This window comes from Aotus nancymaae, unplaced genomic scaffold (assembly GCF_030222135.1).
Source record: "Aotus nancymaae isolate 86718 unplaced genomic scaffold, 86718_ANA_hifiasm-v0.15.2.pri h1tg000021l, whole genome shotgun sequence".
Classification (NCBI taxonomy): domain Eukaryota; kingdom Metazoa; phylum Chordata; class Mammalia; order Primates; family Aotidae; genus Aotus; species Aotus nancymaae.
The window spans coordinates 89,158-229,442 of record NW_026988433.1 but is presented as its reverse complement, the minus strand read 5'-3'; the positions used below and the strand labels follow the sequence as shown (position 1 = coordinate 229,442).

Sequence of the window (140,285 nt, the reverse complement as noted above, 5' to 3'; positions counted from 1 at the left end):
TTGGAAACACCGAAGGACCATAGCCTTATGAGAATTTTAAATGTATGAGAACATCTGGGACAGAAGAGGAGATGGCTGATTTTGATCATGCCAGGTCTTAGACCGTGAGAACGACAGGCTTGAAGCCCTGAGATCACATCTCAAGGTGGAGAACTTGGACAAGGCTGAAATCGTTTCATTGTTAGAGGCCGAGATACACGACATACAAATGCCGTATGTATTATAACATCACCGTTAAAGGCCGAGATAAAGTCAGACCTCTCCTGAATTCCTGACAAACAGAAACCATCAGAGATAACACCACCTTTGTTGCTGTTTGTGGTATAAATTTTGAGGTGATAATTTAGACCACAGCAGTGTTGGAAGTGGGGTGCTACTCATTTGCATCACGGGCCTTGGCACTGGATGATGAGCAGAATCTGAAAGGCCCTTGAGTAAAACATCAGTAAAGCCCAACGGGCTTTGGGGAGGGTGTTAGCAGAGCCCAAAAGTCATCAAGGAGGTTGCTGGTGAGGGCTTGAAGGAACACAAGGAACGCATTGAAACATGGGAAAATGAGACTTTCTTGTGCAGTGACGGGAGGTTTATCCACACTGTTCCCTACTGTAAATGGAAAATAGAAAATGTACCTAATGACCTCGATACAGCTAAGTGTTTCCTAGGCATCGTGTTCAGGATGCTACTTCGCTTCTCATTGCTTGTAATAAAATGAGACAGGAAACTAAAGATGAACCATTCCATGGAGGAATAATTAAATGAGCCAGGACAGCCTTTTCAGCTTGTAAAGTAAGAAAGCTCTTCAGGGAAAAGATGCAATCCAAGGCTGGCTACAGGACTCTCGTAAGATCTCAGAAAGATCTAAATAGGTACCTCCTGACCCTCTTCAATGAATAATCAGAAAGGACTTCTAAGGACTTGAGGGAATGCTTCCATGGGCCCTCTCTCATACACAACAGAACTGCTAAGAATTTTAAGGGTGAGGTCCCACAAAAGGCCCACAGGGAGCCCATGGTAGAGAAAGTCTTATTTCTTTGTCTCTCTTTGTCTCTTTTTTGGAGATGGAGTTTTGCTGTTGTCACCCACGCTGGAGTGCAGTGGTGCAGTCTCAGCTCACTGCAACCTCCACCTCCCAGGTTCAAGTGATTCTCCTGACTCAGCCTCCAGAGTAGCTGGGATTACAGGCGCCCACCACCATGCCCAGGTAATTGTATATATATATATTTTTTAGTAGAGACGGGGTTTCTCCATGTTGGTCAGGCTGGTCTCGAACTCCTGACCTTTAGTCATCCACTCGCCTCGGCCTTCCAAAGTGCTGGGATTAGAGGCATGAGCTACCGTGCCTGGCTGAAAGAAATCTCATTTCTTAAGATATTTTTGGGGTGTGGCTTTTGTTTAGTGGAATGGGTTGTACACAGATAGATAAAAATCCCACACACTTTTAAAAACAGTGATAGTAACTTGACAGGGAAAACTATAAAAAATGGTATTTGCACTCAAACGTTTTGCTCAGGAAGGAGGTTGAGAAGGATACTCAGCTGCAAACATGTTCACATTTTATGAAGAACAATGGATGACTCAGCCGAACCAAGATCCAGAGGGTGGAACAAGGAGCCACGGAGAACTCCAAGAAAGCAGAGCCAAACCCTAATCGCCCAACTGGTGCTGGGAACCCAGCAGGATTTAAGGGTTTCTACGGAACAGTGGCTACGTGTGCCTCCTCTTATTGATAGCTTTTCTGTGTCGGCCCCACCGTTGCTATGGGTGTGTACGGTGAAAATAACTTGTCTCATATTTCACAGGCATTCAGATTGGGAGAAATAGCACCTCGGGAACCGCGTCCGAGGGAGCAATCCCGCAGAGCCCCGTCGGCACGAGACCCTGGACTTCAATCTGACATTATAACGGGATGAGACATCAGGGATCTGGGCAGACTGCTTCCAAAGAGGGCAAAAGCAGCATCTCTTACTGCACATTCTCTTCTACAGCGTGACTGCTATTTCTCCCGTGAGAGTTGAGGTTGACACCAGCTCCTTGAATCTGGGTGGACTTGTATTTGCCTGTAGCCAAAAAAATGCAACAGAAATAGGAAGGGTACAGTGGCTCACACCTGCCATCCCAGTGCCTCAGGAGGCCAAGGCAGGAATATTGCTTGAGCCCAGGAGTTTGAGACAAGCTTGGGAAACACAGTGAGACCCCGTTTCTATTTTAAAAAGAAAATGCAGCAGAGACGAAGCTATGTAACTTCCAAAGCTAGGTCATGAAAGGACCGGGAACCCCGACCCCAGACTGCCAGGAGGCTGCAGCCAGGGCCGCCTGCACACCACAAAGCAGGTGGGAGCACTGCCCCCCCCAGGCGCAGGACCTGGGCATCTCAGGTCCCTGGTGAGGCCCCACCTTCAGGCCAGGGAGGGCCTGAGGCTGGGGGCCAGGCTGCCAGTCCCATGAACCGGGAGTGGGAACTTATGGTTCCTTTTCCTGGCTGCCCATGGCCGTCCATGAACCAATTGGCAAGCACTTCCTTCCCTCTGAGACCCATAAAAGCCCCAGGCTCAGCCAGAGGTGAACAGATGGTGGGACCACCTGCCTGCAGAGAGGAGCCACTCACTCTAGGGCCTCCTCTCTGCTGAGAGCTGAACACTCACCAGGACAACCAGCTGCAGAGAGGAGCTGCCGTCTGTGCTGGGAGGTGAACGCTGGAGGGGCACCCTGGCTGTAGATAGGAGACGTGATGTGGGTCTCCTCTGAGCCGTTCTGTCACTCAGTGAAGCTCCTCCTCATCTTGCTCCCCCTTCACTTGTCTGCGTACCTCCTTCGTAGGACAAGAACTCAAGGCCTGCCGAATGGCAAGGCTGAAAGAGCTGTAACACAAACAGGACTGAAACATGCCCCTTGCTCGCCACGTTGTGGGCAAAGAGAAAGAAGAGCTTCAGTCCTTTAAGGAGCCCAGACCTGGGAGATCCCTGAGCCATGGCTGTGACTTCCTCTTTGGGGCCCTGTGGTTCCTGGCGTCTCCAAGCTTCTGGGCACGACCGCATTCTCTAGTGCCAGCCACGGAAGCGCTTGTGGTGTGCCTAGTCCAGCCGCAGCCTCACAGAGAGCTGGCACCCATGCCAGCACCTGAAGCTGCCTGCCCCACAGCAGCAGCCAGCATGTCTGGCTGCACAGTGGCTGACTGCCATCCTTGCTCACATACCCCTTGCTGCTCCACACCTGACTCACAGTCTCCCTTGGAGGTGTGGGATCTGGGTTGGTGGTGTGAGCTGAGCACAGCATAGCAGGCCAAGTGGGCAGAATGAGCCCATCGGGCACGAGCAAAACTCAGGCAAAGGTGCCGCCAGCCACAGAGTTTTCTGACCAGAAAAGTGACACCCCAAAGATCCCATAACATCTTTTTGTTTTGTTTTGTTTTTTCTTTCTTTTTTTTCTTTTTTTAAGATGGAGTTTCACTCTTGTCACCCAGGCTGGAGTGCAGTGACACAATCGGCTTACTGCAACCTCTGCCTCTCAGGTTCAAGGAATTCTCCTGCCTCAGCCTCCCAGATAGTTGGAATTACAAGTGTCCACCACCATACCCAGCTAATTTTTAGCAGAGATGGGGTTTGACCATGTTGTTCAGGCTGATCTCGAACTCCTGACCTGAGGTGATCCACCTGCCTTGGCCTCACAAAGTGCTGGGATTACAGGCGTGAGCCAGCATCATCTTATGAGAGCACTAAACGTATTGGATCAGGCCCCTCAATCTCAGGACCTAGTTCATTAATTATTTTGAGACAGGGTCTTGCTCTGTTGCTCAAGCTAGAGTGTAGTGGCATGATCATAGTTCACAACAGTCTCAAACGTCGAGGCTCAGGTGATCCTCCTCCTCAGCCTCCTGAGAAGTTGGGAGTACAGGCATGTGCCACCATGGCTGGCTAGTTAAAAGAATTTTTTTTTGAGATGGAGTCTCACTCTGTCACCAAGTTGGAATACAGTGGCGTGATCTCGCTCACTGCAACCTCTGCCTCCTGGGTTCAAGTAATTCTCCTGCATCATCCTCCCTAGTAGCTGGGACTACAGGCACCTGCTACCACGCCTGGCTAATTTTGTATTTTTAGTAGAGACGGGGTTTCACCATGTTGGCCAGGATGGTCTCGATCTCTTGACCTCATAATTCGCCTGCCGAGGCCTCCCAAAGTGCTGGGATTACAGGCATCAGCCACTGTGTCTGGCCAAGAACTTTTTTTAGAGATGGGGTCTTGCTATGTTGCCCAGTCTGGTCTTGAACTCCTGGGCTCAAGCAATCCTCCTCCCTCAGCCTGCCCAAGTGCTGAGATTACAGGCATGAGCCACCACTCCTGGCCTCTCATGACTTCATTTAGCCTTCATTATTTTATTTTTTGTTTTGTTTTGTTTGTGTGTTTGTATGTGTTTTAATGCCTTAATTATTTTCTTAGACATTCCACTTCCCAATACAGCAACACGGGGGGTTAGTGCTTCAATATATGACTTAAGGGGCACATTCAGTCCATGAAACCACCAACATCCAATAAGAAAACATACTGTCAGCCGGCGCGGGGGCTCACGCCTGTAATCCCAGCACTTTGGGAGGCCGAGGCAGGCGGATCACCTGTGGTCAGGGGTTCAAGACAAGCCTGGCCAACATGGTGAAACCCCATCTCTACAAAATACAAACAAATTTCGCTAAGCATGGTGGCGTGCGCCTGTAATCTCAGCTACTTGGTGGAAGAATCACTTGAACCTGGGTAGTGGAGGTATCAGTGAGCTGAGGTTGTGCCACTGTGCTCCAGTCTGGGCAACAGAGCGAGATTCATCTCAAAAAAAAAAAAAAAAGAAAAGAAAAAGAAATCATACTATTAAAAACCCTCATATTCATTATAGCAGTAGAAATGATAAGCTAGTTAGAAATACATCTCATAAAGTGTTAAATTTAAAATGAGAACTATCTGGAAATAAATTTCCCAAAACCACATATAAACTGAGAATTTATGAATACAGTAATTTTTTAAAATTTGCAAAAGATAAACTAAAAAACGGAAAGATATATTTGTTACTGACCAATAGACGTACTTCATGACATGCATGAAAGCCAACATTATGGTTTCTTTTTTTGAGGGAAAAAAAAGCTTTATTCTAAGTCAACTGGCAAAGAGACAGGAGGCAATGCTCAAATCTGTCTCTCTGATTAGAGGTGGGTCAAGTTTCTATGGCGTTTCTACCTAGGCTCGGATGATGCCAATGCAGCTGGCTTGCCAGGCTAGTGATGGTAGCAATTAGAATTTAAAGCTGTTGCACGGCACACGCCAAGGCAATTTTGGCTCTGTGTTTACCTGCAGCAAGTTAAGACATGGTTAATTTGTTTGAGCTGGTTCCACAGTTCCAGGAACCCCACCCCACTTTCTGTGCCTTCCTCAATCTTGAGGGAAATGTGGTGATGACCATTCTAGCTACTTCATACTTTCAAGGCGTGCAGGTGTGAGTAGAAAAAGAATGCATGTGTGGGGCTAATGACATACGAGACAGCTCTGCTCCATCTGTACCTTGACGAGAAGGAAAAGGAATCCCAACATACATAGAAATACAGTTCCTAATTAGACCCTCAAAAATAGATCTTATCCATGATGGCATTGACAGAGGCCTGGTTGCCATCCTGAGTGAGCTGTTTCCTTCAGCTGCCATCTGCTTCTGGCCTCCCAGTTTCATCAGGCAGAGGCTGGTTTTAGACTCTAAAAGGAATGAAAATATGGATAAATGTCTTTTTCATTTATCTGGAGACCCAAGGGCCCTTTCAGTCTTACTGTTTTTTTCTGAAAAGTAACTGAAGGTCAGTGAGGGGTTCACAAGTGTATTCCTGGGTAGAGAAATTCGTTGTGGGCTTCTACAGTCATTTGGGTTTGGATGACTTGGCCCCACTGCTTCCTTTTGTCCGTAGTAAGTGTAACCTGTGTAGTGATTCTAAATGGGTTGAGAAGAGTTTTAAATATTATCAGATATTACTTTTTTTTGGAGATGGGGTCTTGCTCTGTCACCCAGGCTGAAGTGCAGTAGGCAGGTACAATCTTTATTGGTGAATGGTGAACCCAGGGCTTAACTCCTTTTAACTTTATGAATGAATGGGTTACCAGGAGAACTTCATAAAGATCCATTTCATTTGGGCTGTAATTGGTCCTCAGGGTTGTGATTTTTCTATATTTGAAGGGGTACTTGGTCTCCTGGGCTAAGGCATTGTAAAAGAACATCTATAGGAACAAAGTTGCTCCCAGAGACTCTATTTATATGTAGCTAAATAATATATACATGCCTGGCGCGGTGGCTCACGCCTGTAATCCCAGCACTTTGGGAGGCCGAGGCGGCTGGATCACGAGGTCAAGAGATCGAGACCATCCTGGTCAACATGGTGAAACCCCGTCTCTACTAAAAATACAAAAAATTAGCTGGACACGGTGGCGCATGCCTGTAATCCCAGCTACTCAGGAGGCTGAGGCAGGAGAATTGCCTGAACCCAGGAGGTGGAGGTTGCGGTGAGCTGAGATCGCGCCATTGCACTCCAGCCTGGGTAACAAGAGCGAAACTCCATCTCAAAAAAAAAAAAAAAATCAATAAAAATGAAAATAATAATAATAATATATACATTATATAAAAATACATATTATCTATAAATATTCTACATATATATCACTCGCACACATGCTCACACTTTTTCTTTGCCATAATGAACTGTGCAGCCCCTGCGGAGATCTACGGGAACATGCGTTTTCTCATAACTCACAACCCCACCAATGCTACTCCAAGTTCACAGAGGAACGTGAGGAGTATGGACTGACACTTGGTTTGAGTGTGTGATGCTACATTTGGTAGAATTCCAGCTGAAAAAGAAGGAATCCACATTTTACATCGGCCATTTAACAGGCGAGCTCACCACCTAATCAGATAGCAGACGATTGGCTAGACCTGTTCCACACCGATTTTCGTGAAAAGCCAGGTTGCTGTGTTGCAGCGCATTGTGTTGTGGGCTTGGGAAGGGCGCCTGTGCTGGTTGCACTTGCTTCGACTGAAGATGGAATCGCGTATGAAGATACCGTCTGGTTTATAAGACGAAAAAGAAGGGCCGCATTCTATTCTAAACAGCTGCTTTACTTGGAGAAACACCGACCTAAGATGCGATTACACTTCAGAGATACCGATGGGCATTGCTGTGTACAGTAGAAACGTAAATGAAGGCTGGCTCGACTGTGGCATTTTAGAGGAACTGTTAGTACCAGTAAACGTGAATCTGCAGTCTCGGCTGTGTCATCCAAGTAGTGATGGGCTCAGTACTCTTCAGCCACTCTCCCAAGGGCTGGAAAAATGCAAACAAAAAAAGAATTCCCTTTATAAAATCAATAAAATGTTAAGAAAAGAAAAAAAATTAAAATTGTATCGATTCAAGGTGACAACATGAAGTTGTGATATATATATATGTATATATATAAATTGTTAAGTGATTGACACAATCAAGCGAGTTAATGTACCCATCATCTCACATAGTTACCTTTCGGGTATGTGTGATGAGAATATTTCATCATATTTTACAGCCTCACTCTCAGTAAATTTCAAGTATATGACACACTATTAACTACGGTCACCATGCTGTCCATTAGGTCTCCAGAACTTATTCATCTTATAACTGCAAGTTTGTTCTCTTTTTAAAACATCTGACCAACGTCACCTCATTTCCCACCCTTGCCACCTGACCCCTGGTAACCACTCTTCCACTGTTTCTATCAGTTCAATTTTTTAAGATTCCACATCTGCCGGGCGCGGTGGCTCACGCCTGTAATCCCAGCACTTTGGGAGGCCAAGGCGGGCGGATTGCTCAGGAGTTCGAGACCAGCCTGGGCAACATGGTGAAACCCCGTCTCTACTAAAATACAGAAAGTTAGTCGGGCTAGCGGCGGGCGCCCGTAGTCCCAGCTGCTTGGGAGGCTGAGGCAGGAGAATGGCTTGAACCCGGGAGGCAGAGGTTGCAGTGAGCCGAGACCGCGCCACTGCACTCCAGCCTGGGCGACAGAGCGTCACTCCGTCTCCAAAAAAAAAAAAATAAATTAAAAAAACGTATTGGTGGATTCGATTTCCCTTTATGTTTCTCAGAAAATCGTGTGAGCCCGTTTGGTGTCACTGCGTCTCCGGGCGACAGGCGCTTCCGGACGCGGGGCACCCTGGGAAATTGAGTTCCGTGGACTCCGTCCTTGGCGCATGCGCATATACACTCTTGGCAGAGCTTGCAGGTTGCGCTTTCTTTCTCTTTGTCCTTAGCTGCCACGTGAGAGGGGAGTGCGCATGTGCAGTCCCCGACTCGTCCCGGCCGGTTCGGAGCCGCCGGGGAGCGCACAAAGACCGACGGCTCGGGCGCGTGCGCGGGGCGCGGTCGGGGGCGGGGGGGGTGGGGCCTGGTGGCGTCACGTGATCGCGGGCCGCGGGCGCGCGGGCGTGGGCGCGGGCGCGGGCGCGGGAGCGACTCGGCGGCGGAGTCTTTTGTGAGTTCAGTGCGTTCAGTGCGTTTAATGCGGGGATGGCGGGGGAGGCGCGCGGGAGTGGCCGCGGGGGCCTTCGGCTTCCAGGCCCTGGACGTCCGCCTCGGCCGTTCGCGCACGGATTCGGGGCTCGGGCAGGGGCTCGGGCAGGGGCTCGGGCAGGGGCTGGGGCAGGGGCTGGGGCAGGGGCTCGGGCAGGGGCTGGGCGGGTCTGGGCCGGGTGGTGAGGATGCCGTGGCCCGCGGAGCCGTGCGGGTTCGGGGCTGGGCCGCGGGCACTGCCTTCCCGGAGGCGCCGCCCCGGGGCGTCCTTTCAGGCGGGCGTGGAGGCGCCGGCGTGGGCCTCGGGTGCGTCCGGCCTGGACCCCGGGCCAGCCCCGTTTCCTCGCCGTTCCGCTGAGGGGCGGCTGCCCCGCTGGACCGCGTCCTCCCGCAGCCGCCCCTGCCGCTATCGAAAGGGTTTTTAAAGCGCTGCGATTACAGGTGTGAGCCGCCAGACCTGGCCCTGTGTTTTTTAATGGTTGCATTAGACTAAAAAAATTTTAATGGCTTTTCCCTTTTGTGTGAGGTGTAGCGAAATCTCCCCTCAAATTATACATATATTCGTTCACCTGTGGCTTTTTAAAAGGCATTCTTAGGGTTTCCATTATTTTAAAATTTAGCCTATCTGGAGGTAGTTGTAATGTATGAAATGACTGTCTTTATTTTCTTTCAAATATCCTCCTGTTCATTAAATAATTTTTACTCATGGCTTTGAAATGCTGTATTTATTACATACTAACTCTTGCGTATTTACACAGTTCTGCTTTTTTCATCTGCATAACCTCTCTGGAGCCAGTGTCAAATGTTCTAATGATTATAATTAATTGTTTTACACTGGGCTTGTTCACACTCATTATTTTGTATTTCCAAAAGTGTCCAGGCCGGGCGTGGTGAGTCACGCCTGTAGCCTACTCTGTAGGCTGCGGGGCGAGGATCACTTCAGCCCAGGAGTTCAAGGCCGCAGTGAGCTATGGTTATGCCATTGCACTTCAGCCTGCGCAGCAGAGTAAGACCCTGCCCCCAAAAAAAGTGTCCAAACTTCCTGAAGCTTTTTTCTTGCACATAAACTTTAGAATTGCTTGTTAAAGAAAAAAATTTTGAGATTATGGAGTTGAATGAGTTACATAAGTCATCTGAGGTCAAATTATCTTTACAATATGAAGTCTTCCTATCCCAGAACAAAATCTAATATAAATTTCTTTAATTCCATTTTTATAGTTCTCATTGGTGTTTTTAGTATGCTTCATATGGGTCTAGATATTCCTACATATTTTATTTATTTTTAAAATTATGGGTAGGACTTTATTTTTTTGTTATTTTATGTAAGTTGTTGATATTATAGAAATAAGGTTATTGGCCTGGAAAGAGGTTCTTCACATAGTGGGGAAAAAATCAAAAACAGTTTTAAAATGTGACCGTTTACTTCCATTTTATGAACAATATCATAATAGTTTCCATCATCTCCAGATTGGTTACCTGTGGTGAGATCACAGATGATTATTTCTTATTTAACTTGTGTAGATTTTTTATACTTTGCCATCATATTTTACTTTTATAATAGTTATGTGACTGTGTGCCAGCTTCTGTTCTAAGATATATGTATTATCACTGTCTAAGGTGTAAAGGATTCTTTTCTTGTATAACGGGGAGAAAATGTGTTTCTGAGTTGGCACGAAAGTTTGAATCACAGAACGTCATGAGAAAGAAGTGCTGCTTGTTAGTAAGCTGCGGGATTGAGGCAGACTGTCCTTCATTTGCGTTTTTGTGGAAAGTAGTGACAATGTATGCATGGGACTAGGAGCCGATTCCAGGATTTATGTTGTGTGTTTGTGCATGTAGATATGCACAAATGACATTATGATTTTAGTAGTACATGCTTTGAATATAGCAAGATAGAGAAGTAACATTTGAATTTTGCTTCTTACCAAATGTGCAGTCACAGGCACATTTGACAATCACTCTGTCTCAGTTTCTCTCTGTAAAATGGAGATTATGTTAAATGCCTTATAGGGTTGTGGATAAGAGTTCAATTTAAAATGCTTAGGATAGCCGGGCGCGGTGGCTCACGCCTGTAATCCCAGCACTTTGGGAGGCCGAGGCGGGTGGATCACGAGGTCAAGAGATCGAGACCATCCTGGTCAACAAGGTGAAACCCCGTCTCTACCAAAAATATAAAAAAATTAGCTGGGCACGGTGGCGCGTGCCTGTAATCCCGGCTACTCGGGAGGCTGAGGCAGGAGAATTGCCTGAACCCAGGAGGCGGAGGTTGCGGTGAGCCGAGATCGCGCCATTGCACTCCAGCCTGGGTAACAAGAGCGAAACTCCGTCTCAAAAAAATAATAATAAAATAAAATAAAATAAAATGCTTAGTATATTGTCTCACACATAGAAAGCACTGGAGTGTTTGCTAGCTGTAACAGTTATTACAAGGCCCTAGTCACTTTCCTTTTAATATCTCATTTGTTTCTTAGACTCTCATTGTGAGGTCTATTTTATCCTCACCATTTTAGCAAATACAGAAATTGAGGCTTTGAAGGCAAGAAAGGAGGGGGAAAAAAAAGCAATAACCACAATAAACATTAAATGTATTCAGTTTGTCAGTTAAAAGACAGACTGGACTGGGTGCGGTGGCTCACACCTGTAATCCCAGCGTGTCCTTGGCCTTGGGAGGCCAAGGTGGGCAGATCACGGGGTCAAGAAATCGAGACCATCCTGTCCAACACGATGAAACCCCGCCTCTACTAAAAATACAAAAAAATTAGCCAGGCGTGGTAGCACGTGCCTGTGGTCCCAGCTACTCGGGAGGCTGAGGCTGAAGAATCATTTGAACCCAGGAGACGGAGGTTGCAGTGAGCCGAGATTGTGCCACTGCACTCCAGCCTGGTGACAGAGTAAGACTCCGTCTCAAAAAAAAAAGATTGTTGGTTTGGATTTTTGTTGACTAGACTGGAGTACAATGGCGTGATCTTGGCTCACTGCAACCTCCACCTCCCAGTTCAAACAATTGTCCTGCCTCAGCCTCCTGAGTAGCTGAGATTACAGGGGCATGCTACCTCGCCTGGCTGATTTTTGTGTTTTTAGTAGAGACAGAGTTTCACCATGTTGGTCAGGCTGGTCTTGAACTCCTGACCTCAGGTGATCCACCTGCCTTGGCCTCACAAAGTGCTGGGATTATAGGTGTGAGCCACCGCACCTGGCCGATGGGATTTTTTTTTTTTTAAACACCAATAAATTTGAATTCTGAGCTGCTCGTAAGAGACAAACATAATGATGCTGAAATTTTAAGTCTAGTTGAACAGGTAAATACCAAAAGAATGCTAAAGCCAGGCGTGGTGGCTTATGCCTATAATCCCAGCACTTTGGGAGACTGAGGTGGGAGGATTGCTTGAGCCCAGGAGTTCGAGACTATCCTGCGCAGCATAGCGAGATCCTGTCTCTACAAAAAAAAAAACAAAACACGACAAGTTAGCTGGGCATGGAGGCACACACACCTGTAGTCCCAGCTACTTGGGAGGTGAGGCAGGAAGATCCCTTGAGCCCGAAGTTCAAGGTTGCAATGAGCTGTGATTGTGCCACTGCACACCAGCCTGGGTGAGAGAGCAAGACCCTACCAAAAAAAAAAAAAAAGGCTGATGTTGCAGACTTCATCTATGATAAAATAGATTTTAAGGCAAAAGACATTATTTGGGGTATGAAGCATTGTTACAAAACGATTCTTTTTACATCCTCTGTTTAACCTCTGTGCATCAAACAACATGGCCGTACGCATATAACCCAAACGTCAGCAGAATTGTAAGGAAAACTGAGCCATCTGTAGTCATATTGCGAAATTTTAACCCATTTCCTTCTGAAATGGATAGAACTGGCAGACAAAAGTTAAGGTTGTATTAATAGGAAACTAAGGCTCAGAATGGTGAAATTTGTGTTTTTGCCAGAAATCTTCTAGCTGGTAAAGGGAAAAGGTTGATTGAAACTCAAATCTATTTTAATACAAATCATATAAACTATATTTTTCCTAACAGCACCTGTTAAGCTGATTTGCATTTCAGTGTTCACAGTGAATATTGAGTGACTCTCACAGTTATTTTATTTCTGATATATATATATATTGTATGTGTATGTGTATATATATATATGTATATATTAAATTTTTTAAATTTTTTCTGAGACCGAATCTTGCTCTGTCACCCAGGCTGGAGTGCAATGGTGCTGTCTTGGCTCACTGCAACCTCCGTCTCCTGGGTTCAAGCAATTCTCCTGCCTCAGCCTCCTGAGTAGCTGGGATTACAGGTGCGCGCCACCACACCTGGCTAATTTTTGTATTTTTAGTAGAGACGGGGTTTCACCATATTGGCCAGGCTGGTCTCGAACTCCTGACCTAGTAGATCTACCCACCTCAGCCTCCCAAGTGCTGAGATTACAAACGTGAGCCACCCCACTCAGCCTCTGATATTTCTTTATCTGTTTGCAAAGACATAGGCTTCCACTGTTCTATTTTACTATATTGTTTCCCTGAGAACCCTGTTTCAGTTATACCGCAAGCATACCTCTGGCCTTAGGTAATCATAAATTCCAAGTTCCTAGCAAGAGAGAAAAAGATTCCATGTGCAATGTGAATATACCAGTTGAAGTACATTTGTCCCAAAGTCCACAGATCCTGGTCCCTACAAATAAGCCTGCTCATGTGAGATAAGAAAGGAGTTCTTCGAACCAGGAATTCGTTCTCAGTGTAGAAGACTTAGCCAAGACCTCACTCCAGAGTCTCGGGTCAGATTTCAGACTTGCTAAGCATCTCGTACTGCAGCAGAAAATGACCATGTTACAGGTGAGTTGATCGTTTAGTTCTTATTTTTTCCCCAGGGAATTAGAAGACATGTATAAGCCTTCCAGTGAAAAAGAGAAGTTTAAATAGTTAAGAAATCAGAGGAAAATCGGCGCAGAATAGATGATCAGGATTGGAACAAAACCGGCACAGGGACATATTAACTATTGGACCATGACAGGTTCTTAGGGTTGAATATTTATAGCGTATTTAAAGCCATAACATCTTACATAATTACTGCATTGAGCCACTGCGCCTGGCCGATGGATGATTTTGCTGGAAGCTGCAAAATGGTGACATGCGACTTTTATCATTTCTTCTTATGAGCTAGAATACTGTTTTCTAGCATGACAAAATATAACACAGTTTTGAATGTTTTTATTCCAGACCTGCAGTTAGCCATTTCTACAATAAATGGTATCTGAAATTTTGTTAATTAGAAAAATTTTCTTGCCGAAACATGGAAATACACTATATTTTTGCATGTTGACTTTGTGTACAGGAACTTCTTAAGCCCACTTATTAGTTCCAGTGATTTTTCTTTAGATTTGATTAGATTTTTATATTAACAAAAACATCAGAAATAACTTTTTTTTTCTTTTTGTTTTAAGAGACATGGTCTCACTCTGTCACCCAGGCTAGAGTGCTCACTGGAGCCTTGAACTCCTGGGGTCAAGCATTCCTCCCACCTCAGCCTCCCAGGTAGATATGAGTACAGGCATAAACTACTAAGTCCAGCTAGTTAAAATTTTTTTTTTCTTTTTTTTTTTTTGGTAGAGACAGGGTCTCACTGTGTTGCCCAGGCTTGTGTGGAACTCCTGGCCTCAGACAGTTCTCCTGCCTCAGTCTATCAAGTAGCTGAAATTGTAGGCGTGAGCCAGCACATCTGGCCGAATTATTTTATGTAAATGTTTGGAAGAATTACCACTAAAACTGCCTAGATCTTGTATTTCCTTTGAAGGAAGGTTTTAAATTGTGGGGTTAGTTTCTTTAACAGTTACAGGATTAATTCAGATTTTGTTTCTTCTTGTCACTTTGGGCACGTTGTTTTTCAAAGAATATAGCTATTTCATCTATATTGTGAAGTATGTTGGCACAAGTTTAATAGCGTTATCGGAGTATGACCTCAATAAGTTTCACCATTTTAATGTATAATTCAGTGATTTTTATGTAAACTTATGCTGTATAACCATTCAGCACAATCTAGTTTAGAAGATTTCCATCACCCCAAAACAATCTTTGTGAAATTTTTGGTCAGTTCCTCTTCCCACCCCAGCCTAAGACAGTCATTAATTTGCTTACTCTTGGCTGGGTGCAGTGGCTCACGCCTGTAATCCCAGCACTTTGGGAGGCCAAGGTGGGTGGATCACCTGATGTCAGGAGTTTGACGCTAGCCCGGCCAACATGGCGAAACCCCGTCTGTACTAGAAATACAAAAATTAGCCAGGTGTGGTGGCAGGCGCCTGTAATCCCAGCTACTCAGGAAGCTGAGGCAGGAGAGTTGCTTGAACCCAGGAGGCAGAGGTTGCAGTAAGCCAAGATCACACCACGTCACTCCAACCTGGGTGACGGAGCGAGACTGTGTCTCAAAGAATTTCAATGGGTGTGGTGGCATGCGCTTGTAATCCCAGCTCCTCAGAAGGCTGACATGGGAGGATTACTTGAACCCAGCAGGCAGAGGTTGCAGTGAGCTATAATCATGCCACTGCACTTTAGCCTGGGTAACAGAGCAAAACTCTGTCTCAAAAAAGAAATAAATAAATTTGCACTATCTGTGATGTGGTTTTTTTCTTTCTAGCCATTTATGGTTTGTCTGGGTGTGGAATTCCTCACACCTGTTGTCTGGCGTTCACCGAACTTCTTGAATTTCTTGGTTTATTTCTTTTGCCAGTTATACAGCATATTCCGCTATCATTTCTTGGGAATTTATTTTCACCATGCTCTGTCTTTGCTCTTTCCTGGACTCCTGTGACACTCATGTTAGATTCTTTGGTATTATTTGATAGTGTCCTGAGCTCCGTTCATTCTTAAGTCATTTTCTCTCTGTTCAAAACTAACAGTTTCTATTGATCTGTCTTCAAATTCACTGACTCCTCTTAAAGTGTATCATGTGCTATTAGGGTCAAACTTACTTTTTTATTTTCCAGTGGCATTCTAGATTTTTTAAAGATGTGTGCTTATGTTTTCTTTTTATCTTAGAAGACTTTGAGACAGAAATCTATCTTGATCCAAAATCTAGTCACCTTTCTAAAATCTGTGTTTGGTTATATCACTCCCTTTCCTGTAAAGTCTTTTGTGGTTAACTGTTGGCAATAAGAAAGTATCCTAGCCAAGTTAACCACATTCTGCCCCAGCTCCCGCTGTGGCCTTTAATCTAATCACTGTCCCATTCCTCATCAGCCTGTCGGACTGAAGTGTTTGCATCTCCTCAGTCCTCACGGTTTTTTGTTTTTTCTTTTTTAAATCAGAGCTGCTGCCTCCCTGAATGCCTTTCCTTCCTTTTCTTTGTGAAAAACAACTAATATTCTAAAACCCATTTAAATGTTACCTTTTCTGTAGAGCCTAACTTTACACTCAGATAGAGTGAAGCTCTCCCTGCTTTTTATCCACACTGGACTCTTATTTCTCTTAGTTATTACAAGTTTATTTTACTTGTAAGTGTGCATGTTTGCAGCCCTCTGTAAGACAATGGAACTTTTGAGAGTATTATTTTATTATCTTTCTCCTTGGTATTTTTGTGTATTGGTTTGTATTTGAGATCTGGTCTCACTCTGTCACCCAGGCTGCAGTGCAGTGGTGCAGTCACAGCTCACTGAAGCCTGGGTCTTCCCACCTCAGCCTTCCAAGTAATTGTGACTACTGGCATGAGCCACCATACCCAGCTAATGTTTTTATTTTTTATTTTTGTAGCGACAAGGTCTCACTATATTACTCAGTCTGGTCTCAAACTCTTGGACTCAAGTGATCCTCCTGCCTTGGCCTCCGAAAGTGCTGGGATTATAGGCGTGAGCCACCTTGACTATCCTGTTCTCTTTCTTTTGCTACTGCCTCTTCCAGTACCAAATTTGAGGTTCAGTAAATATATTATTGGTGGTTCAGGGGGTTTAAAGTCAACTATTCAGGTTCTCATGTCTTCTGTGAAAGTTGTCAGAATCAAAATGGAGTCACTAGCGTTATTTTTTTTTTTTTAACCCTGACAAGTAGAGCTGGGAAGCCTGTGAAAAGAGGGTTCTCACACTTGCATGCCTGATAAAAATTATCACAAAAGACTGCAAAAACCACAACCTTGCACAAAGGCCATTGAAGCCTTACACAAAAAATACCTTTATTGGGACGCCTGCCCAGCAGCTGTGTGTCCATCTTTGGACTGGTGTCGCCCTTATTATTGGTCTTTGTGGCCAGGGATAACTTTCAAAACAACTATGTGATGCACCTCGTTTTTTTCTTTAAAAGCTTTTGTCTTCCTTTACCTCCCTGAATGCACATGCAGTTTACTGTGGCACGTGTCTGCCCATCGCAGTGCGCTCTTCCCAAATAAGCATCATTTTCTTCTGGAGAGCCTCTCTTTTTAATGTTTAGGTTAACAGGATGGAAGAACGCACAATGACATTTTATCACACAAAATATACAAAGGTAGGGACGTAGTAGGCATTTTGTGTAACTTGTGATGAGAATAACGTGCTCAAGCTCCAATATTTTTTTCTCACATCATACAGTGTTAACTGCTTCAGATTTACTAGGATTGTGCTCTTACAGGAGTCCTTCTCATTTGACGACTTATCTGTGGACTTCACCCAAAAGGAGTGGCAGCTACTGGATCCTTCTCAGAAGAATTTATATAAGGATGTCATGTTGGAGAACTATAGCAGCCTGGTGTCACTGGGTAATAAAAGCTTTCTTGAGTCCCTTGGATTTTGCCCAGTGCATTGCCTTTTATTTTTAGTTGCTGGGAAGTTTCAGAAGCCTGTAGTTAGGCTTTTGAAATTTTTAATGATTTTGGACCTAAAATTTAGATCACGGTTGCTTGGACTATGACACCAAGAAAGTATTTGGGTCTCAGCTTTCAATAATGAGGTCTTAAGTTTGTTATGCAACGTCTGAAACTTAAGTATGAACAGTTTGACCTAATGCATTTAACTTCCTATATGTCACATATTATACCAAGTGCTTTACATGTATCAACTCATTTACAGAGCAGTCCTGTGTGGCAAGTATAATTATTACTCATCTTTCCTGATGAGAAAATAGAGGCCAAGATAAGTAACTTTCCCAAGAACTAACAGCTACTAAATTAAAGAGCCTGGGTGTAAACCCAGACTTACTGGCGCCAGGGCCTCTGAAGTGTTTAATGGCTTTGTACTGGACCCTGTTTGCCTCCAGGGAGACCGTTACTGTAACTTTGAGAATTACTTACCCTGTTGAGGCACAGCGTTATCAGGCCAAGCCTTGCTCATCTTCAGAGGCCCTAAAGCCCAAGCAGTGGGGCCTAAGGCCTTTGTGATTTTCCCCAAACAGGGTATGAAGCTATGAAGCCGGATGTCATCTTCAAGTTGGAGCAAGGGGAAGAGCCATGGATAGGAGATGAAGAAATTCCAAGTTCATATTCTCCAGGTGAGCGTATGAGAACCAGGCAGGTGGGAGAAAGTAGAAGTCCCCTGCCATCTTGTCAGTGATGCGTTGGCATCTCTGAAATGTGCTTCAGATTTCTCTTCAGCATCTCCAAACCTTTGGTGGTGCCTCAGAACAACTGACATTAGCTACTCAAGTAAGTCACATTAGATGTAGCTTCTTTGTGGCTTATAATGAAATGCATCCTGCTTATCTTGGCGATGATTTTGTTATTCTCTGTAACATCTGGTACCTTAACTTCTTGTTTGGTATTCTGTCCTCACATTTATCCCCTTCAGTTCCTCCTTCCCCTGTGGCCAGAGACATCTCCTTTTACACACTGAAGCATCTTGATTTTGTCCTCCATTTGGATATCTCTGATGCCCAAAGGACCACTTGCCAAAGCCCCAATCTGTTTCGTCTCATTACATTAGAAAATGGAGCCATTATTTCTCCCAATTTATCTTTATCCTCCCTTTAAAATTAGGTTCCTTTGTGTTTTTTTTCCTACAGATTAGACACTGTGGAGTATATGAATAATCCCTTTCTTTCTTTCTTTCTCTTTCTTTCTTTCTTTCTTTTTTTCTTTCTTTTCTTTCTTTCTTTTCTTTTCTTTTTTTGAGATGGTGTCTCATTCTGTCGCCCAGGCTGGAGTACAGTGGTGTGATCTCTGATCACCGCAACCTCCAAGTCGCAGGTTCAAGCAATTCTCCTGCCTCAGCCTTCCAAGCAGCTGGGACTACAGGCGCATGCCACCATGCCTGGCTAATTTTTTTGTATTTTTAGTGGAGATGGGGCTTCACCATGTTGGCCAGGCTGGTCTCAAACTCCTGACCTCATGATCTGCCCGGCTTGGCCTCCCAAAGTGCTGGGATTACAGATGTGAACCACCGCGCCCAGCCGAATAATCCCTTTCTACTATCCTTTCATGTTGTTTTAAAGTTTTTTTCTATTTGGAAAGTATCTTCTTAATTTAATTTTAGTTTTTTTTGAGACAGAGTCTTGCTCTTTCACCCAGGCTGGAGTGCAATGTCACGATCTTGGCTGACGGTAGCCTCTGCCTCCCGAGTTCAAGCAATTCTGCCTCAGCCTCACAAGCACATGGGACTATAGGCGCCTGCTACCACGGCCGGCTAATTTTTGTATTTTTAGTACAGATTTTCGCCATGTTGGCCAGGCTGGTCTCTAACTCCTGACCTTGTGATCTGCCCGGCTTGGCCTCCCAAAGTGCTGGGATTACAGGTGTGAGCCACCGTGCCTGGCTGGAAAGTATCTCTTAAAAGATTTCCTGCCTCAATTTTCACTTAAATGTAGGTTCATGATGTCTCATTTCTGAAGTTCTCAAATTGCTAGATAGATCCAGATTCTAATATTTTACAAGCTGTCTTAATGATGCCACCATATTTTATTTCCTAAAGCATCCCACACTACTCTGATCAGCCGAACCTCTTTACTCATTATCTGCTGTGTGACATTGACTTACTTCAGATTCCCTCAAAAGCAGACCCTAAGATACGTATGCGAGTATAAGAACTTACTGGGGACATGGTCCCCACAAATGTGAGAGAATGGGCAAGTCAGACCAGGAAGTGCTGGGAGCATTAATGCCCGTGAAGGATGGGCTGAGTGCCTTCTGAGGCACTGTGAAAATATTCCTCAGTCTTGACACTCTGAGGCACTAGGAAGCCCAGGTATTTATGTACTCCCATCTCAGTGTTGAGGTTTGCTCTGCCACAGTAAGTATCCAGGATGTCCAGGGTCCCTGCGTACAGACCAAACTTGTGCTTTCAGCCCAAGAAAGTTCTTGGGTAGAGAGTTGTGAGTGCTCGGGGTAGACATCATGTCAGAAACTGTCCATCAGAGCTGCAGGTATCCTCTGAATTTAGCTGATGGGTATAGGTGAGACAGTGACAGCATCTGCTCCAGACCTGTAATCTCTTCTCTCTGGGACCTCCATTGTATGACACTGTTGTTGCCCGTTCAGTCATTTCTTCCTTCCCCCTATTCACGATCAGTTCTCAAGTGTTTTCAGATATGTAACATCTTGAACTTTTGGTGGTATTATACTAGTTACCTAGAAATTCTTAATCCTTTTTATAGGAACTTGGTTTTCACTGCAGTTATATTTATGAAACGTTTCTTGAATACCCAGCCTAAATTTTTCTCACCTTTTTCTGAAGTCACATCTATGACCTGATCATAGTATATATAATATTTTTTAGGTGGTTGGTTCCTGAGCTTTGTTTGCACACAAGGATGCAAACAAAGCTCAGAGACCAACCGTCTAAAAAAATACTATCAGGGGCTTAAATTTAATATCTTCACTTTAGTTATAGAACATGCAATATTAAATAAATTTCTTTCCAAAAGCTATGTCTTTGTTTTTATAGACGGGGTCTTGCTCTGTTGCCCAGGTTGCAGTGCCGTGGGGTGATCATAAGTCACTGCAGACTCAAATTCCTGGGCCCAAGTGATCCTCTTGCCTCAGCCTCCTGAGTAGATGGGACTACAGGTGTGTGCCACCATGCCTGTTTCTTTTTTTTGTTTTTTTAGTTTTATGTGGTAAGACTGGGATTTCTAATTTGAGATACTTCTTGTAGTTTTTATGTGCCCTTTTTAGTTGAGATCCACTCACCTAGTGGGTTTAATCTTTTACTGAAAAGGATTACAAAGACAGACAAGAAAATACATAAATCCATGTATAATAAGTTCCAGAAGCATACAACTTAGTTAAGAAGATGAGACGTTTGCGTTTGTTTAAAAATTCAGCACTTAAACATTGAGCATTCATTTTGTTGTAAGGCAGTGCAAAGCTAATTATCAAGATTACACAAATTGGAACTGTGTGTCAGGGTCCCCAAGATCCCCCCATGTTCAGAGTCACCAGGAAGACTCATGGGACTCAGCATATTATTGTACTTATGACTAAGATTTATTACAGTGACATTTGAAGGACACACAGCTGGATCATAAATGAAAAAGGTACAGAGAGAATCTGGAAGAATCCATGTGCAGGCCTCCCAAGCTCCCTCCCTCCCATAAGGGTCAGTTTACGATCCTCTGCAACAAACATGTAGTAGCATGTTTTTGATATTTCTGCCCAGGAAAGACCATTAGAGATAAGTGCCCAAGGTTTCTACTGAGAGCTGGTCTTGTAGGTATTCCCTGCCTAACATGTGCTGACCATATTGTTTGTATGCAGTCTTGGCATAGTAGGCCACTTTTATCAGTTAGGAAACAGTAGGGACATCCTGAAACTCACATTCTCAGATGCCAGCCAAGGGCCAATCTTGCAAGCAGGGCTTTCTGTGGATAGTAGTTTCAGACCTGATGCTCTTTTCTGCACAGACTGCTTTAGGAGTTCAGAGAAAATGGGGTATTTATTGACTTACTTTATCTTTATGTTATTGTGCTAGGTACTATGGGTATAATAGGGAGCATTAGACGTATATTTCCTGCCCACATAGTGGTTACCTGCTAATGGGAGGATGAAAAAAGAACAGGGTAGCAAGTAAGCATGAAAAATTTCAGATCCTGCCAAGTGTTATCGCAGAAGTAAATTAGATGAGAGAATCTGTTAGTCCGCTCAGGCTGCCATAAGAAAATACCATATTCGGGGGAGATTAAACAACAGAATTTATTTCTCCATTTTAGTGATGGAAAGTCCAAGATCAAGGTACCAGCATGATCAAGAGTTGAGGGTTCTCTTCCTGACTTGTAGACAGCCACCCTCTCACCGTGTATTTACATGGCCTTTCCTCAGTGTGTGCATGGAGAGAGAGAGAGAGAGAAAGTAATCCCTCTGGGTTTTCTTTCTTTCTTTTTTTTTCTTTTTTGAGACAGGGTCTCACTCACCTAGGCTGGAGTGCAATGGCACAATCACGGCTCATTGCAGCCTTAACGTCCTGTGATCACCTCAAGTGATCCTCCCGAGCAGTTGGGACCACAGGTGTACACTACCATACCTGGCTAATTAAAAACACTTTTTTTTTGGTACAGAGTTTTATGTTGCCCAGGCTGCTGTCGAACTCCGGCGCTCAAGTAATCTGCCCGCTTCAGCCTTCCAAAGTGCTGAGATTACAGAGGTGGGCCACTGTGTCTGGCCTTCTATCTAGTTTTATAAAGACAATAACTACTTGATCAGGGTCTTACCCTTATGACCTCATTTAACCTTACTTCCTTAGAGGTCCTGTCTCCAAATACAGCCATACCGGGAGTTAATCTTCAATATACAAGTTTTGAGGAGACACAACGTGGAAAAACTAATTGTAGATATGAAAGATGTGAAAAGAGCATGGGGAAAAGTGTCTCCAAAAGGAATGACAAATTAGAATAGGTTAAGTCAGAAAACGGCTGTTACGTTAAGAAACAGAAAGGACGTCCATGGGGCTGAAGTCAGTGTGCCAGAGAGATACAGGTAAGTTGGAGAGAGTATGGGAACTAGATCATATCTCAACTTGTAAGCAATATACAAAGGTGTTATAATTGAGTGAAGAAATTTTGAAAAGTAAAACCTAATTTAAAATTGTGAAAGTTTAATCTGACTGCCAAATAGACGATGTAAAATTGGAAGCAGGTAAACCAATTAGAAGGGTATTTCAGGCCAGGCACGGTGGCTCACACCAGTAATCCCAGCACTTTCGGAGGCCGAGGTGGGCAGATCACAAGGTCAGGAGTTCAAGACCAGCCTGACTAATATGGTAAAACCCTGTCTCTACTAAAAATACAAAAATTAGCTGGGCGTGGTGGTAGGTGCCTGTAGTACCAGCTACTCAGAAGGCTGAGGCAGGAGAATCGCTTGAACCTGGGAGGTGAAGGTTGCAGTGAGCCAAGATTGGGCCACTGCACTCCAGTTTGGGTGACAGAGTGAGACACTGTCTCAAAAAAAAAGGGTATTTCATTGAGATAATGTGACAGTTTAGAGCAGAGCAAGTGATGGAGAGAGTGGGACTATTTGGAATACACCACAAATGAGCAAATCTAAGGCAATTTCATTTTTCTATTAGGAAAAAAATAAAGATAAGGGGAAGACATGTAAATTTCAAACACATACTTAATAGTTAATAATTTGATTATATTTAACATGAATATAAGTTTATAAGTATTTCACTTTCTGCTCCCATATTTTCTGATAACCGTTTTATTGAAACTTCCCATACATTTTAAAATTAATATATTAGGCCTAACACAGTGTCTGCAATCCCAGCAATTTGGAAAGCTGAAGTAGAATGACTACTTGAGCCTAGGAGTTTGAGACTAGCCTGAGCAACATGATGAGACCCCATCTCTACAAAAAATTCTATAAATTATCTTGAGCACGGTGGCATGCACCTGTAGTCCCAGCTACTCAGGAGGCTGAGTTGGGAGGATCACTTGAGCTGCAGTGAGCTATAATTGCACCACTAAACTCCAGACTGAGTGAGAGGGCAAGACCCTGTGTCAAAAAACAAAATTAATTGTTTATAGTGAAGTTTTGATTGAACTCTCATATTTCTCCCTCAGTCTTTCTGAATTCATTAACACCATGATCTACCAAATTGTTCAAATGCTAAACCTAAGGATCATTCTTGATTCTCTTTTTCCCTTTATTTTCTCCATACCAAATACATCAGCAAATCTTATTGATTCTATCTCCACCATATAATCCTACAAATATATTAATAACCTTCAGTTGACATTTAAATTTGTGGAATGTTTTCACATTACTGATCATCTTTCTTACCTCTACGTACAACCTCACAAAAAGTTCTAAGTATAGATTTTTATTGAAAAATGGGCCCAGCATGTTGTCTCATGCCTGCAGCCCCAATACTTTGTGAGGCTAAAGTGGGAGAGTTGCTTGAGCCCAGGAGTTCAAGAGCAGCCTGGACAACATAGGGAAACCCTAGCTCTACAAGAACAACAACAAAACTAGCTAGTTGTGGTGGTTGCATGCCTGTGTATTCTGGCTACTTGGGAGGCTTACGTAGAAGGCTCTCTTGAGCCTGGGAGGTTGAGGTTGTGGTGAGTCATTATCACAACACCACATTTCAACCTGGGCAACAGAGCAAGACCCTGTCTCTAAAAATATGTGTTTTGAAGTGCACTTACAATAGTATGAATGGTTATATCCTGAGGATAATTGGAATAGAGCCAGATAACAAATGACTGTCAAACTGTCAGATTATTTTTAGAATGGGAACTTGAGTCTTGGGATAGTTCTAGTGAAAGTATACGTGGATTTTAAAGTTCTGTGCTTGAACAGTTTAGATGAAAGATGATATGGTTTTCAAAATGGTTTGCATTAAATGGCTTTCTTAATAGTAATACGAAGATGTATATGGCAAGTTTAAATAAAACTTTCGAATGAAAGAAACGCAAACTATTTCTCATTCGTTAAGCTCGAAATGACTACCTAAATATGTTCATTTTCTTCTTAGTATTTACTACAGCATATAGTTTTGTTGTTTTAAAAATATTATTTCTTTATCTTTTCCATTACAATATAAGTTTTATAATGACAGGACCTTATTTTTTCTCTTATGTCTCTTGTACCAAACACAGTACTTGGACATAGTATATACTCAGAAAGTGTTGAATGAATTAATTACTTAGGGCTGGGCGCGGTGGCTCACGCCTGTAATCCCAGCACTTTGGGAGGCCAAGGCGGGTGGATCACGAGGTCAAGAGATCGAGACCATCCTGGTCAACATGGTGAAACCCTGTCTCTACTAAAAATACAAAAAATTAGCTGGGCACGGTGGCATGTGCCTGTAATCCCAGCTACTCAGGAGGCTGAGGCAGGAGAATTGCCTGAACCCAGGAGGCGGAGGTTGCGGTGAGCCGAGATCACGCCATTGCACTCCAGCCTGGGTAACAAGAGTGAAACTCTGTCTCAAAAAAAAATTACTCAAAACATTGGGTCAAAGCTTCTTCTATCCTTTTTGCTTTGCTTCTTATTGCTCTTCATGTGTTTTTTACATTCTCCATTTAATAAACATATTTGTCAACAACCAAAGGTGACTTAATCTTGTTACTTTCCTGTTTCTGTTCTTAGCATGTCCCTGCAATACCTAGAAGATAGTTATTATACTTGGAACTTATTTCAGACTAGGAAACTAAGCCTTAAAAGCAGCCAACCCCTCAACATAGCATTGCTAGTTTTTGTTTTTTTTTTCCGGAAAGCACAGCCAAACATTTTTGTTTGTTTGTTTCCTTTATAGAAGTCTGGAAAGTAGATGATAACATGATGTGGCACGAGGATAACCAAGACCAGCTTAAAATTATAAAAAGAGGTCATGAATGTGATGCATTTGGGAAAAATTACAATCTGAACATGAACTTTGTTCCTCTAAGTAAATCAAACAACGAAGGTGACTTAGATGGATTGATTTTAAAACATCATTTAGATTTGCTTATTCCAAAAGGAGATTATGTAAACACAGTATCAGATGACTTTAATGTGTTTGATAATTTTTTTCTCCATTCCAAGCCTGAGGATACTGATACCTGGTTAAAATATTATGAATGTGATAAATTTAAAGAGAGCTATAAAAAGTCACAGATTATCATATATCATAGAAATCGTTTAGGGGAGAAACTGTATGAATGCAGTGAATGTAGGAAGCGCTTCACTAAGAAACCAAGTCTCATTAAACATCAGAGCAGACATATAAGAGACATAGCCTTTGGCTGTGGTAAATGTGGCAAAACCTTTCCCCAGAAGTCTCAGTTTGTTACACATCACAGAACTCATACAGGAGAAAAACCTTATAATTGTAGCCAGTGTGGGAAAGCCTTCTCCCAAAAGTCACAGCTCACATCCCATCAGCGGACACATACAGGAGAGAAACCATATGAATGTGGTGAATGTGGGAAAGCTTTTTCCCGGAAGTCACATCTCATATCACATTGGAGAACACACACAGGAGAAAAACCCTATGGATGCAATGAATGTGGGAGGGCCTTTAGTGAAAAGTCAAATCTCATTAATCATCAGAGAATTCATACCGGCGAGAAGCCTTTTGAATGCAGGGAATGTGGGAAAGCCTTCAGCAGGAAGTCACAACTTGTTACTCATCACAGAACTCACACAGGAACAAAACCCTTTGGATGTAGTGATTGTAGAAAAGCCTTCTTTGAGAAATCAGAGCTTGTTAGACATCAGACAATTCATACTGGAGAGAAACCCTATGAATGCAGTGAATGTCAGAAAGCATTTAGAGAGAGGTCAAGTCTCATTAATCATCAGAGAACCCATACAGGAGAGAAACCTCATGGATGCCTTCAGTGTGGGAAGGCCTTCTCACAAAAGTCACATCTCATATCACATCAGATGACACACACAGGAGAAAAACCCTTTATATGCAGTAAATGTGGGAAAGCCTTCAGCAGGAAATCACAGCTTGTTAGACATCAGAGAACTCATACAGGAGAAAAACCATATGAATGCAGTGAATGTGGGAAAGCTTTCAGTGAAAAATTAAGTCTCACTAATCATCAGAGAATTCATACAGGAGAAAAACCATATGTATGCACTGAATGTGGGAAAGCCTTTTGTCAGAAGTCACATCTCATATCGCATCAGAGGACACATACAGGGGAGAAACCATATGAATGCACTGAATGTGGGAAGGCCTTTGGTGAGAAGTCAAGTCTTGCAACTCATCAGAGAACTCATACTGGAGAAAAACCGTATGAATGCAGGGACTGTGAAAAAGCATTCTCCCAGAAATCACAGTTAAATACCCACCAGAGAATTCACACTGGAGAGAAACCCTATGAATGCAGTCTTTGCAGGAAAGCTTTTTTTGAGAAGTCGGAGCTAATTAGACATCTGAGAACTCATACAGGAGAAAAACCTTATGAATGCAATGAATGTAGAAAAGCCTTCAGGGAGAAGTCTAGTCTCATTAATCATCAGAGAATACATACAGGAGAGAAACCCTTTGAATGTAATGAGTGTGGCAAAGCTTTCTCTCGGAAGTCACACCTTATACCACATCAAAGGACACATACTGGTGAGAAGCCCTATGGATGCAGTGAATGTAGGAAGGCCTTCTCTCAGAAGTCACAGCTGGTTAATCATCAGAGAATTCATACAGGAGAGAAGCCTTATCAGTGCAATGCATGTGGGAAAGCTTTCTCACAGAAGTCACAGCTCATCAATCATCAGAGAACTCATACAGTAAAAAAATCCTAGGAATACAGTTAATAGGAGTCTTTGATCATATCTTGGACTTCAGGAAATACAATTATAACAGATTTAGACAGTCACATTGTGTTATGTGTCTGTACTCCATTAGGATGGGAACTCTATAAATGAGGTAGTGTATGGAAAGCTGATTGGAATTCATAGAGTAGAATGAACTGATGAATGCAGTGTATCTCAAAAACTTTAAAAACCCTAGTCAAGCCTTATAGAGTAGAACATTCACAGCAAAGAAGAATCCTGTGAATATCAGAAAGCCTTCCAGAAGTCAAGTCTGCTAAGCTATTAGAAATATTCCCACTGGGGATGAGGGAAAACCCCATGAATGCAGGAAATGAGGCAGTATTTTTAAGAAATGACAGTTCATTTTACATAAGAAAATGTCCTTAGGAATGGAGTTCTGTGAAAGTACTCAACATGGGTCAGTGCAACAAGTAACCAAACTATTTTATATTTTGGAGAATTCATATTATGGAGATCCTAACAATTTAAAAACACTGGGAATACTTTTCCCTCAATATAGTACTAGCAAGGTAAGCCTTATACTTTTTGTAGACATGGGTACCAGAAATACCCAATTCTAAGTGGTTGACAGATGTTCACTTTGAAGTATTAAAAATATGTGAATAAATTGGTCATTGAAACATCTAAGAAATTTCTTCCTGATATTTGTGGCCTATCTTCCAGTGTCACATAAGGTTTTTATTTTGGGCTTACATATAATTTAATGTAATTGGGAGTATGAAATGCATATGCCTTATAGTGCCTCTGATGTCTGTGAAGACACACTACATACTACTTGCTTTTATTTTTTAACAGTAATTTAAAAAATGGAAACTCATGTAACATGGCTTACTTGGATAAGTAGCTTAACTGGTAACACATTTCTTTTTCCTTATTATAGACATATATAAGGGAATATTTTGTTTTTACTGATCTTTCTATTCAGTAACCGAAGCCAACATTATATAAGTTGTCTGCATCCTCAGAGCCTGAGTAACAGTTTATATAAAATAAATATGCAAAGGCAGGAACCACAGAATAACCATAGTGATATATAACTGAATGAGCAAAATAAAGATGTGTCAACTACATTGCAACACCCAAACTAAATGAAATGAAGCAGTACTGTATCAAATCTTTTTTTCATTTAGTGAGATGCCACTATACATTATATAAATGGATCTTAAGTCGTGTGTAATCCAAATGCCACTGTTTTAGTTTACTGTGATAAAGTATCATAGATATTTTGTGCTGCTATTACGATTTTTGTGTTGCATAAAATATCTTGTAAAAATTAGATGGATAAGTGAATTAAAAGTCACATTAATGAAGATGTAAAGTATTAGGGAATTTTGTGCTAAAAAATCTTTTTGACATTCAAGAAAGCGTGTTTTATCTTCCAGCAAATTTCTGTGGTTGCTGGAAAAGTCCAGATGCTCCTGGACTTACAGTAGGGTTACATCCCAATAAACCCATTGTAAGGTGAAAACATTGTAACGTCAAAGGTGCGTTTAATACACCCAGCCTAGCCAACGTCATAGCTTAGCCCAGCCTACCTTAAACATTCTCAGAACACATTCTAATGCATATTCTATTTTGTAAAGAGGTGTTGAATATCTCATGTAATTACTGAATACTGAAAGTGAAAAACAGTAGTTGTATGGATACAATTATAATGCTGAGAAACTGTAAGTCACATCATCCTAAGTCAGGAACTGTCTGTATTAGGAAATAAGATTTCCATTATTTTATCATTTGAAATACATTTCACTTTCTTGCATTACTTGCATTATCTCCATGGAAAACTTCATATTGAGAACTTACCATTATGTAAGTATGCCTCCATTAAAATGCGTGAGCCATCCCTTAGCTAAGTATGGTTTTTTTAATGTTCTCTCAATAATGTTGCTTGACAAAGTTAATATTTTTTGTATGCTGATGAAATTTAGAAAAGTCTGACATTGAACTTGATTCCAAACTTAGAAAAAATGAAGACTTCTCCTTTTGTGTTCAAATTGTTTTATCAGTATGGTATATTGCATCTTTACCTTGAACAGTATTTTCTTGATTTTTCAACATTTTTGTTAAGTTGGAATTTTAAATAAATGAGAATAATTTTCTAAACCAACATACCAGGAGTTCAACAGCCATATAATTCTGTCTTTCCATGCTGTAACTTTAAAGCATCTAATTTTCCGACTGTTATTCATACTTAAGTGTATGAACTTCCTGGCTAGGCACAGAGGCTCACATCTGTAATCCCAGCACTTTGGGAGGCTGAGGCGGATGGATCACTTGAAATCAGGAGTTCAAGACCAGCGTGGCAAACATGGCGAGACCCCATCTTTACTAAAAATTAAAAAAATCAGCCAGGCGTGGTGGCACGTGCCTGTAATCCCAGTTACTCATTCGGCTCAGGCAGGAAAATCACTTTAGGAGGTGGAGGTTGCAGTGAGCCAAGATTGTACCAATGCACTCCAGCCTGGGCAACAGAGTGAGTCTCTGTCTCAAGGAAAAAAAAATCTTCCTACTTTCTAATATCTTGAAGTCATTTTACTAAATGTGGGAGACAAACTTCTGCAAATGAACAGTTACAGGGTGTTGTTGTATTTCGTGATTTTTGCCCTTTTTTTTCTTTTCATCTGTTATCATTCTCTTTCCAACCCCAGAGATTGATTCATTAGGTCTTGGAAATTCTAGATTATTCCATTAACTATTAAGCAGTTAAACCTAATACTTCCTACACTAGATAATGGAACTTCAACACTAGCCTATTGATTCAATTCCCCAAAGCAGAATTTTTTTCTAAACATCAGGTGTTACAGGGAGGACCAATGCTGACAACAGAGGTCAAGTTAAGAACTGGTGGGGAGCTTCACATATATTGTGCACTAATCACTGGAACTCACCATTCTGAAGTGTCATGAGAGCTCTGATTCTGAAATTAGAGATTTTTAGTGTGTTTTTGAAATTACCTTGGAAGCCATAAAACTACGTCTCTGCATTGCCACTTACTGGTTCCTATCACAAATCCTACATCAAGAAGAAAGTTTTAAAGTTAGAGTGGATTTTTGATTTTATGGAGCACAGTAAGGTACGTTGAGGTAACATTCTACAGGAGGCCAAATACAGGAAGTATCACCTCCTCTTGTTCTCATACCATCCAGGTTTTCCCACTGACCTGGAGTTGCGCACACTTCTACAAAGGACAATTTACATTGTTTTCCTTTTACTAGGTAGTGGGTTTTCTTTGAGGTCCAGACTGAATTTTGAAACCCGTACCAGGACTGACTTCTGTTTGGTGTTTTACTTGCGTAATCTGACATCAGTATCTATGGATCCATATATTTGCGGTACTTTGGTTTCAAGAATGTCACTTTTAGAATGTTGAGATAAAATGCACCCAGAGAATGCCAGATTTATCAAAAGTAACTTTATAGCAGAATCTAGAGCAATAGGCATTTGGAATCTGCATTTGAGACCTTCTCAGTCATTTGGTCGTTCCAGCAATATATGTTCAGGTTGCACTTTGAGAGGTCGTGTTAGTGTATGCATGTATCAATAAGATTTCAGATGTTCAACATCTACCCCTGGCCTAACTGCTGATAAACTTGACCAACCGTAACCCTTGCCGATGCATGCATGTTTTCTGTACCTTGCTGTAATTTTTTAGTCCATTTTTCATATCTATACATAGTGACCTTTTAAATGCAACTCTGATTACATGTGTCTCATGTTGAAATATCATGTGGCTCATTGTGGACTTTAAGGTGTAATATTCTCCTTATGGAATGCAAGGACTTTTGTACGAACCAATGCCTATTCACTGGTCCCTTCTGAAACTTTTTCCTCCTATGCAATATTTTCTGGCCTCTGTGAACAACTTGTAGTTCTTTGAGATTTCTGTTATCTCTTATGCTTTTGCAAATCTACAATTGAAATGCCCTTGTTCCTTGTTAATGCCTATCAAATTTATATGAACCTGTACATGTGTATCTCACTGTGATAATATAATCATTGCATGTTTTATCTTTTCCACTATAAAGCTTCTAGAGAGCTAGGACTATCTTTTTTTGTCCATGTAATTTTAGCATCACAAGCTATATTTAAATGTGGGTACAGTGAGTGGCTATGTTTTCTACCACATGGATAAACATGGTCTGCAGTGAGAGAGAAGAATGAAGCCATCATGGAAGCAAAATCAAGGGAGTCCTGATTGTGTTCCAGTACCTGGTTCTTCTGGTCTCGATGTCCAGGTCCACCTCTGCCCTTTTCATACCTTGATTGTTGAATTCTTCTGTGGGATATTCCAAATATCCTAATAAATTCTCATGTTTGCTTCATCTGGTTCAGGCTGTGTTTGTTACAACCCAAATATTTCTAACAGAAGAAATCAGGCTATGTCATAACTTGTTCTCTGGAAGTAGTTCTGGAGAAGTTTGGGTGCAAGACGTCTATTTAGGATCAACAGCTGTGAAATGATAGAAGAATAAATAAGAAAACATTGAGCTAAGGAAGAAGTCAATTTGCACGGATGTGGAGCCAGCAGGGAATTCTGAAACATAGTGCTCATCAGAGTGCCTCAGATTGGACCAAGATGTCCAGGCATTGCTCACTTAGTTGCCCAGAATCAGACTGCCCTGGGAAGGAAGCAACCCTAGGCGAAGCAGCTCTTTTCAGCTGAGTCCAGCTTCACAAGTGGAGGCTTTCTGCTCATGACTGTCCCTGCCCTGGGCAAGTCCCTCCTTGAGGAACAATCTGAGTAATAATGTGTGTTTGTGATCACACAGTCCATCCTTTCCACTGCTGAGATCCCCTTGTCTATGTTACATTTGCGAAGCTGCTGCTCTAGGATTATGGTGGGGTGCTGTCTCAGGAGAGACGAAGAACAGGCAGCTTTGCCGGACAGACCTCAGCCCCTAACGTTGCACTTGCTTTCTGTTATTCACTGTAGATGCTTGTCACACATCGGCACCTCTGCTGACATAAGTGGCTTATGTAATAGTTTGTCCCAGACCCTTACTCCTTAGGGGGTCCTGGCTCTGGGTACCATGTCCTTTTCAGGTCTAAGTTGCCTTATTTGTCCATTTACATCACATTGCAGCAAGGAAGTTCAAAGAGGCACTAGGAGGACCACCTGAGTCCCACTCCTTTTCTCTCCTGCCCTGTTGTGTAACAGCAGCCGTACCTTCTGCTGATCAGTGTCAATGCCCCTGCAAAGAGTGGCTTTTCTAGAATGCCAGTTCCTGGACACAAGGGGTACAAAGTTCCCTGTTGTATCTGTAGCTCATAATTTAGAACACTCACTCCATCCTCTGGTAAAAAGTGCCCCCTTGGGACTAATCCTTGATGTTTGACTTTTATACAGTGCCGTGCTTTAAAATAATACTCAAAATATGCCAAAAAGACATATTTTGGAGTGGCATGTCCTAGACCCCGTAGTTATTTTCGTCTTCCATTTGCCTTCTAAATAAGGCAAGGACCTGATAAGGCCTTTAGAAATACGGAGCTGGAATTGTAAACTCTCTTTGCCTTCTGAAAGTTCTCAAGTCTGCTTAACTAAGCTCTCAATAGACAGACTGATAAGAGAAAAAGCACACAAATTTATTATTTTTATTTTCCTATTATTTTTCAACTTTCATTTTAGATTCAGGTATACATATGCAGATTTGTTGTATGGTAAACTTCTGTCATAGGGGTTTGGTTTACAGATTATTTCATCACCAGGTACTAAGCATAATAGCTGATGGGTATTTTTTTCTGATCCTCTGCCTCCTCCCATACTCCACCATCAAATAGGCCCCAGTGTCTGTGGTTACCCTCTTTGTGTCCATGTGTTCTCATTATGCAGCTCCCATTTATAAGTGAGAACATACAATATTTGATTTTTTGTTCCTGTGTTAATTTGCTAAGGAGAATGTTCTCCAGCTCCATCCATGTTTTTGCAAAGGACATAATCTCATTCTTTTTCATGGCTGTGTAGTGTACATGTACCACATTTTCTTTATCCGTTATACCATTGATGGGCATTTAGGTTGATTCTTTCTCTTTGCTATTGTGAATAGTGCTGCAGTGAACATATATGTGCACGTGTCTTTTTTTTTTAAGATTTTACTATTTATTTTAATTATACTTTAAGTTCTAGGGTACATGTACAGATCTTGCAGGATTGTTACATAGGTACACACATGCCATGGTGGTTTGCTGCCTCCATCCCCCCACCACCCACATTAGGTATTTCTCCTAATGTTATCCCTCCCCAACCTCCCCACTCATGCTCTCGCTCCCCTAGTGCCCCCCACAACAGACCCCAGTGTGTGATGCTCCCCTCCCTGTGTCCATGTGTTCTCATTGTTCAACACCCACTTATGAATGAGAACATGCAGTGTTTGGTTTTCCGTTCTTGTGTCAGTTTGCTGAGAATGATGGTTTCCAGATTCATCCATATCCCTACAAAGGACACGAGTTCATCTGTTTTTATGGCTGCATAGTATTCCATGGTGTCTATGTGCCACATTTTCTTTATCCAGTCTATCATTGATGGGCATTTGGTTTGGTTCCAAGACTTTGCTATTGCAAACAGTGCCACAATGAACATACGTGTGCATGTGTCTTTATAATATAATGATTTATAATCCTTTGGGTATATACCCAGTAATGGGATTGCTGGGTCAAATGGTATTTCTATTTCTAGATCCTTGAGGAATCACCACACTGTCTTCCCTATGGTTGCACTAATTTACACTCCCACCAACAGTGTAAAAGCATGCGTATTTCTCCACATCCTCTCCAGCATCTGTTGTCTCCAGATATTTTGATGATTGCTGTTCTAACTGGCATGAGATGGTATCTTGATGTGGTTTTGATTTGCATTTCTCTAATGACCAGTGATGATGAGCATTTTTTCATATGTTTCTTGGCCACATAAATGTCTTCTTTTGAAAAGTGCCTGTTCATATCCTTTGCCCACCTTTTGACGGGTTGTTTTTTTCTTGTAAATTTTAGTTCTTTGTAGATTCTGGATATTAGCCCTTTATCAGATGGGTAACTTGCATTTTTTTCCCTATTCTATTGGTTGCTGGTTCACTCTAATGATTGTTTCTTTAGCTGTGCAGAAACTCTTCAGTTTAATTGGATCCCATTTGTATATTTTGGCTTTTGTTGCCATTGCTTTTGGTGTTGTAGTAATGAAGTCCTTGCCTATGCCTATGTCCTGAATGGTTTTGCCTAGGTTTTCTTCTAGGGTTTTTATGGTGTTAGTTCTTATGTTTAGATCTTTAATCCATCTGGAGTTAATTTTAGTGTAAGGTGTCAGGAAGGGGTCCAGTTTAAGCTTTCTGCACATGGCAACACCATTTATTAAACAGGGAATCCTTTCCCCATTGCTTGTTTTGGCCAGGTTTGTCAAAGATCAGATGGTTGTAGGTATGTGGCACTACTTCCAAGACCTCTGTTCTGTTCCATTCGTTTATATCTCTGTTTTGGTACCACTACCATGCTGTTTTGATTACTGTACCCTTGTAGTATAGTTTTAAGTCAGGTAGCATGATGCCTCCAGCTTTGTTCTTTTTGCTTAGGATTGTCTTGGCTATATGGACTCTTTTTTGGTTCCATATGAAGTTTAAGGTGTTTTTTTCCAGTTCTTTGAAGAAGGTCAGCGGTAGCTTGATGGGGATAGCGTTGAATCTATAAATTACTTTGGGCAGTATGGCCATTTTCACGATATTGATTCTTCCTAACCATGAACATGGAATATTTCTCCATCTGTTTGTGTCCTCTCTTATTTCCTTGAGCAGTGGTTTGTAGTTCTCCTTGAAGAGGTCTTTCATGTCCTTTGTTAGTTGTATTCCTAGGTATTTTATTCTGTTTGTAGCAATTGTGAATGGGAGTTCGCTCATGATTTGGCTCTCTGTAGTCTGTTATTGATGTATAGGAATGCTTGTGATTTTTGCACATTGATTTTGTATACTGAAACTTTGCTGAAGTTGCTTATCATCTTAAGGAGTTTTGGGCTGAGGTGATGGGGTCTTCTAAGTATACAATCATGTCGTCTGCAAACAGAGACAATTTGACTTCCTCTTTTCCTAACTGAATGCCCTTTATTTCTTTTTCTTGCCTGATTGCTCTGGCTAGAACTTCCAGTACTATATTGAATAGGAGTGGTGAGAGAGGGCACCCTTGTCTAGTGCCAGTTTTCAAAGGGAGTGCTTCCAGTTTTTGCCCATTCAGTATGATATTGGCTGTTGGTTTGTTGTAAATAGCTTTTACTATTTTCAGATACATTCCACTGATACCTAGTTTACTGAGAGCTTTTAGCATAAAGTGCTGTTGAATTTTGTCACAGGCCTTCTCTGCATCTATTGAGATAATCATGTGGTTTTTGTCTTTGGTTCTATTTATGTGGTGGATTATGTTTACAAACTTGTGTATGTTTAACCAGCGTTGCATCCCCAGGATGAAGCCTACTTGATTGTGATAGATAAGCTTTTTCATGTGTTTTCAAGTTTTGGTATCAGGATGGTGTTGGTCTCATAAAATGAGTTAGGGAGTATTCCCTCTTTTTGTTTTGCTTGGAATAGTTTCAGAAGGAATGGTACCAGCTCCTCTTTGTATGTCTGGTAGAATTCAGCTGTGAACCCATCTGGACCTGGACTTTTTTGGTTGGTAGGCTATTAATTGCTGTCTCAACTTCAGACCTTGTTATTAGTCTATTCAGGGATTCAACTTCTTCCTGGTTTAGTCTTGGGAGGGTGTAAGTGTCCAGGAATTTGTCCATTTCTTCTAGATTTCCTGATTTATGTGCATAGAGTTGTTTGTAGTAATCTCTGATGGTAGTTTGTATTTCTGGAATTGGTGGTGATATCCCCTTTAGCATTTTTTATTGCATCTATTCGATTCTTTTTACTTTTTTCTTAGTCTGGTTAGCAGTCTATTTTGTTGATCTTTGCTAAAAACCTGCTCTTTGATTTATTGATTTTTTTGAAGGTTTTTTTTTTTGTCTCTATCTCCTTCAGTTCTGCTCTGTTTTTAGTTATTTCTTGTCTTCTGCTAATTTTGAACTTGTTTGATCTTGCTCCTCTAGTTCTTTTAATTTTGATGATGATAGGGTGTTGATTTTAGATCTTTCTTTGCTTCTCATGTGGGCATTTGGTGCTATAAATTTTCCTCTAGACAGTTTTAAATGTGTCCCAGAGATTCTGGTACATTGTGTCTTCGTTCTCATTGATTTTGAAGAACATCTTTATTTCTGCCTTCATTTCATTACTTACCCAGTAGTCATTCAGGAGCAGGTTATTCAGTTTCCATGTACTTGTGCTGTTTTGCCTGAGTTTCTTAATCCTGAGTACTAATTTGATTGCACTGTGGTCTGAGAGACTGGTTGTTTTGATTTCCGTTCTTTTGCATTTGCTGAGGAGTGATTTACTTCCAATTATGTGGTCAATTTTAGAGTAAGTGCGATGTGGTGCTGAGAAGAATGTATATCTATAGATTTGGCATGGAGAGTTCTGTAGATGTCTATTAGGTCTGCTTGGTACAGATCTGAGTTCAAGTCCTGGATATCCTTGTTAATTTTCTGTCTCATTGATCTAATGTTGACAGTGGAGTGTTAAAGTCTCCCACTATTATCGTGTGGGAGTCTAAGTCTCTTTGTGGGTCATTAAGAACTTGCTTTATGTATCTGGGTGCTCCTTGTATTGGGTGTGTATATATTCAGGATAGTTACCTCTTCTCGTTGCATTGATTCCTTTACCATTATGTAATGACCTTCTTTGTTTCTTTTGATCTTTGTTGGTTTAAAGTCTGTTTTATCAGAGACAAGAATTGCAACCCCTGCTTTTTTTCTCTCTCTCTCCATTTGCTTAGTAAATCTTCCTCCATCCCTTTATTTTGATCTGTGTGTGTCTTTGTATGTGAGATGGGTCTCCGGAATACAGCACACTGGTCGGTCTTGACTTTTTATCCAGTTTGCCAGTCTATGTCTTTTGATTGGGGCATTTAGCCCATATACATTTAAGGTTAATACCGTTATGTGTGAATTTGATCCTGCCATTTTGATACTAGGTGGTTGTTTTGCCTGTTAGTTGACACAGTTTCTTCATTGTGTCAATGGTCTTTACCATTTGGTGTGTTTTTGCAGTCTGGCACTGGTTGTACCTTTCCATGTTTAGTTCTTCCTTCAGGAGCTCTCGTAAAGCAGGCTTGGTGGTGACAAAAATCTCTCAGGAATTGCTTGTCTGTAAAGGAGTTTGTTTCTCCTTCACTTATGAAGCTTAGTTTGGCTGGATATTAAATTCTGGGTTGAAAGTTCTTTTCTTTAAGAATGTTGAATATTGGTCCCCACTCTCTTCTTGCTTGTAGGGTTTCTGCTGAGAGATCTGCTGTGAGTCTGATGGGCTTCCCTTTGTGGGTAACCCGACCTTTCTCTCTGGCTGCCCTTAGCATTTTCTCCTTCATTTCAACCCTGGTGAATCTGACAATTATATGCCTTGGGTTTTCTCTTCTTGAGGAATATCTTTGTGGTGTTCTCTGTATTTCCTGGATTTGAATGTTGGCCTGCCTTGCTAGGCTGGCGAAGTTTTCCTGGATAATATCCTGAAGAGCATTTTCCAGCTTGGATTCCTTCTTCCCGTCACATTCAGGTACACTGATCAAACGTAGATTAGGTCTTTTCACACAATCCCATATTTCTTGGAGGCTTTGTTCATTTCTTTTCACTCTTTTTCTCTAATCTTGCCTTTTTGTTTTATTTCATTGAGTTGATCTTCAATCTCTGACATCCTTTCTTCTGCTTGATTGATTCAGCCATTGAAACTTGTGTATGTTTCACGAAGTTCCCGTGTTGTGTTTTTAACTCCATCACGTCGTTTATGTTCTTCTTCTAAGCGCGTTATTCTAGTTAGCATTTTGTCTAACCTTTTTTCAATGTTCTTAGTTTCTTTGCGTTGCGTTAGAACAGTTCCTTTAGCTCAGAGAAGTTTGTTATTACCCACCTTCTGAAACCTGCTTCTGTCATTTCGTCAAAGTCATTCTTCATCAAGTTTTGTTCCCTTGCTGGTGAGGAGTTGTGATCCCTTGGAGGAGGAGAGGCGTTCTGGTTTTTGGTGTTTATTTCTTTCTTTTCTTTTTTTTTTTTTGAGACAGAGTTTTGCTCTTGTTACCCAGGCTGGAGTGTAATGGCGCGATCTCGGCTCACCGCAACCTCCGCCTCCTGGGTTCAGGCAATTCTCCTGCCTCAGCCTCCTGAGTAGCTGGGATTACAGGCACGTGCCACCATGTCCGGCTAATTTTTTGTATTAGTAGAGACGGGGTTTCACCATGTTGACCAGGATGGTCTCGATCTCTTGACCTTGTGATCCACCCGCCTTGGCCTCCCAAAGTGCTGGGATTACAGGCGTGAGCCACCGCGTCCGGCCTGGTTTTTGGTGTTTTCATCCTTTTTGTGCTGGTTTCTTCCCATCTTTGATTTATTTACCTTGGGTCTTTGAAGTTGGTGACTTTTGGATGGAGTCTCTGAGTGAACGTCCTTTTTGTTCATTTTGAGACTATTTTTTTCTGTTTCTTGGTTTCCTTCTAAAAGTCAGACCCCTCTGCTGCAGAATGGCAGGAGGTCTACTCCAGGCCCTGCTTGCCTGGGTATCACCCGTAGGGGCTGCAGAACAGCAAGGATTGCTGCCTGTTCCTTCTTCTGGTAGCTTCCTCCCAGAAGCGTACCCGCCAGACGTCAGCCAGAGCTCTCCTGTATGAGGTGTCTCTTAGGATAAACGGGGGTCAGGGAGCCAGTTCATGAGGCAGTCTGTCCCTTATCAGAGCTCAGGTGTTGTGCTGGGAACTCTGTTGTTCCCTTCAGAGCTGCTGGGCAGAGATTTAATTCTGCTGCAGCGGAATTCACAACCACTCCTTTCCCTGGTGCTCTGTCCTGGGAAGGTGTGACTTTATTTATAAGTCCCTGACAAGTTGCTACTTTTTTCAGAGATGCCCTCCCCAGCAAGGAGGGAATCTAGTCACAGTCTGCCTGCAGAGGGATTGCTGAGCTGCCAGGAGCTCCCGCAGCTGCTGTGTAAACTTCTTTGTGCTTTTGTTTACACTGGTGAGGTTGGAGCTGCCTCAGTAATGGTGGGCGCCCCTCCCCCACCAAGCTTGACCGTCCAGGGTCAAGCTCAAATTTTTGTGCTGGCTGTGAAAATCCCAAGCCAGTGGGATTCAGTTTGCTGGTCTCCATGGGAGTGAGACCTGTGGAGCCAGATCACCTGGCTCCCCGTGTTCAGCCCGTTTTCTCTCAGGGGTATGTGTGACTCTGTCTCACAGGTGCTCCAGGCGCCAGTCAAAACAGCTGCTTGGATTTTTGCTGGGAACTTGGAACGTCAGCTAAATCAGCTGCTCAGATTTGCCCTGGAGACCTGCAGCTCCTGTTGGCAGGTGGGAGTCTCCTGGTCCGTGGGCTGCAAAGACCCTGGGAGAAGTGCAGCATCTGAACCGGAGCTCTGGAGTGGCCGGAGACTTCCCCAGTGGCCTCCATTGGGTAGGAGGGGGGGCCCTCTGGCCCACTGCACTTTCTGGGTGAGGCAGCATGCCACCCTGCCTTGATTTGCCCTCCTTGGGCTACACCCACTGTCCAGCCAGTCCCATTGGGATGAACCTGGTGCCTCGGTTGGAAATGTAGGTCACTCTCCTTCTGCATGGCTCTCGCTGGGAACCGTGCTCTGGAGCTGTTCCTATTTGGCCATCTTGGCGGAAGCCCCTCACATGTATCTTTATGATAGAATAGTGTATATTCCTTTGGGTATGCCCAATAATAAGACTGCTGGGTCAAATGGCACTTCTATTTTTAGTTTTGTGAGGAATCACCACACTGCTTTCCAGGTTGGAGTGAAGTGACATGATCATGACTCACTGCAGCCTTGACCTCTCCAGGCCCAGGTGATCCTCCCACTTCAGCCCCTCAATTAGCTAAGACTACAGATGCATGCTACCACACCTGGCTAATATTTGTATATTTTATGTAGAGATGGGATTTTGTCAAGTTGCTCAGGCTTGTCTCAAACTCCTGGGCTCAAGTGATCCACCTACCTTGGCCTCCCAAAGTGTTAGGATTACAGGCATGAGCCACTGTGCCTGGTCTCCTCTGAAATTTTATAAGTAGATATTGGAAGAGAGAGTTCTCTTGCCCAGGGACCAAAAGCTATTAGAACAGCATTAAGGGGAGCTATTTGTGTTCAACTCCTTTGCTGCAAGGGTGACTTAAAATGAAGGCGAGAGAGTGCAGTTGAGAGAGAATGAGCAATGGAGCCCAATTATTACCTGAGCGCCTAGTTCCAGTCATGACACCTTTGAATTTTCCATTATTCCCTTTGCAGCCATAATTATACTGGCTAGAAAGTTGATGAACTCACGCCTATTTTTCAGAATTGTTATAAGACATACGAATGTATTAGAACTGCACAAGTAGCATATGCGGTCATTATGTTATTTGACTTAAGGTCACTATTATTCTGAATTCCATCCTGACATTAGTTCCATGCCAAAGTCTACAAATAAGATCTCCTTGCCTTCTCATTTATTTCTTTGATTGGAATCAATATTCAGTTATTTTTCCAGACCAGAAATTTCAGTCAACCCTATTTTCTTTATCCTGTACCTCCTCATCTCACCTGTGACATTGGGAACAATCTCTCAGGGCCACAGCCTTTCTTCTTTGAAATCTCTGTCACCTACAGCTTACTTGCTCCCACTTCCAATGCTGTTATTCCTCATTTCTAGACGACTGTAACAGTCTGTAACAGAAGGGTTCTGGTGTAATAATTAAGACCACGTATTCTGGGACAACAATACCTGGATTTGGATCTTGGTAATGCCTTTTACTACCTTCAAAAAACTGGGAAAATTATGTCTGTGTTTCCTCATGTGGAAACTGAACAATAACAGCATCTGCCTGTTAAGGTTGTTGTCAGAATGAAAGGAGTGAATACTTAGACTACTAAGCACATAGTAAGCACACAGGACATGCTGTTATGAGTAATAACTAACTAGTGTTAGAAGGTTAGTAGCGTGATTGATTTATACTGGCTGTGTTTAGCAAAGTTTTAGAAAGAAATTAACTCAGGCTATAATTTAACAGCTTGCCAGCCCAAATGAACGAAAATGGTAAGAGCCCATGATTCAGAGGATTGTTGTTTGGAAGAAACAACTGCCCATCACCTCCAATCAATAATAGTTGGAGTTTTGAAACATTCTTTGTGCAACCCGGGCCACTAGAAAAATCAGGCTTGTCACACACATTATTAAAACTCTGAGAGAGTTAGTATGACCCCCAGTAAAGACATTTAAATTTAGAAAAGAAAAAGAAATTAAAATTGTGGCATTAATGCAACTTATCAATAACTGACGAATTTCATTGTCTTTCTCTGTATTACTGACCCCTTCCTCCCACACTTCCTACCGTTGAGAGGCCTGAGTCACACACACACACACACACGTATACACATTTGTATGTATATGTGTGTATATGTATATCTCCTTATTCTTACATATGTCTATATATACAGATCTTGTACATAATATAGAGAGATCATATTTATATGTATGTGTATATATATATCCTTATTCTTAAAAATACATTCATAAGATTACTTCATGTGGCAGAGCCCTTTTGAAAAGAAGCATCCTCTATGTGTTCTCTAGGCCACTGAATACGATTTGATTTTAACATTTAATTTAATTATTAGACATAGAGTTTCACTCTGTCACCCAGGCTAGAAGGCAATGGGACAATCACAGCTCGCTGCGACCTTGAACTCCTGTGTTGAAGTGATCCTACTGGCTCAGCCTCCCAAAGTAGTTAGAACTACAGGTGCACACTATCATGTCTAGCTAATTAACTTTATTTTTTGTGAAGATGGGGATCTCGCTGTGTTGCCCAGGTTGGTCTTGAACTCCTGGCCTCAAGTGATTCTCCTGCTTTGCCCTCCCAAACTGCCGGGATGACAGTAATGAGCCACTATGTCCAGCCCAAAGCATGTTTTATCCAATACGTGTTTTTTGGACCTACAACCCAGCAGTTTGGACAAAATAACAATGTTGCATCCCTGCATCACACTAAAAACGATAAATGCCGGAAGGGATAACTCTATAATTGGCACATTAAGACACAGTACAGTGATTCACATCTGTAGTCCCAGCACTGTAGGGGGCCAAGGTGGGAGGATTGCTTGAGCCCAGGAGTTTGATATCAGCCTGGGCAGCATAGGGAGACCTCATTTCTACAGAAAATGAAAATTTGCTGGGCAAGGTGGCCCAAGCCTGTAGTCCCAGCTACTTAGGAAGTTGAGGTAGGAGGATCGCTTGAGCCTAGGAGGCTGAGGCAGCAGTCAGCCATGACTGCACCACCGCACTCCAACCTGGGTGACAGAGTGAGACCCTGTCTCATAAAAGTAAAGACATTATATATAATTATATTAATATCTATAATGCGGGTGAAAAAAATTTTAAGACATACACTAAGGAGATCAACTGTAAAGCACAGATTTCATCGGTATAAAACTCAAGGGTATAGAAAACAAAACTGTCTCCTGTAAGTCTTTAATCTACTGGCTACTTTGCGATAAATGCATACAATGAAACAGTGCACAGACATTTACAAAAAAATTGAATATACTCATTCAAAACACATTTTATGAACCTTCACTTGCCATGTACTACCTAAAATGTACCACTGTTCTAGGCAATAGGGTGAAAGTCTGAGTAAAAAAAGATTTCTTCTCTCACAGAGTTTGTATCTTTACAAGAAGAGACGTGTATATATACACATACGTACATACACGTTTACACATAGCACGTTTTAATATCTGGATAAATGCTATGATAAAAACAAAGCAGGGTAATATGATACAGATTGATTTAAACGTGAGAAAAAGCACAATTGGTAGTTTATCTTTAAATCTTATTCAAGCTTATTTAAAATTGTTTTTAGATGGGAGTCTTGCTCTGTCACCCAGGCTGTAGTGCAGCGGCACGAGCTTGGCTCACTGCAATCCGCCTCCCAGGTTCAAGCCATTATCTTGCCTCAGCCTCCCGAGTAGCTGGGATTACAGGCATGTGCTACCACATCCAGCTAATTTTTGTATTTTAGTAGAGATGGGGTTTCACCATATTGGCCAGGATGGTCTTGATCTCCTGACCTCGTGATCTGCCCGCCTTGGCCTCCCAAAGTGCTGGGATTACAGGCATGAGCCACAGTGCCTGGCCTTAATTTTTAAATGTTAAATTTAATTTTATTTTAGACTCAGGGAGCACACGGTACATGTTTATTACCTGCGTATACTTCATTCCGGTGGAGTTTGGGCTTCTAGTGTAGCCATTACCCAAATAGTGAACATTGGTAGTTTAATAGGCCTTTTTGAAAAGGTGAATTCGAGTGGAAATCCTACAGTGTTCTAGGCAGAGAGGAGTAACTTGTGAGAATTATCTTGGTATGCTTAAGAAACAGAAGGAAGAAAAAAGAATATACAGTTTACGCACAGTTAAATGTATATGTGTGTCTGTGGGTGTACTGTTTTTATACATAAGCATTATGTGGGACTTTTATTTTTTATGTTCTGTTTCTTATTCCTCTTTTTCTGTTGTCTTGCTTTCCTGTGGGCTACTTGAATTTATTTTAGAATTCCAGTTTGTAGTTATTGAAAGTATTTTTGAATATAACTTTGTGGGTTGTTTTTTTTTGAGAGGGAGTCTCACTCTGTCACCCAGGCTGGAGTGCGGTGGCATGATCTCGGCTCACTGCAACCTCTGCCTCCCGGGTTCAAGCAATGCTCTGCCTCAGCCCCCAGAATAGGTGGAATTACAGGCGCCTACCACCATGCCTGGCTAATTTTTTTATTTTTAGTAGAGACTACATTTCTCTATCTTGGCCACGCTGGTCTTGAACTCCTGACCTTGTGATCCATCCGCCTTGGCCTCCCAAAGTGCTGGGATTACAGGTGTGAGCCACTGCGCCCGGCCAGCTTTGTGGTTTCAATAGGTAGTCTGATATACATACCTAACTTTTCACAGTCTACAGGTATTGATGTATTATAACTTTGACTAAAGTGTAAAAATGTCACTTCTGTTTAAATCCTTTACTCTTCTTCTTGCTGTTAGAGACAGAGTCTCAGTATGTTGCCCAGGCTGGTCTTAAACTCCTGGCCCCAAGCAATCCTCCCACCTCACTCTCCCAAAGTGCTGGGATTGCAGGAGTGAGCCACTGTTAAAATTTTTGCTTCTGCCATTGAGCATGATTTTAAAAACTCATGAGAAAGATGGTCTGTCACACTTACCTGTATTTTAACCCGTTCCATAGTTTTTTCTCTTTTTGAAGTTCCAACCTGTTTCCTTTGAAGTTGGAGGTGCTGTCTCTCTTAGTCAGTCTTTAAGGGCAGTCAACCAATTATGATTTTCCTTGATCTGAAATGTTTTTATTTCTTCTTAATTCCTGAAAGTATTTTTGGTAGATATAGAATTAGAGGTTGACAGTTCTCTCAAGCACTTGAAAAATGTGCCACCATGGTTTCAGATGACAAAGCTACTGTCATTCAAATTGTTGTTACCCCATAGGGAATGTATTGTTTCTCTCTTAAAATTGAATATAATTACAATTGAATTTCTAATAAATTTTGCAAAAGGAATTTTGCAAGATTATTTTAAAATTTGTCTACAGCCAGGTGTGATAGCTCTTGCCAGTAATCCCAGCACTTTGGGAGGCTGACGCTAGAGGACTGCCTGAGCCCCGGAGTTCAAAACCAGCATGGGCAACAAGGGGGAGAGCCCATCTCTAGGAAAAATTTTAAAATTAGCTGCGTGTGGTGGTGTTTGCCTGTAGTCCCAGCTACTCAGGAGGCTCAGGCAGGAGGACTGCTGGAGCCCAGGAGGTTGAGGTTGCAATGAGCCATGATTGCACCACTGTACTCCAGCCTAGGTGATGGAGTGAGGCCCGGTCTTAATAAATAAATAAACAAATAAATAAATAAATGTATTTTTCAGGAGATTGAGACCATCCTGACCAATATCAACCCTGTCTCTACTAAAATACAAAAATTAGCTGGGTGTGGTGGTGCACACCTGTAATCCCAGTTACTCAGGAGGCTGAGGCAGGAGAATCGCTTGAACCCAGGAGGCAGAGTTTGCAGTGAGCTGAGATCGTGCCACTACACTCCAGCCTGGTGACAGAGTGAGACTCTGTCTCAAAAAATAAATAAATAATAAAAAGTAAAATTTATCTACAAGGGAAAACACGTAAGATAGTCTAGAAAATGAGAAAAGAAATAGCAAGAGAGGGTGCGCCCTACCAGAAAGATACAGTAATTAAGATCATATAATACTGGCACAGAAATAGGCAATGAGATTAACAAAATAGAAGATCCAGAAAGAGACCCAAATATAAAGAAAATTTAAAGAGTATAGGAAATCTTTTAAAAAATTAATATATGGATACCCTTTCTAAACAAGAGAAATTCCAAAGCCAGAAAGGAAAAGAATTTCAGAAAACTTTTAACACAGGCTGGGCGCAGTGGCTCATGCCTGTAATCTCAGCACTTTGGGAGGCCAAGGCAAGCAGATCAGCTTAGGTCAGGAGTTCGAGACCAGCCTGGCCAACATGGTGAAACCCCATCTCTACTGTAAATAAAATAAAAAAAAATTAGCCAGCAGCTACTCGGAGGCTGAGGGAGGAGAATTGCTTAAACCTGGGAGGAGGAGGATGCAGTGAGCTGAGATTGCGCCATTGCACTCCAGCCTGGGCAACAAGAGTGAAACTCTGTCTTAAAAAAAGAAAGAAAGAAAGAAAGAAAATCAGCCAGGTGCTGTGGCGTTCACCAGCAGTGCCAGCTACTTGGGAGACTGAGGCATGAGAATTGCTCGAGCTAGGGAGGTGGAGGTTGCAGTGACCTGGGTGACCTGGATGAGACGCTGTCTAAAGAAAAAAAAGCTTATAGCACACAACCTCACTATATACAAGGGAAAATGTAAGTAATGACTTGTGAGAATATGCTGTATTTGCAACATATATACAAAAGGCATAAAATCCCACTACATAAAGAGCTTCTACAAATTAATAATAAAAACATAGGGCTCCTAATAGAAAAGTGATTCATAGCAAAGGCTATGATTATTTCACAGAAGACAGACATTAGTCAATAAACAGTTTCATATTCTCATAAAGAGTAAATTAAAACAAGATATCACTTTACTTCACAATATGACAAAAGTTAAACTTTGATAAAATGTGTTATTCATTCAGTCAATAAATATTCGCTGATCACCAGTAGTAGTCATTATGGGTACAGTGATGAACAAAATAGTGTCTAGACTCATAGTGCTTACAGTCTAGTGATGTAATCACTAACAAAATAATCACGCGGATGTAAGTATATAATTACAAATGTAACTGCGAGTTAAGTACATGCCAAAGAGGGTAAGTCTAGGGTATAATCATCGGGACCTTAGTGATTACAATGGGATCAAAGAACACTTCTCTGAGAAAGACTTGCTTGGGCTGAAGTATAAAGGATGACCTGAAAGGAACTAATGAAGTTATCGTGTGAGGGGATAGATAGCTTTTATTTTAGGCAGAATTAACGTGCTCAAAGGTCCTTAGCACGTGACATTTGAGGAAACGAAGTGCAGTTAGAGAGGAGGAAAGTAACATAAGAAAAGCTTGAAGAGATACGCAGTCTGTGGACCGTGTTAGGGCTTTCGGCCTTTGCTTAAGAACAATTAAAAGTCATCAAGTCATGTTAAGCAGAATATGAGCAGAACTGCTTTGTAAAAATCAGGCTGACTTTGGGGTGAAGAAAAGCTATGGGGAAGTGACGTGAAATCTTTGGCAAGATTCCAGGTTAAACATGATAATTTGTACAATATTAATAGTTAAGGTTAAACACACACACATCATTCTCTACATGTCCCCAAATTAATTTTCTTCTCTTCTAAACTTGTTTCTTTTCCTGGGTTCACCTCAGTGAAAGGAAATAGCCAAGAGAACTGGGTACGTCACCTGTGGCGTAACTGGAAGCTGGTCCTAAGAGTGGACAACCGTGGTGTAAGAGGCCTTAAAGAACGAAATTCTGTAAGCGTATCACCAAAACCAGAAGCTTAGCTCTTCCCTCCCTTTCATACCCGATTCATCACCCACTCCTTTAGAGTCTCCCTTTAAATTGTTTCGTAAATTAATCCCCTCAATCCATTCTCTCAGCATCAGTTCAGATTGGTTTCCAGCATATTTGCCTCTGGTGACCTTCTGTCCTTGAGTTCACCGTCAACACAGGCAGTAGAATGCAAATACGATCACGCACATCCTCCTGAGAGCGTTAACGTGTCTTCCCAGCTCACCGAGCAACATCCAGGTTCCTTCCCAAGGACTCCCTTTTTCACGCTCACGTGTTCACCAGGCCAGTGAATTTCCTCTTTTTTTGCTCTCTCCCATTTTGTATAATGGGTTGTTTTTCTTTTTTGTCTCTTTTTCATAAACTGTTCCCTCGACCTGGAACAATACTCCTTTGATTCGGTTGGGGTTGACTCTTCCCTAACGTCATATTTCAGCAATACAGTTCCTCTCCCCTCCTCCCAACTGGCTCAGAGTTGGTGTTCTTCAAGGACGGGGTGTCCGGCTTGGTTCCCCAAACCTCTCCTACGTGTCCAGGACAGTGCCCCACGCAACGCTGGGGGTGACGGCACCCCCAGGACACTGGGCGTCCAGGCCCTGTAGATGCAATCCAGCACCTCCTTCCAGAAGGCTTCCGAGGAAGGGCTCGAGCTGGAGCGCATGAAAAACCAGGACCGTTCCAGCGGCTGCGTTCCTTCTCAGGTAACGTGCGACCGCTCGAGAGGGGGGTTTCCCAGAGGGAGAAGCCGTGGCTGTGCGGTACCAGGTAGAGACCAGGCCGCGCCATAACGCCATGAGGGACTCAGAGTCGCATCCTCCGAGACCACTGTTTCAAGGCGACCTGGGAGCGTTGGAAGGATTCTGGTTATTACATTTATCTGAAGCCAAAGTGTCAGTTATTTGAACCAGAGCAATTCCATCCTGTCTTTGTTGTTGTTTTGTTTTTTTTGAGATGCAGTTTCACTCTTGTCACCCTGGCTGGAGTGCAAATGGTGCAATCTTGGCTCACTGCAACCTCCGCCTCCCGGGTTCAAGCAGTTCTCTGCCTCAGCCTCCCAAGTAGCTGAAATTATAGGTGCCTGCCATCACGCCCGGGTAATTTTTGTATTTTTAGTAGAGACAGGGTTTCACCATGTTGGCCGGGCTGATCTCAAACTTCTGACCTCAGGTGATCTGCCCGCCTCGGCCTCCCAAAGTGCTGGGATTACAGGCATGAGCACCACGCCGGCCAACTCCATCTTAAACGGGCGCTGGGTAAAAGTAGGCTGAGGCATACTGGGCTGTGTTCCAAGACGATTAGGCATTGTAAGCCACAGTATGAAATAGGAGGTCAGCATGAGATACAGGTCATACAGACCTTGCCGACAAAAGTTTACAGTAAAGAAGCCGGCTAAAACCCACCAAAACCAAGATGGTGATGAGAGTGACCTCTGCTTGTCCTCACTGCTGCACTTCCACTTAAGAGGCGGTTGAACCAGAGCAACTCCATTTTGAGTAGGGGCTGGGTAAAATAAGGCTGAGACCTGCTGGGCTGCATTCCCAGGAGGTTAAGGCATTCTTAGTCACGGGATGAGACAGGAGGTTGGCACCAGACACACCCCACAAAGACTTTGCTGATAAAAGAGGTTTCAGTGAAGAAGCCAGCTAAAACCCACCAAGCCAAGATGGTGATGACAGCGACCTCTGGTTGTCCTCACTGTCCACCACCGCCATGACAGTTGACAAATGCCATGGCAACGTCAGGAAGCTACCCTATATGGTCTAAAAAGTGGAGGCATGAATAATCCACCCATTGTTTAACATATAATGAAATAACCAGGCCCGATGCGGTGGCTCACGCTTGTAATCCCAGCACTCTGAGAGGCCCAGGTGGGTGGATCATAAGCTCAGGAGTTTGAGACCATCCTGGCTAACATGGTGAAACCCCATCTCTACTAAAAATACAAAAAATTAGCCGGGCGTGGTGGTGCACTCCTGTAGACCCAGCTTCTCCGGAGGCTGAGGCAGAATCGCTTGAACCCGGGAGGCAGAGGCTGCAGTGAGTTAGATCGCGCCACTGCACTCCAGCCTGGGCAACGGAGGAGACTCGAGAAAAAATAAAATAACCATGAAAATGCGCGACCAGCAGCCTTCGGAGTTCTTTAATCTTTACTTTCCTAATAAACTTGTTTTCACTTTACGGATTCGCCTCGAATTCTTTCTTGTGCGAGATCCAAGAATCCTCTCTTAGAGTCTGGATCAGGACCCCCTTTGCAGTAGTAAAAGGTCTTAGACGGAAGGACCCACTCCACAGTCGTTCTAAAGAATCCTAGTTGTTTAATAGTGGCGGTCTTTGCGCATGCTGGGCCCCAGTGGGTTCTGGGAAGTGTAGTCGCCTGAGTCTCCAGTTCCTCGTCTCTGGGCAGAGTATGCCCGCCAGCGAGGCACTGTGGGAGTCGTAGTAGGGGAGGGAAACCCTATGCCCTCTCGCGTGGGCCGCAGAGGTTTTGGGGAATGTAGTCGCCAGAGCCCTGCGTTGTCTCTTGGCTTTGCGCGTGGCGCGAGGAACCCTGGGAGAAGTAGTAGGGGAAGGAAGCCCTCCGCTCTTTGGCGCAGGGTCGCAGGAGATTCTGGGAAGTGTAGTTGCCTCAAGCTGGCCTTCTTTGTCTATCGGTGTTGTGCGCGTGTCCTCGAGGCACCCTGGGAATTGTAGTGGGGTGGGGAAAGCCATATGCCCTCTCGCGCGGCGCCGCGGTTGGTTCTGGGAAGTGTAGTTGCCCGAGTCCCGCGTTGTTTGTTTCTAGGCTAGCTGTGCGCGTGGTCGCGAGGCACTCTGGGAGTTAAATAAGAAAGGAAAGCCCTGTGTACTCGCTGGCGGGGGCCGCGGTTGTTTCTGGGAAGTGTAGTGGCCTGAGTCCCGCGTTGTTTCTCGGTTCGCTGTGTGCGTGGCCGCGAGGCACTCTGGGAGTTATAGAGTAGGAAAGTACAGCCCTGTATACTATCTCGTGGGGGGCCACGGTTGTTTCTGGGAAGTGTAGTGCCCTGAGTCACGCGTTGTTTCTTGGCTCTGGGCGTGGCCCGAGACCCTCTGGGAGGAAAGCCCCATGCTCTCGCCGCCAGGCCGCGGGGTTTTCTGGGAATTGTAGTTGTCCCAGGCCCTGGTTCTTTGTCTCCTGGCGTTCTGGGCGTGGCAGCGAGTCGTTCTGGGAGTTCCAGTAGGAGAAAAGCACTATGCCCTTGCGCGTAGGGCCGCCGTGATTTCTGGGAAGTGTAGTTTCTCGAGGCTGGCGGCTGGTTGGGGTGACGTCCCGGAGGCTTCTGGAGACGCAGTTCCTGCGATTCCCGCCGTGGGGCCCTCGGGGGCGGCGCCGAGAGTCTGGCCTGTGTTTGCCGTCGGCAAGAAAAGGGGCCCGCCCTGTCTGCACCGGATGGCCCCGGGCGCTGACCTGGTCCGGAGCCCTGGAACGCTACGCCCACCTGGCCGAGAGCACCACGGAGACGCGCTTTCCCGTGGCCACCGTCAGGTGAGGGGGTTCTGGGGAGGCAACGCCGTCGCGGGAAGAGAAAGCCCGGCGGCGTCAGTGGCCCGAGCGCGATGTCTCAGGGCGCCCCGCTTTCTCTGTGGGAAGCCGGGGCCAGCGGCCACGGGAACCCGCCGTGGGGGCTCTGGTGACTCGGACTCGGCCTAGCTGGCCCGTTCGCTCAGGGCCGCTCTCTCTCTCTGCCAGGCCTGCCGTCGCACACCTTTCCGATCTCCTGGGCCCCTTCTGTGAGCTATGTCTCAGGTAAGCTGACGACCTGTGTACTCGTATCTATACGTAGGTTTTTTTAGAGAGAGAGAGAGAGAGAGACGGGGTGTCCTCCTGCTGTCCAGGCTGGAATGCCCCGGCGCCGCCGTAGCTGCCTGTAACCTCGGGCTCCTGGGCTCCCGTGAGCCAGTCCGCTCAGCCTGCCGCCTCTTTCCTGTGTGAAGCGCTTTTCAGGACTGGGGACGTGGCTTGCCTGCTTCTAAAACTACCTGCCTGGCAGAACCCCAGGACCCTGTCCCTGTCCCTGCTTTTCAGGTGTTTATACCTAAGTATGCACAGAGAGAGTGAGGCCGCTTTCCAGGTATGGGCGGCGTTTCTGACCTGGCCGGTGTGTTTTAGGGCGGGAGCGTAGGGTGCCAGCTGTCACATCGCCTCCTCTTCCCCGCAGTATTAGGGCGAGGGGTGTCTTACGTTCCTCCAGCGCCCCTTCGTTCACCTACTCAGTATGTTTTTACTGAACCTCTACTTTCAGTGGTTCTCACTGATCCTTGGACCAGCAGTATCAGCGTCTTAGAACTTACTAGAAATGAATATTCCTGAGCCCTACCCCAGACCTTCTGAATCAGAAACTCTGGGAATTTGACCCAACAGTCCAACAGTCTTTCCAAGTGATTCTAATGCGCAACTCACTCTGTGTCTTGAGGATGCAGAAGTGAGCAAACAGAATCTCTGAACCCACAGCTCATTTTTCGGACATGACATTACATTTCTTAAGGAACACTTTTATTTTGATTAGGGCAAGGTGCTTGGCTGGTAATTGTGCTCCCCAGCGGTGAGGATAACAGGGTCCGCCCTTCAAAATGAGTCCCTCATTTTCAGTTCCACTTCTTTGTCCTATTTTTTGTCACACTTCTCTCCAAACTCAGAGACTCTCTGAGTTTTGCTGGGAATCTGATTTCCACCTCTGCTGCAGATCTTGCTGTTTAGGAAATCACTTTTTTATTAAACTTCAAAACTGTAAAATATAACTGCCGTACATCTGAGGCTGCTACTAGTTTGAGACGTTTTAAATTCCCATTCATGCTTTATACGTTAATGTGGATCACTCAAGTGGTGCAAAACCGGGCTGGAAAGAAAGCGCTTATATATTTATCATTCCCCCTAACTCTGAGGGAAAGTGCTTTAAGTTCTGTCCTGGGAGCTGTTACATTCTCTTCTTGCAGAATCAACATTGTTTATTGCTTATCCTCCTTGTTCTATGACATTGCTAAAATTACCATTAAGTTTCACAGGTATTTCTTCAGCATTAGGGATGGCTGTGACAAACTTGAGACTGCATGCTCTGTTTGAAGGGTGCTGCTGTTATCTGCTGTAGCCAGTTATTACTCTGAAGAAATTCTGGTTGAATTATATTACAATAGGCTGGTATTAAGGAAAATATACATTGCTTATTAAACATAAAGGAATACTACAAAATCTTAAGAATTTTTACAATCAATATTAAAAATCCATGTTGTTCATGTGTATAATCCTTTATCTCGAACAAAAATGGTAAATTATCTCAGGACAGATAATTTACATTTTTTTTCCTTTTTTCCAGTTATACAATGATACACAAAAGCTAGGCTCTTCATTATATAATTACTGAGAATTCTGAAAACTCATTGTTACTAGACACATTGTCTAACCTCCACAGTGAGACTCATTTTATTCCTTGATAAGGGAGTTTGGAGGCATGGGTGCTGGCATTGCAAATATCTGTCATTTCAGGGGTCAGTGACATTCAGAGATGTGGCCATAGACTTCTCCCAGGAGGAGTGGAAATGGCTTCAGCCTGCTCAAAGAGATTTGTACAGATGTGTAATGTTGGAGAACTATGGCCATCTGGTCTCACTGGGTAAGTATTCCCCTTCACCTCCCTCAAGTCAAAATTTGACTTTTAGGGCGGCTGTTATAAATCATAATTATCTGGCTGAGTATTCCTAAGGGAGGTAAGGGGTTTCTTAAAATTAGTTTTTAAGATGGTGACATAACTGCACCTTATTTTAAGACATTTTAAAAACTTAGATCTGACATTTCTTTTGTGGCTCCTCTTAGGATTCAAGGACTGATTTTGAATTTATTTCATTTTCTGCAAGCAGGTCTTTCCATTTCTAAGCCAGATGTGGTTTCCTTATTGGAGCAAGGGAAAGAACCCTGGCTGGGGAAAAGGGATGTGAAAACAGATCTGTTTTCAGGTGAGTGAATTGGAAGCTGATGGGGAAGTTTTTTTTAAAACAACCCAATTAGTCAATGAGAAAGCAATACTTTTTTTTTTTTTTAAACAGAGTTTTGCTTGTTGCCCAGGCTGGAGTGCAATGCCCCGATCTCGGCTCACTGCAACCTCCACCTCCTAGTTCAAGCGATTCTCCTGCCTCGGCCTCCCAGACTAGCTGGGATTACAGGTGCCTGCCACCATGCCCAGCTAATTTTTTTGCATTTTTAGTAGAGATGGGGTTTCACCATGTTGGCCAGGCTGGTCTTGAACTCCTGACCTCAGGTGATCCACTCGCCTCGACTTCCCAAAGTGCTGGGATTACAGGCGTGTGCCACTGTGCCCGGACAGCAATACTTTTTAATGTGTTGATTGGAAAATCTTCCCTTAAAGAAAACAGATATAAAGACTGAAGTTTCACCCACAGCTCCATAAAGGACTGCTTCACATCCAATTCTTTTTTTTTCCTCTGTGTTACTTAACAGCTAACGTACTCAACCAGCTCTCACCTTACACTTTCTCACAGATACCTTTTTTGTTTCCATTGTTTGTTCTGTCTGGTCTAATGTCATTTCTTTTTGGTTTTTCTTTCTTTCTTCAAATTGACATATGTTTGTATTGCCTAAATTCAGCCTGAGAAAGAAAAAAATAAAAAACAAAATTAAAAAGAACCTATATTGCTGTTCTATTTAATCACCTTGGAAAAATTAACTCATTACTGTTTGATTAACTGATATTTATTTATTCCTGTACATACACTCTTAACAGTATCTACAGAAATTTTAATCTTGTCAAACCTTTCTTAAGACTTTGTTTTAAGTGCTACAGAGACTAGAGGACATACAAAAGTGTAATAACAATCAAGGAATTCATGGTCTAGTGATGTGTCTAAATAACTTGCATTAGATATCCTCAAATTAGCAGTTCAGCGATGAAAAGAGGACTTTCCAGTTGGTGTTTTAGGCTTGGATAATTTGGATACAGATGGTAGTAGAGAAACAAAAGACAGAAAAAGGGTCAGTTTTGGAGAAAAGGTGATGAATTCTGTAAACTCAGAATTGTGTAAGTGCTGCACGTTCTGTAGTTGATTCTTAGCAAATGTTTAATGAAGGTTCACTGATTTTTAGAGAAAAAGGAGGGAGGCAGCAGCTTAGGACTGATGAAACAGGTGCCATGAAAACTGAGCTGTAGCTTTAAGGAGAGTAATGGTAATTAATATGAAATGCTGTAGAGTCCCTCAGGAGAATGTAGACAGGGATTTGTAAAGGAGGTGCTACTGTGGGCTGAAGTCACGAGGTGGAACAAGTGCAGGAAACTAAGTGTGAGTGAATGAGGAAAAATGTCCGTTTTGAATTAAAAAATAACAAAACCAATAAAAGCATGTACAAGGGAAGTGAGGAAAAAGGAAAACATGGAAGTTGCTTCTAATTCTACTACAAGCGCTTTAACAGAGTCTTCAATTTTTATGTGTTCCTTCCAGTATCTTATTTTGAAGTAATAAATGAACATAAATGTACAGCTTAATAAATTGTTATAAGGCAAACACCCCTGTAACCAAGGTCAGTGAACACAACACTGCTGGGTTCCTTGAGCCTTCTGTGTGCTCGTCCTAATCCTCCAATATAGGTAACCATGTCCTTGCTTTTATGGAAAAGTGGCTTCCTTGGTTTTATCGTTTCATCAGCTGTTTGCATTTCTCTTCACTATAGCTTAGGTTTGTGTGTTTGTGAACTTTATATAGAAAGATCTATAATGTATTTATTATATTGATTTGTGGCTCCAAATTACTTTTTAAACGTTTTCGGCTGTGCATGGTGGCTCATGCCTATAATTCCAATACTTCAGGAAGCTGAGCTGGGAGAATCACTTGAGGCCAGGAGATGAAGACAAGCCTGGGCAACACAGAGAGACCCTGTCTCTACAGAATTTTTTTAAAAGCTAGCTAGGCATGGTGGCATGTGCCCATAGTCCTGGCTACTTGGGAGGCTGAGCAAGAGAACCACTTGAGCCTAGGAGTTTGAACTATGATTGTGCTACTGCACCCCAGCCTGGGCAACAGAGCAAGATCCTATTTTTAAAAAAGCTTAAAACATTTTTAATGTAATTGCTTTAATAGTTTTTTTCATTGTACAAGTAAGTATACCACAATTTATTCATTTTACTAATGGAGACTTCTTAAGTTGTTTGCAAATTTAGAGATATTGCAAGCAGTGTTGTTACTGTGCCTGTATCTGATAAATATTGGCACAAGTTTCTCTGATATATATGTAGGACTGGAGTTGCCAAGTTAGACGATAATGCGCCTTTTCTGTGTTACTAGATAATGCCAAAATGTTTTCCAAAGACCCTTTACTGATTTATACTCCCACAAACACAGTAAGATCTAATCATTACCTGAACTGTGTAGGTATCCAGGGAGCTGAGGGAGGTAGGCAGACTGGAAATAAAGAAGTAGACTCAAAAGGACCCGGTGATCGGCTGGGTGATAGCCATGAAGAAGGCTGAGAAGTCATGGTTGACATTACTCTTTTTGGTGGTATTATTATTTCCTTAGTAAAACAAGGATCAGCAAGTTTGTAGCGGAGGGAAGATTATATTAATTTGAGACTTGAGTTTTGGGTCTCTGTGGGATAGGATTATGTAAATCCAGTAGGCAATTATCATATTCAAGAGGTTTCAAATGAATATTCCTAGGGCCACCCTGGAAATTCTAAAGTGGTAGGTTGGGGTGGAAACAAACAATTTACATTTTTTTCTTTTTTTGGCTAGTCAAAAAAAAATCAGTGGGAGTGGAGGAGAAACAAAGAAATCTATAACTAGTTGTAATCAGTTAGTTGTAAAGACCACTGCATTCAGACCAGCCAGAATTTGTGTTTCTAACAAACTACCAGATGGTGCTGATGCTGAACTAAAGTAGACATTTAGGAGTTATCTGCACAGCTTCTTAAAATTTTGAATTGCCAGGCGCAGTGGCTCATGCCTGTAATCCCAGCACTTTGGGAGGCTGAGATGGGTGGATCACGAGGTCAGGAGTTCAAAACCAGCCTGGCCAACATAGTGAAACTCCATCTCTACTAAAAATACAAAAATTAGCTGGGTGTGGTGGCACATACCTGTAGTCCCAGCTACTCAGGAGGCTGAGGCGGGAGAGTCGCTTGACATGGGAGGCAGAGGTTGCTGTGAACCGAGATCACACCATTGCACTCCAGCCTGGGTGACAAAGTGAAACTCCGTCTCAAAAAAAAAATTGAATTTTCTTTGTAAAATCCTTGCATACCTGTTGTTGTTTATTAAGCAACTTTCCCAGTTTCTTTTCTATATTGCTTCTTTATAGGAATGTTAGTGAATTTGTATATTTATATCTCCCTTTTTTTTTTTTTTTGAGATGGAGTCTTGCTCTGTCGCCCATGCTGGAGTGCAGTGGCACGATCTCAGCTCACTGCAAACCCACCTCTCGGTTTCAAGCGATTCTCCTGCCTCAGCCTCCTGAGTAGCTGGGATTACAGGTGTGCACCACCATGCCTGGCTAATTTTTGTATTTTAGTAGAGGTGGGGTTTCACCATGTTGGTCAGGCTGGTCTCGAACTCCTGACCTTGTGATCTGCCCACCCTGGCCTCCTAAAGTGCTGGGATTACAGGTGTGAGCTACCGCGTCCGGCCCTGTATCTCTTAATCTTTATTATAGAAATAAAAAATATGACCAGGCACAGTGGCTAACACCTTTAATCCCAGCACTTTGGGAGGCTGAGGTGGGCAGATCACGAGGTCGGGCGTTCAATACCAGCCTGGCCAACGTGGTGAAATCCATTCTCTACAAAAATAACAAAAATTAGCCGGGTGTGGTGGCGCGCGCCTGTAATTCCAGCTACTTGGGAGGCTGAGGTGAAGAACTGCTTGAATCCGGGAGGTGGAGGTTGCAGTGAGCCGTGATCGTGCCATTGCACTCCAGCCTGGGTGACAGAGCAAGACTCCGTCTCAAAACAAAACAAAACAAAACACACCTCAGTCTTTCTAGATTTTTTCCTGCAAATACTATAATGATGTTTCTTAAAAATAATGAACTTTGGCTGGGTGTGGTGGCTCATGCCTATAATCCCAGCACTTTGGGAGGCCGAGGCAAGTGGATCAACTGACATCAGGAGTTTGATATCAGCCTAACATGGAGAAAGTCTGTTTTTACTGAAAATACAAAATTAGCCGGGCATGATGGTGGTGCATGCTTGTAATCCCAGCTACTTGGGAGGCTGAGGCAGGAGAATTGCTTGAACCGGGATGTGGAGGTTGCAGTGAGCCGAGATTGCACCATTACACTCCAGCCTGGGCAACAAGAGTGGAATTCCATCTCTAAATAAATAAATAAAAATAATAAACTTTAGGGCCGGGCGCGGTGGCTCACGCCTGTAATCCCAGCACTTTGGGAGGCCGAGGCGCCTGGATCACGAGGTCAAGAGATCGAGACCATCCTGGTCGACATGGTGAAACCCCGTCTCTACTGAAAATACAAAAAATTAGCTGGGCGTGGTGGCGCGTGCCTGTAATCCCAGCTACTCGGGAGGCTGAGGCAGGAGAATTGCCTGAACCCGGGAGGCGGAGGTTGCGGTGAGCCGAGATCGCGCCACTGCACTCCAGCCTGGGTGACGAGCGAAACTCCGTCTCTAAATAAATAAATAAAAATAATGAACTTTATTTTTTTAGTACCATTACAATTCACAGCAAAATTGAGCAGAAAGTACAGAATGATCCCTATCTTCCTGTCCCCACCCGACACAGCCTCCCTGTAAGTGACATTCTGCACTACAGTGATAGCTCGCTACAGTGGATGAACCTGCACGTACACGTTATTATCACGCAAAGTCCACAGTTCACTCTTGTAGCAGTAGGTCCATGGGCTTCATTCTTGGTGTTGTGCATTCTATGGCTTTGGACAAGTGTATGATGATGTGTATTTACCATTGTCGTATTACATAGAATAGTTTCACGGCACTAAAAATCCATTCCTAACCCTTGGCATCCACTGAATTTTGTTACTGTCTCCATAGTTTTGCCTTTTCCAGAATGTCGGAGAGTTGGAATTATACAGTAACGTAACTTTTCAAAATGCCTTATTTCACATAATAATGCATTGAGCAGATTTAATTTACTTACATATTTATAGATTTAATTTACTCATATTTAAATTACTTACGTATCTTTTCATGGCTTGATAGCTCATTTCTTTTTAGGACTGAGTAATATTCCATTGTCTACGTGTTCTGCAGTTTACTTATCTGTTCACTTAAGGACATCTTGGTTGTTTCCCAAGTTTTGACAATTTTGAAGCAAGCATATCTGTGTCTGTATGGGCATAAGTTTTCATTTCATTTGAGTAAGTACCAAAGAGGATGGCTGCTGGGTCATATGGTACGAATATATTTAGTTTTGTAAGAAACTGCCAAACTGTCTTCCAAAGTGATTGTACCATTGCCATCAGCAGTGAATGATTAATATTGTCATGTGATTTTTTTTTTTTTTTTTTTTTTCCTGAGAGTCTTGCCCTGTCCCCCAAGCTAGAGTGCAGTGGCATGATCTTGGCTCACTGCAACCTCTGCCTCCCAGGTTCAAGCGATTCTCCTGCCTCAGCCTCCTGAGTAGCTGGGATTATCATGCCTGGCTAATTTTTGTATTTTTAGCAGACACGGGGTTTCACTACCTTGGCCAGGCTGGTCTCTAACTCCTGACCTGATGATCCACCTACCTCGGCCTCCCTAAGTGCTGGGATTACAGGTGTGAGCCACCGCACCCAGTCGTGATTTTACTTCTTTAGTCTGTTGATGTGATGGATTACATTAATGGATTTTCAAATGTTGAACCAGCCCTGTATACCTGGGATAAATTCCACTTGGTCATGGAGTATAATTCCCTTTATACATTGTTGGATTAAATTTACAAATATTTTGGTTTTTTGTTTGTTTATTTTTTGAGATGGAGTCTTGCTCTGTCGCCAGGCTGGAGTGCAGTGGTGCAATCTCGGCTCACTGCAACCTCCGCCTCCTGGGTTCAAACGATTCTTCTGCCTCAGCCTCCTGAGTAGCTGGGATTACAGGCGCTCACCAGCATGCCCGGATATCTTTTGTATATTTAGTAGAAACAGGGTTTCACCATGTTAGCCAGGATTGTCTCGATGTCCTGACCTCGTGATCTGCCCACTTTGGCCTCCCAAAGTGCTGGGATTACAGGTGTGAGCCACCGTGCCTGGCCAATTTACTAATATTTTGTTGAGAATTTTTATATTTTTGTTGATGAGAGATGCTGTTTTGTCATTTTCCTGTAATTCCTTTGGTTTTGATATTAGGGCATTGCTGGCCTCAGAATGAGTTAGGATATATTCCTTTGGCTTTTGTCTTCTGGAAAAGATTGAGGGGGTTGGTATAAATTCTTCCTTAAATGTCTGGTAGAATTTCCAGTGAACCCTGATGTTTTCTTTTTTGAAAGTTCTTCCTCTCCTTCTTCTTTTTTTTTTTTTTTGAGGCAGGATCTGGCTCTGTTGTCCAGGCTGGAGTACAGTGGTACAATCATGGCTCACTGCAGCCTCAACCTCCCTGGGCCCAGGTGACACTCCCACCCCAGCCTCCCAAGTAGCTGGGACTCCAGGTACACTCCACCATGCCCAGCTCATTTTTGTATTTTTTGCAGAGACAGGCTTTCACCATGTTGCCCAGGCTGGTCTTGGATTCCCAGGCTCAGTCTGCCCAGCTTGGCTTCCCAAAGTGCTGGGAGTGTCTGTGTGAGCCACTGCATGCAGCCTCATTTGATTTCTTTGCTAGATACAGGCCTGTTCAGTTAGTTTCCTCCTTACTGTGTGAGCTTTGGCAATTTATGTCATTCAGGGAATTCATCCGTTTCATCTGTTATCAAATCTGTGGGCGTAGAGTTGTTCATGCTGTTCCTCTGTTATCCTTTTTATGTTCATGAGGTTTGTACTGATGCTCCCTTTCACTGCTGATATTAGTAATGTGTGACATCTTTTTTTCTTAGTTAGCCTGGCTAGAGGCTTACTGATTTTACTTATCTTTTCAGAGAACCAGCTTGATTTGGTTGCTTTTCCCTATCAATATCCTATTTTTAATTTCATCCATTTTTGCTCTATTTGTTTTGAGACAGGATCTTGCTCTGTCACCTAGGCTGGAATGCAGTGCCACAATCATAGCTCATTGTAACCTGAATTTCCTGGGCTCAAGCCTTCCTCCTGCCTTAGCCTCTCGGTAGCTAGGAGTATAGACACATGCCAACGCTCCTGACTAAATATTTTGTTTTTTATTTGTAAAGACAGAGTCCTGCTATGTTGTCCAGTCTGGTCTTGAACTCCTGTCCTCAAAGGATCTTCCTACCTTGGCCTCCCATAGTGCTGGGATCATAGGTGTGAGCCACTGCACCTGGGCTGTTTGCTCTGATTTTTATTCTTTTCTTCTTCCTTCGAATTTAATTTGCTCTTTTTAAAATTTGCTAACATAGAGGGTACATGATTTACAGTTTTAAAAATTTATTAGTTTGATGCTGGAAGTTTTCCTTTAAGCATTGCTTTCACTGCCTCCCACTGATTTTAATAAGTTTTACTTTCATTTTCATTTAGTTCAAAATATTTTTAAATTTCTTTTTAGATTTCTTGTTCATGTTACTTGGAAGTATGCTGTTCAATATCCATGTGTTTTGAGATTTGTTAGTGATTTCTAGTTTCACTCCATTGTGGTCTGACAGCACACACAGGATTTCTGTTCTTTGAAATTTGTTAAGACGTGTGTTATGACTAAGAATGGGGTCTGTCTTGGTGAGTGTGTCTTGAGTGGGAGACGAATGTGTCATCTATTGTTGACTGAAGTAGTCTGTTGATATCAGTTGACTGATGGTGCTGTTAAGTTCAGCTATATTCTTACCGCTTTTCTGCTTGCTGGATGTGTCCATTTCTGAAAGAGGCGTATTGAAGTCCCCAACTATAATAGTGCTTTCATCTGTTTCTCCTTCCTGTTCTTTCAGTCTTTGCCTAGTATTTTGATGCTCTTTTGTTAGGCACATACACACTAAGGATTTTTTTTTTCTTATTTTTTTTAAAATTTATTTTATTTTTTTAAAGACGGGGTTTCACCATGTTGGTCAGGCTGGTCTTGAACTCCCGACCCCAGGTGATCCGCCTGCCTTGGCCTCCAAAGTGCTTGGATTACAAGTGTGAGCCACTACGCCTGGCCAGGATTTTTTTTTTTCTGAGATGGAGTCTTGCTCTATCGCCCAGGCTGGAGTGCAGTGGCATGATCTCAGCTCACTGCAACCTCCACCTCCTGGGTTCAAGTGATTCTCCTGCCTCAGCCTCCCAAGTAGCTGGGACTACAGGCTCGCACCACCACACCCGGCTAATTTTTGTATTTTTAGTAGAGACAGGGTTTCACCATATTGGCCAGGCTGGTCTCAAACTCCTGACCTCGTGATCCGCCCGCCTCGGCCTCCCAAAGTGCTGGGATTACAGGCGTGAACCAAGCTGCCTAGCCCACACTAAGGATTTTTATGATTTATTTCGTGGCATATTGACCCCTTTATCAGTATGCAATGCTCTTCTTTACCCTTGATATTTTCTTTGCTCTGAAGTCTGCTGTGTCTGAAATTAATGTAGCTATTCCTGCTTTCTTTTGGTTAGTGTTAGTATGGTATACCTTTCTGTACTCATTTTAAACCTATATGCATCTTCACATTTAAACTAGGTTTCTGGTACACAACACATAGTTGGGTCTTGTTTTATGATGTACTCTGACAATGTCTTAATTTAGTGTATTTAGACTGTTGAGCTTTATTTTTTAAATTTTTTTTTTAGAGACAGGGTCTCCCCTGTTGCCCAGGCTAGAGTGCAGTAATACAATCAAAGCTTACTGCTGTCTCATATTCCTGGGCTCAAGAGGTCCTTTTGCCTCAGTCTCCCAATATGCTGGGATTACAGGCATGAGGCACCATATCTAACCTCGTGTGTGTGTGTGTATCTGTTTGAGATGGAGTCTCACTCTGTTGCCCAGACTAGAGTGCAGTGGTGCGATCTCAGCTCACTGCAGCCTCTGCCTTCTGGGTTCAAGTGATTCTCCTGCGTCAGCCTCCTGTGTAGCTGGGATTAGAGGTGCACCCCACCACGCCTGGCTAATTTTTTATATTTTAGTAGAGACGGGGTTTCACCATGTTGCCCAGGCTGGTCTCAAACTCCTGAGCTCGATATGCTTGCCTTGGCCTCCCAAAGTGCTAGGATTATAGGCGTGAGCCACCATGCCTGGCCATACATTGTTATTATTTTGAACAAACTGTTATCTGTGAGGTTAATTAAGAATAAGAAAAATAAGGCTGGGTGTAGGGGCTCACACTTGCAATCCCAGTACTTGGAGAGGCTTAGGTGGGAGGATGTTTGAGCCCAGGAATTTGAAGCTGTAGTGAGATAAAATCTCAACACTGTTCTGTAGCCTGGGGAATAGAGCAAGACCCTGTCTTTTTAAAAAATAAAGAAAATACTTATTTTACTTTTACTTATTTCTTCCTAAATGCTATTCCTTTCTTTATGTAGGTCTGAGTTTCGGACCTATATCATTTCTCATCTCTCTGAAGAACTCCTTTCAACATTTCTTTCAGGGCAGGTCTACCGGCAACAAATTCCTTAAAAAAACTTTTATTTTTCTAAGAGTAGTTTGTCCTTCACCTTTGAAGGATAATCTCACAGACTACAGAATTGTGGGCTGGTGAGTTTTTTTTCCTTTCAGCCCTTTAAATATTTCACTCCCTTATCTTCAGGGGATATTTTCTATAACCTCCAAAGAATGCCTAAACTGCAGATAGTATTGAACCTGATTGCAATTGGTTAGAATATGTTTCTGTTCATGTCTTCCACCCCCAAATTTAATGCCTTTTCCATGATTTTTTTTTTGACAGGGTCTCACTTTGTCACCCAGGCTGGGATGCAGTGGTATTATCATAGCTCACTGCAGCCTTGAGCTCCTGGGCTCAAGCAGTCCTTCACTTCAGCCTCCTGAGTAGCTGAGACCACAGGTGCATGCCACCACACTTGGTGAATTGAAAACAATTTTTTTAGAGACAGGTACTCAATATCTTGCCCAGCTGGTTGCAAACTTCTGGCCTCAAGCACTCTTAGGGAGTCCTCCTGTCTTGCCTCCCAAAGTTCTGGGATGACAGGCATGAGCCACCTCGCCTGGCCCTTTTACACCTTAACTAAGCACTTACGCACTGTGGTTGTGACTTTCGCAGTTTGAGGTGCAACAGCAAAACTAGCTGAATTGCTTTTCTCTTCCTCATATGAATAGAAGACTCATTATACTGTAGATCTTAGCAACCTCAGAATATGAGGGTTTTTTTCCTTATTAAGTGGAGAAGAATTTTTTTCACATTAAGGAAGCACTTTACAGCTTCTCTTTGGCGTATCTGAATTGCCAGCATCACTACCCTTGTGCTTTGAGGCCATTATTAAGTAAAATAAGGGTCAGTTGAACACGAGCACTACGATACTGCACCAGGTGTTCTGACAGCTACTAACAGGTGGGGGGCATACGCATAGATACGCTAGGCAAAGGGATGGTTCACATCCCAGGTGGGATGGAGCAGGATGGTAGGAGACATCACACTACTCAGAACGGTGTACAACTTAAACATGAGTTATTTCTGCAGTTTTCTATTTAATACTTTTAAATCTTGAGCAAAGGTTGAAATTGAACAAAGGTAACTGAAATGGTGATGAGAGGACTACTGTAATTCCCAGCCTCGTTCCTTTATAGATAAGGTTTTTTTTCTTTGACTTCTTTGTATTTGATCTTCTGATACTGGAATATGATACGCCTAATTGCAGTGGTTTTGGGGCAGGGGGATGAAGGGGAACTTGTCTTGCTTGGTGTTCTCTGTATTTCCTGGACCTGTGGTTTGGTTTATGACACTAATTTGGGAAAATTCTCCGTCATTATTTCCTCATATAATACTGCTGTTCCTCCTTGTTTCTGGTATTACTGTTATGCACATTTCTCACCATTCGTTTTGTCCCACAGTTCTTAGATCATCTGTTCCTTTTCTTCCCTCGATATTTATCTCTTTGTTTTTCAGTTTTGGACTTTTTGTTTGAGATATCCACATAGACTCCTCATGAGCCCATTGAAGGCATTTCTTTATTTCCATTACAGGAATTCTATTTCTACTTTTGTTTTTTTTTGAGATGAAGTCTCACTCTGTCGCCCATCCTGGAGTGCAGTGGTGCGATCTTGGCTCACTGCAACCTCCATCTCCTGGGTTCAAGCGATTCTCCTGCTTCAGCCTCCTGAGTAGCTGGGATTATAGGCCCGCGCCACCACGCCCGGCTAATTTTTGTATTTTTAGTAGAGATGGGGTTTCACCATGTTGGTCAGGCTGGTTTCAAACTCCTGACTGCGTGATCCGCCTGCCTCAGCCTTCCAAAGTGCTGGGATTGCACGTGTGAGCCACCTTGCCCAGCCTCTTTTTGATTCTTTCATAAAATTTTCATTTCTCTGCTTACATTATCCGTCTCTTTTTGCATGTTGTATACTTTTTCCCAATAACACTTTTAGCATATTAGTCATAGTCTCTTAAATTCTTAGACTGATAATTCCCACATTCCTAACATATCTCAGATTCTGATGCTTGTTCAGTCTGTTCAAACTGTTTTTTGTTGTTGTTGTTTTTGCTTTCACTGTTTGGTATCCCTCAGAATTTTATGTTGAAGGTCGGACATGATATACTGGGTAAAAGGAACTGCCTTTCATAATGTAGTGGTAAGGTGTTGGGAGAAGAGAAGCATTTCATAATCTTAAAGTTATGGTAAGCCTCTGCTTCTGGACTAAAAACTTCATTAGTTCTTAATTTTTTTTCCACCTTACGTGGGATGGGATGGCTAGAGGGGGCTGGAATAGGTTATTTCCCTTTCCTTTGGTGGAAGGGTAGAGCTGGGTATTTCCTTTCCCTAGGGTAGGTTAGGCTCTGCTAAAACTCCAGCAAGTTAGGCTCTGGTAAAATAGTTTCTCCTGAGGGCAGGCCTTGTTAAGAATGGAATACTTGGGCTGGGCACAGTGGCTCATGCCTGGGAAGCCAAGGTGGGCGGATCATGAGGTCAAGAGTTTGAGATCAGCATGACCAACATGGTGAAACCCCCCCCTACTAAAAATACAAAAAACTAGCTGGGCATGATGGTGTGTGCCTGTAATCCCAGCTACTCGGGAGGCTGAGGCAGGAGAATCATGTGAACCCGATGAAGAGGCTGCAGTAGCCGAGATCACACCACTGCACTCCAGACCGGGCGACAGTGCGAGATTCTGTCTCAAAAAAAAAAATAATAATAATAATAATAATAATTAATAATGGAATACTCTGGTCTATTTTTAAAAATGTTTTTATCTTAGACCTTCCAAAAACACAAGGGAATTTTTCTTCAATGTTCACTCTGAAAACCTGATAGAGCTCCTGGAGGTAAAACTCACAAAACCTTTGGGACACCCATGATGAGAGTTTTGAACCACAGATTTGTCCACACTGAGCTTCCAGCTCTTCATCAATTACAGTGCAAGTTTCCCTATCCCAGCACTGCTTCCTGCAGAGATTTCTGCTTGTGGGTTTCTCTTTTGGTGAATCGTCACTCTCCATAGCTTCCTGTCTAATTTTGGAGGCAGTTGTTTGCCCTGTTACTGCACTTCTCTGAGAGATCTTTGAAGAGTTTAGTTTGTTCAACTTTGCACTTGATAGGACAGAGTAGTGACTTCTAAGATCCTTGTAAAAGTCAGACTGGAAACTGGAGGTCTCCTTGTTACAATTTTCCAGTTTCCTTCTTCCTGTATTGTCTTAAATAACACTGGGGATAGAAGATATTGGGCTGTTTTCCCAAGAAAAGAGTGAATACATCTAAAAACTTTCCTTTGAGACTATCAGTTGCGGGTTTATGAAAGGAATCCTTTATTATACCAAGAATGAAACCCTGTATCTTTATAGGCTTTTAGTAAGTACCGAGTTTCCTCCATTGGCATCTACTAAGAAAAGCGTATGGAGGTACAGCAGGTGATGGGAAGAGGTCAGGTAACTGAGGAAGGGAAGGGGGTGAAGAGATATCATTAGCATTCTTTTTTTTTTTTTTTTTTTTTTTTTGAGACGGAGTTTTGCTCTTGTTACTCAGGCTGGAGTGCGATGGTGCGATCTCGGCTCACCGCAACCTCCGCCTCCTGGGTTCAGGCAATTCTCCTGCCTCAGCCTCCCGAGTAGCTGGGATTACAGGCACGCGCCACCATGCCCAGCTAATTTTTTGTATCTTTAGAAGAGACGGGGTTTCACCATGTTGACCAGGATGGTCTCGATCTCTTGACCTCGTGATCCGCCCGCCTCGGCCTCCCAAAGTGCTGGGATGACAGGCGTGAGCCACCGCGCCCGGCCCTCATTAGCATTCTTTAACATCTTCAACATGATTTTCTTGATTGTGTTTTTTTACTCTCATTGTGAGAAATCATATGGCAAATAATACACTAAATCTGTGCAATTAACCCCAACTTTTTTCTTTTTAATTGACACAATCATTGTACATAAAGTACAATGTGGTTTCAATACATATATACATTATATAATGATCATATAAAGTTAATTAGCAAATCCCTGATCTCAAACATATATCATTTCTATGTGACAAGAGCATTAAAAACTTCTCTCTTCTACTTTTAAGATACATTATTATTAACTATAATCCCACTACCATGCAGGAGAACCACACAGCTTATTCTTCTAACAATAACATCGTACTTTTCCAAAACCCTTCTTAAGACAAGGTCACATTGTGTTGCCTAGAGTGGTGGGAAGTGGTGCAATCATAGCTCACTGCAGCCTTGAATTCGTGGGTCCAAGCAGTCCTTCCATGTCACTCTACCAAGTAGCTAGAACTACAGGTGCACACCACCATGCATATATATATATATATATATAATATTTTTTGTAAAAACAGGGATCGCACTATATCATGTTGGTCAGGCTGGTCTCAAATTCCAGGACTCAAGGGATCCTCCAGCCTCAGCCTCTCAAAGTGTTGGGATTACATGCATGAGCCACAACACTAGCCCCAACAGCTTTTTCTAATATTTTTTAATATCCATGTTCACTTGGTATATTTCAGTTCCCAACTAGTTTCCTTGAAGCATTTCTAGATGAAACCTTTATCTGTTGGAGTGGATTTTCATATCTTATCTCTGGTCTTTTATGCAATTTTTACCCTAAGTATAATGAACTTGCTCTTGCACCTTATATCAATATTTTTTTCTATGTTCTCTTTCCCTAATATATTCTCAGTTCCTGAAAACAATTACTTAGTTTACATCTACAGGGCTCTTGTTAAGGTACTCAGTAGATACGGAATTGATTTAAACAGGCAAGAAAGGAATTTGAGGTTTATCAGGATTGACATAATTATTTTAATAGCTGTTTCACTGTCTTCTCATCTTAATCTTTCATGTATTTTGTGTACCCACGATATAGGTACAGATCTTGATCCATTTATTGAGATATGCATTAAATATTTCATTAAAGAAATATAGTCTATTTACTTTTCCCTAAAAGCTTACAGTGAGAGTGATTACACATAACATTTTTCCTAAAGAGTCAAAGTATGTTTGACTCAAATGAAATGCATTTTTACATGTTATAGGGAAGTAATTTTTTTTTTAACATTTGCAATACAACTGTATTTCTAACATTTTGTTTACACACAAGAAAGTATTTTGCTTAAAAATATAATTTACATATATACACACCCATACAGGGGAAATAACAAAATAATACTAGCTAATTTCTATACAGTTGGCATTTTAAGTCAGAGGGGTATTGATGAATAGGTGTAGTTTATTAATTTTTTTTCCTGTATTTCCTAAATTTTCCATAGGGAACTTGTAGTTATCTTTAAAACAGGAAAAAAAATGTTATTTTAAAAAAACACCCCATATACTTTAAAGTAGACCAAATTCAAACTATTTACACTTACTCATTTTCATCTTCATTGTCAAAAGAAAGGAGGCTACTGTTTTTTATTTGTTTTTGTGAGTTCTTTTTGACTGAGTCCTGATTTATTTCATCTTCATGTGGCTGCTTCTTTTTTGAGCTTGCTGTTAAACCTGAACATTTTTCATTTGAGGGACGCTTGACTGGTTTTCGATATAGGATTCTTCCATCAGCTGAAGCTGGTTCTTCATCTGCTCTGGCAGCCTTTATTTCTGCTTTGATTTTCATGACTTCTTCAAGTGATAAGTCTCCCTTTTTCAAAACGACCACTTAAGGCTGTTCATCTTCTTTGTCACTGTGATCCCCATCTTCATCTGGGAGCTGAGGCTGGATTCTCTTGGTCTCTACGGTGGGCCCCTCCCTGTAGCTGACCCGTTCCTTGAAGCGAGCCAGGAATGCTGGCTTGGTTGGCCGCACACAAGATACCTGGTTCCGCTTGCTCATGGTAGCTCCGGGTAAAGACAAGTTCCGCGACGGATTGGCCAGGAAAGTAATTTTAAACTTATATAACAGTTGTAAGAACAGTACAAAGAATGCCCACATTCACCTGTGCTTACACCCATTTGCCTTATCATTTGGCCTATGATTTTTGTTCTGAAACGTTTGAGAGTAAGTTATATATATATTATGGTCTTTTACCTCTATACACATAATTATAGATTTCTTAAGAATAAGAATCTCCTAAGAATATGAATGTATTTTTAAATAAACATTTCATATTATTTTGAAATTCAGTTCCAATTTAAAAATCATGAAGTCCATCTTAAAATTCAGCATGGAGAAAATTAGGGCTTATATTTGTCAAACACGTTTGGTATTAAGACACTTTTTCCAATTTTCATTTTAGGGTAAAGGTTACTCATGTTATATGAGTAAACTGTGTGTCATGGGGGTTTGAGGTACAGATAATTTTGTGACCCTGTAATCAGCATCATGCCCAGTAGTCAGGTTTTTAATCCTCAACCTCCTCCCACCCCAAATAGGTCCCAGAAAACACATAATTGTACCAAATATTCGCTTCATAATAGTTCAGAAGGTAGCGTTGGAGTGAGAATAAGAGATAGGTTTCTAAGAAATCACTTATTTTTTTTCACTAAGTTATTGTAAGATGTTCCAAAGGCACTAACTAAGTGAACAGAATCTAATGTCTTTGTGCAACCTGACAAACACTTACAGTGTGTTTATTAGCAGTGTTATGAAATTGCCATTTTTAGAGAATTCTGGCAGTAAGTACTGTTTAAATGGCGGTGAGGAAGACTAGCCAGCTATCCTTCACAAATACTTTCTTCCTGATAGCTCTATTTTCCCTTTTCAATTACTTATATTTAATCTTTCTCATTATTTACCTATATCTCTATCTCTGTTTGACCTTTTCTGAAGTTCTGTGCATACAGACTTCACAGTCACAGATAGCTGTAAAAGCCATGCATGCTACTGATAACATTTTTAAAAAATTAATTCTGTTGCTAAAGAAGGGAGAATGGCCTTATTTTATTCAGTACAGGAAAAAGAAACATTCACTTTTTTTGGGTATCTTTCAGTTTCAGAGTCAACTGGTGAGATCAAAGACTTTTCATCAAAAAATGTCATTTATGATGACTCATCCCAGTATTTGATCATGGAAAGAATTCTAAGCCAAGGCCCCATATATTCCAGTTTTAAAGGAGGCTGGAAATGCAAGGATCATATTGAGATGCTGCAAGAAAATCAAGGATGTATAAGGAAAGTAACGGTCTCTCATCAAGAAGCCCTGGCCCAACATATGAATGTCAGTACCGTGGAGAGGCCCTATGGATGCCGTGAATGTGGAAAAACTTTCAGTCGACGCTTTTCCCTGGTGTTACATCAGAGGACTCATACTGGAGAAAAACCATATGCTTGTAATGAATGTGGCAAAACCTTTAGCCAGATTTCAAACCTTGTGAAACATCAAATGATACATACTGGAAAGAAGCCCCACGAATGTAAGGACTGTAATAAAACATTCAGTTACCTTTCATTTCTTATTGAACACCAGAGAACACACACTGGGGAGAAACCTTATGAATGTACTGAGTGTGGAAAGGCCTTCAGCCGTGCCTCCAACCTCACTCGACATCAGAGAATTCACATAGGAAAGAAACAATATATATGTAGGAAATGTGGGAAAGCATTTAGCAGTGGCTCAGAACTCATTCGCCATCAGATTACACATACTGGAGAGAAACCGTATGAATGCATTGAATGTGGGAAGGCATTTCGCCGTTTCTCACACCTTACGCGGCATCAAAGCATCCATACAACCAAAACCCCATATGAATGTAATGAATGTAGGAAAGCTTTCCGTTGTCACTCATTCCTTATTAAACATCAGAGAATTCATGCTGGAGAAAAGCTCTATGAATGTGATGAATGTGGTAAAGTTTTCACTTGGCATGCATCCCTTATTCAACATATGAAAATTCATACTGGAGAGAAACCCTATGCATGTGCTGAATGTGATAAAGCCTTCAGTCGAAGCTTTTCCCTCATTCTACATCAGAGAACTCATACTGGGGAAAAACCCTATGTATGTAAGGTATGCAACAAATCCTTCAGCTGGAGTTCAAACCTTGCTAAACATCAGAGAACACACACACTTGACAACCCCTATGAATATGAAAAGTCATTTAATTACCACTCATTCCTTACTCAACACCAGTGAATTTACAGTGCAAAGAAAAACTATGAATGTATGGAATTTTTTTTTAAGAAGATAATGCCTTACTTTTACTTCAGAGAACTCTTGGAAAGAAGCCTTATGTGAAAGTGATGAATGTGAAGGCCTACACTTATTAAACATCCTGAGCAAAAAACCCAAGAATATGTGGAAAAGCCATTAGTAAACACCTTTTTTTTTGGTAATAACAAGGTGGAATCAATATTGTGAAGAAGATTCTTCCATCTGGTAATATTGAGAAGACTTCATTTGGTAGGATTCCCTTACTCTACATGTGTAAATTCCTACCAGTAAAGAGTACATATCCAGTAAATTTGAGAAAGCTAGAGATCAGCCCTCATTCTGCATCTGTCAGCCAGGACAGACTGCATGGGTAAGGGATGAGCTTTATAAAGATGTAGTTTGGAGATAAGAAAATTGATGTTTAAGCAAAGTGATACAAGCAGTGATTTGGGAATGCCTTCAATTATAATGCAATACTTAATACTCTTGTAGGAGAAAAAGCAACTATATAAATGAATATAGAGTGACTTTCTGCAATATTTCAAACCTATATCAGAATTACACTGTGGGAAAACTACCATTGTAATGTGTAGCAAAATCTTAGATATCTGAAAAGTCATACTGGATGGAATCTGTTGGAAATGGTTTTATTTTGAGGGAAGGGGGATTTTTGTTTTTTAAGGGAATTCAAAAAAGTTATAAATAAATCTTCTGGTTTATAAATCCTGTACTTCCTGATTTTTTCCCCACAGCATGTGTGATTGATTCTTAAAATTTAACAGTATTGACATAAAAAGGAGTAGTGTGCTTTTGTTCAAACACACAAACTTAGCTATAGAAGTGTTTTAGGTGTTTTATGGTTTTAACTTTCAGACGGTTTGGATTTAAGGTAATGCTAACTGACAGTTATCCTTGAATCTAACTATAGACATCTGTTACTCAGTGTGAAATGTGTAAATAAGATACATGACAGAAAATTACCAAGGTATTCTTCCTGTTTTGTTCCATGTACAGTGAAAACCATTCTTTTGTAAGCATGTATTTAAAACTGTTCTGGCATTATCTGCTGCCCAGCTGGCAAAGCTCACATCATCAGGGTGAGTTTGCTTTGATCAGAAAGGTAAACAAGCAATTTTATTTTGTAGAAAGAGAAGTAGAGTGGCCGGGCACAGTGGCTCATGCCTGTAATCCCAGTGCTTTGGGAGGCCGAGGCAGTCAGAGCACGAGGGCAGGAGATCAAGACCATCCTGGCCAACATGGTGAAACCACATTTCTACTAAAATTCAAAAATTAGCTGAGCGTGGTGGCGCGCGCCTGTAGTCCCAGCTCCTTAGGAGGCTGAGGCAGGAGAATTGCTGGAACCCATGAGGTGGAGGTTGCAGTGAGCCAAGATTGCGCCATTGCAGTCCAGCCTTGCGCCTGAATGAAAGTGTCTCAAAAAAAAAAAAAAAAAAAAAGTAGAGAATATGAATAGGAATGAATTTAGTGAGCATTAATGTAATGGCTACATTGAGGGCACATTTGTAGAAGGTGTTATTAGATAAATATAAGTAATTTTCTAAGAGGTGGACTTTATAAGAATTTTAGTCAAAAAACGCCTTATTTACATGTACTAGAGTTTAAATACATTATTAGAAGTGTATTTCCACAAACCTGCATTGGCATGCCATGTACATACATTTAGCTTCTCAAGTTTCCGTAAGAGTTGTTTAGGAGAGGCTCACTCAAATGCAGATAGCATGCCTTATTACATATAGGTATCTAATATCTGATTTGATTTTCTCAGGCAGCAATGGTTTGTATCAGGATAAAAATCAAGTTACCCTGTCAGCAATATTAGAATGTGAAAAATTCATTATTTATTTTATTTATTTAAGGGTATCCTGGATTTCTCCCATTGTCTGCTCCACATCCACTCTCCTTCCTGTTGTCTACTCTGTGGCGATGCCTCATGAACTATGTCGGAGGTCATCAAGCTACAGCCCATGGGCCAGGTATTCATTTACATGGTCTATGGCTCCTTAGCTCTACAACAGAAGAGTTGAATATATTGCCATAAAGGCTAAACATTTACTATCTAGCTCTTTACAGAAAAGAAATTTGGTCAACCCCTCACTGCATCAAATCTTTGCCCTCTAGTTTTTGTTGAGTGCAGCCAACATTGAGAATGTTTACTCTGGAGCAGGGGTGTCCAATCTTTTGGTATCCCTGGACCACACTGGAAGAATTTTCTTGGTCCACATACAAAATACAGAAAAAGATTGGACACCCCTGCTTTAGAGGGAGATGTAAGCATCAGAATGGATTATTATGTTCATTTTGTTCCCTTAACCAGAGAAAGACCAAAAGACACTCCCCTCAAGGTATTAAGAAATACACTGGAGAGGAAGGTACCACCCTCCTTGGACAACTCTGTGGTACCTACCCTCCTTGGACTGTAGATGATGTGGAAGTTTCATAATGAAAGATCCCACTTTCAGTAAATCATGGGATCTTGGCATGGGAGGGGTTGGATACAATTTGCACAGGAGTCCAGAGAATTTTAGCCATATAGGTGGCAATGGCTAAATGATCATGGGGTTCCTAGAAATAAATGGATAGCCCACAAAGGTACTATTTGACATATGCTTGAAGCCAGTTCACAGTCCTAAATCTTCTCAACTGACAGGGAGGCAGGTCCCTTTAAAAAGGACTGTTGCAATTGGGAGAGGGGCTCATATGTACACTGTGAAAAAACTGGTAACCTGTATTTTCATACTGAGCTAAAATATCCTTCAGAAATAAAAATGTTTCGGAATAACAAAAATGGAGGAAAGTTATGGTAGCATGCTTATCCTAAAAGAAATACTAGTTTTTCAGGCAGTATGAAATAATCTTAGATAGAAACTTCGAAATGCAGAAAGAAAGAAGTAACACTGGAGGGGTAAATATGTTGATAAATACAAGTCAGGTTTTGGGAAATTATGGTCCATGGACCAAATCAAGGCCTTTGAGCTAAGAATGACTTTAACATCTCTAAAACTGCTTAGAAAAATGAAGAAGAATATGCAACAACAACCATATATGGCCTGCAAAACCTAGAATATTTACTCTCAGGACCTCGTCAGAAAAAGTTTGTCTACTCTGATATAAATATTGACTTTACATAATAATATCTGGTGGAGTATAAAATATACATCAAACTAAATAGCATGATAATAGCACAAAAAAGGAGGGAGACAGTTAAAAGGTGAGTCTAGGAACACTGGGAAGGTAGCAAAAGTATTAATTTGGGTCTTTCATGATCTGGGGGCTGGTTAAGTGTGTTCTATTTGGGGACATCCATAAAGATGCACGCTTTTCTCTATGTATTACTATGCTTCAGAAAAAAAGGTTTTTTAACATAAGTCTCTCAGAAGATTATTAAAACTAATCTTCAGCATTAATAAAAGAAGTTACTAGGAATGCAGCAAGCGGATACAGCAACAGATGCAATCAATATTATTAAAGAATAGTCATGGGTGAATGACCCTAATTCTTTATTTTCTTGGAAAGCAACAATCAAATGCTTTGGGAGACTTAAGATACTCACAAATAGATAAAGCTGGGTTAACTTTTGTTGCTGTGATGTGCCCAAAATAATTTTCGATCATACATCAGTGTATCTAATGATGGGGCTACGTGGCTCGTGCCTGTAATCCCAGCACTTTGGAAGGCCGAGGTAGGCAAGGAGTTTGAGACCAGCCTGGCCAACATGGTGAAACCCCATCTCTACTAAAAATACAAAAAATTAGCTGGGCGTGGCAGTGCATGCCTGTAATCCAAGCTACTTGGGAGGCATGAGAATTGCTTGAACCCAGGAGACAGAGTTTGCAGTGAGCCGAGATCGTGCCACTGCACTCCAGCCTGAGCAGCAAAGCAAGTTCCATCTCAAACAAAACAAAACAAAAACAAAGAAAAGAGAAAAAGGACAGGAAATTTCTTAAATCCCTCTGAAGAGATCCAAGAAATTTCAGAGCAAAAAGAGGTAGCAAAAGTTGCATATTGGGTATGAGTGATTTGGAAGAGTCCAAATCCTTAGCAACACTTAAAAAAGTCTGCCTTTAGGCCGGGCGCGGTGGCTCACGCCTGTAATCCCAGCACTTTGGGAGGCTGAGGTGGGCAGATCATGAGGTCAAGGGTTCGACAGCAGCAGACCAACATGGTGAAGATCCGTCTCTACTTAAAAATACAAAAATTAGCCAGGCGTGGTAGCGCACACCTGTAATCTCAGCCACTTGGGAGGCTGAGGCAGGAGAATCGCTTGAACCTGGGAGGTGGAGGTTGCAGTGAGCCGAGAGTGTGCCATTGCACTCCAGCCTGAATGACAGAGCAAGACTCCGTCTCAAAAAAAAAAGGACATAGAAAAAGTGATAGAAAATATAAAAAAATTATATTTTAACAATTCTTTTAAGAAATGATTTTACAGGACAGATGCAGCGACCTGTGCCTGTAACCCGAGCACTTTGGGAAGCCAAGGCAGAAAGATTGCTTGAGCCCTGGAGTTTGATACCAGCCTGGGCGATGTAGTCAGACCCCATCTCTACAAAAAACACAAATAAAAAAATCATCCAGGTGTGGTAGCACATGCCTGTGGTCCCAGCATCTGAGGCTGAGGTAGGAGGATCACATGAGGCCAGAAGTCTGAGGCTCCAGAGAGCTGAGATTGTGCCACTACACTCCAGCCTGGGCAAGATTGAGACACTGTCTCAAAAAAAAGAGAGAAATGAATATTACAGAAGTCATTTTAAGAAATAAATTCTGCATCTTGTATATCCTTAATATCACAAAGGACAAAATCACGTAGAAAAAAATGGATATTGCATCAAAAATATTTTAGAAAAATCAGAACTCACATGAAACTGTGCTTATAGGTGGAAAATATAATTTTATGTGTCTGACATGCATTTCTTAAGTTAGAGGTAAATTTAAATCATGATATATATGAACTATGAATTTCCTGTTTATGCTAAAGCAAATCTCAATGTCTTTTCAAAAGTGAATAGAACCTATGGAAAAATTAAGAAAATAAATCCAATAACTTATGGAAACATTAAAAAGTAAAGAAAATAAAAAAGTGAATGCTTAGTTTTCTGGCATTCAGATTTGATACATGAACTACTGCAATAGCTTCCTAGTCTCTCAAGACTTTTTATACAAAAGCAGTGTGATCTTTTAAAACCAAATAGTTTCAATCTCTGAAAAATCCTTAAATAGCTCCTCATAACTCTTCAAATAAAGTATAAACTCATGTCACAGCTGGCAAAGTCTTTTGTTATCTGGCCCCTGCCTCCTTTCAATCTGGTTTCATATACTCTTCTCCTTACCCCTTTGCCTAACAGTTTTCCAGTTACTGGACTTACTTTCTGTCCACATATATGTCAAATCCTGATGAATCCTTTTGTTCTACTTAGAAAGCTCTTCCTCTGTCCCTCCACTCCCTGCCCATGGAGCTGGAAGGAGAAGCTCCCTATTCCTTCTTTTCCTTCATATTTCAAGTTGAATGTTACCTTCTCATGGAGACCTTTCTTGACTGCTTTTTAACAATTTCTACTATTTTATTTTAGAGATGGAGTCTTGCTCTGTCACCAGGCTGGAGTGCAGTGGTGCAATCTCAGCTCACTGCAACTTCCATCTCCTGGGTTCAAGCGATTCTCCTGCCTCAGCTTCCCAAGTAGCTGGGACTACAGGCATACGCCACCACGCCCAGCTAAGTTTTGTATTTTTAGTAGAGACGGGGTTTAACCATGTTGGCCAGGCTGGTCTCAATCTCTTGACTTCATGATCCGCCCACCTTGGCCTCCCAAAGTCCTGGGATTACAGGTGTGAGTCACTGTGCCCAGTCTCTTTTTGTTTTGAGACAAAGTCTTGGTGTCACCCCGGCTGGAGTTGGCACAATTTTAACTCACTTCAAGCTCTGCCTCCTGGGTTCAAGCGATTCTCCTACCTCAGCCTCTTAAGTAGCTGTGTGTGTGCCACCATGCCCAGCTACTTTTTTGTATTTTCAGTAGAGATGGGGTTTCACCATGTTAGCAAGGATGGTTTGGAATGCCTGACCTCAGGCAATCCACCTGCCTTGGCCTCACAAAGTCCTGAGATTACTGGCATGAGCCACTGGATCCGGCACTGACAATTTTTTTTTCTGTATTTTTTTGAGACAGAGCCTTGCTCTGTCGCCCAGGCTGGAGTGCAGTGGCATGATCTTGGCTCACTGCAACCTCTGCTTTCTGGGTTCAAGCGATTCTCCTGCGTCAGCCTCCCAAGTAGCTGGGACTACAGGTGCCCGCTACAATGCCCCACTAATTTTTGTATTTTTAGTAGAGATGGGGTTTAACCATATTGGCCAGGTGGGTCTTGAATTCCTGACCTTGTGATCCACCTGCCTTGGCCTCCCAAAGTGCTGGGATTACAGGTGTGAGCAACCATGCCCAGCCCCTGACTGCTTTTTCTAACACAGTTCCCTGTTCTTATCATAGAACCTTATTTGTACATTTCATATATTGAATTTTGCCTAGAATAAGAGGATGTCTAAAAAGTATCCATGTTCTTTATTAACACTTTCAAAGTTTGCCTTTAAAAGGTAGGAGATAGAAAAGGTAAGTCAAAAAATTTATTTTCAATTTTTTATCTGGTATTTTAAAAAATGAAAAGAATCTATGTGTCCAACAGCCTAAGGAAATTATTTACTTTACAACTTTGAAGATATTAAAATCATTCTTTTAAAAGTATTAAGTTAGCTTCTAGGGCTTCTGAAAAATAAAAAATTAAAAAATTTTAAAAAGGATTAAGAAATTAATGATAGAATTATTTTTTTTTGAGATGGAGTCTCGCTCTGTAGCCCAGGCTGGAGTGCCGTGGCGCGGTCTCCGCTCACCGCAACCTCCACCTCCCGGGTCCCAGTTCAAGCAATTCTCCTGCCTCAGCCTCGCAAGTAGCTGGGATTACAGGCACGAGCCACCATGCCCAGCTAACTTTTGTAATTTTTAGCAGGGACGGGGTTTCACCATGTTGGCCAGTCTGGTCTTGAACTCCTGACCTCATGATCCGGCCACCTCAGCCTCCCAAAGTGCTGAGATTATAGGCGTGAGCCACTGCGCCCGGCCATAATTATTTTTAAAAAACAGACAACAGCTCTGTTCACTAAACTAGACATCTTAAAAAAAGACAAAAGATAAAACATGACATAACCATTGATAACACTTTGCTGTATATCTTTCCATATTTTCAATGTACGTACACACATTTATAATATGCATTAAAAACCATCATATACTAATATTTTGTGACTATTTAAAATTTGTAATGTGTCAATTTGATCTCCACATGTCAATCCACACAATTACATTTTAATGACTGCATTATATTCCATTTTACTGTTACTGGGAATTTAGGAATTTTCCAGTTTCTCACTACACTGAAATTGAGGTGAATATTGTTACTTATAAATGCTTATATGAAGAGTCCTTTTATAAAATCTCAGTTTAAAATTGCTAGGTTTTAAATATTTAAAGGTTATGACACTTACTGCTTAACTGTCCCAAGTTTGTTTGTTTTTAGACAGGGTCTAACTCTGTCCCCCAGGCTGGAGTGCGGTGGTGCAATCACAGCTCACTGCAGCCTCAGCCTCCTGGCTCGCGTGATCCTAGCTCAGCCTCCCTAGTGGCTGGGACCACAGACCCAGGCTACCATGGGTAACTTTTTTTTTTTTTTTGAGACAGAGTCTCGCTCTTGTCACCCAGGCTGCAGTGCAGTGGGGCAATCTTGACTCACTGCAACCTACGCTTCTCAGGTTCAACCTTCTCCTGCCTCTGCCTCCTGAGTAGACAGGACTACAGGCACAAGCCATTGCACCCAGCTCCTTGCAACTTTTACCTTACAATCACTTAAATACCTTTTATTTTTTTTGAGACGGAGTTTCGCTCTTGTTACCCAGGCTGGAGTGCAATGGCGCGATCTCGCCTCACCGCAACCTCTGCCTCCTGGGTTCAGGCAATTCTCTTGCCTCAGCCTCCTGAGTAGCTGGGATTACAGGCTCGTGCCACTATGCCCAGCTAATTTTTTGTATTAGTAGAGACGGGGTTTCACCATGTTGACCAGGATGGTCTCGATCTCTTGACCTCGTGATCCACCCGCCTCGGCCTCCCAAAGTGCTGGGATTACAGGCTTGAGCCACCGTGCCCAGCCTTAAATACCTTTTAAGTTAAGCTTCTGCTAGAATGCTAAGTAAAAGAAAAGGCACAAAATTTATTGAAGAACTGTAAATGTTTAAGTGAACACCTACACTGGGCCAAGTAATAAAACAATGAAAAAATTAGACAACGTTTCCACCTTACCATAACTTAGAGTGTAGAGGGTACAATACACAAACAGGCAATACTGTGTGAAAGTGTGATAAGTATTGTTAAAGCAGATAAAGGACATGATGCCTAAAGGATAAATAGGACAGGTTAAGTTAGGGAGACAATGAAGATAAAGGGAATAATAAGGGATGAGGCCTGAGAAGGCAAGTAAGAGTTTGAGTAAGGTCTTGTTAAAATATTTTATCTTAACTGGAGAAAAATGCCAGAGTTAGATTTAAAAGGGAAATGTTGTATGATCAGGTTAGTAATTTGGGTGGATCACCCTGAAAGCAGAACAGCTGATAGGAAAGCACAATATATAAACAATATTATTGATTGCGGTATTGTTTGTTATAAAAACTTTGGAGGCAAATGGATTAAATACATTATGGTAGAAGCATATAATGAAATACTAAGCGGCTATTACAAATGAAATAGAACTACATGCACTGGCATGGAAAGATGTTTAAAAAGATGTGGGATAGGCCAGGCGCAGTGGCTCATACCTGTAATCCCAGCACTTTGGGAGGCTGAGGCGTCTGGATCACCCGAGGTTGGGAGTTCAAGACCAGCCTGACCCACATGGAGAAACCCTGTCTCTACTAAAAATACAAAATTAGTCGGGTGTGGTGGCACATGCCTGTAATCCTACCTACTCAGGAAGCTGAGGCAGGAGAATCGCTTGAACTCAGGAAGGGGAGGCTCCAGTGAGCGAGAATGTGCCATTGCGCTCCAGTCTGGGCAACTAAATTACATCTTTAAAAAAAAAGATGTGAGATAAAAGGTATAACTCAAATTTTTTTTTTTTTTTTTGAGACAGAGTCTTGCTCTTTCACCAGGCTGGAGTGCAGTGGTATGATCTCGGCTCAGTGCAACCTCTGTCTCCTGGATTCAAGCGATTCCCCTGCCTCAGCCTCCTGAGGCGCGCACCACCACGCCCAGCTAATTTTAAAAAATATTTTAGTAGAGACGGTGTTTCACCACGGCCAGGATGGTCTCTATCTCCTGACCTCATGATCTGCCTGCCTTGGCCTCCCAAAGTGCTGAGATTATAGGTGTGAGCCACTGCGCCTGGCCCCAATTTTTATAAAATGAAAACAAATGTTTGTATGTTCATAAAGTCTGACAGAATGCACACTCACCTACAATATTAGTTTTTTAAGGCAGGAGAATCTGGGGTTTCCCTTCTGTGTAGGGCAGAAGTTATTTACATTGCTTTCCCTTATGCATATATTAGTTTTATAATTAAAAACCACAATTTTTAAAAAATAGGATATGATGGCAGCTGCACAGAAAACATACTAAAACAACGTTAAGATTCAAGTCAAGGAAACCAGTTAGGAGGCTACTGCAATAGAATCCAGGTGAGATGCCGGGTGAGACTGTGCCTCAGTCTACCTGCTAGTGTATAGGATGAGGATCCCTTATCCAGAATGCTTGGGGCCAGAAGTGCTTTGGATTTTGGAATATTTGCATTATACCTTCCAGTTGAGCATCACAAACCTGAAAATCCAAAATTTTAAATGCTCCAATGAGGACTTCTTTTGAAAGTCACAATGGTGCATAAATAGTTTCAGGTTTTGGAGCATTCTGAATTTCAGATTTTCAGATTTGAGATGCTGAAACTGTTCCAAGATCACTGGGCCAAAATCAGAGTGTAAATTCCAATCCCAACCAAGCAGAGCACAGTCCCTTTCCGAGTACTCCTGAAGATGATCTCCTCACCCAAGGACCACATGCAGCTGGGACCATTTTCTAATTACTGATTCCTAGTGCTGTACCCACCATGGCTGCTAACACCTAAAACCAAAAAATACTTGGTTTCATAGCATGATTGCAGGCTCTCCTTTCCAAGCTACATAGGAATCCTGTTAGACCTAAGTATCCATCATCTAATAGACTGCTAGGATTTAATCTATACTCACTCTAAATTTTGTTTTCACTGGTCATGGCCCCCAGTCTCATCTTTTTTCTTCTACCAATACTGTATTCCTCATGCCAAAGCCATAAACTCTAGACCCTTGCCCGTCTGGACACTTTCATGGTGCCCTCTGAGATTCCTGAGTAATAAACTTCCTTAATATCCTCAATTATTTCCCTGAACATTTCCTTGAATTAAACTTGGCTGTTACCTGGGGAAGAAAAAACACCTATCTGACAATAATCACATCAAAGGGGGGCTTATTCCCATGTACTCCACGTATCTATAGGTTAGAAAGTAGGATCAGTATCTTCCTTGCTCCCCAACATTGCTTCTAACCATTGTAGCCTTGTAAAAACCCCTCCTTCCTTTGAGGTTCATAACATCTAGTTATACCACTTTCTCCCTCCTGTTTCTGGCTTTTATTTAAATGGCCTCTCCTCATTCACTTAGACTTTGCTAGTTGCTTTGGTGCCTTCTCCACTGATGGCCCTATTGATAACTTCAAAGGACTTTCAAATATATAGAGATGTTCTTCACTAAAACCTCCCTCCAGTATTTCATCCACCTTACTCTTAGCAGACAACCTTACCATGAAACCTATAATCCCATGTGTATTTTTTTTGGCCAGGAACAGTAGAAATGGCATCTCTTGGCTACAAAGAGGCTGGGATAAGTAGTTTTGTAGCTAGATACGATACTACTGTTAGCAAAACTGAAGACTTATTCATAAAGAATACAAATATAAATATTTGGTTAGTAATTAGCAGTGGCTCCCACATAGTAGCTCTTAGGAAACACAAAACAGCATTATACAGTTCACATATTTTGACCGCTGCTCAGTGAACTTAGGTGTATGTAAACAAACAGGTAATTTAAACCAACCCATCAATTTCTCCTTTACTCCTGAGGCAACGGTGGGAGTATCCCTCCTCCCGATGGCAAATACCAATCCTTTTGTTTGTGCTCTAAACATCTCCATAACATTCACAGAAACTTATATTAAACTTTATTAAGCTGCATGTTAAACCTCACCATACTACATGTATCACACTAGGATTTGAACATGTTCTAGTTTTTTATATTTTAAATGTATTATCTCTTTACTCCAAATTTCTCTCCAGCTACTACCCTTTCTCCTATTATTCAAACTTGTCTACATCCAGTCTTTACTTCTTTGCCCTTTATAGATTCCCAGTCTAGCACCCATCTCCAACATACCACTATGTTATTTCCAACTACAATCACAAATGTTTATAGACTATAACAGGCTCTGTGAAGGTAAGAATGACGTCTAAAAAGGTAAACATATACAAGCCATCTTCACGTCTGTATGTGTTTACCTTCTTAGACTTCATCTAATTTGATCCCTAAGTAACACTGAAAATAGTTAACTTCACCTTTTTTTTTTTTGAGAAGGAGTCTTGCTGTGTCACCAGGCTGGAGTGCAGTGGTGTGATCTCGGCTCACTGCAACCTCCGCCTCCTGTTCAAGCGATTCCCCTCCCTCAGCCTCCCAAGTAGCTGGGACTACGGGCATGTGCCACCACGCCTGGCTAATTTTTGTATTTTAGTAGAGACAGGGTTTCATCATGTTGGCCAGGATGTTCTTGATCTCCTGACCTCATGATCCACCTGCTTTGCCCTCCCAAAGCGCTGGGATTATGGGCGTGAACTACCGTGCCCAGCCAACTTCACCTTCCTCTTTAAAACTCCTTTGTCTTGGTTCAGTGAAACTCCATTCTTCGTGTTTTCCTCTTATCTCTCTACTATGGTTCCTTTAAATGTATGTCTTCAGGCTAGGTCAGACGTTCTCTTTTCATTCTTATTCACCGTCACAAAGCCTGTTATAGTCTGTTTACTAATGTCACTAAAATTTATATCTCTATCTAGACAGCTCCTCAGGCCTAGAATTGAGCACCAACCTCTTCACCTGGATCTCTCACAATCCTCTGAAGTTAATACGAATCAACTACTGCCTCTTTCTTCCACCAAATGCCGTCCTTTCCGTATGTTGTTTACTAACAAATTAGAACTAACCTGGTCAGAATCTGCAAGACCAACCAGCAAAATCTCATGCTTTATTTAGCATTTAAAATTGGTAACCTCCCCTCTATCTGAAAACTTTCTGTAGCTCCAATGCTGAAATGTTGGAATAATCTTTCTGCTGCCCTACACACTTGCTTTCAGTGGTCTTGGCTCTACCTTCATCTGTTACCGAAGCACAAAAGTTCTGTCAACGTTCCTTTTCTATACTCTTTTTTTTTCCTATGTTCCTCTTCAAATGTATACATCCAACATAAAACAGTTAACTCTATATACCTGTTTTTTTTTCCTCTACAATATGGTGACTGCCTTGACTGCATTTATGTACTGCTTAAAAAAAAATCAGTTAACGGCCAGGCATGGTGACTCAAGCCTGTAATCCTAGCACTTTGGGAGGCAAAGGCAGGAGGACTGCTTGAGCCCGGGAGTTTGAGACCAGCCTGTAGAGACAGGAAGAGCCCGTCTCTACAAAATATATTTTTTAAAATTAGCGAGGCAGGGTGGCATGCATTTGTGATCCCAACTATTGAGGAGGGATCACTTGAGCCCGGGAGGTTGAGGCTGCAATGAGCTGTGACCACACCACTGCGCTGCAGCCTGACAGAGACCCTGTCTGAAAAACTGAAAAAAAGAAAAAAGTCAATTAATATATATTTTCTCCCATAGAAACGTGTCCGATACAAGCAGTGCAGGGCTGGTACAACTATTTAAAGATTTCTTTGAGGAACAAGGTTCTCTTTCTTCTACTTCATCCTTAGGCCACAGTTGTCACTCTCATGGCCACGAGATAGCTCTTTCAGCAGCTCTAGGAATGGCAAATTCATAGGGAAAAAGGTAAAGTGCAAAAAGTAGAGGACAAGATAGACAGTTCTGCTCCCAGTGATGTCAGTCTATTTCTGAATCAGCAGGAATGAATGACATGGCTACCCTTGGTTACAAGAGGTCAAATAAGAATTCTATAACCAGAGATCTTGTTGTTCTTGACTAAAATGGAATTCGTAAGTAAGGAAAGATGAGCTCAGTGTTTGGTTGGCTACCAGCAATAGCAGCCTCACTGGGCCATACAACAACTTTCACAAAAACACTAACAAAGCAGTAAAATGTAGTCCAGATGCTCCAGAAACGATGGAATTAACTTAGAAACCAACAATAAAAAGATAACTGAAAATATACATACCTCATATATTAAAACACCTGATTCTAGATAGCCATGGATCAAAAAAGTCATTACACAGTATTTATAGAACAAGGTATTATATTATGAAAGATTTATAACTTTAAATGGTTATTCTAGAGAACAAAGACTAAGACAAGGAGATTGGAATCTACCTTAAGACCATGAAAACAGCACTTCCACATTCATAACACTTACAGGATCTCTCTCCCAGTATGAACTCTCTTGTGTGTAATAAGTGAAGAGCTCTGACTGAAAGCTTTTCCACACTGAATACATTCATAGGGTTTCTCTCCGGTGTGAACTCTCACATGTCTCCTAAGGGAAGACGAAACACTGAAGGCTTTCCTACATTCCTTACATTCATAGGGTTTCTCTCCGGTGTGAGTTCTTACGTGCATTCTAAGGGACGAGAGCCCACTGAAAACTTTCCCACAGTCGCTGCACTCATAAAGATTCTCTCCAGTGTGAATTTTCTTATGAACTTTAAGGTGAGAGCTCGTGTTGAAGGCTTTTCCGCACTCACCGCATTCATAGAGCTTTTCACCAGTGTGTATTCTTTTGTGCACTATAAGGTAAGAGCTTGTGCCAAAGGATTTTCCACACTGATTACATTCATAAGGTTTCTCTCCAGTGTGAGTTCTCACATGAGCATTAAGGGATGTTTTTTGACTGAAAGCTTTTCCACATTGATTACATTCATAGGGTTTCTCTCCAGTGTGAGTTCTTAAATGTCTCCTTAAAGTTGAGGAATCACTGAACACTTTACTGCATTCTTTACATTCATACTGTTTCTCACCCATGTGACTTTTCTTGTGTAAAATAAGATTAGAAATCCTTTTGAAGGCTTTTCCACATTGATTACATTCATGTTTCTTTTCCATATGAGTTTGTCCTTGTTTCTTAAGGGATGACGGATGACACAGGGTTTTGTTTTTATTACATTCACAAGAATTCTGTTCCGTATGCAAATTGTTAGGTAGAGTAAACATATCATGCTTGAAGTGCATTCCATGTTTAGAATATGTGTACTCTTTTTGTACTGTTTGATTTCTCTGAAGATGCCATAGCTTTGTATCATATTCATGACTTTCATAGAGCTTCTCACCTACAGAGTTTTTCACATAAATGTTTATGATTGAATTGTGTTTCAAACATCCAATCTCTGAGTAACAGTTTTGACAATGTTTACTGGTGAAAATGCACGGTGAAAAAATAAGTTTTGATCGATGTTTAGAGTTTTCCTCTAATTCATGATAGTCACAGAATAGCTCCTGAGATACTGTTTCCTTTGGGGCATATGTCACTTGCCTCCAATGTCCCCCAGGAATCTTATGCTGTTTTCTGATCTTATACTGTTTTCTGATCTTATGAGAGGACTCCCAGTCTTCTCTTAATGTGGAGGACCAATTATCCATTGTAAATTTTATTTTCACTGCATTGAATGGTTCCTCTCCCAAAATATTCTGCATAGTTGATTCTTTGGTTTTAGGTTGAATCTTCTGATCTGGACAGATGCCTTGGGGATTTCTCTTTTTCATATTCCTTATCTCTTCTTGATGCAATGGGGAGATCACAGTATGCCTGCACAATTGATATTCCACGGAGGTGAGATTTCGATAGTTTTCCAGCATCACATCTTTGTATAGACTTCTTTGAGCAGAATCCAGCATTATCCACTCCTCCTGAGTGAACTCCACAGCTACATCTTTGAAGGTCATTGGTTCCTGTAACCAGGTTGTCAGAAATACAGCAATCATCCTTTCCTCTTCAGCATTTCTAAGATGGAAATAAGCAGAGTCCTGTTTAGGCAAAGCCCATGTGGAGGATAGGTCAATAACTGCCATTTTGTGAGTACATAAGCCTATATAAAAGAGGAGAGAGGTTGGTATGTTTCTGTTCTTGTTTCTCCAATTCAGTCACAGGACGGATGCATTTTCACCAGGAGTTCTCCCTGTAGCCAAAGAAGCAGGTTCAGGTAAAAGAGAGCTGGAAACAGGGTCCCATTTGGTGAAAGGTGAATACAAAATTGTAGAGCCTCCCCATTATCTCTCAGCAAGGTCTAACCAGCTTAAAATCTTTACTGGGATTTGTATGGACATGTAATATAACCATCCTTACCCACTTTAAGAAATACCATCCTGATTCTTTGTACTGGCTTCTCCTGCAGACCACTTTCAGATCTGGGTGGCTGGAGCATGAGTTATTTTAAAAAATTAAAACTAAAGAGAACCAACCAGTTAATGCATGACTGCTCAATTAAATTTAATGGACAATTTGCTACTTTTTAAAGTTAACTTTTTGAGACAGAAAAAATAATTTCCCTATGAAACACACCTGTTTTATAACTTATTTACAAGGATAACCTTACAGTTTGCCTTGTGGTAAAAGATGTTAAGAATTGTACTGCAGGTTTAATCCTTCAATCCTCATAGTTTTATTTCTTTTCTAGCTAGAGGACTAATTACAGACACTAAACAACTTTATGAAACAACAGGAAAAAATATTTGAATAAATGGCGAGATTCACTAGGTGAATCACCATGGGATTTTGTTTAATTTATACAGTTAACATGGATTTCCTGAAATGTAGTTTTTATATTTAATAAATACTATCAAGACAAATGGCTTTCTGTTTGGAAAAAACATCTCTTGCATTCACAAATTTCAGATGGATTGAAGATATGCATGTGTGTCTAACAGGAATTCCAGAGGAAAAGAATAAAGGGAAAAGAAAAGAAGCAATGTGAGATATAATGATTGTTTTTACCCCAAGCTGAAAGGATACGTAAGTCCTTGATTTGAAAGCCGACATCAGCCACCAGCTACACTGAAGGTAAACTGTAGAATATAAAGAATCATGTGTGAAACTTTAAAGTTACTGAAGAGAAAAGGCTACTTATCTACAAAGGAATATAAATTATATTGACTACAGACTTCTCAGATGCAAAGACAGAGGCCAAGAGGGCCATAAAATATCTTCAAGTACTAAAGAAAAACAACCACCTAGAATTCAATCGTATGCTAAAGAGTGAGAGCAATATAAAAGGCATCTAGGCTGGGCACGGTGGCTCAGGCCTATACTCAGCACTTTGGGAGGCTGAGGCGGGTGGATCACCTGAGGTCAGGAGTTCAAGACCAGCCTGGCCAACATGGTGAAACCCTGTCTCTACTAAAAATACAAAAAATTAGCTGGGCGTGGTGGCAGGCACCTGTAATCCCAGCTACTTGGGAAGCTGAGGCACGAGAATCGAGAATTGCTTGAACCTGGGAGGTGGAGGTTGCAGTGAGCTGAGATCCTGCCATTGCACTCCAGCCCGGGCAACAAAAGCAAAACTCCATCTCAAAAAAAAAAAAAAAAGGCATCTAAATGGGTGTGTGTGTTTATCACTCAAGGTAGTTCCTTAAGGAACCACGAAAAGGATGTAAACTGAGCTCAGCAGAAAGCAGTGGGGCGTTCAGAGGAAGCGATGTAAGAAACAAAACAAACTTCAAAGCAGCAATAGCATCTTCAAAAGAGCACATGATCAGAGAAATTGTAATTAAAACAACATGGAGATAGAGTTTTTCTATGGAAAAACCAGACAGACTTCAAACAGTATGAATCAAAGAAATCAACTTTTAAAATTTATGAGAAAACAGAAAAATCGTAACACTGCCAATATAGTTATTATTTACCTATTTTTTTGGAGATAGGGTCTCACCATGTTGCCCAGGCTGATCTTGAAATCCCGGCTTCAGTGAGCCTCCACCTTGGCCTCTTAGCCTCCTGGATGCCTGCGACTACAGGTACACACCAACCCCCTCCCCCAGCTTTTGCCTGTAAATTTGATGTAAAGGAATTATAAATTTTGTAGGTGTGAGAATATCCTACTTACGATTTTTTTTTTGTTATGGAGTCTCACTTTGTCACCCAGGCTGGAGTGCAGTGGTATGATCTCAGCTCACTGCAACCTTCACCTCCCAGGTTCAAGCAATTCTTCTGCCTCAGCCTCCCAAGTAGCTGGGACGTCAGGCATGCACCACCATGCCCAGCTAATTTTTGTATTTTTAGTAGAGATGGGGTTTCACCATATTGGCCAGGATGGTTTCGAACTGCTGACCTCGTGATCTGACTGTCTCAGTCTCCCAAAGTGCTGAGCTTACAGGCGTGAGCCAGCACACCTGGGCCATGATTTTTAAAGGAGTACTTAACATTCAGAGATACATTTGGAAATGTTTACAAATAATACATAATGTCCACGATTTGCCTCAAAATTGAATTATGGTGCCTTTTTCACAAGATGGCACTGATGGCAAAGAAGGAAACTCCTGCCTCTCTTAAGGCTGAAGCCAAAGCAAAGGCTGTGAAGGCCAAAAAGGCCGTGGTGAAAGCCACAAAAAAAAAAAAAAGAAGATCTGCATGTCACTCATCTTCTAGCAGCCCAGACACTGAGACTCTGGAGGCAGCCCACATATCTTCGCAAGAGCATCCTCAGTAGAAGCAAGACTGACCACCATGCTGTCATCAAATTCCTATTGACTACTGAGTCTTCCATGAAGAATAGAGAAGATAACACACTTGTGCTCACTGTGGATCTTAAAGCCAACAAGCGACAGGTCAACAAGCCTTCACAGTCTTATGAAGAAGCTCTATGACACTGATGTGGCCAATGTCCACACCTTGATCAGGCCTGATGAACAAAAGAAGGCATATGTTTGACTGGCTCCTGGTTACCATGCTCTGGATGTTGTCAACAAAATTGGGATAAACTAAGTCCGGATGGCTAATTCTAAATATGTATATCTTCTCACCAGAAAAAAAAAAAAATTGGATGATAGGTACACGATACTATATTTTTGTATGTGTTTGAAAACTTCATAATTTAAAAAATAATCAGAGAGATATTTCCTATATGAAATAAGAACAGAACTCTATGGATTTTTTTGTTTAATTTCCCAGGAAATTAAAAATTATAATTTAAAAACTCCCCCAAAAGGTACAAGGGTTAAAAGATAAACTTAAGGAACTTTTCTAGAAAGCTGATCTTGACTGGGCACAATGGCTCACGCCTGTAATCCCAACACTCTGGGAGGCTGAGGTGGGTGAATCATTTGAGGTCAGAAGTCCAAGACCAGCCTGGCCAACATAGCGAAACCCCGTCTCAGCTAAAAATACACATACACACACACACACACACACACAGAAAAAGCCGGATGTGTTGGTGCACACCTGTAGTCCCAGAAGCAGGAGAATCGCTTGAACCAAAGAGGCAGAGGCTGCAGTGAGGTCAGACGTTCCACTGCACTCCAGCCTGGGCAACAGAATGAGACTCTAAAAAAAATAAATAAATAAGGCCAGGCGCAGTGGCTCATGCCATAATCCCAGCACCCTGGGAGGCCGAGGCAGGCGGATCACCCAAGGTCAGGAGTTTGCGACTAGTCTGGCCAACATGGTTAAACACTGTCTCTCCTAAAAATACAAAAATTAGCCAGTTGTAGTGGGGGGCATCTGTAATCCCAGCTACCCGGGAGGCTGAGGCAGGAGAACTGCTTTGAGCCCAGGGGGCAGAGGTGGCAGTGTGCCAAGATTGCGCCACTGCACTCCAGCCTGGGCAACAAGAGTGAGACTCTGTCTCAAAAATAAAAATAAATAAAGCTGATCTAAAAGAAAAAGAGTAAGTGAAAAAAGACAACTATATGAGCAATTTTAATGTCTAACTCCAGATTATTCAGAGTTCCAGAAAGAAAAAATGGGAGGAAGAAAGAAACACATACAGGGAAACTTCTTAATCTCAAAAAAAAAAAAAAATCACAGTATCTAAGAACTGATCCATCAAAGCAAGTATTTCTTTAAGTAATTAGAACACATATCATCATGACATTTTTGCATACCAAAGAACTCCAAGAGATGATACACAGATTACGTATAAAGGAACATTAAGAGACATGAAATAGACCTCTCAACAGCAGCAGCAACTGGAAAGTAGGTTCCTATTGAGATTTGTATGCTAGGCGAAAACGCCACACAAACCTGGGGACAAAGTAATTTCTAATCATTTCTACAACTTTAATATACGTAGATCATATGGACCCTTCTTCAAGGAAGTAAGAAGATTACAATGCACCAAACAGGAATAGAAATACTTTACAGGAAGCAGGAGCTCTAACAGAGAGGTGAGATGAGGACACTGCTGAGGGTAAAAGGGAAGCCCAATGATATGCCAGTGTGCTGCACGCCTACAGAGTAACTCATCGTTCTAGATTGCAGGGGGGTGTCCAGGCAAAGAGAGAAGTGATAAGACTGTATTACAGATTAGACCTCGAGGAAAATGGAACCAAAGGACATTTTACATAGGTTTCAGAAAAACTAAGCAAATGAATAAAAAAGGCAGTCATTAAAAACCAGAAAGATACACCTTGTACAAGAGAGAAACATTATGGCTCACTACTAAGGACTACATAGTCATCAAATAAAAACACTGAACATATTTATCCAAAATTTGTGGGAGAACTAATTATATTTGTAAAATAATTACACTGTGACTTAAGGATGTGGAAAGAAGACAGTGAAAGTTCTTATTTAACATGATAAAAATTTTAAAATAATGTCTCAAATTGGTGAATAAAAAAATAGTGACAGGAGTTCGAAGCCAGAACTGCTTAAATATTTCCAAGTGGTTGCCACTAGGAAGAGAAGGCGTTAGGGTCTTTCATGTTTTTATTATGAGTCTTTTAACATATTCAGCTCTTATAAGTGTATACGCGCAGCCTGGCGCAGTGGCTCACGCCTGTAATCTCAGTACTTTGAAAGGCCGAGGCAGGCGGATCACGAGGCCAGGAGATGGAGACCATCCCGGAGAACTTGGTGAAACTCCGTCTGTACTAAAAATACAAAAAAAATTAACTAGGCGTGGTGGCACACGCCTGTAATCCCTGCTACTCGGGAGGCTGAGTCAGGAGAACTGCTTGAACCCAGGAGGAGGAGACGGCAGTGAGCCAAGATCGCGCCACTGCACTACAGCCTGGGTGACAGTGCGAGACTATGTCACAAAAAAACAAAAAAATTATACATACATTTCTTGGAGGACAAATACAGAGAAATAAATTAATTACACGGTCAAATCAAGAAGCGAAGCAGATGACCGGGCGCGGAGGCTCAAGCCTTTAATGCTAGTACTTTGGGAGGCTGAGGTGGGCGGAATGCCTGAGCTCAGGAGTTCCAGACCAGCCTGAGCAACACGGTTAAACTCCATCTCTACCCCCCCCAAAAAAAAAAAATATATATATATATTAACCAGGCGTGGCAGCGTACACCTATAGTCCCAGGTATTCGGGAGGCTGAGGCAGGAGAATGGCTTGAACCCAGGAGGCAGCATAAGTTGCAATGAGCCGAGATCATGCCTTTGCACTCCAGCCTGGGCGACAGGGCCAGAGTCCGTCTCCAAAAAACAAACAAACAAACAAACAAAGCACCATTAGCCGGGCGTGGTGGCAAGCGCCTATAATCCCCGGTACTGGGGAGGCAGAGGCACGCGTGGCGGAGGCTGCAGGGAGCCGAGATCGTGCCACTTCACTCCAGCCTGGGTGAAACAGCGAAACTCTGTCTCGGAAAAAAACAGTAAGTAGAAAATAGAAACAAACTGAAAGAAAATTTAAAAATTAAGAGCAAAACTTACTGTAACCGGACCCCTTCACCCAAAAAAGGTCAGACCAAAACAAAACAACAACAACAAAACCCAAATTTACATCTTTGTAAAGACTAATGTACACTGACACCTTATAGGAGTAATCAAGAAAAAAAGGCCTAGATAATTAGGTTCAAAAAACAACTACAATTACAGCAGCTATTTTAAAATATTTAAAGTAGTAATTTTTAAAATCACCATAAAATTACTTATAGTGATAAAATAGCAAGGTCAATTTTATGCCAACAAATAGAAAAATTAGATTTAAAAAAGATTAAAAACAATTATCCAGGAAAAGGCACCTAAAACTGTCTCAATACGAACTAAAAAACCTAATCAATGAGACTTTTAAAAAATTGAGTCAGAAGTTAAATACGTACTGGAAATTCTAAGACCAAAGGTTCTGCAAGTAAATTTGACCAAACTTTCGAGAGCAGGGCGGGGGACAGTGGTGGGGGGGGAACCGTTTTACAGAATAGATGAGAGACTGTGCGGTCCAAATCATTCATCAACCTTGTAAAATCCCGTTCATATAACGGGCAAGGGCAGTACACCTACTGCGACAGGTGAAAAGCAGACCAACTACGGCTGTGACTCAACCCGTTACTAGAGTTAGAAACTCGAGGAGGCTGCTGGACAGCGAGGCGTGCACGCTCGGCGCCCCCGTGTTGCTCAGAGAAGGAGGCAAACGCGCGCCCCCAGCCCCCCGGTGCTCACCGCGTGCCACCCGGAGCCAACCCGGGACCCCTCCTCCCGCGCGCCCCTGTTCCCCACTCGCTTCCCGCGCGCCACTGGCACCCGGTAAAGGGCCCCTCCTCCCTCAAGGGCCTCTCCCGCGGCCCAGACTCCGGTGAAGCAACCCCTGCTCGCAGGAGAACTCGGCGGGCGAGGCTGAGCACACGAGCGACTCGTCCCGGGTGAAAGAGCCACCGCCCCGCACGCTCACCGGTCATCTCCGCCTGCCTGCAGGTGTCGGCGGGCTGGACCGAGGGGGACGCGGGGCCGGACTACATTTCCCAGGAGCCCGCGCGCCGCCCCGCGGAGGAGCCTGGGCTGTGCTGTCAAGGCTGAAGTCCCGCAGTGTCCGGCACGGAGGGTCCGTTGGGGCGCCAGCGAGGGGTCGCCGGTTGTAGGGACCCAGGGCGCGCGCCTGACGGGCTGGCGGGGGGCCGGTGCGCGGACCGAACGCGGGGCCGGGGCGCATGCGTAACGGTGTGTGTGGGGTCGTGCGTGCGCGTACGTGCGCGCGCGCGCGGCAGGGCGGGCGCAGGAGTGGTCGGGCCGCGGCGGGTCGCGTGCGCGTGCGTGACGTCAGGCGGGGCGGAGGGGGCGCCGCCGCGCGGGGCCGGCCTCGGCCTCGGCTCTGACGCTGCTCTTCGCGCGGCGCTGGTGAATGGAGCCGCGTTCTCTGTTTTGCAGTTGCTGCTGCTTTGTGACGGGATCGCTTTCTCCCGTCGAACCTTCTAGTCACTTGTTGCAGGTACATGCGGACGCGCTGAATTTTGCGTTTGCCTCGATCGGGCGCGTGTGGAGCTCTTTAGTTGTGTTGCCGTGTGTTGGCTTCGCTTTTCTAGGTGGACCGTAATTTTGTCAATGAAAAATTTTAACGGTGTCCGTCCCCCCTGGCGTGAGTCGCTCTCGTTCCCTCGCGCGGCCCCGGCGTTCACGGCGGACGTTCTCGTTCCGTGGAGAAAAGCGGCCGCACCTGGAGATTGACTGGAGTGGGCGGCGGCGGTGGTGGTGAGTTGGAAGCAGATATTTTGAGTGATGGAAGGCACGGTTTCTTCCACTCTTCCTTCCGTTTTCCCCCCCAGCGGGGATAGGCGCTCGGAACGTTGCGTTTGGCCTTTCTGTCGTCTGCTGAAATGGTGAAGCCGGTGTGTGTGTGGTCTTTTAAAAACAAATAGCTCCTAGCTTCCTCATCTTCAGTTTTGTTTTTTAATCAGATAGGTTAACTGGAGGTATGTTTGTATGTTTAATCTACTTTTTTTATTTTCAGAGACAGATCATAAATTTAATTACTATGTTTTTATTTTCCCGTGACACTAGATTTGTTAATTAAAATTGTATATACGCCATCTGACCCACAGATGAGTACCAAAGGTTAACATCGAGATTGTGTGCGTAGATCCCACCCACAGTGTATGCAGAAGCTGAACAATTTCAACTCTAGCTATACATTATTAGCAGAAAGAGATTGTTAATTAAAAAAAGTAAAAGTAAAAGAGAAGGCAGGATGTCACCCGGAAGGGCAGCCAGCGAGTGTTACTAGGTTAGAGACTACTGCAGCTGACTCTCCCAGACCGGGTAGCACACCTCCTCCCTACCCCCGTTAAAATCACCTCAACACGGACTTTTCACTTACGACATAACTGATCGCTTCTGTTTTATTAAAATTGTCCCTCCATGCAGAGCCCTCCTGGATGGTACTGCTGCCTCTTCTGGAAAATCACATTTGTTTTTTCATTGTTTCTCTCAGCACACATTTCTTTAGCTCTTAGCATCTGCCAGTCACAAGGGCAGAGATTTGAGATACACATTGTGTGCTTATCAGTATTTTATAGAAGCGCTGTCTGGAAATTCTACTTAGGCCAGTATTTAAGTTGATAGGAGGCTTACCTTCTGTAAAAGAGATTACAAAATTATCCTTATTAAGTAATAAGTTGCCAAAATGAGAAGAGATTCAATTATTAGCAATAATTTGTAGTAAGCTGACTGACATATATAAGCGAACAGATTAATTTACTGTCCTCAACAAGTTAGCACATGCTTCTATTTTTAAAAAGTCTTCAAAATGAGAAGGAAACAATTTTAGCTAGAAATTATTTGAGAAAATGTCAAAATCTTACTAGGCAATGTAGAAGAATAAAGGATGAGTAAGAATAAGAACAGTTCTGTTTATAGATTATATCCAGTTGTCAAGAAAATCTGAGAATTTTTCTTTTTCTTTTTCTTTTTCTTTTGAGATGGAGTTTTGCTCTTGTTGCCCAGGCTGGAGTGCAGTGGCGCAATCTCAAGGTCACTGCAATCTCCGCCTCCCGGATTCAAGCAATTCTCCCGCCTCAGCCTCCCTAGTACCTGGGATTACAGGTGCCCGCCACCATACCCAGCTAATTTTTTGTATTTTTTGTAAAGACGGGGTTTCACCATGTTAGCCAGACTGGTCTCAAACTCCTGACCTCAGGTGGTCCACTCGCCTTTGCCTCCCAAGATGCTGGGATTACAGGCATGAGCTACAACAGCGGGCCAAGAAAATCTGACCTTTTTTTTAAAGAACACCCAGGTAGCTTGTTCTTTCCTTTATAGCTTTGTGCTTCCTTTTTTTTTTCCTTTTTCTTTCTTTTTTTTTTTTTTGTAAGATGGAGTCTTGCTCTGTTGCTGAAACTGGAGTACAGTGGTGCAATCTTGGCTCACTGCAGCCTCTGCCTCCCAGGTTCCAGTGATTCTCCTGCCTCAGCCTCCCGAGGAGCTGGGATTACAGGCACACGCTACACGCTACCATGCCCAGCCAATTTTTGTAATTTTAGTTGAGACAGGGTTTCACCACATTGGCCAGACTGGTCTTGAACTCCTGACCTCAGGCGATCCGCCCACCTTGGCCTCCCAAACTGCTGAGATTACAGGCGTGAGCTACTGCACCCGGCTTATATCTTCATGCTTCTTTAAAGTGGCTTGGAAGTGGCTCATTTCTCCAGTTTCTGTTAAAGGAGGAAAAGGTTTTGTTAAAAAGGCTTCTAGAGATAGGTTTCCTTGATTTTTATCAAATAATAATTCAGACACCAAAGCTTTGATAGCATATAGTTAAATAACATTTTAGGTTTTTTAAAAAACATTATTTTGCTGAGCGTGGTAGCTCATGCCTGTAATCCCAGCAGTTTGGGGGACCGATGTGGGTGGATCACCTGAGGTAGGGAGTTCAAGACCACCCTCACCAAAATGGAGAAACCCTGTCTGTAACTAAAAAAACAAAATTAGCCAGGTGTGGTGGCACATGCCTGTAATCCCAGCTACTCAGAAGGCTGAGGCAAGAGAATCGCTTGAACCCAGGAGGCGGAGGTTGCAGTGAGCTGAGATGTCGCCACTGCACTCCAGCCTGGGCAACAAGAGCAAAACTCCGTCTCAAAAGAAAAAAAAAAAGACCAAAAAACAAAAAACATTATTTTAAGGAAAAAGAAGTTTTTTATTGTTAATAGCTCTGTTGTGCCTACAAGACTGTTTTACTTTCATCAGCAATACTCTTTCTAGCATGTCTCATGTCAGCCAGGGCTTTTAATTCTTCTGGCCATGAAGCAAGCTTGGAGCTAGGTGTGATATAGGCCACCTTTGTCTATATATGTGCCTCTTTGACTCGTAATGAATACCCGAGAGCATTATTTTTGCCTCTTTCCACACAGTATCTCCTTGCTGCCTCATCCTGTCATTTCCTGTTCAGTATTTTATTATGAAAAATGCTGAGCATGCAGCTAAATTAAGTTTGCAGCGAATACTTAGAAACCTTCCCGTCTAGACTCTACCATTAATATTTTACTAACCCTAATTTTAACACATACCCATCTGTCTTCTGTCTTATCCATCAGTTTGTTGTGTTTTTTTATTTATTTCAAGGTAAATTGACATGGGGTACATTTTCCCTAAAAATGTCAGAATACGTGTGTATTATTAACTAGAATTCTATATTTGTTTAGGTTTTTCTTTTGATGTAAAATTTACATGAAAAGTGCAAATCTTAAGTGTACATTTGCTGAGTTTTGACATGCAGAATCTTTGCCTTTTGTATCTTTAAATACGTCTTTGCCATGTCTGTTGGCAACTGAGTTAACTTTGTGGCTGCTGGGTCTTTTTTGCTGATCATACCTTGCCCTTTGCTGAAGCAAATACGGGTAAACCTGTTCAGAACTTGAAAAGACCCTTTTCTCTTTACTAATGAACATGTTCTCGATGTTCCCAAGTGAAATGTTGTTCCTGACCAGGTCATGCCTGTCACTGTGAGTGCTGGTTAAGTGTAGACAGATGTCAGAGTGAAGGAATATGAAGTACTAAGCACCTTGCTAGCCTCTTGCCAGGGTGTAGAATGAGATTGTCCTCATTGTCAAGTGGTTCACTATCTCGTAAGGGAGACAGACAAATTTTGGTACCGTAAGGCAGTGTTGAAGTGCTCGAATAGGGCACGGGCAGAGTGCTTCGTGTTTACTGACGACGGAACTGCTGATTCTCTCTGGGACAGTGGGAAGGCTTCACTTCACAACAAAGATGGCATTAAAGTGATCCATAGAGAGTGTGGGGCAAGTGTAGTGGGAGTTAAATTGAAAGGCGTCCAGAGTGTAGCTGTGAAACCTGTACACCGAGTGGTTCGATTGGAGCTGTGCTTTGGAACTGCTTGTGCCTCAGATAGTAACTTTCATAGCTTCCCGCTGACACTTAAAGCTTCTTTTCGGCCCATCTCTGCCCTTGAGGCAGACAAAATAATGGCTCCCCAGAGATATCCCAGCACCTGGGAATATTTTACCTTATATCGCAAAATAGAATTTGCAGGTATGATTCAGTTAAGGTCTTCAAGGCGGGGAGAGATTACCCTGGATTATTTCTTTTCTTTTTTTTTTTTTGAAAGGAAGAAAGAAAAAGAATGAAGAAGAGGAAGAAAAAGGAAGAGAAAGAGAGGGAGAGAGAATGGGAGTATTGCTTTCTTGCCCAGGCTAGAATGCAGTTTAGTAATGGGTATTGAAAACCTCTTCTATACCAATAATTATACTTGATGTAAACAGGAAGGAACAAGGGAAGAAGATAACAAACGAGCAGCCAACCAATATTTCATTTAAACCTATGAAATGCTATGCGATTACTGAGGAGTGATTTACTTCCAATTATGTAGTCACTTATGGAATAGGTGTGAGGTGGTAATGTGTGTTTTGTGTATTTGAAGTGGAGAGTTCTATAAATGTTTATTAAGTTTACTTGTTCCGGGTCTGAGTTCAAGTCCTGGATGTCCTTGTTAATTTTCTATCTCGTTGATCTATAGAATCGTTAGCTCTTCTTGTTGCATTGATCCTTTTGCCATTATGTAATGTCATTCCTCGCCTCTTTTGCTGTTTGTTGCTTTAAAAGTCTACTTTATCAGAGGCGAGAATTGCATCTCCTGCTTTTTGTTTATTTGTTTATTTTTACTCTCTGATTGGTTGATACATCTTCCTCCTTCTCTTTGAGTCTTTGTGTATCGTTGCATGTGAGATGGGTCTGGATGCAGCATACTGATGGGTTTTGGCTTTTTATCCAATTAGAATATATGTAAGTTTAATACCGGCGTTTGATGCTAGCTGGCTGTTTTGCCCATTAGTTGATGTGAATTTTTCATTGTGTTAATGCTCTTTGCTTTTTGATATATTCTTGGAAAGGCTGATATAGGTTGTTCCTTTATATGTATAGTGCTTCTTTCAGAAGCTCTTGTAAAGCAGGCCTGGTGGTGGTGAACTCTCTAAGTACTTGTTTGTTCGCAAAAGATTTAATTTTTCCTTCGATTATAAAGCTTAGTTTGGCTGGATAGGAAATTCTGGGTTGAAAGTTCTTTTCTTTAAGGATGTTAGATATTGGTCCCCACTCTTTTCTGGCTTGTAGGGTTTCTGCTGAGAGATCTGCTGTAAGTCTGATAGGTTTCCCTTTATGGGTAACCTGACCTTTCTCTCTGGCTGCCCTTAGTATTTTCTCCTTCATTTCAACCCTAATAAATCTGGCAATTACGTGCCTTGGGGTTGGTCTTCTTGAAGAATATCTTTGTGGTGTTCTCTGTATTACCTGGAGCTGAATATTACCCTGCCTTGCCAGGTTGGGAAAGTTTCCTGAATGATATCCTGAAGAGTATTTTCCAACTTGGATTCATTCTCTTCATCACATTCAGGTACACCTATCAAACGTAAATTAGGTCTTTTCACGTAGTCCCATATTTCCTGGAGACTTTGCTCATTCCTTTTCATCCTTTTTTCTCCAATCTTGTCTTCTCGTTTCATTTCACTGAGCTGGTCCTCGACTTCTGATATCCTTTCTTCTACTTGATCAATTCGACTGTTTAAACTTGTGCATGCTTCGCGAAGTTCTCGTGTTGTGTTTTTCAGCTCCATCAATTCACTTGTATTCTTCTCTAAATTGTCCATTCTCGTTAGCATTTCATCAAACCTTTTTTCAAGGTTCTTAGTTTCTTTGCATTGGGTTAGAACAAGTTCTTTTAATTCACAGAAGTTTCTTATCACCCACGTTTTGAAGCCTGCTTCTGTTATTGGAACACACGTGTAATCTATTAAGCCTTGTTCCGTTACTGATGAGGAATTGCGATCCCCTGTAGAGGGAGAGGCATTCTGATTTTGAGTATTCTCTGCCTTTTTACGCTGGTTTCTTCCCTTCATTATATATTTATCCGTCTGTTGTCTTTGTAATTACCGACTTTCTAACTAGGTCTCTGAGAAGACGTCCAACTTGTTGATTCCCAGTGCCGAAATCTGAGCAATCCACTGCGCCGGCCAAAATAGCGGTGTCAAGATCGATGGTGCTTTTCTGCCCGGGAATCTCCGGACTCTGCACCAAGAACTGCTGCGCTGAGGTGCCAGCAAAACCGCCGCGCCGGCCACAAGAGTTGCCCTGGCGACCCGTGGGGCTCCTCCGCTGGGAATCTCCTGGTCCATGAGCAACAAATATTCCTCTGAAAGTGTGGCGTCCTCTCGTTCTCTGCGCTTTCACTGGGAACTATGAGCCCAAGCTGCTAATGATCAGCCATCTTGGATCTCTACCCTGGATTATTTCAATGGGTCTAGTGTAATCACAGAGATCCTTAAAAGTGAAAGAAAGCCAGGCGCAGTGGTTCACGCCTGTAATCCCAGCACTTTGGGATGCCAAGGCAGGTGGATCACGAGGTCAGGAGATCGAGACCATCCTGGCTAACATGGTGAAACCCTGTCTCTACTAAAAATACACACACAGAAAAAAATTAGCCGGGTATGGTGACACATGCCTGTAATCTCAGCTTCTCAGGAGGCTGAGGTAGGAGAATTGCTTGAACCCAGGAGGTGGAGGTTGCAGTGAGCCGAGATGACACCATTGCACTCCAGCCTGGGAGACAGAGCAAGACTGTCTCAGAAAAAAAAAAAGTAAAAGAGGTGGGTAGCCAGGCGCGGTGGCTCACGCCTGTAATCCCAGCACTTTGGGAGGCCAAGGCAGGCAGATTACCTGAGTGAGGACTTTGAAACTAGCCTGGCCAGCATGGTGAAACCCCGTCTCTACTAAAAATACAAAAAAAATTAGCTGGGTATGGTGGTGGGCGCCTGTAATCCCAGCTACATGGGAGGCTGAGGCAAGAGAATCACTTGAACCTGGGAGGTGGAGGTTGTGATAAGCTGAAATCACACCACTGCACTCCAGTCTGGGCAACAGAGCAAGACTCCATCTCAAAAAGGAAAAAAAAAAAAGAAACACACACACACACACACACACACACACACACACACACACACGGTAGGGGAGAAGAAAGTGAGCAATCAGGGAACTCTAACCATGAAAGAAAGGCACAGAGAAATGTATCGTTGCTGGCTTTGCAGGTGGAGGAAGGGTCAGCAGCCAAGGAGTGTAGATGGCCCTAGACACTAGACGGGGCAAGGAAATAGATTCTTATCTAGATCTTCCAGAAGGAACACCGCTCTGCCAGCACCTTAATTTTAGCCCACCGAGACCTGTATCAGACTTCCCACCTCCACAACTGTTATATAATAAACGTGTGTTGTTGAAAAACCGCAAAGTTTTGATAATTTCCAGCGATGGAAAACTGGTAACAGTCCTTTGTCTTTAAGGGTTTACCAAAGCAAAAACGGTCTCCCTCTCTATTCCCTGGCACTATCTTTTGACTTTGCTTCAGAAGAAAAATGGAATGATTATAAAAATTTTTTGTGGCCACGTGGTAGAAAATATAGACTTTATTATAACATTCATTTTCACAAACCGAGTTATAGGAGGTGAGAATAAAAATCCCCTCTTTGCAGACGTAAAGCTCACGTCGTGGAGTGGCTCCATTCCTCACCCTTGCTCCAGTTTCTCCTTCCCCAGGAAGTTTTGCCGATTTCCCCAAGCACATTCCTTTCTCCATTCTCTTTACGTCCTTGGGACTGCACTTTAAACATCCTTCCGTGGTTGCGGTCTGTTTGAGGGAGGGAAATTATTCTCACATTTGGGTTCCCAACATCGTAAAGAGAGCTTCTCAGGAAGGGGACACTCGGTCACTCGTGAGAGCTACTTGAACGTCTTTTGGTCTTAGTATGCACGTATAGAATTGTCTTTTGCCTTTCATGGGTCTGCCTTGTCTGACTGGGAAGATTATTGGACCTCGGAGCGTCCAGACTGCCTCTCATCTTTTGTTCCTACACAACAGTGACCAAGTAGTAAGTTGGGCTCCAAACTTTTCACTGAGAGGTGGGGAAAGGGCACTGCTCTCTGAATACCGAGATCCGTTGTGCCGCTGCAGCCAGAACAGGAAGTAAGTGATGCTGGGCGTCATTAGGCAGAGGAGTTGAAACCGCCGTCTTCTGTGGGGTTGCAGTGTTCCGGGGCTTCATTGTATGAACTGAGCCCACCTTGCGTTCGCATCTCTGGAGGCTCTTCACTTCACTCTGCTCGCGTCATCCACTCCTGTGTGTCTCAGACTTCCTCTCATTACCCAAGCAGCGCAGTCTTAAAACGTGGGTATCCTTACCCGTTGTTCTCTCGGACCTTTTATATCCTTATTCTCACTACTTCTGTTCTTGGAGGTTCTCCTCAAATCTGTCAGCTCCTCCCTTGACTCATGTCTATACCAAAACTAGATCCTGTTGTTGACTGGACACATGTCTCACATCAGGCATTCTTACTTCCCTTGCTGTGCAGTGCCTGTACACACGGAAATTCCAGCCCAGAATCACCGCACAGAGTGCCTTTTCTTCTGTCCAGGCAGCGAGTTCTGCTTCAGGAAGTCACAGCTGGGCGGACTCGTGTGACAGACGTGCTCTGTAACCTCAGCCTGTCTTTTGTCAGCAGCTTTTGATAGTTTGTCACTGCATGGCCCAAACCTTTGTCACTGTCCTCAGTGATCATAGCCACCTGCTGTTCCTCTCATGGCTAGCATATAGCCTTGCTTTCTTTTTCAATTCACGTTATTATTGAACTGCCTGCCAATTGTCAGCATCCCACCTATCCTGACTTCCAGGAGGTAGGAGAGAATAAAGCGTCCTTCCTCCTTTATAAGCCTGATGCCTCTACAGAGATTTGACCCATCCTTTCTGCCTTCTCTCTCCTCTGCTTCCAACCCCCTTGTCTATTAAGTGCTTCCTCTGTTTTTAGTCTCCACTCTGGCCCCACCACCTCTTGTAGCTGCCCTTTCTCTTCCTTCTCCACTTCCAAATTTTCATTCCTGTTATGGAATTTGTCTGCTGTTTCCATCAGTGTATTGAAACTGATCTTTTTAAATTATTGGTGAAGGCTTATCTAACCAATCCGATACCTTTCAATTCTTAATTTATCTAACTCTATTTTGATCTAGCCATCCTTGAAATTTTATGTATCTTAGATCTCTTTTTATCTGGTGGTTCTCTGCCTCCTTTTTGGGCTTCTCTTTCATTTGCTGGTTGGTTTCATGCCGTGGTTTCATCTGATAATGCCATTACCTAGCATTATTGAGTATTAGTGTTTCTTAGTAAGCTTTATATGAAATACGTCACAGGGTTGTTGATAGGAATATATTATCTCCCTTAGACTCCTTTATTTATCTGTCTACTTAACCTACATCTTATAGCAGGAGAATATAGTTACTTTTAAATAGATAACAAAAGACCATCCTCCTCCCCAAAAGGTTGTCCTGTTTGAGTATATGGCCAGGCAGCTCAAGTGGATACAGATAGAATAGAAATATGGAAGGCAGATAATGTACACCTGGATAACCCTCACATTTAAATACAGCCTCCTAGATGCCACTTCTCTGTGGCCTACTCACCATGTTCAGAACCAATCCCGTCATTCCTGTCGTACCTAACGCTTCTGGTATTATTCTCCATTTAGTCACACAGAAACCTGAGAGTCGTGTAAAGCCACTAACCCTTCAGCCAGATTCCGAGACGTGCCGATCATACTCAAATCTACCTGTTCTCCATTTCTACCACTGTGGCCCTAATTTGTGTTCCCAAATCTTCTGGATCAAAGTATCAGCTTCCGACGTAGTTTCTTTGCTACTGTAATATCTTCCTCTAGTCCATTACACAGCTACCCCTAGAATACGCTGTTTCCTGGCTTACAACATTTAGGAAAGAGTCCACATTTCTGAGGATCGCATCCTTGGCTCTCTGTGACCCACATCTGGCCTTGTCCCACCCTATACCCACCAGCAGTATTGAACTTCCTCCCCTTACACATCATCTTCTCAGGCTCTGCCTTTGCTTGCAATGTTCCCCAACCCCCCTTACCCACCAAACCAGCTGTGACACTCAGCCCATTCCTCCCTGAAACCATTAGGCTGTTAGGTATCACCTTCTATGCTTCCATGACCCCTTGTGCATTGCTGTTATTGTAGCAGTGATCAAACTCTAGTGTAGATGTGTGTTTTCAGTTTCTTCAACTAGTCTCAGCTGCTTGAGGTAAGGGATAAATGCCTTATTCACATTTCTATAATCAGGGCCTGGTACAGAGCCAGGAACATAAGTGTTGGGTAATGATTTATTAAAATGGCAGAAGTTCCGAATCTATACCACTGAGGTAGTCATCAGCTTACCAGCTGTTTCCTCAAAAATAAACAAAAACTTATCCTCGTATCCCTGCTCTGAGAACGCCTGTGATACTGCAGTGAAGTGAGTTTCGGCCAGTTACATAAAAGGATCCTTTGTGATGGATCTGATTACCTCAAAAATGGTGGAAACCAGGAATTAAATAAATTAATGGTTTACATCAGTGGTTCTCAACCTTGGCTGTACGTTCATTTGAATCAGGTGGGAGCTCTTTAAAAACAAAAAAAAGCTTAACACCTTTTCAGATAATTAGAAGCTCTTAGTATGAGACCCAGGTATCAATAATTTACAAACATACTTGACAATTCCAGTGTGCAGCCCGAGTTTAAAACCACTGGGTGAGATAAACGTTTGAGTGAGTTATCTAGAAGTAGCGGTGAAGGGAAATTAGAATTGAGTGAGACCTAGTGCAAGCTATTTATATTTATATAATGGCAGTCCTTAGAATGGACCTTACATGTGTGTCTAAACCAGAGGCCTTACTGTATTTTGTTTTTTTTAATGAGATCCTATTGAAAATTTATTAGTGACCAGAAAATTTGAGACCTGTCTCAAAAAAAAAGAAAATTAGCTGGGTCCTGTGGCTCATACCTGTAGTTCTAGCTGCTTGAGAGGCTGCGGTGGGAGGGTCACTTGAGTCCAGGAGTTTGAGGCCGCAGTAACCTCCCTAGGCTGCCTGTTCTATTTCCTGATACATCATTTGATTAACAGCATCTCATTATATTGACTTGGAATTGACTTCTTTGTGACTCTACACTTAGGTCCTAATCCTGTCCTGTGGAACAATTCAGAGTAAATATTATTCTGGGGATAGGATGTGCAAATGTGTGAAAACTATTTTCTTGCTTCTTTTGAGTAATTTCTTTTTCAGGCTGAATATTTTCAGTTACTTCAGCCTTCGCTTATCTTGAAAAGCAAGCTCTAGGAGGGAAGGACCCACGTCTGAATGGCTGCTACTCTATTCTTAGACCTTCAAATAGTACTTGGCATATTGTAAGTACTCAGTTAATGTCTGGTGTAAACAGGGATGAATAAAGGAACCATCTGGGTTCATTCACCTCTTTATCCGGCTAACTATGGCATTCTGATTCCTTAAAAGGAACCCTGTACTCCTGGGGTAATATCCATATCTAGTGCATTTAGCATCCACTTGCATATCTTAACTTCCTCAAATAGTATGTCATTGCTGTTATTGTCAGCTAAAATTTGTAACTGATCTTTACTTACATTGCTAGGGAAAGGGTTAAAAACAGGGTAAGGACAGAGGCCTGTACCTGATGCAGAGACCTCTCTTTGGTCAGCTAATTGTGGATCTCTCTTGCTCTACTTTAATTCAGTTATTACTGCTGCTTCTTTTGGTGGCTGTGGGAGCAAAGACTAAGAAACACTAAAACTTCCTGGAGAGGCCGGGCACAGTAACTCACGCCTGTAATCCCAGCACTTCGGGAGGCCGAGGCAGACAGATCACAAGGTCAGGAGATCAAGACCATTCTGGTCAACATGGTGAAACCCCGTCTCTACTAAAATACAAAAAATTAGTCGGGCATGGTGGCAATGCCTGTAGTCCCAGCTACTCAGGAGGCTGAGGCAGGGGAATCATTTGTACCCAGGAGGTGCAGGTTGCAGTGAGCTGAGATCACACCAGTGCACTCCAGCCTGGTGACAGAGCAAGACTCTTGTCAAAAACAAACAAACAAAACTTCCTGGAGAAATTAGGAATGTTATGTCATTCCTAATTAGGAATGTCATGTTTTATGTCATTAGAAATTTTAATGTCATAAAAAAGGATGATATTTGATCTTGCAACGTGGATAAGGTTTTACTAAGAGATGAGAAGAGGAAGAGCATGTCTGGCACAGAAATAGCATAGATAAAGATGTTCAGCAATTCAGGTGGTTCAGCGTGACTGTAGGGAGGAGTGTGGTAGTTTGATGAAACATTTAAGGCCTGTGAGGTAGAAAAGGCACAATCACAGAGGACCCTAAATCTGTGCCAGGGACTTAGTCCATTTTCCTATATGTATTGGGAGACCAGAAGGGAATTTTAAACAGGGAGTGAAACTTCTGTGTTTTCCAGAGATGATGTTGCTGCAAGCACTCATCGGAGTAGGAGACCAGCCAGAGAAGTCAAGTAGGAGGTCTCTAGGTCAAGCACTGTGAGGGCCTGAATCAGGGCCACGGCAGCGGGAGTTGGAAGAGATGGATGGTGGACATTTAAGCGGGAATTTACAGGTTTTAGTGACTGGATGTTGAAAAGAAACTCTAAAAAGACACTTGCTGGTTGGGCGCAGTGGCTTATATCTGTACTTTGAGCACTTTGAGAGGCCAAAGCATGAGGACTGCTTGAGGCTAGGAGTTCTAAACTAGCCTGGGTAACATAATGAGACCCCTATCTCTGCAAGAAAATTTTCTTTAATTAGCCAGGCTGCGCATGGTGGCTCACACCTATAATACCAGAACTTTGGGAGGCCAAGGTAGGAGGATTGCTTGAGCCCAAGACTTTGCCAGCCTGGGCAACATAGTGAGACCCTGTCTCTACAAAAATGTAAAGATTATCTGGGCATGATGGCATGTGCCTGTGGCCCTAGCTACGTAGGAGGCTGAGGCAGGAGGATCACTTGAGCCCAGGAAGTCAAGGCTGCAGTGAGCTGTGTTCATGCCACTGTATTCCAGCCTGGGTGACAGAGTGAGGCCTTCAAAAAAAAGAAAAATTAGCCAGGTGCATTAGCTTATACCTGTAGTTGTGTCTATTTGGTAGGCTGAGGAGGGAGGACCACTTGAGCCCAGGATTTTTAGGCCTTGGTAAGCTATGATCTTGCCACCACACTCCAGTCTGGGTGACAAGAATTAGACCTCAGCTTTGAAAAGAAAGACACTTGTGTTACTGGGACACTAGACGTCTTTTTTTTTTTTTTTTTGATAAATCTTACCATGTATCAGGCACCATTCTATGTTTCATAAATACTAACTCATTTAATTCCTATAGTAGCCCTATGAGGTCAATACTATTTTATCCCTCTTGGTCTTGAAAATCACGGTTTAGTGTATTTTGTCTGTTTTGTTGTAAGAGGGTAATCCCATCCTCTCGCATTCCATCTTGGCTAGAAGCAGAAGTCCATTCACATGGCATTTTAAATTTATGTTAAATTTAGATTTTGTTATTTCCCTTTCTTTGAATACTGAGTTTGACTATTCATATGTTTACATTTGCTTTTATACTTTGTTCCTTTATATTGTTTGCTGTGTCTTCTGAAGATTTAAGGATTTCCTTTTCAATTTAGCGCACAGTCACATAAGTAAAAACAATCTTACAGCATCTTACAGAGACGTAAGTTGAGCGTCTTACAGCAGGAGAATTCTGGAGATCTACAAAGGGTCTTCTCAAGTATTCAGCAGAGTGCAGACCAGCACATACATGTGAGGAAATTGTTGAGCCAGGGAAAGCGTCCTCTAAAAGATGATTGGGAATAGTACCTGTTGTTCACATAGGGCTGGGAAAAGTGCCTATTCGCACCAGCCAGACTGCAGAACTCTTCCAGTTCCTGGAGCATTGCATAGGTTGTGTCTACCCAATCAGCATCTTTCAAGATGGTCTTGCTTCAGTAATGGGAGGTAATTAGCCCTATACTAGGCGCTGCTTAATCTGTCTGACAGGTTGTAAAAGTAAGACCTGAAAGGATCAAACTGTTTCCAAGTAACCTAACTGCACCGTAAAACAAAGCTTAAGGAAACTCGTAGTAATATAAAAATACCCAGAATCTAATATGATAGCGTTCACAGTATCTGGCATCCAATCAAAGTTCGCCAAGCATGCAGAGAGAACAGAGCATGGCCCATAGTGAGGACAATAATGATAAATGGAAACTCACCAGAAACTTAACATGGATATTACTATTATCAGAGGAGACACTGAAACATTAGTGATAACTGTATTTCATATTGCTAAGAAGGTAAATGCAGCAAGAGAAAGTATTTTTTTAAAAAAAACAACAAATTGTGATTCTAGGGAGGAAACCTATATTGTCTGAAATGAAAATACACCAGGTTAACAGCAGACTAGATTTGCAGAAGAAAAGTTGGGTGAACTTGAAGGCATAGCAGTAAAACCGTCCAAAATGAAATGCAGAGAGAAAAAAAAACAGAAAAAAAGGAAAGAAGTTTAGTAAGTGAATAGCATCAGGTAGCCTACCAGATGAGTAACTGGAGTTCCTGAAGAAGAAAGGAAAGGAGAGACGGAGAAATATAAGAAGAAATAATGGCTGGAAATGTCAAAACTTAATGAAACTATAAACCCACAAATCCAAGAAGCTCAAGGAACCCTAAATACCAGAAACATGAAAAATATTCCAAGGAAAATAATAACCAGATTACTCAGATCAATAAAAGAGAAAATCTCAAAAGCATCCAGAAGGAAAATACATGCTACAAACAGAGGAATAAGGAATTACATTGGATTTCTTACCAGAAATAAGGCATCTCAGAAGAGTGGAGCTGGAGCCATAAAGTTCTGAAAGGGAAAAGCTGTCTACCTGTTAAATGGAATCAGGGTTACACATTCAGGAAAAAACATCTTTCATCAACAAAGGTAACTCAGCCTGTAGAGTGGGAGAAACTGGGCGCTGTGGCTCACGCACGTAATCCCAGCACATTGTGGGGGCCGAGGTAAGTGCATCACCTGAGGTCAGGAGTTTGAGACCAGCCTGGCCAACATGGTGAAACCCTGTCTCTACTAAAAAATACAAAAAATGAGCTGGATGCAGCGGTGCACGCCTGTAATCCTAGTTGCTCGGCAGACTGAGGCATGAGAATCGTTGAACCCGGGAGGTGGTGGTTGGCAGTGAGCCGAGATCGTGCCTCTGCACTCCAGCCTCGGTGACAGTGACTCTGTCTCAAAAAAAAAAAAAAATAGAGTGCGAGAAACTATTTGCAAATCATGTGTCTGGTGAGGGTTTAATATCTAGAATATACAAAGAACTCCTACAGCTCAACAATATACACAACCCAGTTGTAAACGTGGGCAAAGGACTTGACGTTTCTGTAAAGAAGATATACAGAGGCCAGTAGCACATGAAAATATGCTCATCATCATTAGTCATTAGGGAAATGTGAATACAAACTACAGTGAGATGTCACTTAATCCAACTGGGATGGCTATAATTAAAAAAAATGTAATAACAGGCGTTTGGCAAGGATGTAGAGAAATTAGAATATGCGTGTGTTGCTGGTGTGAATGTAAAAATGATGCAGCCGCTATGGAGGACAGTTTGGTGGTTCCTCAAAAAGCCAATCATGAAGCCATGTGACCCAGCTACTTCAGTGCTAGGTGTATACCCAAAGGAATTGAATGTAGGACATCAGGCAGATACTTGTATGTCAGTGCTCATGGCAGCATTATTCATAATAACCAAAAGATGGAAACAAGTTGTTCATCAACAGATGGATAAACAAAATGTAGTATGTACACAATGGGATGTTATTTTGTCATTTAAAAAGAGTGAGGTTCTGATACATATTAAACACAGATGAACCTTGAAAAGTGTATACGAAGTGAGATAAGGCAGAGGGCAAATATTGTATGGTTCTGCGTATATGACCTAAGTAGAATACGCGAATTCAGAATGTAGGTGAGACAGAACCTAGATCAGGGGTTTCCAAGGAACAAGGGAGAATACGGAGTTATTACTGAGTGGGTACCAGAGCTTCTGTTGGGAGTGGTGGAAAAGTTTTGGAATTACATAGTGGTGACGGTTGCACAGCACTGTGAATGTAAATAACGCTGCTGAATTGGATACCTAAAAACAATTAAAATGACAAAAAATGGCCGGACGCCGTGGCTCACGCCTGTCATCCCAGCACTTTGGGAGGCTGAGTCGGGCAGATCATGAGGTCAAGAGATCAAGACCAGCCTGGCCAACATGGTGAAACCCCATCTCTACTAAAAATACAAAAATTAGCTGGGTGTGGTGGCGTGTGCCTGTAATCCCAGCTACTCGGGAGGCTGAGGCAGGAGAATTGCTTGAACCTGGGAGGCAGAGTTTGCGGTGAGCTGAGATCGTGCCATTGCACTCCAGCCTGGGCAACAAGAGTGAAACTCCATCTCAAAAAAAAAAAAAAAGACTAAAAATTTATTTCACGATAATTTTTAAAATTATATAATGTACCAAAACCCACAGAATACACACTTTAAATGGGTGAATTTTACCTTATGTGAGTTATATCTCAATAAGACTGTTTAAAAAAAAATAAAACCAAAGGCACAAAAAAGACATTGTCAGCTATAAAAAAGCTGAAAGAATTTATCACCAGGAGACCCCCATTATAAGAAGTGTTAAAGGATATGCTTTAGGGAGAAAGGAAGTCAAAGCAAATGGAAATCTGAACAGCACTGACTGGTAACTATACAACATTTTTCCTTAATACTTAAATGATCTCTAAAAGGTAATTAGCTGCGTGGGTTTTCTGTTGCCGTGTAGCTTATTAACACAAACTTGGCAGCATCAAACAGCACTCCCTTTTTATCCCCTCTGTTGGTCAGAAGCAGTGCAAGCACAGCATGGCTGGGTTCTCTGCTCAGGGTATCCAAAGGCTGAATTCGCGGTGTCACCTGGACTGAGTTCTCATCTGGGGGCTCTGGGGGAAAATGCACTTTCGAGGCCACTCTCCTTGGCAGAATTTAGTTCCTTGAGGCTGCAGGGCTGACGTCCCTGCTCCCGAGCTGGATTTCAGCTGTGCTGCTCTTCGCTGCTGGAGACTGCCGCGTCCCTCATGCTGCCCCTTCCATCTTCAAGGCAGTAATGGTGCGTCACATTTTTCTTGGGCTTCGATATCTGACTTCTGTTCTGTGACCGGCTGGAGACAACACTTGTTTTTTTAATCTGTAAAGTGAGACTATTAGATTAGGTCAGGTTTGGTATTTTTTTTCCCTCAAAAAAAAAAAAAGGAAGATTTGTAATGATAGGTAGGATCATTCAATTCTGAATCTTCAAATTCCTCTGGCACAGAACTCCAGAGATTAAGGGGTAAAAATGCAATTTATGTAGCTCTTCTCTTCCTAATCTTGAGGAGCTTCAGGCACTGCAGATTTGCTTACAGAATGTCTGATGTTCCTCTGTGTAGTGGGTGTTCGTGTCATACCCAGCTGATACGAGGAAATTTAGGCTGACAACTTAGGGAGCCTCCTAGTCACAGCAAACTTACGTTTCTTTCTTTTTTCCAGCTTTGTCTCCTCAGCACTCCCCTGTCACTCAAGGAAGTATCGAGAACAAGGAGGGCATGGATGCTGAGTCGCTAACTGCCTGGTCCCAGGTAAGCTGGGCTTTCTTTTTCCCAGTTTCCAACTGGGAATTCCTTTTTGCTTTAGTTCCTTTGCCCAAGAACCTGAGAAATTGTATCTTCTTCTCCAGGAGATGACAGTTAGGTATTTTGTTTGCTTTATTTATAGTTGTAGTTTTATTTCCTTTAATACAAAAGAAACACAACATAAGTTTAGCAGTAACCCACCGGTGAGAATCAAGTGAGGTGACATCAGATTTCTTCCCCAAAAGATGAGAGAACTGGGAATGTCGACGCCTCTTTATAGCTTCTCTCGGGCCTGACTTCCTGGGTGTGGTGCTTACTGTGTTAATTCCTCCGTGGGGAACCCCTGTTCGGAGGAACTCGGGGACAAGTTACATAGTTAAGGGTTACTGCAACCAAGGCGCGAAGAACTCTGAGGAGAACAGAACCTCTGGGAGCAGTGTGGCCTGGGGACATCTAGGCTGAGAGATGGTTCTTGTGCCTATTCAGCTTCTTCCTCTGGAGGGTCCATCATGCAGACGTTGACAGGTGATCTGGGGAAGGAAGGGAGACTGGAGCCCAGGTTCCCTGGCCTGTCTGCAGGGCTCACCTCCCCGCCTGGAGTGCTCTGGGCAGGTGTTTGGCACATGCATTTAACACGAGGACATTTAGTTTAAAGGTTCAGAAAACTTGCTGAAATGATATTTATGCCAGCACGTTAAGGATATCTTGTGATTTTCCATATAAATATGAGAGAACTGCATTTGTGAAGGCCCAGACTTTTGAGAGGACGTGGCCTGTTTGAACAGCTAAAAGCAGTGTAGTGCAGCCCTAACACAGAACCAAGAGGGGAATATGGGCAGTGTGGACCTTCTAGGCCTGTTCGGCTCTGACTGCAACACAGATGTGTTTGCATGGGGCTAATGAGACTCCTCAGAGAAGAGTACACAGTGATAACAAGGCCAACAAGGATTGAAACAAACACCAAGAGATAACGAGAAGGCTGGTAGAGATGATGAGCTTGTGAAGGAGGCTGAGCCAGTCTTCTGCGAGTTAAGATGAAGACCGAATGTGTGCAGCGTAGGGAAGGATGGTTTTGCGGGAAGGAGAACATGACTAACTTGTAACATGCTGCGAGAAGCTATGCTCTGTTGACTGAAAAATGAGTTGGGAAGAGGACAGATCGCAGTGGGCTTTGGTCTTTCCCTCTCTTTTATTATAGAAATTTAAAAATATATACAAAATAAAATAGTAGAATAATAGGAAATATGACAGAATGGAATGAAATTAGTGTTATATTTAAAATGGACTGGGGCTGGGTGTGGTGGCTCACACCTGTAATCCCAGCACTTTGGGAGGCTGAGATGGTCAGATCACCTGAGGTCAGCAGTTTGAGACCAGCCTAGCCAACATGGTGAAACTCTGTCTCTACTAAAAATATGAAAATTAGTCAGGCATGGTGGCGTGTGCCTGTAGTCCCAGCTATTCGGGAGTCTGAGGCATTCGAATTTCTTGAACCCGGGAGGCAGAGGTTTTAGTGGGCTGAGATCATGCCATTGCACTCCAGCCAAGACATCAGAGCAAAACTCCATCTCAAAAAAAAATTAAGGTGTACAAATTTGACCACAGGTGTGCCAGATTTCAGATCCAGTTCTTGACTAGCATCTTAGGCACCGTTCCTTTCAGTGGTGTCCCCACGTGTTTACAGTAAAAGTGCAATGTATTCCTTATGGGAACGCTAAAAGCACCAGGCTAGAAATCAGATGGCCACTCAAGTTAAAACTGGGCAGGCTTCTTAGAAACAGTGAACACTAGTGAATGAGTCAAGGACTAGTGGGAAGTGGCAGGCACACTTAAATTCAGTCATGTGAGAATGAGGTGGGAGAAGAGTCGTCACCGTTAGCCTGAAGGGTTGAGAACAGGGACAGGTTCTGGAAACCAGACTTGCAGTTCACAGAGGCCGTTACCGTCTGTCAAGGGAATGTGCCTCCATCACATCACCACTATTGCACTGGGGCGACTTTCTTGCCATAACCAGCTGGTGATCTCCATTGGTGAAATAAATCAGAAAGGCAGAGGGCAAGAGAAACCTTTGGTATAATCCACACAGCTCACCCTCCCTGGGAACAGAGTAGGGTGGAAGAGGAAACCTGGAGGGAGGAGAGAAGATATCCAGCTCACAGATCTCATAGAACATCCCATTTTAAATATTTGTATTTATGTTTAAATTTAATAATTTAAACATAAATTATTTTGATTTATGTTTAATGCTCTGTGATTTTTGATGGATTTACAGCTCTGTGATTTTTGACAAATACATAGTTGTGTAGCCACCACTTCATTCAGGACACAGAGCAGGCCAGGCACAGTGGCTCATGCCTGTAATCCCAGCACTTTGGGAGGCTGAGGCGGGTGGATCACCTGAGGTCAGGAGTTCGACACCAGCTTGGCCAAGAAGGCAGAACCCTGTCTCTACTGAAAATACAAAAATTAGCCAGCTGTGGTATTGGGCACTTATAATCCCAGCTACCTGGAGGCTGAGGCAGGAGAATCGCTTGAACCCGGTGGATGGAGGTTAGAGTGAGCTGGGATCCTACCACTGGGCAAAAGAGTGAAACTCTGTCTCAAAAAAAAGAAAAAACAAGTTAAGGGGCAAACGCGTGACCCTAGAATTCCCTGTGTGCACCCGCTTTGTGGTTCATGCGTACTCCCTCTCCAGCCCCGTTGCAGCCACTGATCTGCCGATTTTACCTTTTCCAGAATGTCAGATAAATGGGGTCACGTCGCATGTAACCTCTGGCTCCTTCCACGTAGCATAATGTATCGGAGGTTCATCTGTTGCTGCGTGAGTCCGTAGGATGGTCCTTTTTGTTGCTGAGTAGGTTTACGTGCCGTGGTTGTACCACACTCTTTATCCATTTCCCTTCGAGGGACGTTTGAGTTTCTTCCAGTTTTTGCCAATTATAAATAAAGCCCTTTGTTAGGTTTGCACATTTGCATACAGGTTTTTGTGTAGACATAAATTTCCACACTCAGGTCTTTAGCATTTTGGCCTTCCCACAGTAGCATGTGGGATGGCAGCCATCCTGCATACTCACCAGCACTTGGTATCACTCAGTTTAAAAGTTCACCCTGTCTAGTAACTGTCTTGTGGTACCTCACTGTCATTTTAACTTGCATCTCCCTAATAAATAATGACATTGAGCATCATTTGCTGACTTATTACCTACTACCTGTATCCTTCTTTGGTGAAATGTTTAGTTTAGTCTTTTGCTGATTTTTCAAACTAGTCTGTTTTCTTACCATTGAATGTTGAGAGTTCTCTCTACCTTATACATAGAAGTCCTTTGTCAGATAATGTGATTTGCAAATATTATTTCCCAGTCTCTGGCTTGTCTTTTCATTCTCCTAGCAATGTCTTTTGAAGAGAAAAAAGGTTTTTAGTTTTGATGAAATTCACTTTGTCAATTTTCAATTTGTTCCTTTTTTTTTTTTTTGAGACAGAGTCTCACTCTCTCACTCAGGCTGGAGTGCAATGGTGTGATCTTGGCTCACTGCAACCTCTGCTCCCTGTGTTCAAGCGATTCTCATGCCTCAGCCTCCCGAGTAGCTGGGATTACAGGCATGCACCACCATAGCCAGCTAATTTTTGTATATTTAGTAGAGATGGGGTTTCACCATGGTGGCCAGGCTGGTCTCGAACTCTTGACCTCAGGTGATCCTCCTGTCTCGGCCTCCCAAAGTGCTAGGATTACTGGCGTGAGCCACCATGCCTGGCCTATCAATTTGTTCTTTTATGGATCATGATTTTGGTGTTATTGCTAGAAACCCTCTGAATAACTCAAGAGGACAAATATTTTCTCATATATTTTCTTATAGAAGTTTTTTTTTCTTTTAGACAGAGTCTTGCTTTGTCGCCAGGCTGGAGTACAGCGGCATAACCTCAGCTCACTGCAACTTCCACGTCCTGGGTTCAAGCGATTCACCTGCCTCAGCGTCCCAAGTAGCTACAACTATAGGCGCCCACCATGCACAGCTAATTTTTGTATTTTTAGTAGAGATGAGGTTTCACTGTGTTGGCCAGGATGGTCTCTATCTCTTGACCTTGTGATCCACCCGCCTCAGCCTCCCAAAGTGCTGGGATTACAGGCGTGAGCCACTGCACCCAGCCTTCTTATAGAAGTTTTATAAATTTATGTGTTACATTTTTTATCTATTTAGGATTATTAAATTTTTTTGCAGATTGACACATTTATCAGTATGTAATATCCCTCTTTATCTCTGCTAATATTCTTTGTTCTGAAATCTATGTTGTCTGATACTAATATAGCCACTCTAGCTTTCATATGATTAGTGTTTCCATAGTATATCTGTTTCTGTCCTTTTACTTTTAACCTCTCTAGGTTGTTATATTCAAGTATTCAATGTTGTTTTCTTTTCTTTTTTGAGATGGAATTTCGCTCTTGTTGCCCAGGCTGGAGTACAATGGCATGATCTTGGCTCACCACAACCTCCGCCTCCGCAGTTCAAGTGATTCTCCTGCCTCAGCCTCCCAGGTAGCTGGGATTACAGGCATGCACCACCACACCTGGCTAATTTTGTATTTTTACTAGAGATGGGGTTTCTCCACATTGGTCAGGCTGGTCTCGAACTCCCGACCTCAGGTGATACACCTGCCTTGGCCTCCCAAAGTGTTAGGATTACAGGCACGAGCCACTGCACCTGGCCCAGTGTTTTCTTTTAGGTAGCAGATAGTTGAGGCTTGTGGTTTGTTTATTTGTTCGTTTGTTTTGAGGCAGGGTCTCACTGTTGCCCAGGCTGGAGTGCAGTGGTGATATCACAGCTCACTGCAGTCTGGCTCAAACTCCTGGCCTCAAGTGATCCTATCATCTGTCTCCCCCGTAGCTATGACTACAGGCATGAGCCACCACATCAGGCTAATTTTTAAATTTTTTGTAGACACGGGATACCGCCATGTTGCCCAGGCTGGTCTGAAACTCCTGGGCTCAAGGCTTGTGGTTTTTATTGCCTTTTTTAAGTGTATTTGTGTGTGTGTGTGTGTGGTGTGTTTTGAGACAGGTTCTCGCCCTATTGGCCAGGCTGGAGCACAGTGGTGTGATCACAGCTCATTGCAACCTCTGCCTCCGAGATTCAAGGCATGCTGTCTTCTCAGCTCCCGAATAGCTGGGCACACGCCACCACGTCCAGCTGTTTTTTGTTTCTCTTGGAGAGACGGGGTTTTGCCATGTTGCCAGGCTCGTCTTGAACTCCTGAACTCAAGTGATCCACCTCCCTCAGCCTCCCAAAGTGCTGAGATTGCAAGCGTGAGCTGCAGCACCTGGCTGCTTTTTTTTTTTCTTAATACAGTTTGGTGACCTGTTTTTAAATTATGTCTAGACCATTTCTGTTTAATGTTATTATCGGTACAATTGGATTCAAGCGTGTTATTTTATTACATGTTCTCTGTGTATCTTTTCCTCCTTCTTACTTTACTGCCTTTAGTTGAATTACTTGAATAGTTTTTAATATTTCACTTAATATCTTGGTTTTTTAGTTTTATTTTTGAATCTTTTAATGTTCACCGTAGGGATAAGAATAATATACCTAATCTTTTATAGTCCCCTTAGAGTTAATTTTTACCACTTCAAGTAAAATCTCAAAGCCTTACAACATATGGGTTCCTTTACATTCCTCTCTTTATGTTAAAGTTGTGTGTATATTGAAAAACTTCACCAGAAAATGTTTCAGGTCTTTCTTTCAACTGTTCTGTGTATTTTTGAAGAATATAAGAGAAGAAAACAAATCTATTTACCCAATATCTACTGTTTTTGTTATCTTCCATTTCTGAGACTTCAGGTTGTATGGTCTTTTTTCAACTGTTCTGTGTATTTTTGAAGAATGTAAGAGAAGAAAACAAATCTATTGTATTTACCCAATATCTACTGTTTTTGTTATTCATCGCCCCTTTCTGAGATTTCAGGTTTGTCTCTGGTATCATTTTCCTTCTGCCTGAAGAACTTCCTTCAGCCCATCTTCTATAGCAGATCTTCTGGCCACAAATTCTGTTATAGTTCATTTGAGAATATATTTTGCATCATTTTGAAAGATACTTTCACTGGACATAGAAATTCTGGTTTGTCTGTTCTTTCAGCATTTAAAAACATTATCCCACTGTCCTCTCACCTTAGTGGTCTTTGGTGAGAGACCCTCGGTCACTCAGATGGGTTTTCCTGTATATATAAATCAATACTTACTTTTGATGTGGCTGTAGGACCTTGCATCTGTCTCCTGTTCCTTTGTCGAATTGTTTTGCTACTGCTAATATGATCTCCCAACTCTTCCGTATGTTTTTCAGTGCCTACAGATGGTCATGAACAATGTTTTGGATAATTCTTTTAAGTTACAAAACATGGCTCGGGTGGTAAATCTCTTAAGCATTAAGGTGTACTTGAACTCAATACTTTTTTCACCTCTTTTAGTGGCTTGAATTAGGTTCTTTATTTTACATAGTGTAAAAGTGGGTTCACTTTTTTGGAGAATGGATGATTCCCTCTGCCATAGCTGTTTAAAATTTAATTTAAATACAAATGCTTATGACAGTTTTTTTTTAACCGAAAGCATAACATAAAGCTTGTTTTTACACAGTAGGTATCTAATAGCCCTTCCTTTTAAGACTTGACCAGAATAAATACTACGCACTCCTAGAATAAACTGCGGTCCATCCACTTTACCTGCCTCAGTGCCATCAACTTAATTTATCTTCCTGTTAGTGATCAGGAAGGGGGCACAGCAAAGATACATGTCTAGTGCAATGCAAATGTGTTTATGTTGTAGACACTGGTGACCTTCAAGGATATATTTGTGGACTTCACCAGGGAGGAGTGGAAGCTGCTGGACACTGCTCAGCAGATCGTGTACAGAAATGTGATGCTGGAGAACTATAAGAACCTGGTTTCCTTGGGTAAGACTAACTCTGTTTTTGAAGATTTTGGTTCTCCATTGATCCAAAGGTACAGAGACCCTGAAGCATTCAGAGTGCAGGCTTGGGATTCAGAGACCTAATTTCTTAATTTCTTTGAGGCATAGAACAGGGTTTTTTTACTCTAGCTTTTGTGGAAAACTTAATGTATTGAAATTCTAAAAATACCTCTTTAAAAAGATTTCCTGTCTCTGAAAACTCTTGTTTTTTTTTTTTGAGACGGAGTCTTACTCTGTCCGCCTGGCTGGAGCGCAATGGTGCAGTCTTGTCTCACTGCAACCTCCGCCTCCCAGGCTCAAGTGATTCTTCTGCCTCAGCCTCCTGAGTACCTGGGATTACAGGTGCCTGCCACCATGCCCGGCTAATTTTTGTATTTTTTTTTTAGTAGAGACGGAGTTTCACCACGTTGGCCAGGCTGGTCTCGAACTCCTGACCTTGTGATCCACCCGCCTTGGCCTCCCAAAGTGCTGGGATTACAGGCATGAGCCACCGCGCTCGGCCCCTCTGTCAACTCTTTAGAGTTCCTGCCAGTCCTGCAGAGGGTTGAGGGGGTCAGGTTGAATCTGAGATGTTTATTTGTGCCTACCCTAGAGCTCCCCTGACTCTCACCCCGTTCTTTGTCTTTCACTGTGAACAGGTTATCAGCTTACTAAGCCCGATGTGATCCTCCGGTTGGAGAAAGGAGAAGAGCCCTGGGTGGTGGAGAGAGGGATTCACCAAGAGACCCGTCCTGGTGAGGACCAGACAAGAGTTGTCACAGGCAGCAGCCCAGATGAGCTGTGAGGCGCTAGAACTTCTGCAGATAGTGCTCACTGGCCCTCCTCACAGGTCCTTCTTCCTGGGAAGACTGAGTTTATCTGACCCCTATTCCCCACTGCCAGTCTTCTCTTTATATTCCATTCGCATTCGGAGACAAAGGTTTCTCTCTGTTGCCATGCTGGGTTTCGGCCCTTGCACGTGTTGCTCTCCTGATGATGACCACGGACCCTAGCATCTTGTGCTCTCGTTTTTCATAGAATCACTTCTTGCGTTTTTGCTCTGTTTCTTTCATGTGGCCCCTTCCCACCACTCAGTTCTCTGTGCAAGCTTTAGAGTGGGACTCTTAGCACCTCCTTCTTTTTTGAGTTTCTTTTCTGCCAGGTATAAAACTGCTGCAGAGAGTTCATGAATTCCTGTTGCCTCAACTCTCCTTCCTTTATTTCCAGAATGGCTGCTCGCAGAAACACCTGTTTTTCCCACTATACTTTTGTGGTTTTTTTTTTTGAGATGGTGTTTCACTCAATCTCCCAGGCTGGAGTGCAGTGGCATGATCTCAACTCACTGCAACCTCCGCCTCTCAGGTTCAAGCTATTCTCCTGCCTAAGCCTCCCGAGTAGCTGGGATTACAGGTGTGTGCCACCATGTCCAGCTATTTTTTTTTTTTTGAGACAGAGTCTCGCTCTTGTTGCCCAGGCCGGAGTGCAATGGCGTGATCTCGGCTCACCGCAACCTTTGCCTCCCGGGTTCAAGCTATTCTCCTGTCTCAGCCTCCTGAGTAACTGGGATTGCAGGCACGCGCCACCACGCCTGTCCAATTTTTATATGTTTAGTAGAGACAGGGTTACTCCATGTTGGTCAGATTAGTCTCGAACTCTCGACCTCAGGTGATCACTCGCCTTGGCCTCCCAAAGTGCTGGGATTACAGGCATCAGCCACCACACCCGGCCTAATTTTTGTATTTTTAGGAGAGATGGGGTTTCACCATGTTGGCCAGACTGGTCTCGAACTCCTGATCTCCAGTGATCTGCCCACCTTGGCCTCCCAAAATACTGGGATTACAGACATGAGCCACTGTGCCGAGCCTCTATCTAGTTCTTCATTTAATGATTTAAAAATCTATTTCTAGGCTGGGCATGGTGGCTCATGCCTGTAATCCAAGCACTTTGGGAGGCCGAGGCGGGCGGATCACCTGAGGTCAGGAGATCGAGACCAGTCTGGCCAATATGGCAAAATCCCATATCTACTAAAAATACAAAAATTAGCTGGATATGGTAACATGTGCCTGTAATCCCAGCTACTTATGAAGCTGAGGCAGGAGAATCACTTGAACCTGGGAGGTGGAAGTAGCTGTGAGTCGAGATTGTGCTACTGCACTCCAGCACTCCAGCCTGGGCAACAGAGCGAGACTCTTATCTAAAAAAAAAAAAAAAAAAAAAAAAAAAAATATATATATATATATATATATATATAAAATTTCTATCTCATTTTAATATTAGTATCTCTAAAATGCAAATTATCCTGTAGCTTTCAAACATAATTCTTTCCCGAACTCCCCTGCGTATATCTAAGCACAGGGAAAGGGAGCCTTCTAGGTTAAAAGACAGAAAGTTGTCCTTCAGCTTCCCACTCTTTTGTTCTCTACAAGTGATCTTTTCCCCAATTTTTGTTTCTAAGCTCCATACTCTGACATCCTCCTCCTCATCCATCCCAGATGTTGCTGCTTCTTGTCATGCAGAACGGCTGGGATGCACCATGTGGGCTTATCCAGAACCTGGAGCTCTGAAGCCCAGTGCAGTCTGTTCAATCAGAATGACAAGTAGTCATGTCTCTTTTCCTTTGATCCCTAGTACATATCAGGCATTTCGCCGCATTCAGACTTTAAGTGTGATGTAAATTACGTCTGTCCGAGTCTTACTTGTCCTTTCCCATGAAGCCTTTTATGATTCCTCATCAAGTACTGGCCTCTTCCTGTTCTGAACTTCCACTTAGTTTAAATCTCTACTTTGAAATATTATCATATGCTCTTTTTTACTTTTTAATATTTGCCTTGTAGGTGATTGTATCAAAATGCTGTCTCAAAGCAAGCCTTTGGACTGCCTTGGGACTGTGGAAGGAAGGATTGTTCTGTTTTCTTTATTTCTTTCTTTCTTTTCTATTTTGTCCATCCAGCAGGCTTCCCTGAATGTCTGTTGACAAGTATAATAATTATTAACTGGATCCAGCAGTTTATATTTTTATTGAAAATTTGTTGTCAAAAGAAATACTCAGATTTCATGGACTTAAATGCATGGAGTTTTATAGAATCTACAGGGCTGTGAAATTCATTATCAAAACAAAAAATATAATGAGTGACGATTTTTAAAAATCAGTTGATTGTTGATTAATGGGTCCAATGGACTTCAACAGTAGCTTACTTGCATGGCTATGTTACATAATATGTGGAATATTTTAGGATATTAATAAAAGAAGGCACCTCCTTCTTAGGATCAAACTCTCCACTCAGAGTTGTCCTGCGTTAGTGCTTAGCACCCCCTTACAATACATGTTCTTCACAGAATCTTCCAATTGGCATTTGTAGTTTGAAAAACTTCTCCAGAAGATTTTCTAATGTTCTGGGTTGGGGAAAGCTGGGAAGGGGTGGTGTATTTCCTATTAAAAATCATCAGGATGGGGAAGAAACTAGGAACTGACAAGTGGATACAGTGAGGACTAGTGGGGGTGGGATTGTATAAGGAAGTCAGTCAGGGGCCAGGCGTGGCACAAGGATCATTTACCAAGTGTATTAGTTTCCTAGGGGGTGCCCTAACAGAACCAGAAGTTAGGTGGCTCAAAACAACCAAAATGTATCATGTCGTAGCTGGAGGCTGTAAATCTGAAATGAAGATATCAGTGGTGCTTTTATGCTTTTAGGAGAGGGTCTTTCCTTATCTCTTCCAGGATCTGCTAGCCACAGCTGTACCTTGGCCTGTAGACATATCACTCCAGTCTTGGTCTCCATCTTCACGTGGTCTCTTCCCCTGTGTCTTGTCTCTGTGTGTCTCTCTTTTTTTTGTTGTTGTTGAGACAGAATCTTGCTCTCTTGCCCAGGCTGGAGTTCAGTGGTGTGATCTCGGCTCACCATAACCTCTGCCTCCTGGGTTCAAGGGATTCTTCTGCCTCAGCCTCCTGAGTAGCTGGGATTACAGGCACATGCCACCATGATGGCTAATTTTTGTATTTTTAGTAGAGGTGGGGTTTCACCATATTGGTCAGGCTGGTCTCGAACTCCTGACCTTGTGATCTGGCCACCTCAGCTTCCCAAAGTGCTGGGATTACAGGCCTGAGCCACCTTACCCAGCCTGTGTCTCTTAATGAGGACCCTCATTATATTGGATTAGATGCTTATCCCATTCTGGTACTACTTCATCATAACTAATTACATCTAGAAATACTCTATTTCTAAATATGGTCATATTCTGAGATACTGAGGATCAACACTTCAGCAAACCCTGTTTGGGGGGATGCAGTTTAACCTATAATACCAGGTAAGAGTGGAATATCACCCCACTTACGTAAGATGCAGTGGTATCTTCAGTGTGTTTTTTAGGTTTGGGATTATACATTTTACCTGAGACATGTTGAGAAACAGATGTAGCTCTTATGCAAGGGAAATAATTTGCAGTAATATACACAGGTAGCAGATGGGCAGAAATTCCGAGAGTGTAGGTAAGGCTTCAGGTTCTAAGTTAACACCTTGTGGTAGTAGTCCTATCGGTTGTTAAGTTCTTGTGTTTCAGAACAAAGAAATCAAAATAGAAAATAAGAGGAATGATAATGAATATTATAAATCTTATTGCTTTGACCGTAAATGTGCCAGGGATTGTAACATGCTCATGCTTTATAACAATAATCTTAAATAACAACTACTTTTATCTTTGGACTACTAATAAGCAAAATGAGTTCTTTTTTTTTTTTTTTTTTTTTTTTTTTGAGACGGAGTTTCACTCTTGATACCCAGGCTGGAGTGCAATGGCGCGATCTCGGCTCACCGCAATCTCCGCCTCCTGGGTTCAGGCAATTCTCCTGCCTCAGCCTCCTGAGTAGCTGGGATTACAGGCACGCGCCACCGTGCCCAGCTAATTTTTTGTATTAGTAGAGACGGGGTTTCACCATGTTGACCAGGATGGTCTCGATCTCTTGACCTCGTGATCCACCCGCCTCGGCCTCCCAAAGTGCTGGGATTACAGGCTTGAGCCACCGCGCCCGGCCATGAGTTCTTAAACATTTAGCAGCTCGTCTAAATTCACCGCTAGTAGTAGTATAAAACTTAGATTAGAACTTGTATCTTGGTAACTTTCGTGCAGTTACTCTTCCACATTGTCATGCAGCTGCTTTCAAAGGTCTGTTGTGTCAGTCATCCGGGTGCTACTCTGTAGTGCTTCTGTAATACAGATAAAAAGCGTTGCCTGACATATGGCTGCATTCGTGGTTTAAGAATACTAAATTGGGCCAGGTGCGGTGGCTCACGCCTATAATCCCAGCCCTTTGGCAGGCCAAGGAGGGTGGATCACCTGAGGTCAGGAGTTTGAGACCAGCCTGGCCAACATGGTGAAACCCTATCTCTACTAAAAATACAAAAATTTAGCCAGATGTGGTTGTGGGTGCCTGTAATCCCAGCTACTTGGGAAGTTGAGGCAGGAGAATCACTTGAACCTGGGCGGCGGAGGTGCAGTGAGCCAAGGTTGTGCCATTGCACTCCAGCCTGGGCAACAAGAGCAAAACTGTCTCAAAAAAAAAAAAAAAAAAAAAAAAGACTGAAGCGGGTGTATTGCCCTGAGGTCAGGAGTTCAAGACCAGCCTGACCAATATGGTGAAACCCCGCCTCTACTAAAAATACAAAAATTAGCTGGCATGGTGGCGCATGCCTGCAGTCCCAGCTGCTTATGAGGCTGAGGCAGGAGAATCACTTGAACCCAGGAGACGGAAGTTGCCGAGATCACGCCACTGCACTCCAGCCTGGGTGACAGGGTGATACTCCATCTCAAAAAAAAAAAAGAATACTAAATTGATAGTAGCCTGAAGAATGTGTCAGGGGAAAGTACGGACGAGTAGACGGGTGAGGGACTTACATTGTTAATATCTGGATTACAAAATCGGAGTGCAGTCCTTTTTACAGAATTTCCCTTGTTTCTACCCTCACCATTGAATATCCTGATCGCATGTCATGCTCTGTCTTGTGGCTTCTCTTACTCTTTTTGCTCCTTTTGAGTACTGTGCACCCAGTGCCTTTACTGTTTACTGCTCCCTTCTTTTTTCTCATTCTCTATCAAAGTTAGAAAGCCATATTTGAATACACCTCTGTACGTCACACATATTTTGTCTCCATATACATCCTACCATTCTCACCTTAATACTCTAGTTACACAAAGATTTTTCATTTCTTTCAGATTCAGAGACTGCATTTGAAATGAAATCATCAGTTTGCAGTAGGAGCATTTTTAAAGATAAGCAATCCTGTGACAGTAAAATGCAAGGAATGGCAAGAAATGATCTCTGGTATTTGTCGTTAGAAGAAGTCTGGAAATGTAAAGGCCAGTTAGACAAGTATCAGGAAAACCGGGAGAGACATTTGAGGCAAGTGGCATTCACCCAAAAGAAAGTATTTACTCAGGAGAGAGTCGCTGAAAGTCGTAAATATGGGGGAAACTGTCTTCTTCCTGCCCAGCTTGTACTGAGAGAATATTTCCATAAACGTGACTCACATCCTGAAAGTTTAAAACGTGATTTAGTTCTTAATGGTCATCAGGAAAACTGTGCAAGTAACAGTAACGAATGTGGTCAAACCTTCTGTCAAAACATCCACCTTATTCAATTTGCAAGAACTCACACAGGCGGTAAGTCCTGCAGATGCCCTGATAGTGGTAACGCTCTTGCTCTTGGTACGTCTCGTGGCATGTCAAAGGACATACATAGAGAAAAACCCTATGAATGCAAGGAATGTGGAAAATCCTTTAGCTGGCGCTCTAATCTTACTAGGCACCAGCTTATTCATACTGGAGAAAAACCCTATGAATGTAAAGAATGTGGAAAATCTTTCAGCCGGAGTTCTCACCTCCTTGGACATCAAAAGACCCATACTGGTGAGGAACCCTATGAATGTAAAGAATGTGGAAAATCCTTCAGCTGGTTCTCTCACCTTGTTACCCATCAGAGAATTCATACAGGAGACAAACTCTACACATGTAATCAGTGTGGGAAATCTTTCGTTCATAGCTCTAGGCTTATTAGACACCAGAGGACACATACTGGAGAGAAACCCTATGAATGTCCTGAATGTGGGAAATCTTTTAGACAGAGCACACATCTCATTCTGCATCAGAGAACTCATGTTAGAGTGAGGCCCTATGAATGTAATGAATGTGGAAAGTCTTACAGCCAGAGATCTCACCTTGTTGTGCATCATAGAATCCACACTGGACTAAAACCTTTTGAGTGTAAGGATTGTGGAAAATGCTTTAGTCGAAGCTCTCACCTTTATTCACATCAAAGAACCCACACTGGAGAGAAACCGTATGAGTGTCATGACTGTGGAAAATCTTTCAGTCAGAGTTCTGCCCTCATTGTGCATCAGAGGATACACACTGGAGAGAAACCATATGAATGCTGTCAATGTGGGAAAGCCTTCATCCGGAAGAATGACCTCATGAAGCATCAGAGAATTCATATTGTAGAAGAGACCTATAAATGTAATCAGTGTGGCATTATCTTCAGCCAGAACTCTCCATTTGTAGTTCATCAAATAGCCCACACTGGAGAGCAGTTCTTAACATGCAGTCAGTGTGGGACAGCACTTGTTAGTACCTCTAACCTTATTAGACACCAGACAAATCATATTAGAGAAAATGCTTACTAACAAATACGGGAATTTTTCACAAAGAGCAATAACTTCATTTTGCGTCGGAGAACTCCTGGAGATAAGCTTTACAAATCGAATGTATGTGGAAATGCTTTCAGTCTTGTTAATGTTACATTGCACATTAGAGAATTGGTCCTGGAAGGGAAAGAAACCGCACATTTTTTCTTATAACAGATCCATCATACTTTCTTCTTTTCATGAATTCCTACAGAAGTAATTGGCCTGGGAGCATTCATGACCAAGTCTTAAATGGTAGAATCTGAGATGGAATTATTAAATAGGTGAGTTGTTGAGCAAGAACCCCTTCATTTGAAAAGAAATGAGTATGCTACTGTAGGGAGAGTTGTTGCTGAGAATTTAAAAACGATACAGTTAATGCAACAAAAGATGTAAAATAATATTCCAGTCAATATGTCATTGTTTACTTGACCGTGCCTCTCTTCTGGGACATTTAGTAGTGTTTGGTATCTTTTATGTGTCTGGTAGAAACCATATTTTGGTTAACAGCAAAGAAAATGCTTATAATGTAGTGCAATTAAAAACACCTCCTCTACGCTACCAGTACCAACCCATTTTTAAATATATTTGCATGTGGGCAAGAATTGAAAGTATATAGATAATTGAACAGAATTGATCTGTTAGATAATGGGATTTCGACTGAGTTTTATAGTCTAATGTTGCTGTAATAATGATTTTAAGAGGATATCTACTTTCTGTATTCTGTGATCAAAGAAGCTTTGAGTGCCACCTGTTAATGAACCTTCCTATTCCAAGTTGTTTTGTGTCACACAGTTCCACTCTTTCCAGTCTTTCCAGCATTGCAAAAGCTCCTGAGAATTTGAAAACACAGCGATTCTCTGGATGTTAGGACCTAGGGGAACGTTGGACATTTGGACATATCAGGGAGGGTCCACATTTTAGTGGGAACAAGTATTTAAACAATATTTAGACCAAGTGTCCTCATGTGATAAACAGAGCACTGCCCAAAGATACCCTCCATCTCAAGGTAGTCTTTTATCTTTATAAAGAAAGATGAGTGTTTAAGAGCATAGATTAGAGCTAGACTGCCCTGGTTGAAACCCCTCTAGCTGGGTGATCTTGAACTTGCTGCTTTGCTTCTCCGTGCCAGACTTACTGATATCCTCCTCTGTGTATTAGCGATAATAATAGTACTTACCTGGTTGGATTATGGTGAGTATTAAATGAGTAAACAGAAACAGCTTAGAATAGTGCCTGACGTGTATTATGCTCTCTGTAGTTACTGGCTGTGACTATTAATATTACTGCCCAACCCTAATGTCTGTTACTTAATTGAAATGTGCTTGTTTGCTTGTAAGAACTTACTGAGTTCTCACTTCCCTCACAGGCAGACATGGTTTTTCCCCTTTTGCCTAAATCAGAACTTAACAACCTGGGAAACTCACTGACAAATAGTGGATATAGGTTTCATTTCTGAGGATCAGTAAACAATTTGTGATGTTGTATACACATTTATTCTGTTTGTACAAAGGTTTTCCATTCTAGGAAGAGGAGCCCAGTCTTCAGATTCTCTGGTAAGTTAATAACCCACAAAAGATTCAGAGGATCTGTTTTAATTTTCTGTTTCAGTCTATCAGTCAATCTGTTATATATAGGACTGACCATGATTCTCCATTTTCTAGCGTAAATATTAGATGCTCAATGATTGATTGTTGAATGATAGATGACGTCTTGCTGAGGCCAACCAGAGATGTTGATCTCTCTCCCAGGAAAAATCTGGAAACGATGGTTAGAATCAGGAGACTTGAGAACTACGAGCAGCATAGCTTCTAGCTCATACTTGTCACCGTACCGTTGAGGGAAAGGGGCTTGGCCCAGGTCTCACATTTTCAGTGAAGTCAGACCCGGACTAGGTCCTGTGTCCCTTGTTTCCTGCTGCTCTAGTCACTATGTATACACCCTGCACACATAGAACATGCCACAGAAATGGTTTTCATTAAGGGATTATAATAGTCAGTTAACTGGGGCTCAATTTCCTCAACTGTGTAATGAGGATACTACCAGTACCTACCTCAAAGAGTTGTCATGTGGATTGGGATGATATGTATGAATCACATAAGAGTGCCTGGCACATAGTAGGTGCTATTAATAATATTGCTACTGTTAACACCATAGGATCTAACTTGTAATGCAGACAGAAATATGTCTGAGGATGATCACTGAAATACTATTTATGACTGTGTCATTTGCAAAATGAAAAAATGTACACTAGCATAATATTTATGGCATATTCATGTAGTGGAATATTATGCAGGCGTTAAGATGTACACAAAAAAGTTTTGTAACAGGAAAAATGATACTGTCATGTATTACAAAAAAAGCATGATAAATAATTGTCAATATGGAATAAGCTCAAATAGGTCAAAATAAATGTATTGTAAAAAATGAGTGTTGCCCAAAACTAAGGAAATTTGTCAAAAAATTAATAGTAGTTAACCTGTATATTGAGAAAATTGGTATTTGCTTTTCTATTTTTATACTTTTCAATTCTTTCCAAAGTCTCCTCAAAGAATATATGTTACTTTTAGAATTAGGAAAACAGTCTCCTCAGTGATGGAATATTTTTTTCTCTTCAAAAGCTGATACCAAGGCCAGCCAGGTGTGTTGGCTCATGCTTGTAATCCCAATGACTAGGGAGGCTGAGGGAGGAGGATTGATTAAGGCTGGGAGTTGAGGACCAGCCTGGGCAACACAGCAAGACCCTGTCTCTATGGAAAATGTAAAAATTAGACAGATGTGGTGCACACCTATAGTCCTAACTACTCAAAAGGCTCTGAGGCAGAAGGATCACTTGAGACCCGGAATCTGAGGTTGCAGTGAGTTACGATCACGGCACTTCACTCCAACGTGGGCAACAGGATGAGACCCTGCCTCCAGAAAAGGGATGTGAGCGTTCATACGTATAAATAAGCTACTAGAACCTTAATAAAAGAACTAGCAAGGTCATAGGCTACAAGGTTACAAAACTATTTATTTATTTATTCATGAGACGGAGTTTCGCTCCGGTTGCCCAGGCTGGAGTGCAATGGAATGATCTCAGCTCACTGCAACCTCTCCCTCCCGGTTCAAGGATGACTCCTGCCTCAGCCTCCTGGGTAGCTGGGATTACAGGTGCCCCGTACCATGCCCAGCTAATTTTTTGTATTTTTAGTACAGACAGGGTTTCACTGCTGGTCTCAAACTCCTGACCTCAGTTGATCCACCTGCCTCAGCCTCCCAAAGTGCTGGGATTACAGGTGTGAGCCACTACACCCAGCCTTTATTTCTGTATACTAGCAGTGACCAATTAGGAAATGAAATTAGAAATACAGTTCTGTTTATAATGATAACAAGAAAAGGTTTTGAAGGAAAGGTGGGGGTTAAAGAGAGAGTTGACAGGTTTATTGCCAGCAAAAACCTGCAGAGAGGGCCAGCTTAGTGCCGGAGCCCACTGCCGCTTTCAGGCTGGGGTAATTACAGGTCTGGGTGGTATGGCTTGCTGCCCGGCAGGATGTGCTAAAGATGTTCCTGTGGTCAGGTGGTTGGGCCTTTAGCCCAGCAGGATGCGATAAGGATGCCCCTGTAGTCAGGTGGTTAGGTAGGATATTTCTCACGGCCCAAGCCCCCAGAGTATGTTTCACTCTGACCAGGGTCTGTGAAATGGGGGATGCGGGGGAAGGTTATAAAATGATGCAGCGTGAACTAACAGTGACCAATTAGGAAGTGAAATGAGAAATACAGTTCCATTTACTGTGATACAAAAAATGTGAAATAGTTACATAAATTTAATGAAACATGAAAGACCTGAACAGTGAAAACTATAAAACATTGTTGGAAGAAGTTAAAGAACATATAATGAATAAATAACAAAAGAAATGGAGAAATATACTTTGGTCAAGCATGGGAAAACTCAGTATTGTTAAAATGGCAGTCCTCCCGAAATTAATCTTTAAATGCAAAGGCATTTGTGTGGATATTGACAAACTAATCAAACATTTATGGGGAAACGCAAAGGACCTAGAATAACCAAAGCAAATTTTTTTCAAAGAACAAAGCTGAAGAGCTTTTACTACCTAATTTTAAAGCTGACTATACAGCTACAGCAATGAAGACTGTGGTATTCTCATGAGGATATAGAAAAAACATGAAATTCCGAAAATGCATAGCACAAAAAGCACAAATATAAATCAGACTTCATCAAAATTTAAAACTTCAGCTCTTTTAAAAACAATAGGGCCGGACGCAGTGGCTCATGCGTGTAATCTAGCACTTTGGTAAGCCGAGGCAGGCAGACCACATGAGCCCAAGGGTTTGAGACCAGCCTAGACAACTTGGGAAGACCCCATCTTTACAAAAAAAGCTGCAAAAAGCTGAGCATGGTGGCACGCACATGTAGTCCCAGCTATATGGGGGTGCAGGCATGGGAGGTGGGGAGGGCTGAGGTGGGAGGATCTCTTGAATCTGGGAGATAAAGGCAGCAGTGAGCGAGGAGCGAACCAACAAAGTGAGACCGTGTCTGAAAAAAAAATAGGAGTATCTATTCACAGTACAGATATAAGGACTTGTGTCTGGAATGTAAAAAACTCATAACTCAGTAAAAAAAATAAATAAAAATAAGCAAAAGATTTTAACAGATGCTTCGCAGAAGAATACATATGGATGGCCAGTGAATACAGGAAAAGATGCTTAAGATCATTAGTCATTAGGGAAATGCAAATCAAAACCATAAAGAGATAAGCACTTCACATCCAGTAGCCTGGCTAAGAAAAACGACATGATAAATGTTAGGGAGGATTGGAGAAATTAGATTGGGGCTGTAAAACGGTGCAGCCACTTTGGAAACCGTGTGTGGCTGTTGCTGCGTGGCAACTGCAGCCCTCCCTTTTTCGGGATGGCAATTGAAAAAGTAGCTCTGATTGGCCCTCTCCCACAACCAATCAGCCTGGTCGTGAGCCTACTCTTCATTCTGATTGGTCCCCTCCCACAACCAATCAGACTGCTCGTGAGCCTACTCTTCATTCTGATTGGTCCCCTCCCACAACCAATCAGCCTGGTCGTGAGCCTACTCTTCATTCTGATTGGTCCCCTCCCACAACCAATCAGACTGCTCGTGAGCCTACTCTTCATTCTGATTGGTCCCCTCCCACAACCAATCAGCCTGGTCGTGAGCCTACTCTTCATTCTGATTGGTCCCCTCCCACAACCAATCAGACTGCTCATGAGCCTACTGTTCATTCTGATTGGTCCCCTCCCACAACCAATCAGCCTGGTCGTGAGCCTACTGTTCATTCTGATTGGTCCCCTCCCACAACCAATCAGACTGGTCACCAGGTTAATCAGAAACCTCTAGAGGATATTTAAACTCCAGAAAATTCTGTATCCAACACTCTTGAGCTGGTTACTCAAGCTGGCTCCTGCCCTGTGGAGTAAGTGTACTTTCATTTAAAGTAAGTCTCTGCTTTCGCCACCTTGCTTTGTTTGTACATGTTGTTCAAATCTTTGTTCAAAATGCCAAAAGGTTGGACAGCAACCCTCAACCAGTGACAGTGGGAGTGTGGTGGTTTCATGACTGTATTCATTTGTGAAACTTACAAAACTGTACACTCTGAATAGATCCAGTTTACTATATGTAAATTTTGTTTGAATAAAGTTGATTTTTTTTTTTTAGATGGAGTCTCTCTCTCTGCCACCCAGGCTGGAGTGCGGTGACGCCATTCCGACTCACTGCAACCTCCGCCTCCCAGGTTCAAACGATTCTCCTGCCTCAGCCTCCCCAGTATCTGGGATTAGAGGCACGTGTCACCACCCTGGCTAATTTTTGCATTTTGGGTAAGATGGGGGTTTCACCGTGTTGGCCAGGCTGGTCTGGAACTGTTTTTTTTTTTGGTTTCCAATAAATTTAATTAGAACTTCAGAGGGTTCTAGAAACTTGCATTTTTAACAAGCACCGCAGATGATTCTAGGTTTTGATTAAAAGCGTGGTTCAGGTAAGCAACTTTACCCTTAATTGTGTGTCAGATTACATATAGAGTAAAACAAAAAGTTATGTAATGGAACAAAAAATTGCTTTATACAAAATATTAGTAGATAAATACGATATGGTCTTAAAAATAAAATCATATGTATATAGTTGTATTCCTACGTACAGCAGTGCCTCACTCATTCCAAGTTTCCTTTCTGTGGTTTCAGTTATCTGTAGTCAACCACATTCGAAAACAGGTGAGTACTGTACACTGTATAAGAAGATACTATGAGAGCAAGAAAGACCAACCACATTCATGTAACTATTACAGTATGTTATCATTGTTCTATTTTATTAATCTCTTGCTATGCTTAATCTATACATTACACTTTATCATCGGTATGTATATATAAAAGGTTTGGTACTATCTGAGGTTTCAGGAGTCCACTGGGGCCCGAAAGGTACGACAGTCAGAAACATTGAGAGAGCAAAGCTAAGTGTAAGTGAAGACATTCCTCTGAATTCCCAGGTTTCATCGAGCATCAAAAACGACCGATCTTTTAGTCCTTTTCTTGTACGTTATTCTGTATCCACATTCTCTGCATCTGATTGGATCCCTGGATTTTATTTCATTTTCCGTGTGACATTCTCCACAGATGTATGTCGCTGGTTGCTGCTTTGGAGGTTGAGCGTCCTTCTGAGTGTCCATTGCGAGCCCGCAACACGGGAAACCTTCTCCGCGTTTCTGGTCTGGAACTCTTGACCTCAGGTGATCTGCCTGCCCCAGCCGCCCAAGTGTTGGGATTACAGGTGTGAGCCACAGCGCCCGGCCAAGTTGATTTTTCAAATGTTCAGAAAATCAGGGATCGCAGGGAGAGAAGAGAAAATCTGCAGTTCCAAGGGAATTTTAATAACAGTAGTTATTGCTGATTCTTGCAACTTGTCTCCATTTAGACTGCTTAAGGTGAGGTAGTCCGGGCTGGAGTGCAAATGATTAATTAAAACCCTTTAATGATTAGAAATTTTCATATTTTTATCAACTCTTTGAGGAAATTAATATCTTCCAGTCTATAGTGAAAGGAGCTAGGGTTTGGAAATTTTAAGTTCTTCACCAAATGAAGCTTGTAAATGGTGAGGCCTCATCTGAAAAATAACTAGCAATTTTGTGGCAGAGATTGAATAAGATAGTGTCTGGCATATAGTTTTCGGGGAATATTACAAAAATAACTATTCTAGTATTAAAAAAATATTGCTGGCCAGGCACAGTGGCTCACGCCTGTAATCGCAACACTTCGGGAGACCGAGGTGGGCAGATCACTTGATCGAGACCAACCTGGCCAACATGGTGAAACCCGTCTCTAACAAAAATATAAAAATTAGCCGGGCATGGTGATGCATGCCTGTAATCCCAGCTACTCGGAAGGCTGAGGCAGGAGAATCGCTTGAACCCAGTAGGCGGAGTTTGCAGTGAGCATGCCACTGCACTCCAGCCTGGGGAATAGAGTGAGACTCAGTCTCAAGAAAAAAAAAAAGTAGCTGTTTGTTATTCTTTCCGGAGATATATGTCTCCTCAGTCCTTCCTCCTCACTGTCCCGGCTCCCTCTTTATGTTGCCATTGTGGTGATAATGTGTCTTTAAAATTACACCGCTTTTAAGTGGAAATTAGAATCTAAAGGAAAGTAAACTGCTAAACAGGTCACATGTGGCACGTAAGTTGCACGTATTATCCCATTTAATGTTCACAACTCAAGTGTTTATTCCTTCTGTGTTGTGAGTTCAGAGCGACTTGTCCAAGGTTGTACAATGAGAAGTGAAGGAGCCGGGGTTCAAATCCCGATCACCTTGGCCCCAGTGTCTGCGCTTGTTCAGCTCCCTGTTACCTCCGCATCTAGCTGAGGCTATTGGAATTATTCTGACCGGGATGGGAAGGCACGAGAAATGTGAAGCGAGGCCCTGGCATCGGTTATAAATGCTACAGGCACATAAGAAATCAAAGTGTTTTCTTAACATTCCCTCGTTCACTGTGCCCACATTATGCTGATCGTATGTCTAGCCCTGCCTGGGGAAGAGATGACAATCTCCAGGAATCAGATGCAAGATACATGACTTGTATTTTCTGAAAACTCTAGGATATTTATTTCTAGAACTCCAGGACTTAAGGTGCCAACTCACCAGCCTTGCTTACCTCAAGCCTGATCTGAGACTATCCATAATTCTGGTAAAGAACCCATTAATTTGGCTAATTAGAAGTATTTTTAGGCCAGACATGGTGGCTCATGCCTGTAATACCAACACTTTGGGAGGCTGAGGTGGGTGGATCACCTGAAGTTGGGGAGTTCAAGACAAGCCTGACCAACATGGAGAAACCCCATCTCTACTAAAAATACAAAATTAGCCAGCCAGGTATGGTGGCATGTGCCTGTAATCCCAGCTACTGGGGAAGCTGAGGCAGGAGAATCCCTTGATCCTGGGAGGCAGAGGTGGTGGTGAGCCAAGATCATGCTGCTGCACTCCAGCCTGGGCGACAATGGCAAAAGTCCGACTCAAAAAAAAAAAGTATTTTTATCTCTCTACTCCTTAACCTCTCTGTTCATTCCAGTGGCAATGACTGTTGCAGAGCCATTTTCTATGTCCAGATTTTAAACGCTTTCATATGTGTGGGTATTCTCAATGTTTCCCCACCTGTTCTCTAAACTCTACCTCTCACTGTTGAAGGACAGTTCTGTCTTTTCTAATCTGATGGCCGAGTTTATGTGATAAAAATGAAAAAAAAAAAAAAAAAAAGGAAAGAGAAATTGGACCATAAAGTCAAGAGGAAGGGCATACATTTTCCTTGCATGACCAAGCCCAGATAGTGAGAATGTGCTTAATACCATTGAACTGTACACTTAAAAATTGTTAAGAGGGTAAATTCTATGATATGTATTTTAACACAATTAAAAATAAACAAGAGGAGCCGGATGCAGTGGCTCACACCTGTAATCCTAGCACTTTGGGAGGCCAAGGCGGGCGGATCACTTGAAGTTAGGAGTTCAAGACCAGCCTGGCCAACCTGGAGAAACCCCATCTGTACTAAAACTACAAAAAAAAAAAATTAGCTGGGCGTGGTGGCAGGCACCTGGAATCCCACTGACTCAGTAGGCTAAGGCAGGAGAATTGTGTGAACCCAGGAGGCAGAGGCTGCAGTGATCCAAGATTGTGGCAATGCACTCCAGCCTGTGTGACAGAGCGAAGACTCTGCCTCAAAAAAATAAAAATAAACTAAGTGGGGGAAAGGGCACGCTTGTGATAGTGTTGAGGAATGCCTGGAGGGTTGGAATCTTCACAAGACTCCAATGCATCTAGAGAATGTGAGAGAATTGGGAAGAAGAGTCCTTGGAGAAAGATTGCTGTGGCTACAAATGGAATATCCTTTAATGTAAATAAAATTTAGAATTATTTTAGGTTCAGTACAGACCTTCTTTGAAAGTGACTCCATGCATAGACCACCATATGAAACTTCCAGCTAGTAACAAGATGGATGCTACCATTCAAGAGGCAGTCATCAGTTGTGCCTTAGATTGAAACCGACATCCAAAAAATCATTTCCATTATAACTACCTATTGAACTCATTGTTTTCCATCAAACTAGAATAACTGCAAAGTCCCAAAAAAAATCATGGTGATAATACTAAACTGATAAGTGGGTTTCTTCCTTTTTTCTTTTATGGAGTGCATTATTTGGGACTCTGTGTATAAACTGAAAACAAGGTAGCATCGTGTTAGCCCCAGTCTTGGGCAAACTCCTGTCACTGGGAGAGTTGTAGCTGAGGGGAAGCCACAAAACCTACTTGGGCACTGCTAGAGACACTCAACTGTGTGTACCTGCCACACCTGGCAGTGACAGATGGTAATCGCTTTAGTGTAGTCAGGTCCTTTTTGTGCATTACATCTATTACTGGCCAGGTCCATGTCCATTCTGCCTGTGGTCAGTAACTCAATCACTGTGACTTGATTTTTGCAAAAGGAAAAAGATGTATTTACAAGGGCACCATTGAGGTGAGAGAAAAGCTCTCAAATTTACCTCCCCATAGGTAAGTTTTAAGGAAATTTATGGGTTAGGGAAGTGGGGCGGCCTAAGGCATAGGAAAGGCGGCTGACGGTGGGGAAAAATGAAGTAACGGGTTCATTCTACACAAGCTAGAATGAACTAGCTGGGGTTCCTGGCGTTTCATAGAACATATGTACAGAAAATGGCACTCCTGGTTGGGCACATTGGCTCATGCCCATAATCCTAGCACTTTGGGAGGCTGAGGCGGGTGGATCACGAGGTCAAGAGCTCAAGACCATCCTGGCCAACATGGTGAAACCCCATCCCTACTAAAAATACAAAAATCAGCCGGACGTGGTGGTGCACACCTGTAGTCTCAGCTACTCCCAGTGCAGGAGAATCACTTGAACTCAGGAGGCAGAGGTTGCAGTAAGGCGAGATCGCAGCACTGCACTCCAGCCTGGTGACAGAGAGAAACCCTGTCTCAAAACAAAAAAACAATAAATAAATAAATAAATAATGATAACAACAGACTATATCCATTGAGTCAAATAGGAGTTCACAAATCCATATTAATATAAATACAGAAATAACTCAAAATATTAATTTAAAATGTTGAATTCATTGCATAAAATATTGATTAATTACAGAGAAAATAACTTTATCGTGATGAAGCCTGACCAACACACCTTAATCAAATTATTAAAGTAAACATTATTAGTAATAAGACAAATCAAAATCATGTTTCACCTGATAGGATGTAATGAAACAAATTCAGCTGTTACATTCCACCAAACCCATAGCTGGAGCCCTCACCAGAAGCAGGTGTTGGCAATATGCTTCTTGTTTTTCTGATTTATTAGTTTTATTAAATGTTTTTACAATATTAAAATATTTTAAGAACATATATACTGCTTTCTGCTATAAAGAATAGGGCAAATGAGCCTGCAGCATATTCAATATTAAAACCTGAAACTAGTTGTGATTCACTTCTCCATATTTTAAAGGTTTTTGGTAGATTTATAAAACTACTTGAGTACCTCAAAAGGTTCATTAGTAAGACAAATGAAGTACTTGAAAAAACAAATTGAATTGATTAAATTTATAGATACGGAATTAAGGTATTTAATTTTTTTCTTTATTTTTTTGAGACAGTCTTACTCTGTCACCCAGGCTGGAGTGCAGTGGGGTGATCTCAGCTCACTGCAAACTCCACCTCCCAGTTTCAAGCAATTCTCATGCCTCAGCCACCTGAGTAGCTGGGATTACAGACATGCACAATGACATTCAGCTAAATTTTTTTTTTTCATTTTTAGTAGAGATGGGGTTTTGCCATATTGGTCAGGCTGATCTTGAAGTCCTGGCCTCAAGTGATGCACCTGCCTCGGCCTCCCAAAGTCCTGAGATTGTAGGCATGAGCTACCACACCCAACCTTAAGTTTTTTAATTGACAGCAAAGTGTTTAAAGGTCTGTTTAAATTGTTAAAATTTGCTAACTTGTAAACAAATTAATTTTGTAATCTATACTTAAGGCTTAAGAAAAAAATGCATTTATAACTTCAAACGACAGTTTTAAAACCAAAGTAAATCCCTGGACAATTTTTATTTGGTCATAAAATTTACATTCTTGGGCATCATAAAATTCACATTTAACAAAAATAAGAAAAACAAAATTCTGATGAAAGATTATTAAAGCTCCGACTTGCCTTTTCTCGAGGAAGTGTTGCAGCAAGAATATGCTTTATGTATTCTGTGATGAGTAGCAAATAAGTGTCACTAATTCACATGGCATTTACAATCCCCATGCCACCACCTACTGCATTCCTCTCAGGATTGCTCCTTCAAATGGCAGAGTCTCTGCTGTTGCTTCCCCAGAGCCCAGAAATTAACTCCTCGCATGCTGTCTTTTTTGTTACTAGTCTATGGTGGGATTCAGATCAATTTTTCTCTCCAACCGAAAAATGCTACTCCTTAGTATCGTACACTACCATATGTCACAGTAAATCTATTTGAAATCACAGATTCAGTATCAAATATTGTAGTGTAAGTTGATTATGCATTTTCTCAAATTTTAGTGCAAAGTTATTGTAAGGGTTATTACCGAGTTTAAAATGAGGAAACTTGAGACCAGCACAAGAAGATCCAATGCGAATTTATTCAGCTCTCGGGCGAGGTTTTGCGGTCCGACAGGAGGGGCCGGAGAAGTCGCACGGACTCCTCTCAGACGTGGGTTTTATAGGGAGTGGAGGCATTTGATTGGTTGTGGGAGAGCAGGGCATGGGTGGGTCAAGCTTGCTATTGGCAGGTAGGCAGGGTTTGAATGCTATTGGGTAGCTTTACAAGACTCGACTGCTATTGGGTAGATTTACAAGACTTCTTTTGCATTTTTGGCAGGGTTCTTCAAGAGCTGGCTAGGTGCCGAGTGCAGAGCCTAGTGCCGAGTGCAGAAGTGGGCACAGGATGATGACATGGTTTCCAGGTGTGAAGGAGGGGCGTGTCTGAGCTCCTGGAGGGGGAGTAAGCATGTCCAAGCTCTCGGCAAGGCAACCGGCCTTACAGTTATAAAGTCCTTAGTTAAAAGAGAAACAATTGCAGTTGCAATAATTGCATTTCCTTTACTAAAACAGACACATAAAATTGATTTTTAAGAAATGAACTGAATGTTTTCTTTATTGAATTGGCCCTCAAGCAAGAAAGGATGCTCATGGCTGCTAACTTGAAGGCTATAGAGAAAGAAACATTTTCATATCATGTATGTTTCAGATTGATACATTAAATTGCCATTTTTATAGGGAACATGGTCAAGTATAGGCAAATTTTTCAATCTAATAATTAGATAATTCCATGCTTATTAGTGTCTAAACACAAATGTGTTATAATTGTTGGGCAATGTGCTTCTTTTTCCTTTTTTGAGGTGGAGTCTCCCTCTGTCGCCCAGGCTGGAGTGCAGTGATGTGATCTTGTTGCAACCTCCTCCTCCTGGGTTCAAGCGATTCTCCTGCCTCAGCCTCCTGAGTAGCTGGGATTACAGGCACCCGCCACCATGCATGGCTAATTTTTGTATTTTTAGTAGGGATGGATTTTCACCATGTTGGCTAAGCTGGTCACGAACTCTTTACCTCTGGGGATCTGCCTGCCTCGGCCTCCCAAAGTGCTGGAATCACAAGCATAAGCCACCGTGCCCTGCTGCAACATGCTTCTTGTGCAGCCTGCAGAACCATAAGCCAAACAGATCTCCTTTCTTTATAAATTGCCCAACCACAGGTATTTTTTTTTTATAGCAATACAAAGGGACTAAGACGATGCATGGTTCTGGGTTAAATCCCTCCCTGTAAAGGACATTATTTGGGAAAACTTGAATAGAGTTGAGTATTGATGCTAATAATGCTACCATGTTAATTTCCTGACTTATGAATATACAAGAGAATATTCTTGTTTGAAGGATATATTAAGAACTGAAAGGGTGGCTGTACTCCCAGCACTTTGGGAGGCCAAGGTGGGCATATCACCTGAGGTCAGGAGTTGGAGACCAGGCTGGCCAACGTGGTGAAACCCCGTCTCTACTAAAACACATACAAAAATTAGCTGGGCATGGTGGTGAGCACCTGTAATCCTAGCTACTTGGGAGGCTGAGGCAGGAGAATCACTTGAACGTGGGAGGCAGAGGTTGCAGTGAGCTGAGATCGTGCCACTGCACTCCAGACTGGTGACAGAGTGAGACTCTGTCTCAAAAACAAACAAACAAACAAACAAAACAAAACAAAAAGAAGCAAAAGAGTATCGTGTTATCTTTGTATTCTTGAATGGTGCAGAAAAAGATGCATGTGCAACTGTTCTGTCGTTTTGAGCTTGTTTAAATGAATTTTTCTAAAAATCACAATTTTGTATATTTTTTCATACATAAAAATACAATTTCTGGGGCTAAAAAAAGTGATCATATGAAAGGCTATGAATATTTTAAATCTTGATGGATATTGCCAACTTGCCTTCCAAAAAGGTAGCACCAATTTATATTAGCATTATGAGAATATTGGTTAGAACACATCTGACAAATATCACATTTACTAATAAATATCTACTAATAAATATCAAGGTACGTTTAAAAAAGATCTCATCGGCCGGGCGCGGTGGCTCACGCCTGTAATCCCAGCACTTTGGGAGGCCGAGGCGGATGGATCACGAGGTCAAGAGATCGAGACCATCCTGGTCAACATGGTGAAACCCCGTCTCTACTAAAAATACAAAAAATTAGCCGGGCATGGTGGTGCGTGCCTGTAATCCCAGCTACTCAGGAGGCTGAGGCAGGAGAATTGCCTGAACCCAGGAGGCGGAGGCTGCGGTGAGCCGAGATCACGCCATTGCACTCCAGCCTGGGTAACAAGAGCGAAACTCCGTGTCAAAAAAAAA

The 140,285-nt window shown here is 42.3% G+C and overlaps 4 protein-coding genes, 1 non-coding gene and 2 pseudogenes across 14 annotated transcripts; 4 read left to right on the top strand and 3 right to left on the bottom strand.

Annotated features, from left to right (window-relative positions):
• Positions 1-6,592: 6,592 nt before the first annotated feature.
• LOC105732881 (protein tyrosine phosphatase type IVA 2-like) lies at positions 6,593-7,244 on the top strand (annotated as a pseudogene).
• Positions 7,245-8,480: 1,236 nt separating this feature from the next.
• ZNF84 (zinc finger protein 84) lies at positions 8,481-29,850 on the top strand. Of its 2 annotated transcripts, XM_021675909.2 has the most exons (5): positions 8,481-8,513; positions 13,199-13,376; positions 17,130-17,256; positions 17,889-17,984; positions 25,184-29,850. In XM_021675909.2, the coding sequence occupies exons 2-5, from the start codon at positions 13,362-13,364 to the stop codon at positions 27,160-27,162; spliced, it is 2,217 nt and encodes a 738-aa protein (XP_021531584.2). In that variant the 5' UTR covers positions 8,481-8,513; positions 13,199-13,361; the 3' UTR covers positions 27,163-29,850. The 2 variants fall into 2 exon arrangements, with proteins under 2 accessions (XP_021531584.2, XP_012330583.2); XM_012475160.2 differs by lacking the exons at positions 8,481-8,513; positions 13,199-13,376; positions 17,130-17,256 and having other exon boundaries at positions 17,901-18,138.
• A 20,807-nt stretch (positions 29,851-50,657) lies between these two features.
• On the top strand, positions 50,658-71,744 carry ZNF140 (zinc finger protein 140). 4 transcript variants are annotated; one of them, XM_021675908.2, is made up of 5 exons: positions 50,658-50,808; positions 51,013-51,069; positions 52,804-52,930; positions 53,175-53,270; positions 69,862-71,744. In XM_021675908.2, the coding sequence occupies exons 2-5, from the start codon at positions 51,061-51,063 to the stop codon at positions 71,001-71,003; spliced, it is 1,374 nt and encodes a 457-aa protein (XP_021531583.1). In that variant the 5' UTR covers positions 50,658-50,808; positions 51,013-51,060; the 3' UTR covers positions 71,004-71,744. The 4 variants fall into 4 exon arrangements, with proteins under 4 accessions (XP_021531583.1, XP_021531582.1, XP_064235575.1 ...); XM_021675907.2 differs by lacking the exon at positions 50,658-50,808 and having other exon boundaries at positions 50,949-51,069; positions 53,172-53,270; XM_064379505.1 differs by lacking the exons at positions 50,658-50,808; positions 53,175-53,270 and having other exon boundaries at positions 50,949-51,069.
• LOC135276235 (uncharacterized protein KIAA1143-like) lies at positions 67,241-75,100 on the bottom strand (annotated as a pseudogene).
• Positions 75,101-82,858: 7,758 nt separating this feature from the next.
• On the bottom strand, positions 82,859-87,547 carry LOC105732890 (uncharacterized). The gene is made up of 2 exons (XR_010343778.1): positions 87,288-87,547; positions 82,859-86,472 (listed from the first exon to the last, which is right to left on the bottom strand). It is a non-coding gene; the product is annotated as an uncharacterized LOC105732890 (transcript).
• Positions 87,548-93,576: 6,029 nt separating this feature from the next.
• On the top strand, positions 93,577-136,686 carry ZNF10 (zinc finger protein 10). Of its 6 annotated transcripts, none has more exons than XM_064379501.1 (6): positions 93,585-93,664; positions 93,759-93,921; positions 111,177-111,265; positions 118,070-118,196; positions 118,852-118,947; positions 124,400-126,627. In XM_064379501.1, the coding sequence occupies exons 3-6, from the start codon at positions 111,233-111,235 to the stop codon at positions 125,863-125,865; spliced, it is 1,722 nt and encodes a 573-aa protein (XP_064235571.1). In that variant the 5' UTR covers positions 93,585-93,664; positions 93,759-93,921; positions 111,177-111,232; the 3' UTR covers positions 125,866-126,627. The 6 variants fall into 6 exon arrangements, 5 of the variants coding, with proteins under 5 accessions (XP_064235572.1, XP_064235571.1, XP_064235568.1 ...); XR_010343777.1 differs by adding an exon at positions 132,505-136,686 and having other exon boundaries at positions 93,588-93,921; positions 124,400-126,149; XM_064379502.1 differs by lacking the exon at positions 93,759-93,921 and having other exon boundaries at positions 93,577-93,664.
• LOC135276234 (DNA-directed RNA polymerases I, II, and III subunit RPABC4-like) lies at positions 132,370-132,557 on the bottom strand. Its single transcript, XM_064379504.1, has one exon. It carries the CDS (start codon positions 132,555-132,557, stop codon positions 132,381-132,383), a length of 177 nt encoding a protein of 58 aa, XP_064235574.1. The 3' UTR covers positions 132,370-132,380.
• Positions 136,687-140,285: the final 3,599 nt, after the last annotated feature.

Coding starts and splice junctions, on each gene's coding strand:
- ZNF84 (XM_021675909.2), top strand. Junction 17,257..17,888: donor TAGCAGCCTGGTGTCACTGG/GTAATAAAAGCT, acceptor TTCCCCAAACAG/GGTATGAAGCTATGAAGCCG. Junction 17,985..25,183: donor TCCAAGTTCATATTCTCCAG/GTGAGCGTATGA, acceptor TTTCCTTTATAG/AAGTCTGGAAAGTAGATGAT.
- ZNF140 (XM_021675907.2), top strand. Junction 52,931..53,171: donor TGGCCATCTGGTCTCACTGG/GTAAGTATTCCC, acceptor ATTTTCTGCAAG/CAGGTCTTTCCATTTCTAAG. Junction 53,271..69,861: donor GAAAACAGATCTGTTTTCAG/GTGAGTGAATTG, acceptor GGTATCTTTCAG/TTTCAGAGTCAACTGGTGAG.
- ZNF10 (XM_064379502.1), top strand. CDS start 111,233: ATGGATGCTGAGTCGCTAACTGCCTGGTCCCAG. Junction 111,266..118,069: donor CGCTAACTGCCTGGTCCCAG/GTAAGCTGGGCT, acceptor TTTATGTTGTAG/ACACTGGTGACCTTCAAGGA. Junction 118,197..118,851: donor TAAGAACCTGGTTTCCTTGG/GTAAGACTAACT, acceptor CACTGTGAACAG/GTTATCAGCTTACTAAGCCC.
- LOC135276234 (XM_064379504.1), bottom strand. CDS start 132,557: ATGGACACTCAGAAGGACGCTCAACCTCCAAAGCAGCAACCAGCGACA.